The sequence below is a fragment of the Oncorhynchus mykiss genome, chromosome 31, assembly GCF_013265735.2.
Source record: "Oncorhynchus mykiss isolate Arlee chromosome 31, USDA_OmykA_1.1, whole genome shotgun sequence".
Lineage (NCBI taxonomy): Eukaryota > Metazoa > Chordata > Actinopteri > Salmoniformes > Salmonidae > Oncorhynchus > Oncorhynchus mykiss.
Window position 1 is genome coordinate 34,611,100 of NC_050571.1, and position 144,179 is coordinate 34,755,278.

The following is a 144,179-nucleotide window of genomic DNA, read 5'->3' on the forward strand; positions in this document are numbered from 1 at the left end:
GCTCTGAGGTTCAAATGTTCAAATCTCAATTTCACTCATGATGTTTTCCTAAGCACTGTATTTGCCTCAAGATACTGCTCCATAAATTTTAGTAGAGTGTCTTTGGTATTTTCCCTTGCTCATTGTTTGAACACTTGGAAGCGTCCCTCGGGTTAGCAAAGCCCTAGCAAGCTGTTCACTGAATAAACAGTTTTAAATAAAAACCAATGTAGGTGGTTTTGAATACTCCAGTATTGCTTACGATGTCGTTGAAGGTAGTTGAAATGTTTGCGATCTGTAGTTCCACATGTCGTAAGGTGATATTAACCTCCCAGATTGCTTCACAGTGTTTGCGTCAGCACAAGGGAAAACCTGATAAACTTAGGTACGTTTGCAATTATGCTAAGAATGTTCATCTCTTTTTCTACGACACTGGAACTGATGCTAACAGTAAGGCCTGTACCCAGCCAATAGAACACAGAACCTAGATTTGACCATTCAACATGCTCTTTAATTCATTGTGCTTATTAGGTGAGTAATACAGTGCCTGGCAAAAGCATTTACCCCCTTGGCATTTTTCCTATTTTGTTTTATTACCACCTGTAATTTAAATATATTTTTTATTTGGATTCTATGTAATGGACATAACACAAAATACTCCAAATTGATGAAGTGAAATTTAAAAAATTACTTGTTTAAAAACATTTCTAAAATTTAAAAACAGAGAAGTGGTGTGAGCATATGTATTCACCCCCTTTGCTATTAAGCCCCTAAATATGATGTGGTGCAGCCAATTACCTTCAGAAGTCACATAATTAGTTAAATAAAGTCCACCTGTGTGCAATATAAGTGTCACGTCATCTGTCACATGATCTCAGTATATATACACCTGTTCTGAAAGGCCCCAGAGTCTGCAACACCACTAAGCAAGGGTCACCACCAAGTAAGCGGCAGGATCTTTAAACAGGTCAGGGACAAAGTTGTGGAGAAGTACAGATCAGAGTTGGGTAATAAAAAAAATATCAGAAACTTTGAACATCCCACAGAGCATCATTAAATCCATTATTAAAAAATGGAAAGAATATGGCACTACAACAAACCTGCCGAGAGAGTGCCGCCCACCAAAACTCATGGACCAGGCAAGGAGCGCATTAATTAGAGAGGCAACAAAGAGACCAAAGATAAACCTGAAGGAGTTAGGACCACTTTAAGTCATACACTCTACAGAGCTTGGTTTTATGGAAGAGTGGCCAGAAAATAGCCATTGCTTAAAGAAAAAAATGAGCAAACATGTTTGGTGTTCACCTAAAGGCATATGGGAGACTCCCCAAACATATGGAAGAAGGTACTCTGGTCAGATTAGATTAAGAGGTAGCTTTATGGCCATCACAGAAAACACTATGTCTGGCGCAAACCCAACACCTCTCATCACCCCGAGAACACCATCCCCACAGTGAAGCATGGTGGTGGCAGCATCATGCTGTGGGGATGTTTTTCATCGGCAGGGACTGGGAAACTGGTCAGAATTGAAGAAGTGATGGATGGCCCTAAATACAGGGAAATTCTTGAGGGAAAACTGTTTCAGTCTTCCAGAGATTTGAGACTGGGACAGAGGTTCACCTTCCAGCAGGACGATGACCCTGCTAAAGCAACACTTGGTGGTTTGGGTGGTTTAAGGGGAAACATTTAAATGTATTGGAATGGCCTAGTCAAAGCCCAGACCTCAATCCAATTGAGAATCTGTGGCATGACTTTAAAGATTGCTGTACAACAGCGGAACCCATCCAACTTGAAGGAGCTGCAGCAGTTTTGCCTTGAAGAATTCCAGTGGCTAGATGTGCCAATCTTATAGAGACATACCCCAAGAGACTTGCAGCTGTAATTGCGGCAAAAGGTGCCTCTACAAAGTATTGACTTTGGGGGGGTGAATAGTTACGCACACTCAAGTTTTCTGTTTTTTGTGTTATTTGTTGTTTCATCTTCAAAGTGGTAGGCTTGTTGTGTAAATCAAATGATACAACCCCCCCCAAAATCCATTTTAATTCCAGGATGTAAGGCAACAAAATAGGAAAAATACTTTCTCAAGCCACTGTACATGGCATTTAAAGCAGTTTTGTTTCTGTGTTGTTGCGGGGAAATGATGCTTAGAATGACCGTACTGACATTCTCTGGCTAGCCTGATTCTAATTAACGAGGCACAAAGACACCCACACTCAGACAGTTAAGAGGAAGTTTGGCATGCGAAAATCTCCATGAAAAGCATTCCATTCCAGACAGTGTGTCAGTGTGGAGCTGTGGATAAGGCCTCCGACTGGAAACTGTAAAGGGGGTGGGGAGGGGTGCCAGACTGTGTACTTCCCCCCTGGCAAGGAGGCATAGGGGGCGAGGCTACAGCTGCTGGACATTTAAACGATGTGCTCTGCCTGGATGCCATGCTCCTGGGGACAGGCAGCTGCCATGTAATTGGAATGAATTGGATGTAAGACAGTCGGAATAAATGAATAATTGAATTCCATTGTGGCAGGGAGCTGTCATGTGGCTGTGGCGGTTGACAGGGTAATGTGTGTGACAACAAAGGGAGGAAGGACGAGGAGAAAGTCTTGGCATTTAAAGAAAGTCTTGGCAAATGAATAGAAAGGTAGAGATGTGAAGCGATGGCTCTCCAATAAGTGGTGCTGAAGGAATATGACTTAACTTGTCTTCGTATGTAAATATAGGTAGGGGAGAGTGGGGTAAGTGGAGCCAAATGGTTAATGGAGCCACCCCTTGTTTCTAGGAAACCATACACAAAATGAATCATGTGACCAAATATTTAGGACATCATTTCATCATCATTTCATGGAGTCTGTGAAGGAAGAAACCCCATAGAAAAGTGGTAAGCAAGTTAGGAACAAAAAAAACAGATTTTTACAAAGTCAAATGAATTTATTGTGTTATTGGTTTCAGGATGCTTGTATCTAAAGCAAAGTCTATCGTTTTAAGATTGTTTTATACATCAGTCAGAGTCTCCAGGAGCTACAATATGAGCTCCTAAACCTAGCATTAAATTGCATGCTTGTAGCTGTGTGGGCTAATATAGTCAACATGTTTGCCTTCGGCTAAGTTTAGCTAATGGCCATAGGGTAGGTTCAGACAATGGTCACCATACCCTATTCAAATGATGATTACATTTTGTCAGTTTTACACATAACATGCATAGTATTTTTGCAATGTGTCATACATATGATCTCCAGATAGGGATTTTTTATTGTTACAAAGCAGACATCACCAGGCCCCGTGTATACAAACGTAAAACAAGCAGGAGTCTAGCCCCCCGCGAGGCTACTGGAAGAGCAGCCAAGCAAGTGAGAGAAGGGAAGAAGTCCATTTGAGCAGCAGCAAGGGATGAAAAATAGACTGACACCGAAGAGGCACATTGACAAATAAGAAAACAAACATGTAGCTGTGTGAAAGCGAGGCGATGATATAGCAGCAGAGGCACACAAGGTCCTCTCTGATGACATGGAGCCTGAAACATTTCAAGATTCTTACAGACCAGATTCATGGGCTTCAAGCCTCAAATGCAGAGAACTTGCCTACGAATTGAATTCAAAACAACATCGGAATATATTTAAGACAGGCAATATACAACAACCCCATTCCAGGAATTCAACTTTGACCTACCAGCACCATCACCCACTGTCACAGGACACGATCACCCACCCCAAGGCGGCTCAATTTCCTCCATTGATTCAAATCAGATCCGCTTTAGCCAACATCCGCATAGCGGTTGTTTTGGCGGTGCCACCGCGTTAGAGCTATCAAATCCACAAGTGGCTCCAGGCATAATATCATTTTTTATTATCCCATCCCATATAATATGTGCTAATTAACCATCTGATTGATTAAGTTGATATAAATGGCATTAGTAAGCTGGCTAGCTAGATATATTGAAACATGTTATTGGAGTTTATTCACAATGTCAAATAGAAATACACCAAAAGTATGTGGACACCCCTTCATATGAATGTATTTGGCTATTTCAGCCATACCCGTTGGTCACAGGTGTATAAAATTGAGCACACAGCCATGCAATCTCCATAGTAAAACATTGACAGTAGAATGGCCCTTACTGAAGAGCTCAGTGGCTTTCAACATGGCACCGTCATAGGATGCCACCTGTCCAACAAGTCAGTTTGTCAAATTTGGCTGTTTAAAAGGCCAATCCACTGGTGAAACAATAACAAATCGAACACCCTGCCTCTGTTTTTGTTAAAAAGCTGAGGCATGGGCCTGGAGAAATGTAACCACTCTCAGATTAATAGACAGAGCTATGGATGCAAAGACTGACCATCCATGATATCAACAGTATTGTTTTAACCATGATATGAGGCTGTACAGCAAGGTTCCCCAACAAAGCTTGAACCCTTGAGGTTTTTCTTCACTGAACCAACATGGTTCCATATAGATCCCTGCATGTTGCCATTTATGAATTGTGTCTGCTTAATAGTAATGTTTTTAGCTATGAAAATAATTGTATAAATAATTAAATCATGGAAAAAGGAATACCAGCATAGTTTATTGAAGATATTGTCATTATACACAAACATAGTTCAGAAACATGTGCTGATGGTCTCTTTGTTTGAATGATGGTGTCACGACTTCCGCCGAAGTCGGCTCCTCTCCTTGTTCGGGCGGCGTTTGGCGGCCGACGTCACCGGCTTTCTAGCCATCGCCGCTCCATTTTTCATTTTTCCGTTTGTTTTGTCTTGTGCCCGGCACACCTGGTTTTCATTCCCCAATCACACTACATGTATTTATTCCTCTGTTCCCCCTCATGTCTTTGTGTGTGATTGTTTTGTGTTACGTGTAATTTTTGACGAGCTATTTCTGGTGTGCGAAATATTCCGTGTTTTAATTTCACGAGGTATGTTTATTTATTTGTACTTTATTGTTGTGACTGTTTGCGCGTTTTTGCACTTTGGTGAAATCCCTAAGCAGTTTATTTCCTCTCCGGCAACTGAGTTAGGAAGGATGCCTGTACCTTTGTAGTGTCTGGGTGTATTGATACACCATCCAAAGTGTAATTAATAACTTCACCATTCTCAAAAGGGATATTCAATGTCTGCTTTTTATTTCATTTTTACCCATCTACCAATAGGTGCCCTTCTTTGCAAGGCATTGGAACATCTCCTTTTTGGTTGAATCTGTGTTTGAAATTCACTGGGGGACCTTACAGATAAATGTGTGTGTGGGGAGATGTGGTAGTCGTTAAAAAATAATGTTAAACACTATTATTGCACACAGAGTGTGTCCATGCAACTTATTATGTGACTTGTTAAGCACATTTTTACTCCTGGACTTACTTAGGATTTCCATAACAAAGGGCTTGAATACTTATTGACTAAAGACATTTCAGATTTTTTTATTTGTATTCATTTGTATTCGAAATACATAATTCCACTTTGACATTATGGGGTATTGTGTGTAGGCCAGTGACAACAAATTTCAATGTAATCCATTTTAACTTCAGGCTGTAACACAACAAAATGTGGAAAAGGTCAAGGGGTGTGAATACTTTCTAAAGGTGTGGTATAATTATTATTATGTAAAATAACAAATTACATGCCTCTGACAGTTCTGGGTTACTGCCAGACTGAGAAAAACATAGATTGTGTGTTAAAAGTAATGTAATGATTAACTAGGCTATTGAACCACCAATAATTATTATACATAACATATTATGAATATTTGATACATACCTCTCAGTCAGCAACAGTCTTCTAATGGCTTCATGAAATAGACCCCTCAATTGACTTCACACTGAAATACTGAAATAAAAGTAACAATTAGCTAATTGCCAAAGTCAGGCTAGGTCTGTAGCTCTACTTGGCACATCCCATAATATTCTATGTTTTATTTTAAAGAGTTAGCTGGCTAGCTTGTAAAGTGGTGAATTAAAATAGTATTTTCAGTTTATCTGGCTAAATGTATTTATCTGCACAAATTCTAATTACGTGTCTACTTAATTTATCTAGCATATAGATTCTCGTGTGACTTTGGCTTCATATATTTTAATTAAATAATAAAGTTTGCTTACCTTAATACATTGAAAATGCATGCGCTATTGGAAGGCTACTTGCAAGTTAGTTCAACCACCTTCCTCTTGCACTGCATGCTGGAATGTCAGTTGGTTTTTTGAATCAGAGCGGTAGTTACATTTGGAATTTATCAAAAGGTTTTTATATAGAACCCTTTTTATATCTAAGATTGTATGTTTTTATGAAACACATTATTTACTCTTGCTTTTAGCTCGCGTTTACTTTGCAGCTGCACAGGTTTGTATGAGCCTTGCTGTTTGCCACTCAGACCTCTGCAACAATGTTGCAAAATATGAATTTGATCTTTATCCTGCGGTAGAGAGCTAACTGTGTCGGACGTCAGCTAGCCATTTTTCTGACCAGGTGAAATCATGCAGCACCATCATAATATAAGTTTGATGTGACTGGGTTAGCTTTTGTTAGCTGTTGTTTTCTAAAATCACCATTTCCCTCTGTGTAGGGATAGAACCCTCAAGGTACGTTGCCTTCGCTGGGTATCTCCACTGCGTATACCAAACATTAGGAACACCTTAATATTGAGTTGCACCCACCCCCTTTTGCCTTCAGAACAGCCTCAATTTGTCAGGGCCATGGACTCTACGAGGTGTCGAAGCGTTCCACAGGGATGCTGGCCCATGTTGACTCCATGCTTATCACAGCTGTGTCAAGTTGGCTGGATGGCCTTTGGGTGGTGGACCATTCTTGATACACATAGGAAACTGTTGAGCGTGAAAAACCCAGCAGCGTTGTAGTTCTTGACACAAACCGGTGTGCTGGCACCTATTACCATACCCTGTTCGAAGGCAAATAAATATTTTGTCTTGCCCATTCACTCTCTGAATGGCACACATGCACAATACACTTCTCAATTGTCTCAATGTTTTGTATACTCAGTATACATTTGTGAACAGCAAATCGACAACAACCACAATCTGTAAGGCTCAAATAGCTAAATGAAAGAGCAGCAGTGTGATTCACATCAATGTGCTATGCAGATATCAATAATTTGATATCCGTATCGCCGGTAGGCTACACCACTGCTGTCATCCTTACCTCCAAGCGTTTATTCAAATTGGTTAATATTTGGATGCCGACAGCAGTCACACCATTGGAAGATATAGTGTGGACTCTCGCCTACAAAAGCCTATTCCTGCTCCTTTCCATTTTACATCTGCTACGGACACAAGAACTGAGGTATATTCACATCATTATTATACCATATTATAAACTGGGTGATTCGAGCCCTGAATGCTGATTGGCTGAGAGCCATGGTATATCAGACCATATATCACGGGTATGACAAAACATTTATTTTACTGCTATAAATACATTGGTATCCAGTTTATAATAGCAATAAGGCACCTCATGGGGTTGTGGTATGTGGCCAATATATACCACAAACCCCCGAGGTGCCTTATTGCTATTTTAAACTGCATACCAATGTAATTACATCATTGGCTGCAGGGAGTCGCATTAACAGAAATGCAGCCTCGTTGCAAGTTTGAACACTGGAATGTGGACACTGGAATTTCTATCATCCTCAATTAGGATGATAGAAATCCTCTGTATCGTTGAATGATTTTTCATTTTGATCGTAATTATGTCTATATAGCCTACACTTTCACATTCTGAACTTCTAACACAAGCGGGATGGGTGTGGCTTCGGGACAACAATCGCAAGAGCAGCTGCTCACGAATTTGACGTCTCCAACGCAGTTACAACTCCTACACCCCATAATAACACCACACCTCTATGCGGGTGTCTGTGGTCGCCAGTTAACGCCTGATCTAATCTAATCTACAGTAGGACAACCACTTTTTTGGGGGACAAGCTATGTTTTCAAAACTGTTACGTATACATTAATTCTGATTATTTCATGGGATACACAACACCCTGAAATATATGCGGATATCTTTGTCAGAAAGAATACTATATTTCCCTTGATGTAGTAATGCGGAATGTAAAATATGGCTCAAATTACCCCACTCTCCCCTATTACAGATTTCTTATCCTTACGTACAAAAGTACCTTCTCTTAGTCTAACCCTGCAATACATCATACAACATTTATATTACCTGAAAATAAAAGGAGTATGCTAGGCCTGTGTGACCAGTTGATATTCCTTTTGACAATGCTCTGACAGACAGAGAAAAAATCATCATAATTTGAAGGATTGCCACAATGTCACGCCCTTGAGAGACAGAAATGTTTATAAAGGGTGGCCCCTGTCATCGGCTCGCATTTGCTGACAAAGGCAGGAACAAAGGCCTTGCAGACAGCCAATGTGGTCTTTGACTCTGCTTTTCCATTACCACATGGCACTGGTCCATTCCACAAGGCAATGTGGAGCCCTCCACCAAAAGGAAGCCGTTATTTACGAGGCTGGAGAAGCATAAACACTATAACCTGAATATGTACAGCACTACCAGGAAGATATGGAATTGTGGGGAAGCAATCACAGGCAATAGCAGCCGTGTGATTATATCTGAGCGTATCCTATTGCCCCATTTGCCAAAGAATCAGGGGAAATGGGCCCTTCACACAAGAGAGCGCAATAAGTCCCGGAAAAGTCAGCAAATATATTTCTATGGGTATTGAGATTTAGGCACCCAAACTGCATTTCAGGAATTGATGATATGCAGAACATGTCAGGATTGCACCACCAAGGTCTCTACATGATTTTATATGAGTGGCCTAAATGTCAGGTCTTTAATTAACTTAATAATCCTGATATGTAAGTCCACCTTCATATGCAAACAACTTGGACAAACTATTGAAACGATCAACATAAATCCATTCCCCTTACTGAAGTATAAGATACTTTATCATGGATTGACTGAGACTATACCAATCGTCCTGGGCATTCATAATGACTACTTTATTATAAATTGGTGCTAACTGCTAATTGAACTTCACTGTTCATATTGACTTAGCTGACCCTTTGTTCTGATCATGTGGTTAAAGCCGCTCCAGATTCGATGAACGTTATTACGGAGAGATTGACACGTTCATGCCGAATCCCCAACTGAACTCCATGTTGTCTCTGCTGGCCAACTTTGCGTTGGAATTGGAAACAGTAGATAATGGCTACTGATGGTTTGAGGTTATTTCGTCTTTGAACTCTTCCTGCGATTCTGCCGGAGCATACCAACGCACTCTATTTACATATCCAGTTTTTTTTTAAGCACATCAAACTTAACCAACTCCAGTTAGCAGTTACATAGATTCTGGAAGAATCCCCACATCATAAATCTGCTTGACAGAGTCAGTCCCGAAGGGCTCAGATCCTGTTTGTCTTTTGAAGTGACACACTGGTCAAATATCACGTCCTTATATCTTTATATGACTGTCAAACGGTCCACAACAAAGAAATGTTTCCTTCACACCCTTTCATGCAGCATCAGCGAGAGACAGGAGACGGTCGCCCTTTGCTCCTTGTTAGGAACATACTAGCAGAGGACGCTAATGAACGCTGACACCAGTAATACTGGTATAGCCATGGGCTGGCTCTAGCATGGCAGAGAGGCTGGAGACCAGTTATTAGGCCCCAGGGCATCTCCCTCAGTGAAGAGCCATTTCAGTGACGGATATTAGCGGGTGTTGAGACGAAAAAGGGATCGCGGCATGATGGTAATGTAGCGAAAGGAATATGATTATGGCAGACATGTCACTATGACCAAGACACTCATCTTAAGAGGGATATCAAGCAATGTGCTTAATTAATATATGGCCAACAGTTATGGGCTCTATTTCAGGGACACAAAAACTGCAACATTTCTGGATGAAACGCTGTAACTTGCATGTTTTTCAAAGACTAACATACAACCTTAATCCCAATTTCAGTTCACTTTTCCTTGCAGATTCATTTTCGGACGACCAGGGGAGTAATCCTACAGTATTTTCCTAATAGTGTAAGGAGTTGGTGACCCCACAAACTGCTGAGCAAGGCTCCCGGCACTACCAGTGGATCAGTTTCACTTATCAATCAATTCCTCCTTCAAGGAAGAGTGCTGTGTCAGAGTGTGTCTTTAGTCTGGAAGAAGTACATTAAGGTAATGGGAATTCAGACCCAGAGTCAGAGAGATGTAGATAGATTAGATCCTGCTTCAAGGAATAGGTTTCAATCTTCATTCATTTAAATATAAGGATTTTTGTGAGACTTTAAATTAAAAAATCATTCTGACCCATTAATTATCTTGAATTTGGAGAGTACATTTGTAATAGTGAGATGAAGCCAATGAAAGCCTATGTGCCTAGGGATAAGAAAACACAAAATTAATCCTCATGGCTATTTAAAACATCACTATCACTATCACACACAGTACCAATTAACATAATAACAACCAAACATTCCAAAACCAATATGCTGAGAAACCAAAATCGCATTAAACAATGACTGGAAGTCTATGGGTATCTGCTAGCATGTGAGTAGATACCCATAGACATCCCATTCATTGTGCTAACACTAATTTGCATTGGCTCGCAAAACTACCTCTAACTTCCTTCATACTGGACACGAAGACATAGCAATGGTATCCACAAGTTTATCTGACTCTGGGTAAGAGTCATTTCAAAAATCCAGGAGTATCCCTTTAAACCGTCATTTATATGAGAATGCACAAATGAACCACTGTAACCAGCCACATTCTATAACACTACATCAATCAATCAAATGTATTTATAGAACCCTTTTTACAACAGCAGTTGTCACAAAGTGCTTATACAGACACCAAGCGTAAAACCCCCAGAGAGCAATCAATGCAGATATAGAGGCACGGTGGCTATGTAAACTCCTTAGAAAGGAGGGAACCTAAGAAGAAACCTAGAGAGGAACCAGATTCTAAGGGGTGGAAATCCACTTCTGGCTGTGCCGGGTGGAGATAAGAGTACATGGCCATTAAGGCCAGATATTTCTTCAAGATGTTAAAATGTTCATTGGAGACCAGCAGGGTCAAATAATAATCACAGTGGTTGTAGAGAGTGCAAGAGGTCAGCGCCTCGGGAATTAATGTCAGTTGGCTTTCCATAGCCAAGTATTTAGAGGTTGAGAGAGCATGGGCGGGGGAGGGGTCCGGTGAACAGGTCAGGGTTCCATGGCTACAGGCAGAACAGCAGAAACTGGGTCAGCAGCACGACCAGGTGGCCTAGGGATGGGGACAACCAGGAGTTGTCAGGCCAGGTAGTCCTGAGGCATGGTCCTAGGCCTCAGGACCTCCAGGATGGGAGCGAGATAGAGAAAAGGGGAGAATTAGAGGGAGCATATCTAAGATCACACAGCACACCAGATAAGACAGGATAATTACACCAGATATAACAGACTGACCCTAGCACCCCAGCACACAGACTATTGCAGCATAAATACTGGTGACTGAGACCGGGGGGGGGGGGGGGGGCTGTGGCCCCGTCCAAATTTACCCCCGAAATGGGACAACCAGGCAGGATATAACCCCACCTACTTTGGCAAGCACAGCCCCCACACCACTAAAAGGGATATCTACAGGCCACTAACTTACTACCCTGATCTGAAGTTTATTGAGTGCATTATCTGGGTAGCCGGAGAGTAGAGCATTGCAGTAGTCTCATCTTGAAGTGACAAAAGCATTGATGAAGCCTTTTCTGCATCAAATTTGAACAAAAAGTTAGATTTTTGCAATGTTACGAAGATGAAAAAAAGCTTTTCCTGAAATGTTCATCAAAGGAGAGATCAGCGTCCAGAGTAACGCCGAGGTCCCTCACAGTTTTATTTTTAGGACCAGTGTACAACCATAGAAATTAATTTGACAGCTTATCTGCTTGTTTCTTGGGACCAAGAACTAGCATCTCTGTTTTGTCTGAGTTTAAAAGTAAAACATTTGCCGCCATCTACTTCCTTATGTCTGAAACACATGCTTCCAGGGTAGTAAATTTTGGGGTTTCACCATGTTTCATCGAAATGTACAGCTGTGTGTTGTCTGCATAGTAGTGAAAGTTGACATTGTGTTTCCGAATGACATCACCAAGAGGTAGCATATATAGTGAAAGCAATAGTGGTCCTAAAACGGAACCTTGAGGAACACCGAAACATACCATTGATTTGTCAGAGGACAAACCACCCACAGAGATTAACTGATACCTTTCCATCAGATAGGATCTAAGCCAGGCAAGAACTTGTCCACGTAGAGCAATTACAGTTTCCAAACTTTTCAAAATAATATTTTGAGTTGCTGAGCAGCAGCATTTTCTAAAATGTTTCAGAGGAATGGGAGATTCGATTTTGGCCAAGAGTTTTTTTTTTACATTTTCCGGGTCAACATTAGGCTTTTTCAGGAGAGGTTTTATTACTGCCACTTTTAGTGAGTTTGGTACACATCCAGAGGATAGGGAGCTGTGTATTATGTCCAACATAGAAGGGTCAAGCACAGGAAGTAGATATTTCAGTAGTTCAGTTGTAATAAGGTCCAGTATGCAGCTGGAAGATTTGGAGGTCATTACTATTTTCGTGAATGTTTTGAGAGACAAAAAAAATAAAAAATCTACAAACTTGAGTGTTTCCATTGATACAAGGTCCTGGCACTTCTGTGCAGACTCAGGACAGCAGAGTGTTGGAGAAATAGCCGTATTCAAGGAGGAGTCCGTAATTGTTTTTCTAATGATCATGATCTTTTCATTGAAGAAGTTCATGAATTCATCACTGCTGAAGTGAAGGCCAACCTCCCTATCGGGCAGCAGTAAGGGCTTTCATTATTGCGCGGTACTGTCTTTCCCAAGTAGTCAGAAGACTTCCAATTTGGTGGAGAGCCATTTCCATTCCAATTTTCTGGAAGCTTGCATCAGGGCTCTGGTATTTTCTGTATAACAGGGAGCTAGTTTCTTGTGACACTTTTTTTATTTTAGCGGTGCGTTTAGATCGTTGGTCGGGTGGTTAACTGATTTTTGTACTCCGACATCCTTGAGTCTGGACTGGCATCAATGAATCTTTGGGTTGTCTGAAATTATAATTTTTTGATAATCCAAATTATTTGTTGCGATAGCAAACATAATAAGATGGGGGTCCGATTGTCCAGAATTATGAGGAAAAACATTTAGATCCACAATATCTATTCCAGGGACAAGACTATATTCTGGGTATGATTGTGGCAATGCGTAGGTCCTGAGACATGTTGGATAAAACCCACTGAGTCAATGGTGGCTCCGAAAGCCTTTTGGAGTGGGTCTGTGGACTTCTCCATGTGAATATTGAAGTCACCAAAAATGTGAATATTAAAAATATAAAAAATTTGAATATTATGAATACAGGCCGATAGGAATTCAGGGAACATCCTGTCAAGCATACAAAGCTAATTTATATAATTCCTACCTCTACAGATAAATTACAACAACAAAAACGTTATGAGGTCAACATGTCATCTTCACTCTTTGCATACATTACTTGCTGGCTGGTGATCCCCTGAGCTGGACTGAATGTGTTATTTACAAAAGTGCATTTTAATAGCAGGATTTATGCAGATGCAGGGTTTTGTAAAGGATACACACAAGCCTTTCAAGTGTCAAAGAATCATTTGATGGCCACTGACAGATCTAGCATTGGTATGGAAGCTGTTTCTCCCCAAGAAAAAAGTCCACTTCTACACAATGTTGCCTCAACAGCAGTAATTTCCTTGAACTTGTTTCACAACAGTTCTTAATTATCTCCACATAATATTTGGTGCTTTTCAAAAATGAAGGTTAGTGTATTGGCCTGTAATCTCAGTGTGCCCCATTGTGTCTCCATTGCTTTCACCTAGTGGACAAAGTTCCAGTAAAGAGGACTGGGTTCACACACTGAGCAATAACCATTAGGAAGCCATAGAAGAAAGGTGAGAGTTAAGAAAAAAAGAGGGGTTTTGGGAACACTTTTGTCCTCAGAATCATAGCAAAAGCCAAAGAGCAAGGTGCAATGATAAATGCCCAGCCAAAAAGTGTATAACTCAAATCTTGACAAATAACTTGATATGAGATATGGTTACATTGCTGATGTCGGGAGCAAGTCTGTATTGTATCATCATGGCTATTAAAGTTGGGAGGTCAAAGGGTGTGGATCGGAGGCTGATTCTGATTGACTGGAGAGCAGCATCTGAGGGGACTGCTGTACTTGCTCATGGGGTGGCGGAATATTTTCAATGTAGAAATGTTGCGTTATGACAGTTATTCTTTGCTCAGGGGTTCTTGCAGTCACTGAGCATGGCGGTTGAGTCTAGACATTAGCCCAAATCCATATGTGCTTATGACAATGTTCTGTATCGCTGACACTTCATCAAATTGCATCATTTGAAATGCTGAATCCACTTACTTGTTGCGGATATAATATGAAGTAGGCTGGCATATTTACTGCCAGCTCGTGTTGCACTTGCACTCGCTAAACTGTGTCAATTCTGTTCAAATTCAAATGCTTTCTCTATAGCCTGGAAAGCAGAGTCCAGATTCCTGAAGTTAAACCAATAAATAGTATTTTGATAGTCTCATTCCCTGAGTGTAAACACCAAAAGATTGTCTATCATATCCCCTGACACCATGAAATGGATTTAGCAAGGGGAACAGCAAATATATTTTTCTCAAGACCCCCCCCCCCCCCCCCCCCCCCATCTCTTATCCACCATGGTATAGTACTGGATATAACAGCAGATGAGGTGATCTCACAAGGACAGTCAAAACAAATCAGAGAAGTCCATTCAAGTTCTGTTGAATAGGCGTTTTTTTATTTTTTTTAAAACTATTCACTGTTTTGCGCTGCACACAAATTGTTGGTTGCTGAGCTTTCAAATCAGTATGTGGTCCCCTCCTCTATAGCAAACTATTCAAGGATGGTGGTTGGTAATGATGCCCAGTTATGGAATGGCTCACATAAATGGCAAACTTTCGAAGGGAAATGCTAAGACAGTGTTTTGTGCTTTTGTGAAGCAGAACTTCCTGTCAACACGTTCTCTGAACCACCTGTGCAATGGAGGATTTATCATAGCGTCCTCCATCTCAACAACAGTCCATGAATTTAAAGACTGTAGGTACACGTCAATGTGTCTTCATAAACTGCCTACCTATTTGCATGCGCGCCTTGTAGAAGTGCATTCGTCACGGATCGTTCTAGATCACAACGTAGGATGTGAAATCTAAATGTTGTGATTGTTTGATTGACTTGAGTCTCTTGTCGGCTTATTAAAAGGGTTATGGGCTATTTTAACTTCCAGTTATCCGTGGAGATGAGCAATAACCTAAGCTGAAGTCCAACAAATGTCAGTCTACAAATGGTTGGCTACTAGAGAAAGTAACCAAATTGTTACATAGGCATAGAACTTCTTCAAATTGAGCTATGACATAAAGCTGATTGTTGCGGCTTCTCAGCAGGATGCAATATGGCCATCAGAAGAAAAAAGGCTGAGGACTCAAAGCTCACTTCACTGGTTAGAAAGGGCCAGGGTGCTTCTGACTGAGTGGTAGCTAAGGCTGAAAGGGCACCACCTAAGGTTGCCCTAATCCTGCACTTAACACATCCTTTTGTTGTTAGCACTGCAGCTCCTCCGGGATGTCAATGTTCCTGATGTCATGTGACATAGCCCTTCACATCAGGGTTAGCAGACTGGAGCAGAGCACTGCTGTGGCCTTCCATTTTCTTTGATAACTTTTCTACTGGATTTGATTTCTCTCACTCTCATTTACCAAGCTATCAGCTGTCTAAATCAGTCAGGAAACACCAAGTCTAGCATTACCTTGGTGACAATTATTGAAGCAGAATTGCATTTTTTCTAATTGCCACTGCATAGATTGACTCTCAGCTAATTCTTTATGGATGTCTCAATCATGCTGGAGACAAATTCCTCTTTCCCTGACCATTGGTATGTAATTTCACAATTGTCTGGCAGGAAAAGCTGCAGTCCTCCCCTAGCTTAGTGACAGCCCTATTTTTCCCCATGCCTCTGTAATGGAATAGAGGAGAATGAGATCATGCCTATGTTGGCAGGCAAGATGCCCAGTCGGTTCAGATCTTCCATCACAAGCAACTCTGCACAACTCAGCTAAGGTATGCCACCTACTGGCCTAGACATCAAACTGAAACTCAACACTTCTAAAAGTTGCCTATGTCATGACAATACCATTGGATAATTACTACAGCAAAAGTAGGGCTTTTTATTAGACACTCTGGGTTATGTGAAACTACACATACATTAATACCACTTAGCCTATATGACTGGGTGTCAACACATGCTTGTAGGATGCAATCACATTGTATATTAAATCAACCTCATGTACCATGTTTATACACGAGGAATAAGGATTGCATGAGGTTTCATGATAAAAAAGGGTCTAGTAAGAAGAGGCAAATAATGTAGGTCAAACACTATTAGAGGTCATAAAGGTCAACATATATTTCTATAGAAATTTGGATTTTAATTAACAGTTTGGGTTATTAGCACTGACATAATAATACAATCAGTCTTCTATTGGGGCCTGAAATATAGGAAAAATATGAAAAGATACAGACCCTTATAATCTTATGGTAGAGTGGATATACTTTATGACTGGGATTTTGTGCAAAACAAGTACAGAGGTATTATTAAAAGGTAAATGGCGCCCTCCAGAGTCAGAGTGTAGTTCAAATAAGTACAGGCCACCCGAAACCAAACACAACATTGGACATCCGAATTAAATGAAGCTATGCACTTTGGGATTGTCTCACTATGTAGCATTTTATCAATAATAAAAATGAGTAAGGTTTTTGGAAGAATATGGCTTCAAATACCTTACCTTCAATAGCTGGCCATTATATCCATACTTTATCATAATCCGCATAAACAGTTTTTGCAGGGACATGAAGAAATGTTTAAAGAGAACAAATCGTGAAACAGTGAGAAAATGGCACACACCAGTGAATAAGCAAATTTAGAGCTTTAAATAATGTTTTTAAAAATGTTCCTCTCAGTTAATTGTATTTTCAGCTTCATGCGTCACCTGAATCATTTACCAAGTGTGTGCCAAAGCCATGGTTTAATCTTTGCACTGGTAGCCTCGACACAATGTTCTGAATAAGCATTGACTCCTTAGCAAGGCTTCGCACAGTGGCAGGTAGGCCGCCTCTTCATGTCACAATCGACTATATAAAACAACCGTGTAATCAGTGTGCTTTCTTACTAATAAGCGCCATTGTCCGCTGGCAGAACCAGTCCCATATGCCTAAGAATAGCTCTATTCATTTTCTCTTTACTCACCTCACGATGACAGCTTACCTGAGGTAACACTTCCCTGTCATTTTCTGTTTCCCAAGCTTAAGTTCCACCGCTCTCTCGCACAATGCTGAAAGCAGTAAACTATCAGGAAGGTCATAAATCTCTCAGGGTCTTTGTTGGAAGCAAAGTTCAGTGTCACTTTATGCACCCCACATAAATCAGCCGTTATTTACTGTGAACATACATTTATTCAACCATGAATCCACCACACCACCTGAGCTGAACTAATGTAACCTTGTGCTTCTAGTTCCGACAGTGCAGTAATATCTAACAAATTCACAACGACTACCTTATACACACAAATGTAAAGGGATGAATAAGAATATGTACATATACAGTTGAAGACAGAAGTTTACATACACTTAGTTTGGAGTAAGTAAAACTCATTTTTCAACCACTCTACAAATGTCTTGTTAACAAACAATAGTTTTGGCAAGTTGGATAGGACATCTACTTTGTGCATGACACAAGTAATTTTTCCAACAATTGTTAACAGACAGATTATTTCACTTATAATTCATTCTGGATGATAGCGGGGTAAACAGGTTGTTGTTCTTGATGATCTTTATGGCCTTCGGCTTTTATGACATCGGGTGCTGTAGGTGTCCTGGAGGGCAGGTTGTTTGCCCCTGATGATGCGTTGTGCAGAACGCACTACCCTCTGGAGAGCCTTGCGGTGTGGGTGGAGCAGTTGCCGCACCAGGCGGTAATACAGCCCAACAGGATGCTCTCGATTGTGCGTCTGTAAAAGTTTGTGGGTGTTTTATGTGACAAGCCAAATTACTTCAGCCTCCTGAGGTTGTAGAGGCGCTGTTGCGCCTTCTTCACCATGCTGTCTGTGTGGGTGGACCATTTCAGATTGTCCGTGATGTGTACGCCGTCGGAGCAGGCGCTTCTACTAGCCCCGGCCTGCTAACTTTAAAGGCCGTGTTTCCCGCTTGCTAGGTAGTAACGCCTACCCAGCAGCTTCCCTGTTTCATCTATTGCTGTTCACTGGACCCTATGATCACTTGGCTACATAACTGATGCCTGCTGGACTGTTCCTTAATCACAGTACTCCATTTTGTTTAATTTTTTGTTTATCTGTCGGCCCCAGCCTCGAACTCAGGCCCTGTGTGTAGTTACCTGATCCTCTCTGCCCATTCATCGCCATTTTACCTGTTGTTGTTGTCTTAGCAGATTAGCTGTTGTTGTCTTACCCGTTGTTTTCTTAGCTAGCTCTCCCAATCAACACCTGTGATTGTTTTATGCCTCGCTTTATGTCTCTTTCAAATGTCAATATGCCTTGTATATTTTTCTTTAAGATAGTTATCATTGTTTTAGTTTACTGCTGAGCCCCTAGTCCCACTCAACATGCCTCAGATACCTCCTTTGTCCCACCTCGAACACATACAGCCTTGGTTTCTCAAATGACTGCCTCGCCTGGTTCACCAACTACTTCTCAGACAGAGTTCAGTGTGTCAAATCGGAGGGCCTGTTGTCACGGCCCCTCCTCTGCAGTGCAGGGGCGGTTCCTCCTGCAGGCAGAGGAGGGTCGTTAGTGATTGGAGTCACCTGGGCTCAGGGAATTTAAACGGCTTCACTAATCGCTCTCTCTCACTGCTCCTCCAGTTTTGATCCTGTTTTGTTTGTTCCTTGGTAGTTTTGCATAGTTTTCACTCAGTCATTCACACACACAGATTCATGCATCCCTGCACTTTACATACACCTTACATTATGATTCTTTCACACCTCATTCCTTTTTCTTTGTTTAAAGTTAATAGTTTTGGTTTACAATAAAAGAACCGTTTTGATTGGCCTATACCTGTTCGTGTCCCCTAATTTTTGCCACAGGCTATGAGCCGGCCTGTGCCGCTGTTGTCCGGACCTCTGGCAGTCTCTATGGAACGACTCTTTTCTGTGTATATATATCAACAATGTAGCTCTTGCTGCGGGTGATTCCCTGATCCACCTCTATGCAGATAACACCATTCTGTATACATCTGGCCCTTCTTTGGACACCGTGTTAACAAACCTCTAAATGAGCTTCAATGCCATACAACACTCCTTCCGTGGCCTCCAACTGCTCTTAAAACGCTAGTAAAACTAAATGCATGCTTTTCAACCATTCGCTGCCCGCACCCGCCTGCCCGACTAGCATCACTACTCTGGACGGTTCTGACTTAGAATATGTGGACAACTACAAATACCTAGGTGTCTGGCTAGACTGTAAACTCTCCTTCTAGACTCATATTAAACATCTCCAATCCAAAACTAAATCTAGAATCGGCAATCTATTCTGCAACAAAGCCTCCTTCAATCACGCCGCCAAACATACCCTAGTAAAACTGACTATCCTACCGTTCCTCGACTTCCGTGATGTCATACACAAAATAGCCTCCAACACTCTACTCAGAAAACTGGATGCAGTCTATCACAGTGCCATACATTTTGTCACCAAATCCCCATTTATCACCCACCACTGCGACCTGTATGCTCTAGTCGACTGGCCCTCGTTCCAAGTCATTTATAAGTCTTTGCTAGGTAAAGCTCCGCCTTATCTCAGCTCACTGGTCACGATAACAAAATCAAATCAAATGTATTTATTTAGCCATTCTTACATCAGCTGATATCTCAAAGTGCTGTACAGAAACCCAACCTAAAACCCCAAACAGCAAGCAATGCAGGTGTAGAAGCACGGTGGCTAGGAAACACTCCCTAGAAAGGCCAAAACGAAAGGAAGAATCCTAGAGAGGAACCAGGTTATGAGGGTTGGCTAGTCCTCTTCTGGCTGTGCCGGGTGGAGATTATAACAGAACATGGCCAAGATGTTCAAATGTTTATAAATGACCAGCATGGTCAAATAATAATAATCACAGTAGTTGTCGAGGGTGCAGCAAGTCAGCACCTCAGGAGTAAATGTCAGTTGGCTTTTCATAGGCGATCATTAAGAGTATCTCTACCGCTCCTGCTGTCTCTAGAGAGTTGAAAACAGCAGGTCTGGGACAGGTAGCATGTCCGGTGTACAGGTCAGGGTTCAATAGCAGCGGGCAGAACAGTTGAAACTGGAGCAGCAGCACAGCCAGGTGGACTGGGGACAGCAAGGAGTCATCATGCCAGGTAGTCCTGAGATATGGTCCCAAGGCTCAGGTCCTCCGAGAAAGAGAAAGAAAGAGAGAATTAGAAAGAGCATACTTAAATTCACACAGGACACCGGATAAGACAGGAGAAGTACTCCAGATATAACAAACTGACCATAGCCCCCCGACACAAACTACTGCAGCATAAATAATGGAGGCTGAGACAGGAGGGGTCAGGAGACACTGTGGCCCCATCCGATGATACCCCCGGACAGGGCCAAACAGGAAGGATATAACCCCACCCACTTTGCCAAAGCACAGCCCCCACACCACTAGAGGGATACCTTCAACCACCAACTTACCATCCTGAGACAAGGCCGAATGTAGCCCACAAAGATCTCCGCCACAGCACAACCCAAGGGGGGGCGCCAACCCAGACAGGAAGATCACCTCAGTGACTCAACCCACTCAAGTGACGCACACCTCCTAGGGATGGCATGAAAGAGCGCCAGTAAGCCAGTGACTCAGCCGATGTAATAGGGTTAGAGGCAGAGAATCCCAGTGGAGAGAGGGGAACCGGCCAGGCAGAGACAGAAAGGGCGGTTCGTTGCTCCAGAGCCTTTCCGTTCACCTTCACACTCCTGGGCCAGGCTACACTCAATCATATGACCCACTGAAGAGATGAGTCTTTAGTAAAGACTTGAAGGTTGAGACCGAGTCTGCATCTCTCACATGGGTAGGCTGACCATTCCATAAAAATTGAGCTCTATAGGAGAAAGCCCTGCCTCCAGCTGTTTGCTTAGAAATTCTAGGGACAATTAGGAGGCCTGCATCTTGTGACTGTAGCGTACGTGTAGGTATGTACGGCAGAACCAGATCAGAGAGATAGGTAGGAGCAAGCCCAAGTAATGCTTTGTAGGTTAGCAGTAAAACCTTGAAATCAGCCCTTGCCTTAACAGGAAGCCAGTGTAGGGAGGCTAGCACTGGATTAATATGATCAAATTATTTGGTTCTAGTCAGGATTCTAGCAGCCATATTTAGCACTAACTGAAGTTATTTAGTGCTTTATCCGGGTAGCCGGAAAGTAGAGCATTGCAGTAGTCTAACCTAGAAGTAACAAAAGCATGGATACATTGTTTTGCATCATTTTTTGACAGAAAGTTTCTGATTTCTGCAATGTTACGTAAAAAGCTGTCCTTGAAACAGTCTTGATATGTTCGTCAAAAGAGAGATCAGGGTCCAGAGTAACGCCGAGGTCCTTCACAGTTTTATTTGAGACGACTGTACAACCATCACGATTAATTGTCAGATTCAACAGAAGATCTCTTTGTTTCTTGGGACCTAGAACAAGCATCTCTGTTTTGTCTGAGTTTAAAAGTAGAAAGTTTGCAGGCATCCACTTCCTTATGTCTGAAACACAGGCTTCTAACGAGGGCCATTTTGGGGCTTCACCATGTTTCATTGAAATGTACAGCTGTGTGTCCTCCGCATAGCAGTGAAAGTTAACATTATGTTTTCGAATGACATCCCCAAGAGGACAAACCATTCACAGAGACAAACTGATATCTTTCCGACAGGTAAGATCTAAACCAGGCCAGAACTTGTCCGTGTAGACCAATTTGGGTTTCCAATCTCTCCAAAAGAATGTGGTGATCAATGGTATCAAAAGCAGCACTAAGGTCTAGGAGCACGAGGACAGATGCAGAGTCTAGGTCTGACTCCATTAAAAGGTAATTTACCACCTTCACAAGTGCAGTCTCAGTGCTACGATGGGGTCTAAAACCAGACTGAAGCATTTCATATACATTGTTTGTCTTCAGGAAGGCAGTGAGATGCTGCGCAATAGCTTTTTCCCAAATTTTTGAGAGGAATGGAAAATTCGATATAGGCCAATAGTTTTTTATATTTTCTGGGTCAAGGTTTGGCTTTTTCAAGAGAGGCTTTATTACTGCCACTTTTAGTGAGTTTGGTACACATCCGGTAGATAGAGACATGTTTATTATGTTCAACATAGGAGGGCCAAGCACAGGAAGCAGCTCTTTCAGTAGTTTAGTTTGAATAGGGTCCGCAGCTTGAAGGTTTAGAGGCCATGATTATTTTCATCATTGTGTCAAGAGATACAGTACTAAAACACTTGAGTGTCTCTCTTGATCCTAGGTCCTGGCAGAGTTGTGAGAAGTTCATGAATTTCTTACTGCTGAAGTGAAAGACATCCTCACTTGGGGAATGCTGCTTTTTAGATAGCTTTGCGACAGTATCAAAAATACATTTCGGATTGTTCTTATTTTCCTCAATTAAGTTGGAAAAATGGGATGATCGAGCAACAGTGAGGGCTCTTCGATACTGCACGGTACTGTCTTTCCAAGCGGGTCGGAAGACTTCCAGTTTGGTGTAACACCTACCCGTAGCACGCGCTCCAGCAGGTATATCTCACTGGTCATCCTCAGAGCCAACACCTCATTTGGCCACCTTTCCTTCCAGTTCTCTGCTGCCAATGACTGGAACGAATTGCAAAAATTGCTGAAGCTGGAGACTTATATTTCCCTCACTAACTTTAAACATCAGCTATCCAAGCAGCTAACCGATCGCTGCAGCTCTACATAGCCCATCTGTAAATAGCCCATCCAATCTAACCCATAGTTTTTATTTACTCTTCTGCTCTTTTGCACACCAGTATTTCTACTTGCACATTTGCTAAATTGTAATTACTTGCTACTATCGCCTATTGTCTTACCTCACGCCATTTGCGCACACTGTATACAAACTTTCTTTTTTTTCTATTGTGTTGTTGACTGTACGCTTGTTTATTACATGTGTAACTCTGTGTTGTTGTTTGTGTCGCACTGCTTTGCTTTATCTTGGCCAGGTCGCAGTTGTAAATAAGAACTTGTTCTCAACTAGCATACATGGTTAAATAAAGGTGAAATAAAAATGAAAATGTAATTACATTTTGGGGATGCACTAAACAATACATTAATTGCACTATAAAGGTGACAAATGGTGCCCACAAACTGTTGGAGCCTACATAAAGCTGTCCCAACTGCAGAGCTGATAAGAGGCAATCCGTAGTTTCGATTAAGACATTAATGAGCGAGCTAGGATGGACGTAGTCAATATAACTATTTGTTCAGCACTTTTGAAATGTACAGTGATAGAATTCAGAACATGGGCCATTCTTGCAGTATTCTCCCTGTACACCAAGTCAGAAACGTAGGTTAAATAAAGGGTCCATTTAAGCAGACAATGAAAGCTCTTACCATATTTAATGATTACATTTCTCTAAAACAGGTAAAAGGCTACTTGTGCACCACCAAGTCAGAACAGAAGGGAAAATTAAGAGGCGAAAATATACCAAATTATTAGGTTCAGGCACATAGGCTACTTACAGCTAACTACACAACATACACTTTGTATTACTTTCTTAGCTACAACATTGAGTTGAAGTCGGAAGTTTACATAGACTTAGGTTGGAGTCATTAAAACTCATTTTTCAACCACTTCACAAATGTCTTGTTAAAACCTGTTGCGACGAGCAATCCCGTATCCGGGAGCGTAATTATAGCCTCAAGCTCATTACCATAACGCAAAGTTAACTATTCATGAAAATCGCAAATGAAATGAAATAAATATTGGCTCACAAGCTTAGCCTTTTGTTAACAACACTGTCATCTCAGATTTTCAAAAAATGCTTTTCAACCATAGCTACACAAGCATTTGTGTAAGAGTATTGATAGCTAGCATAGTATTAAGCCTAGCATTCAGCAGGCAACATTTTCACAAAAACAAGAAAAGCATTCAAATAAAATTGTTTACCTTTGAAGAACTTCGGATGTTTTCAATGAGGAGACTCTCAGTTAGATAGCAAATGTTCAGTTTTTCCCAAAATATTATTTGTATAGGAGAAATCGCTCCGTTTTGTTCATCACGTTTGGCTGAGAAAAAAGCCAGAACATTCAGTCATTACAACACAAACTTTTTTCCAAATTAACTCCATAATATCGACAGAAACATGGCAAACGTTGTTTAGAATCAATCCTCAAGGTGTTTTTCACATATCTATTCGATGATAAGTCACTCGTGGCAGTTTGGTTTCTCCTCTGTTCAAAATGGAAAAATGCGCGCACCTGGAGATTACGCAATAGTTTCGACGGAGGACACAGAGCGGACACCTGGTAAATGTAGTCTCTTATGGTCAATTTTCCAATGATATGCCTACAAATACGTCACAATGCTGCAAACACCTTGGGGAAACGACAGAAAGTGTAGGTTCTCTCCTTGCGCATTCACAGCCATATAAGGAGACATTGGAACACAGCGCCTCAAAAATCTGGCTCACTTCCTGTATGAAATTTCATCTTGGTTTCGCCTGTAGCATTGGTTCTGTGGCACTCACAGACAATATCTTTGCAGTTTTGGAAATGTCAGAGTGTTTTCCTTCCAAAGCTGTCAATTATATGTATAGTCGAGCATCTTTTCGTGACAAAATATCTTGTTTAAAACGGGAACGTTTTTCATCCAAAAATGAAATACTGCCCCCAGAGGTTCAAGAACTATTGTTCTGTTTTGTGCATAACACTAGTCATTTTCCAACAATTGTTTACAGACAGATTATTATAACAAATTAATTATTATAATTCACTGTATCACAATTCCAGTGGGTCAGAAGTATTCATTGTATCACAATTCCAGTGGGTCAGAAGTTTACATACACTAAGTTCACTGTGCCTTTAAACAGCTTGGAAAATTCCAGGAAATTATGTCATGGCTTTAGAAGCTTCTGATAGGCTAATTGACATAATGTGAGTCAATTGGAGGTGTACCTGTGGATGTATTTCAAGGCCTACCTTCAAACTCAGTGCCTCTTTGCTTGACATCATGGGAAAAATCTAAAGAAATCAGCCAAGTCCTCAGAAAAATAATCGTAGACCTCTGGTCTGGTTCATCCTTGGGAGCAATTTCCAAACGCCTGAAGGTACCACGTTCATTTGTACAAACAATAGTATGCAAGTATAAACACCATGCGACCAAGCAGCCATCATACCACTCAGGAAGGAGACACTTTCTGTCTCCTAGAGATCAACGTCCTTTTCTTGCGAAAAGTGCAAATCAATCCCAGAACAACAGCAAAGTACCTTGTGAAGATTCTGGAGGAAACAGGTACAAAGTATCTATATCCACAGTAAAATGAGTCCTATATCGACATAACCTGAATGGCCACTCAGCAAGGAAGCCACTCCTCCAAAACCGCCATAAAAAAGCCAGACTATGGTTTGGAACTGCACATGGGGACAAAGATTGTACTTTTTGGAGAAATGTCCTCTGGTCTGATGAAACAAAAATAGAACAGTTTGGCCATAATGAATAAAAAAAATAATCATTGAGTTAATAATACATATCTCCATTGCATATTACATAATTTAAAACAGCAGCATACAATACATTTTTGGACTTACCTTGTTGTGCAGTGCTCACTTGAACATGAAGTCCTTCGTGGGAAAGTTTTGTCATCAAAATCTGGCATTCTCTGGATTTATTGTGCTTTCAAGACAACTGGGAACTCTGAAATGAGCAAGGTTGAATTATGATGACAGTGATCTTCAGGTAGTAGCTGTCACGACTTCCACCAAAGGTGGCTCCTCTCCCTGTTCATGCGGCGGTCGTCGTCACCGGTCTACTAACTGCCACCGATCCCTTTTTCTTTTCTGTTGGTTTTGTCTTGATTGTTTTCACCTGTTGCTTATTTTGGTTCATCAATGGTCTATTTAAACTTCCAGGGCCCGCCTACGGTCAGTGGTGAAGTTGTTTTTCTCCTGTGTAATTTGTTGCATGTTATTTCCTGGCTTTTGGAGACATACCTGATTTATGGTCATTGCCTGATTGTTGGCTAGATCAAGTGAAATAAACGCATCTACTGGAAGTATTGCTCTCTGCGCCTGACTCTACACTCACCACTCCTAGAATCCCGTGACAGTAGCTCTAGAAAGAGGCCCAAGTTCTTGACTTAGTTGGATGACAGTTCAAAATGTATTTTCCCAGTCGGAGCTTGTTTTTTCCCCCGAGTTCTCAGTTGTCTTGAACTCACTGAAGACAGATTTCCCAGTCCCAAGTTAACAAAGTTTTTGAGCGCGGCAGAAATCATGCTGGGTTGACAGCATGGCCAATGTTGAATGTTTATCATTTATGCTTGGAAAAGAGACCCTTTGTCACACCCTGATCTGTTTCACCTGTCTTTGTGATTGTCTCCACCCCCCTCCAGGTGTCGCCCATCTTCCCCATTATACCCTATTTGGTATGTTGCCAGTTTGTCTTGTTTGTCAAATCAACCAGCGTTTCTGTGTCTCTGCTCCTGCTTTTCCCAGTCTCTCTTTTTCTCGCCCTCCTGGGTTTTGACCCTTGTCTGTCCTGACTCTGAGCCCGCCTGCCTGACCACTCTGCCTGCCCCTGAGCTTGCCTGCCGACCTGTACCTTTGCCCAAACTCTTGATTATTGACCTCTGCCTACCCTGACCCTGACCCTGACACTGAGCCTGCCTGCCGACCTGTACCTTTGCCCCAACTCTTGATTATTGACCTCTGCCTACCCTGACCCTGCCTGCTGTCCGGTACCGTTGCCCCACCTCTGGTTTACTGACCCCTGCCTGCCTTGACCTGTCTATTGCCTGCCCCTGTTGGATTATTACTCATTCAACGTTTTCTGCATCTGGTTCAAACTTTTGACTGGTACTGTATATATACAGAAAGAAAGGACCATTTATTTTTAACTAAGACAAAATAATTAATCACTTTTCCAGTATAATATAGGTTCAGCATATCCCTGCCTCTCCTTCCAATTCTCTGCTGCCAATGACTGGAACGAACTACAAAAATCTCTGAAACTGGAAACTTATCTCCCTCACTAGCTTTAAGCACCAGCTGTCAGAGCAGCTCACAGATTACTGCACCTGTACATAGCCCATCTATAATTTAGCCCAAACAGCTACCTTTTCCCCTACTGTATTTATTTATTTTGCTCCTTTGCACCCCATTATTTCTCTCTCTACTTTGCACATTCTTCCACTGCAAATCTACCATTTACTTTGCTTTTTTTGCCTTTACCTCCCTTATCTCACCTCATTTGCTCACATTGTATATAGACTTATTTTTCTACTGTATTATTGACTGTATGTTTGTTTTACTCCTTGTGTAACTCTATGTTGTTGTATGTGTCGGACTGTTTGGCTTTATCTTGGCCAGGTCGCAATTGTAAATGAGAACTTGTTCTCAACTAGCCTACCTGGTTAAATAAAGGTAAAATAAAAAATCATTCATTTCAATATTCATCAATTATAAAAAAGCAGTCTCTGGCTAAAGAGACAAGACTAACAAGGGAAAACCATGAACTAATAGTACAGGTAGATAGCAATAAAAGCAATACTATTGACATAGTAAATAAATTAGAGGAAAAACAAACAAAGCTGGAGGAACTTATTCAAGAACAATCTAATGTAATCTATTTAAAAAATCAAGCAAACTGGATGGAATATGGAGAAAAATGCACCAAATCCTTCCTGAATTTCCAACACAGGAACGCTAACAAAAATAATTTGCATAAACTCATTACTGAAGATGGAGTCATCTATGATTCTCCGAATGCTTTTTTAAAAGAGGAAGTAAACAAATTGTAAGCGGATGTTCTCTTTTCCATCTCATCCTCACCCACAGAATGACGATTACGGTAAGGAATGGTTTGCAAAAGAGCAGAAAAACAAAAACAAATATGGGGATGAGGTAGGTAGTTGGTTGGATGGGCTATTTACAGATGGGCTGTGCTCAGTTGCAGCGATCGGTAAGCTTCTCTAACAGCTGACGCTTAAAGTTAGTGAGGGAGATATAAGTCTCCAATTTCAGTGATTTTTGCAATTCGTTCCAGTCATTGGCAGCAGAGAACTGGAAGGAAAGGCAGCCAAAGAAATGTGTTGGCTTTGGGGATGACCAGTTGACTAAATCAGGCAAAACAAAATCCTGCACTTCCTGTCAAAAAGTTGTTCTGTTGTCTTTGACTGTGGCCTGTAGCGCATTTTCTATATTTGCGGGTCAGGGTTGGGTGCGGTCCTCAGATTTCTACTTTATCACATATAGTCGGGCAGTTGCGTATAGGTTAATAGCAGTTGCGGGTGGGTGCTGATGAATAAACAGCTGATCCGCGCACCACTAATGTCCGGGAGTCCAGCAGCAACCGGACCAGGACTGGTTCTGGGTCAGACAGCACACCTTGGGCAGGGATATCCTGGACATCTCAGACGGGACCCAGGGCTGTGGTCAGCTCAGGAGAGGGTAGTTCCTCAGGAGCTGGTGCCGGTGGTGGGTCCAGGGCTGTGGCTGGGACGGACCCAGTTCAGGGCTGGATGGGTCGTTGGGTGTAGCAGCAGGTGTTTCAGAAGAAGATGGCTTAGTCACAGGTTGTTTCACTGGGAGCTGCTGCACTGGTTTCTGTGGGATAGGTGGCGCCGCTGGGGACTCCAGTGCTGGAGGTTGCCAGATGGACGGGATGGCCGACGGCTGCTGGGTCAGCCGGAGTTGTTCTGGCTTCTGCTGGCATAGTAAAGAGTTGTGTGGCCCTTGGCTAGGTGGGGTTGCAAACTCGATTGTCAGCTGAGGTGCTGGCTTGAGCAAAGGTGGTGAAATGGATTATTCTTGTCCCGGGAGTCACTGGGAAGGCCCATGTGGCATTCGGGCTGTCTGTCAGCCTGGAGGTCGCTGGGCCACAGGCTTGCAGTAAAAACCGCAGGATCTGTGGTGCTGGGTGTGGCGGAAGAGGTTCCTGCTCTGCTATAGAGCCTGGGTGGTGGCAGAATCTCCCTGGGGGCTGCCACCGGCACCCCCAACATTGTCCTAGGTACTGGAAAGTCAGATATAACAGCTCAGCTTGGCGATGCTGTAGAAATGACAGGAACATAATAATAACACATAATTTGGTTGGTGCTTACATTTGTCCTATTTCACACATGCATAAACAAAAGTACATGTAGTTCTTGGGCTGGACAATGGTCTTCAACAGAGGCACTCTCCTCAGCTATACTGTTCTCAGGTCCTCTGATGCCCGGAAGCAGGGGGGAATCAGTGGACTCATCCGGAGGGGGAGAGGCGGGCAAGTCAGTAAGACAGGTTCAGAACATCAGGCCGGCCCTGGCCATCCCCAGCTTCTTTTCTGACTTTGTGGGTAGATACTCCTCAAACAACATGTAGAACCCACCTTAGGGAGAAGGGTGGAGAATCATGACTCAGCCATTTCTGTATACTATCTGTCCTGCACTTGGTGAAAAGTACTGGGAAATACCGGTACAGAATACACAACAACAGAAAACTACTGGCTACTAGATTCTTATATACCATAGACCAATACTTCACTAATCTTGGTGATAAACACTAAAACATCTACAGTAGTTAGTAACTAGATTTTGGGACACAGAGGCGAGAGTAAGGACAATACATGAATAACAAATGATATAAAAAGTTAATGTGCATCCCCTCTCTTACGGAACAGCAGCAGCCATGTCAGCGAGGACACATACTGGAGTTGGGACACTTAGTTAAAACTATACTAGGGGTCCTTCCTCCCTTTGTCATCTGAAGGGAGCTACGGTAACAGGGTGGCGCTAATGCACTGTTGGAATGTTCCTCGGCGAGTCGGACACGTTAGTGGTTAGCCGGTTAGTGGCTGGCTCCAGCACCCCCCCAGGGGTACAGCCTTGATTAATTGAGCTGGCAGATTTATGACGGCCTAGCAGCCGGTGGGGGGAAGCTCTTGGTTCGCTCCCAGCCATAATTACAGGCTTCCCACTGCATGGGGTAACCTGTGTGTCACGCACGGCAGGACCTCATTCTCACTGTGATGAGTCTGGGGTCCGTCGGGCAGTCAAAACTGACTATCAGTCCTTTGGCTTGATGTGCAGTAGCGGCGGGCCACAGCCAAATATCATCAGCCCTTTCCCTGACTCAAACATTGTTTACCTCACAGACGGAGGGTCTGAGTGGCTGCTGCAGCCTTGATCATTACAGTGACTTTCATGTACAGTGCTATCAGTGTTAAACTTATTGAGACTGCAGAGAGCAGACTGGACCTATTGGTCTGTAATGTGACATAAGGATAGACAAGAGAGCAGAGAATAGAGGCACAAGGAGAAACATTGTCAATGTTCTGTTGTTATACAGCATACAAAAGAGTCCCTTCAAACACTGACAGCCCAATATGCCTTTAGTAGAGTTGAGTATAGTGAGTCCTGAACAAGGGCTGATGGAAGAAATCAACACCACATCAGTTATTAGTGACCTCAGCAGTCCTAGACAGATGTGGCTCCCGAGTGGCGCAGTGCTAGAGGTGTCACTACAGACCCTGGTTCGATCACAACCGGCCGGGATTGGGAGTCCCATAGGGTGGCGCACAATTGGCCCAGCGTCGTCCGTGTTAGGGTTTGGCCGGGGTAGGCAGTCATTGTAAATAAGAATTTGTTCTTAACTGGCTTGCCTAGTTTAAAAAAATAGATAAGTATGGATACCATATCAACCTACTCAATTCAATAGGCAAACTAGGACTTCTCAGTCCACCAATGTGACTAGTAATTTCTATGTGAAGGATATGCCCATAGCCACAGGAGCTCTAGGTGGTCTACCCCCAACTGTAAATATTCCCTGTAGAAAGAGGCTGTATATCTAAAGGATATGTCATTACAGTAAGACAGTTGCTAGGTGACTGGGTAGGATAATTGTGAATTTCAACATCAAATATTTGAGCCAACTATGTGTTGTCATGCTACAGTATTAGATTTGACTTGTTAACAGAAGTGTATGTTGTTGATGCTTGTCTACTGACTTTTATTACAGTAAGGGTGTCTTGGTGCAACACTTGCACACAACTAGATCTTGGCAACACACACAGATAGGTCTACACATTCACTCGCAGAAACACACACACACACTGGTACACACACCCACGTGCACTCTAGGCCTTGCCATGGTAGATGGGGAATCGAAGCTGACTGCTCCCCCTCCTTGCTGCCAGATTTATGGAGGGCATTAATTGCTATGTCTGCAGAACGAACAGAGTACACAGTGTAACAAGCTGTAACATCCCTGAGTTAAAGCTCTCACGAGGCAGGTTCCCTGGAAGGAGAGGTAGAAAAAAACAGCCCCTGGAGAAATTCCTCCGATTTTGGTTTGTATTTTTGGGAGCAATAACTATGGAGAAGCACAGTGGGAGTGTGTTTGCGCACAACAAGAATGCTAAAGCACACCGCCAAGTGTGAACAGATTGATGACACTCTGGGCACGTTTCTGGATGATAGCAGTATAGCCCCACATGAATAAATACTGTGTTATGAGCAGTTATAAGCACTACGTGAATCAGTCATAGTATTTACAGTATAGCCACCTCAGTTTCCCTACAGCAGCACACATATTTCAAGTGTTTGACATCATGGATTGCTAAGGCTACAAGTTCTCACTGTAGGGGAAAGAGGGGTAAGTTGAGAAATGTGTTTTTACATTCAGCAAGGGAAATATAGTATTCTTTCTAACAAATATATCTACATACTGTATATTTCAGAATGTTGGGTATCCCTTGAAATAATTAGAAATATTCATGTAAACATTACATTTTTGAAAACATAGCTTGTCCAAAAAAAAGGACTCATGACACAACTTACCTTGGGGATGGGGTAAATTAAGCCGCGGAACAATTTAGTAAATTTTTGTGCTGAATTAAATATTACAACTATCTTTTTAAAACTATGTATATCTTTATTTGCAAAACACAATTAGTCACTTTTTTTATTTGAATCATTTTAAGCATCTTTTAACACAGGTTTAACACCTAACAAACACATTTTTTAGCACTTTTATTAATATTAACATAGGCCAGGGATGGTCCATACCTTATATCCAATCATTATTGCCAGTATTACTCCTGGGAAGAAAAACACTTCAATTGTCATTGGCTCAACTTACCCCAAGGCAAACATTTGGACTATACTAACCCACACAGCTACAAGGATGCTCTTTCATGCTAGGTTTAGGACATCATATTGTGGTAGTCCCGACCCATTGTTCACCCATCTTGGAATACCTGATGGTCAAATGCTGACCCTTCTACCTCCCGAGTGGGTTTTCAGGTGTTATCGTGACTGTGGTATAAGTTCCACCTCAAGACACGAAATACAGTAGAAGTCGGAGGTTTACATACACTAAGCCAACTACATTTAAACTCAGTTTTTCACAATTCCTGACATTTAATCGTAATAAAGATCCCTGTCTTAAGTCAGTTAGGATCACCACTTGTCAGAATAATAGTGTCAGAATAATAGTAGAGAGAATGATTTATTTCAGTTTTTATTTATTTCATCACATTCCCAGTGGGTCAGAAGTTTACATACACTCAATTAGTATTTGGTAGCATTGCCTTTAAGTTATTTCAATTGGGTCAAACGTTTCAGGTAGCCTTCCACAAGCTTCCCACAATAAGTTGGGTGAATTTTGGCCCATTCCTCCTGACAGAGGTGGTGTAACTGAGTCAGGTTTGTAGGCCTCCTTGCTCGCACATGCTTATTCCATTCTGCCCACAAATTTTCTATAGGATTGAGATCAGGGCTTTGGGATGGCCATTCCAATACCTTGACTTTGTGGTCTTGAGATGTTGCTTCAATATATCAACATACTTTTCCTACCTCGTGATGCCATCTATTTTGTGCAGTGCACCAGTCCCTCCTGGAACAAAGCACCCCCAGAACATGATGCTGCCACCCCCGTGCTTCACAGTTGGGATGGTGTTCTTTGGCTTGCAAGCCTCCACCTTTTTCCTCCAAACATAACGATGGTCATTATGGCCAAACTGTTAAATTTTTGTTTCATCAGACCAGAGGACATTTCTCCAAAAAGTACGATCTTTGTCCCCATGTGCAGTTCCAAATCGTAGTCTGGCTTTTTATGGCGGTTTTGGAACAGTGGCTTCTTCCTTGATAAGCAGCCTTTCAGGTCATGTCGATATAGGACTGGTTTTTCCTCCAGCATCTTCACAAGGTCCTTTGCTGTTGTTCTGGGATTGATTTGCACTTTTCGCACCAAAGCACGTTGATCTCTAGGAGACAGAACTTGTCTCCTTCCTGAGTGGTATGACAGCTGCGTGGTCCCATGGTGTTTATACTTGCGTACTATTGTTTGTACAGATGAACGTGGTACCTTCAGGTGTTTGGAAATTGCTCCCAAGGATGAACCAGACCTGTGGAGGTCTACAGTTTTTTTTCTGAGGTCTTGGCTGATTTCTTTAGATTTTTCCCATGATGTCAAGCAAAGAGGCACTGAGTTTGAAGGTAGGCCTTGAAATACATCCACAGGTACACCTCCAATTGACTCACATTATGTCAATTAGCCTATCAGAAGCTTCTAAAGCCATTACATTACTTTCTGGAATTTTCCATGCGGTTTAAAGGCACAGTCAACTTAGTGTATGTACATTTCTGACACGCTGGAATTGTGATACAGTGAATTCTAAGTGAAATAATCTGTCTGTAAACAATTGTTGGAAAAATTACTTGTGTCATGCACAAAGTAGATGTCCTAACTGACTTGCCAAAACTATAGTGTGTTAACAAGAAATGTGTGGAGTGGTTGAAAAACGAGTTTTAATGACTCCAACCTAAGTGTATGTAAACTTCTGACTTCAACTGTATAACAAGCTGTCACTTAACAAACTGTACAATGCTATAAACAAGCAGAAAAACGTATGTGCGGATACTGCCTTTTTTGTTGCTGCCGATTTTAAGGAATTCTGTGTCATTAAGAAACCTGATGCCCAACGTTCACCAACACATCTCCTAAAGTGCTAGACCACTGTTACTCTAGCCACATGCAAGCATACAAGGCCTTCCCTTGTCCATCATTCGGCTAATCAGATCATGACTCCATACACCTGCTTCCTGTTTATGAGCAGAAGCTCAAACAGGAAGTACCCATGACTCGCTTTGTTGAGAAATTGTCATCATAATCAGAGATCATGCTACAAGACTACAAGACTACGCTGATAACATTAAAGCGCTAAACACCTCCATCACTTGCTTTATAAGGAAATGCACAGTAAAGGTTCGCCGCTTCCCCAATCAAAAGCCCTGGATTAACACTGAGGTTGACGCTAAACTAAAGGACAGGGCTACCGCACACAGGGCTGTCACAGACAACGCTGAGGCTCCGGCTGAGGACAGTAACAAGTACAAGAAGTGTATACTGTATACTTCTGTATACTTCCGGCCCATCTTTGGACACTGTGTTAACAACCCTCCAGGCAAGCTTCAATGCCATACAACTCTCCTTCCGTGGCCTCCAATTGCTCTTAAATACGAGTAAAACTAAATGCATGCTCTTCAACCGATCGCTACCTGCACCTACCCGCCTGTCCAACATCACTACTCTGGACGGCTCTGACTTAGAATACGTGGACAACTACAAATACTTAGGTGTCTGGTTAGACTGTAAACTCTCCTTCCAGACCCATATCAAACATCTCCAATCCAAAGTTAAATCTAGAATTGGCTTCCTATTTCGCAACAAAGCATCCTTCACTCATGCTGCCAAACATACCCTTGTAAAACTGACCATCCTACCAATCCTCGACTTTGGCGATGTCATTTACAAAATAGCCTCCAATACCCTACTCAACAAATTGGATGCAGTCTATCACAGTGCAATCCGTTTTGTCACCAAAGCCCCATATACTACCCACCATTGCGACCTGTACGCTCTCGTTGGCTGGCCCTCGCTTCATACTCGTCGCCAAACCCACTGGCTCCATGTCATCTACAAGACCCTGCTAGGTAAAGTCAAATCAAATCAAATCAAATTTTATTTGTCACATACACATGGTTAGCAGATGTTAATGCGAGTGTAGCGAAATGCTTGTGCTTCTAGTTCCGACAATGCAGTAATAACAAGTAATCTAACTAACAATTCCAAAACTACTGTCTTGTACACAGTGTAAGGGGATAAAGAATATGTACGTAAGGATATATGAATGAGTGATGGTACAGAGCAGCATAGGCAAGATACAGTAGATGGTATCGAGTACAGTATATACATATGAGATGAGTATGTAAACAAAGTGGCATAGTTAAAGTGGCTAGTGATACATGTATTACATAAGAATACAGTCGATGATATAGAGTACAGTATATACGTATGCATATGAGATGAATAATGTAGGGTAAGTAACATTATATAAGGTAGCATTGTTTAAAGTGGCTAGTGATATATTTATATAAGGGGGGACTTATATATATATATATATATATATAAGTCCCCCCTTATCTCAGCTCGCTGGTCACCATAGCATCTCCCACCTGTAGCACACGCTCCAGCAGGTATATCTCTCTAGTCACCCCCAAAACCAATTCTTTCTTTGGCCGCCTCTCTTTCCAGTTCTCTGCTGCCAATGACTGGAACGAACTACAAAAATCTCTGAAACTGGAAACACTTATCTCCCTCACTAGCTTTAAGCACCAACTGTCAGAGCAGCTCACAGATTACTGCACCTGTACATAGCCCACCTATAATTTAGCCCAAACAACTACCTCTTTCCCAACTGTATTTAATTTATTTATTTATTTTGCTCCTTTGCACCCCATTATTTTTATTTCTACTTTGCACATTCTTCCATTGCAAAACTACCATTCCAGTGTTTTACTTGCTATATTGTATTTACCTTGCCACCATGGCCTTTTTTGCCTTTACCTCCCTTCTCACCTCATTTGCTCACATTGTATATAGACTTGTTTATACTGTATTATTGACTGTATGTTTGTTTTACTCCATGTGTAACTCTGTGTTATTGTATCTGTCGAACTGCTTTGCTTTATCTTGGCCAGGTCGCAATTGTAAATGAGAACTTGTTCTCAACTTGCCTACCTGGTTAAATAAAGGTAAAATAAATGTTTTCTTTTTTTAAAAGTCCCACTACGACCTCCACATATATACTGAACAAAAATATAAACGTAACCAAGTGTTGGTCCCAGCAATTTCATATTGCTGAAATAAAAGATCCCTGAAATGTTCCATAAAAAGCTAATTTCTCTCTAATTATGTGCACACATTTCATTAAATCCCTATATCTTAGTGAGCATTTCTCCTTTGCGAAGATAATCCATCCACATGACAGGTGTGGAATATCAAGGAACTGATTAAACAGCACGATAATTACACAGGTGCACCTTGTGCTGGGTGACAATAAAAGGTCACTCTAAAATGTGCAGTTTTGTCACACAACACAATGCCACAGATGTCTCAAGTTTTGAGGGAGTGTGCAATTAGTATGCTGACTGCAGGAATTTCCACCCATGCTGTTGCCAGATAATTGAATGTTCATGTATCTACCATAAGCCACCTCCAACATCGCTTTAGAGAATTTGGCAGACCGTCCAATCGGCCTCACAACCGTAGACCATATGTAACCACTCCACCCCAGGACCTCCACTTTCGGCTTCTTCACCTGCAGCATTGTCTGAGACCAGCCAACCGGACAGCTGATGAACCTGTGGGTTTGCACAAGCAAAGAATTTCTACACAAACTGTCAGAAACCGCCTCAGGGAAGCTCTTTTTGCATGCTCGTCATCCTCACCAGGGTCTTGACCTGACTCCAGTTCTGTGTCGAAACTGACTTCAGTGGGTAAATGCTCACCTTCGATGGCCCCTGGCACGCTGGAGAAGTGTGCTCTTCACTGATTAATCCTGGTTTCAACTGTACCAGGCAGATGGCAGACAGCGTGTATGGTGTTGTGTGGACAAGCGGTTTGCTGATGTCAACATTGTGAACAGAGTGCCCCCTGGTGGCAGTGGAGTTATAGTATGGGCAGGCATAAGCCACGGACACCGAACACAATGACATTTTATCAATGACAATTGAATGCACAGAGATACCGCGAGGAGATCCTGAGGCCCATTGTCGTACCATTCATCTGCCGGCATCACCTCATGTTTCAGCATGATAATGTACAGCACCATTTTGCAAGGATCTGTACACAATTCCCGGAAGCTTAAAATGTTCTTACATGACCTGCATACTCACCAGACATGTCACCCATTGAGAATATTTTGGGATGGTCTGGATCGACATGTCCAACAGCATGTTTCAGTTCCCGCCAATATCCAGAAACTTCGCCCAGCCATTGAAGAGGAGTGGGAGAACATTCCACAGGCCACGATCAACAGCTTGATCAGCTCTATGTGAAGGAGTTTCGTCGCGCTGCATGACGCAAATGGTGGTCACACCAGATACTGACTGGTTTTCTGATCCACACCCTTAATTTTTTAAAGGTATCTACTCTATGACCAACAGATGCATATCTGCATTCCCAGCCATGTGCAATTTATTTCAATTGACAGATTTCCTTATATGAACTGAAATTGTTGCATGTTGCATTTATATTTCTGTTCAGTGTAGGAATAAAGCTCCGGCGCCGTCACTTGCGGCAGGGCCTACAATCCATTAGCCCAGCGATGCATCTCTTCCAGACGAACTCAATGCATTTTATGCACGCTTCGACAATAGCAACACCGTACCATGCATGAGGGCCCCCTCCGACGTGAGTCAGGTCTTTAAAACTTCTTACGGATAGGCGGGACAGTCGCGTCCCACTTGGGCAAAAACCAAGGAAAATGCGGCGATGCAAATTCAAAAAAAATTATATAAAAATCAAACTTTCATTAAATCACACATGTAAGATACTCAATTAAAGCTACACTCGTTGTGAATCCAGCCAACATGTCAGATTTTAAAAAGGCTTTTTGGTGAAAGCATAAGAAGCTATTATCTGATGACAACACAACCAGTAAACAAAGAGGGTAGCATATTACAACCCTGCAGGCGCTACACAAAACGCAGAAATAAAATATAAAACGTGCATTACCTTTGACGAGATTATTTTGTTGCCACTCCAATATGTCCCATAAACATCACAATTGGTCCTTTTGTTCGATTAATTCCGTCCATATATATCCAAATGTCAATTTATAAAGCGCGTTTGATCCAGAAAAAAACAGCTTCCAAAAAACGCAACGTCACTACAAAATATTTCAAAAGTTTCCTATAAACTTTTCCAAAATATTTCAAACTAATTTTGTTATACAACTTTAGGTATTTCTAAACATTAATAATTGATCAAATTGTAGATGGGTCTATCTGTTCAATACAGGAAGACAACAAACCAGCGCTACTTTTCACATCTTGCGCAACTTTCAACAGTGTTACCCAGTTCCTAGTTGGCCTACTTCTTCATTGCACAAAGGAATAACCTCAACCAAATTCCAAAGACTGGTGATATCCAGTGAAAGTGGTAGGAACTGAAATATAGTTTGCCAACGAGAACTCACTGAACAGACAGAGACCTAAAAAAAGAAAATTCTGAACGGTTAGTCCTCTGGGTTTTGCCTGCTACATAAGTTCTGTTATACTCACAGATATGATTCAAACAGTTTTAGAAACTTCAGAGTGTTTTCTATCCAAATATATGAATAATATGCATATCTTATATTCTTGGCATGAGTAGCAGGAAGTTGAAATTGGGCACGCTATTTATCCAAAAGTGAAAATTCTGCCCCCTAGCCCCAATAGGTTTTAACCATCCACATCAATGGGGCTTTAGTGGAGTGGGTCCAGAGCTTCAAGTTCCTCTGTGTCCAAATCACTAAGGACTCAAATGGTTCACTCACAATCGCACAGTTGTGAAGAAGTCACAATAGCGCCTCTTCCCCATCAGGAAGTTGAAAAGGTTTGGCATGGGCCCTCAAATCCTCAAAAAGTTCTACAGCTACACCATTGAGAGCATGTTGACTGGCTGCATCACTACTTGGTATGGCAACAGCACCAATCTCGATCGCATGGCGCTAGAGAGGGTGGAGCGGACAGCCCAGTACATCACTTGGGCCAAGCTCCCTGCTATTCAGGTCCTCTATATCAGGCGGTGTGAAAGGAAGGCCGGGAAAATCATTAAAGAATCCAGCTATCCAAGCTATAGACTGTTCTTTCTGCGGTACCGGTGCATCAAGTTTGACACCAACCAGCTCCTAAACAGCTTCTATCCCCAGCCATAATACTGCTAAATAGCTAACAGAATGGCTTCAGAGATTATATGAGTTGACCCTTGTTATTATTGTTATTTTTGCTCTCTCTCTGTGCACACACTCAAGCACACTGACATTCTAAGACACACATAACATGCACAAACATTTATACTGACTAGACACACACGCACATACAATACACTCTCACACAATAGTAATTTACGCTACTACTACTTTGCTTAAAATCAGTTTTCTGGACCCGCTGTAACTTCCTTACCACTTTTTCCACTTTTTTTCATATACACCAAGAAATGATGACCTCTTCCTAAATATTTGGTCAAATTATTAATTTTGTGCATGGTTTCCTGGAGACAGGAGTTGCTCAATTTACTCCTTTGGCTCAATTTGCCCACTCTCCCCTACACTAACAAATTACATTCTCCTGTTTTTTTTTGTGGTTTATATTTGTCATACTTTTTGAGCGTATCTGCACTTTAAGGTAGATGTAACCTCTGACTACTCATAAAGGGTAAGATATTAGTCCGGTTTATAATTGGGGTAGGTAAAATGATCTGATTCTAGAACTGCAATTTCAACTATTTCTTTGTCTCATCCCAGAGAAGTGCAAGCGAGAGCCAGTAGAGGGTAGTAGATTGTCAGTGGAGTTAATATCTTTCACACATAATCACTATGCATGTGTACAGTCACACATAACCAAAGTTGTTACCACATTGCACTCATACTTGGTCCAATAAATATATCTTGTGAGAAATACTTTTGAGGTCCCACAACTGTATGCAACCATTACACACGTATCTCCTCTCATACAATGTGTAATCTGCATTTGGTGAGAAATGTACAACATAAAGGCCAACAACAGCTAAGAGTAGGAAAGTGCAAAAATAAAATCCAAAAGGAATTTTCATTTGACTTATTTCATAGCAAAAAATAACGTCAACGACTACAATCACAAAGCACTTCATGATTTTTTATTTTCGCTTGTTAGGAACGTATCGATTTACAGTTTATTTCATTGGAAAATATGGATGGACCGACCATTGAGAAAAAAAACAAAACAATGGTACCTTTGTTGCATTGTTCCTTTCAACTTTCAGATCAAAGGATGTTCTTAAAACAGGAGATGCGTTTTCCTTCCTACCGCTGTGTTTTTGTTTTATAATTGATATCAAACACACACACATTAAATTAAATGCAGGCAACCAGAAGCTCTTTCAATTACCATCAATCTCCACCACTTTACAATACATACAGCACCTTCAGAAAGTATTCACAGTCCTTGAATTCTTCCACATTTTGTTGTGTTACAAAGTGGGAAAACCCATTTATTTCATTGCCATTTCTTTTGTCAACAATCTACACAAAATACTCTGTAACGTCAAAGTGGAAGAAAAGTCCTAAAAAAATATGAAAGCTAAAACTCTAATATATCTTTATTAGATAAGTATTCAACCTCCTGAGTCAATACATGTTAGAATAAGATTTGGCAGAGATTGCAGCTTTCTGGGGAAGTCTAAGAGCGTTTCACACCTAGGTTGTGCAACGTTTGCCCATTATTCTTTTCAAAATGTTTCAAGCTCTGTCAAATTGGTTGATGATCATTGCTAGACAACCCATGTGTGGATAGCTCTTAGAAACTGCTCTTAGATTTTCATGCAGATTTAAGTCAAAACTGTAACTCGGCCACTCAGGAACATTACTGTCTTCTTGGTAAGCAACTCCAGTGTAGATTTGGCCTTGTGATTTAGGTTATTGTCATGCTGAAAGGTGGATTTGTCTCCCAGTGTCTGGTGGAAAGCAGACTGAACCAGGTTTTCTTCTAGGATTTTGCCTGTGCTAAACTCCATTCCATTTATTTTCAACCCTGAAAAACTCCCCAGTACTTAAAAATTACAAGCATACTCATAACATGCAGCCGCCACTATGCTTGAAAATATGGAGAGTACTCAGTAATGTGATGTATTAGATTTTCCCCGATCAAAACACTATTCAGGACAAAAAGTGAATTGCTTTGCCACACTTTTGTGCAGTATTACTTTAGCGCCTTGTTGCAAACAGGTTGCATGTTTAGGAATATTTTATTCTGTCAAGGCTTCCTTCTTTTTAATCTGTCAATTAGGTTAGTGCTGTTGTTATGGTGAGTGAATGAGGACCCAAAAGCGAACTAACTTAAACAGAGCTTCTTTAATAACCAAACTTAGGTAGGCTCAGATAGACCGGCAGATTCCGACAGGACAGGACAAGGTTACAGCAAACATGACGATAGTCTGGCTCAGGCATGAAACACAAACAAACAAGAATCCGACAAGGACAGGAGCAGAAACAGAGAGAGATATAGGGACCTAATCAGAGGGAAACAGGGAACAGGTGGGGAACGGGTAGTTAGAGGAGACAAGGGACAGCTGGGGGAAAGCGGGGGAGAAAAGGTAACATAACAACGACCAGCAGAGGGAGACAGGGTGAAGGGAAAGGACAGAGACAAGACACAACATGACAGTACCCCCCCACTCACCGAGCGCCTCCTGGCGCACTCGAGGAGGAAACCTGGCGGCAACGGAGGAAATCCTCGATCAGCGCACGGTCCAGCACGTCCCGAGAGGGAACCCAACTCCTCTCCTCAGGACCGTACCCCTCCCAATCGACAAGGTACTGGTGACCACGGCCCCGTGGACGCATGTCCAAAATCCTGCGGACCCTGTAGATGGGTGCGCCCTCGACAAGGATGGGGGGGGGGGGGGGGAAGACGAGCGGGGGCGCGAAGAACGGGCTTAATACAGGAGACATGGAAGACCGGGTGGACGCGACGAAGGTATCGCGGAAGAAGAAGTCGAACTGCGACAGGATTAATGACCCGAGAAATACGGAACGGACCAATGAACCGCGGGGTCAACTTGCGAGAAGCCGTCTTAAGGGGAAGGTTCTGAGTGGAGAGCCAAACTCTCTGACCGCGACAATATCTAGGACTCTTAGTTCTACGCTTATTAGCAGCCCTCACAGTCTGCGTCCTATAACGGCAAAGTGCAGACCTGACCCTCTTCCAGGTGCGCTCGCAACGTTGGACAAAAGCCTGAGCGGAGGGGACGCTGGACTCGGCGAACTGAGATGAGAACAGCGGAGGCTGGTACCCGAGGCTACTCTGAAAAGGAGATAGCCCGGTCGCAGACGAAGGAAGCGAGTTGTGGGCGTATTCTGCCCAGGGGAGCTGTTCTGACCAAGACGCAGGGTTGCGAAAAGAAAGACTGCGTAAGATGCGACCAATAGTCTGATTGGCCCGTTCTGCTTGACCGTTAGACTGGGGGTGAAAGCCGGAAGAGAGACTGACGGAAGCCCCAATCAAACGGCAAAACTCCCTCCAAAATTGAGACGTGAATTGCGGACCTCTGTCCGAAACGACGTCTGACGGAAGGCCATGAATTCTGAAAACATTCTCGATGATGATTTGTGCCGTCTCTTTAGCAGAAGGAAGCTTAGCAAGGGGAATGAAATGGGCCGCCTTAGAGAACCTATCGACAACCGTAAGAATAACAGTCTTCCCCGCTGACGAAGGCAGTCCGGTGACAAAATCTAAGGCGATGTGAGACCACGGTCGAGAGGGAATAGGAAGCGGCCTGAGACGGCCGGCAGGAGGAGAGTTACCGGACTTAGTCTGCGCGCAGACCGAACAAGCAGCCACGAAACGACGCGTGTCATGCTCCCGGGTGGGCCACCAAAAACGCTGGCGAATGGAAGCAAGCGTACCCCGAACGCCAGGGTGGCCGGCTAACTTGGCAGAGTGAGCCCACTGAAGAACGGCCAGACGAGTAGGAACGGGAACGAAAAGAAGGTTCCTAGGACAAGCGCGCGGCGACGGAGTGTGAGTGAGCGCTAGTTTTACCTGCCTCTCAATTCCCCAGACAGTCAACCCGACAACACGCCCCTCAGGGAGAATCCCCTCGGGGTCAGTGGAGGCTACTGAAGAACTGAAGAGACGAGACAAAGCATCAGGCTTGGTGTTCTTAGAGCCCGGACGATAAGAAATCACGAACTCGAAACGAGCGAAAAACAGCGCCCAACGCGCCTGACGCGCATTAAGTCGTTTGGCAGAACGGATGTACTCAAGGTTCCTATGGTCAGTCCAAACGACAAAAGGAACGGTCGCCCCCTCCAACCACTGTCGCCATTCGCCTAGGGCTAACCGGATGGCGAGCAGTTCGCGGTTACCCACATCATAGTTACGTTCCGACGGCGACAGGCGATGAGAAAAATACGCGCATGGGTGGACCTTGTCGTCAGAGAGGGAGCGCTGAGAAAGAATGGCTCCCACGCCCACCTCTGACGCGTCAACCTCGACAACGAACTGTCTAGAGACGTCAGGTGTAACAAGGATAGGAGCGGATGTAAAACGATTCTTGAGGAGATCAAAAGCTCCCTGGGCGGAAACGGACCACTTAAAGCACGTCTTGACGGAAGTAAGGGCTGTGAGAGGAGCGGCCACCTGACCGAAATTACGGATGAAACGACGATAGAAGTTCGCGAAGCCGAGAAAGCGCTGCAGCTCGACGCGTGACTTAGGGACGGGCCAATCAATGACAGCTTGGACTTTAGCGGGATCCATCTTAATGCCTTCAGCGGAAATAACAGAACCGAGAAATGTGACGGAGGAGGCATGAAAAGTGCACTTCTCAGCCTTCACAAAAAGACAATTCTCTAAAAGGCGCTGGAGGACACGTCGAACGTGCTGAACATGAATCTGGAGTGACGGTGAAAAAATCAGGATATCGTCAAGGTAAACGAAAACAAAGATGTTCAGCATGTCTCTCAGGACATCATTGACTAATGCCTGAAAGACAGCTGGAGCGTTAGCGAGGCCGAAAGGAAGAACCCGGTATTCAAAGTGCCCTAACGGAGTGTTAAACGCCGTCTTCCACTCGTCCCCCTCCCTGATGCGCACGAGATGGTAAGCGTTACGAAGGTCCAACTTAGTGAAAAACCTGGCTCCCTGCAGGATCTCGAAGGCTGAAGACATAAGAGGAAGCGGATAACGATTCTTAACTGTTATGTCATTCAGCCCTCGATAATCTATGCAGGGGCGCAGAGACCCGTCCTTCTTCTTGACAAAAAAAAACCCCGCTCCGGCGGGAGAGGAGGAGGGGACTATGGTACCGGCGTCAAGAGCTACAGACAAATAATCCTCGAGAGCCTTACGTTCGGGAGCCGACAGAGAGTATAGTCTACCCCGGGGGGGAGTGGTTCCCGGAAGGAGATCAATACTACAATCATACGACCGGTGTGGAGGAAGAGAGGTGGCCCTGGACCGACTGAACACCGTGCGCAGATCGTGATATTCCTCCGGCACCCCTGTCAAATCACCAGGCTCCTCCTGTGAAGAAGAGACAGAGGAAACAGGAGGGATAGCAGACATTAAACATTTCACATGACAAGAGACGTTCCAGGAGAGGATAGAATTACTAGACCAATTAATGGAAGGATTATGACAAACTAGCCAGGGATGGCCCAAAACAACAGGTGTAAAAGGTGAACGAAAAATCAAAAAAGAAATGGTTTCGCTATGATTACCAGAAACAGTGAGGGTTAAAGGTAGCGTCTCACGCTGAATCCTGGGGAGAGGACTACCATCCAGGGCGAACAAGGCCGTGGACTCCCTTAACTGTCTGAGAGGAATGTCATGTTCCCGAGCCCAGGTCTCGTCCATAAAACAGCCCTCCGCCCCAGAGTCTATTAAGGCACTGCAGGAAGCTGACGAACCGGTCCAGCGTAGATGGACCGACAAGGTAGTGCAGGATCTTGAAGGAGAGACAGGAGTAGTAGCGCTCACCAGTAGCCCTCCGCTTACTGATGAGCTCTGGCTTTTACTGGACATGAAGTGACAAAATGACCAGCAGAACCGCAATAGAGACAGAGGCGGTTGGTGATTCTCCGTTCCCTCTCCTTAGTCGAGATGCGGATACCTCCCAGCTGCATAGGCTCAGCTCCCGAGCCGGCAGAGGAAGATGGTAGTGATGCGGAGAGGGGAGCAACGGAGAACGCGAGCTCCTTTCCACGAGCTCGGTGACGCAGATCAACCCGTCGCTCAATGCGAATAGCGAGTTCAATCAGGGAATCCACGCTGGAAGGGACCTCCCGGGAGAGAATCTCATCCTTTACCTCTGCGCGGAGACCCTCCAGAAAACGAGCGAGCAAAGCCGGCTCGTTCCAGCCACTGGAGGCAGCAAGAGTGCGAAACTCAATAGAGTAGTCTGTTATGGATCGATTACCTTGACATAGGGAAGACAGGGCCCTGGAAGCCTCCTCCCCAAAAACAGATCGATCAAAAACCCGTATCATCTCCTCCTTAAAGTCCTGATACTGGTTAGTACACTCAGCCCTTGCCTCCCAGATTGCCGTGCCCCACTCACGAGCCCGTCCAATAAGGAGAGATATGACGTAGGCGACACGAGCAGTGCTCCTGGAGTAAGTGTTGGGCTGGAGAGAAAACACAATATCACACTGGGTGAGGAACGAGCGGCATTCAGTGGGCTCCCCAGAGTAACACGGCGGGTTATTGATTCTGGGCTCCGGAGATTCGAAAGCCCTGGAAGTGGCCGGTGGATCGAGGCGGAGATGGTGAACCTGTTCTGTGAGGTTGGAGACTTGGGTGGCCAGGGTCTCAACGGCATGTCGAGCAGCAGACACTTCCTGCTCGTGTCTGCCTAGCATCGCTCCCTGGATTCCGACGGCTGAGTGGAGAGGATCCGAAGTCGCTGGGTCCATTCTTGGTCGGATTCTTCTGTTATGGTGAGTGAATGAGGACCCAAAAGCGAACTAACTTAAACAGAGCTTCTTTAATAACCAAACTTAGGTAGGCTCAGATAGACCGGCAGATTCCGACAGGACAGGACAAGGTTACAGCAAACATGACGATAGTCTGGCTCAGGCATGAAACACAAACAAACAAGAATCCGACAAGGACAGGAGCAGAAACAGAGAGAGATATAGGGACCTAATCAGAGGGAAACAGGGAACAGGTGGGGAACGGGTAGTTAGAGGAGACAAGGGACAGCTGGGGGAAAGCGGGGGAGAAAAGGTAACATAACAACGACCAGCAGAGGGAGACAGGGTGAAGGGAAAGGACAGAGACAAGACACAACATGACAGCTGTGGAGTAACTTCAATGTTGTCCTCAGTTCTCTCTTATCTCAGCCATTAAACTCTGTAACTCTCAGAAAGTCACCATTGGCCTCTTGGTGAAATCCCTTAGCGGTTTTCTTCCACTCTGGCAACTGAGTGAGGAATGAAGCCTGTATCTTTGTGGTGACTGGGTGTAATTAATAACTTTGCCATGTTGAAAGGGATATTCTATGTCTGCTTTTTTTTTTTTTTTTACCTGTCTACCAATAGGTGCCCTTCTTTGCAAGGCATTGGAAAAAATAAAAATAAGATACTTTCAAAAAAAAATTTAACAGACATTGAATATCCCTTTGTGGTTGAATCTGTGTTTGAAATTCACTGCTCAACTGAGGGACCTTGCAGATAATTGTATGTGTGGGGTACAGAGATGAGGTAGTCATTCAACAATCATATGAAACAATATTATTGCACACAGAGTGAGTCCATGCAACTCATTATGTGACTTGTTAAGAACATTTTTACTCCTGAACATATTTAGGCTTGCCATAACAACGGGGTTGAATACTTATTGACATTTCAGCTTGTACACATTTTGAAAAACATAATTCCACTTTGACGTTATGGGTATTTTTGCAGTAATAACAAAAAAAAGTGATTTAATACATGTAACACATCAAAATTTGGAAAATGCCAAAGGGTTTAGACTTTCTGAAGACACTATACCCGTAGATGCCTGTCTGTATGCCAAGAGGTGGAAATCTGGAACTATTATCCAAACATACTGTACCAATTCTGGAAATAGATCATGTTATCAGCTCAGAAAGTACACATAAGTTCACAGAAACACACAAATAAGTGCATACATGCTCACAGTCTCACAAATAGAAAAAATGATGCATGATATTGGTCTTAGATAGGCCTATACCATCCTTAACCCTATACAGATAGGACGTATAGGATTCCTTATTACTTCAATGGGTTACTGTTCAGTTCCCCCTGGAGTTCTTTCTCATAATTACATGGAATTGAAAAATAAAGGCTTGGATGCTCAGTGAGGTTTATGTTGAACTCCCAGGCAAGAGACAGCTTTATAAAAATAACTCTTGATGTGAGTAAGATGTCATTCCAGGAATAGGTATGATCACAATCTGGGCATGAACATGTATCATTTGAGTTCCATGTAACTGACAATTACCACAGCCTGACCATAGTACTTATTATAGAATTCTGTAGTAAACTGTAGTATACTGTAGAATACTATACCTCACACTGTACTATCCCTCGATCATGTTGTAGTATACTGTAGAATAATATAGTAAATAATAAAGTATTATCCACAAACAAACACGGTCTTACAGTAATCTGCAAAAACACTTGTTTTTTTTAAACTATAGCAATACTATCATGTTTAATTTGCATATACACAGCCAATTCCTCACCCCCATATTGCAATTTGTGCCACCCATAAGTGAGAAACACGCCAAGTATAGACCATGCATTGCAGTAGCACTGAACCTATCCATTTAGACCCCAGTCCTACCTACCTAAAGATGATGGAAAATGTATTTCTCTAGTAGGTGTCCTCAAGTAGAAACCCCCCAGTTCTATGTCAAAGATGATTAAAACAATTTTTAAAAAACTATAGTAAATACTACACTAATGTCCGCAAAAACACTATAGTAAATACTACATTACGCAAAAACCCAACAGTTACAACTATAGTATATACCGATTTGTTTTTACTACAGTATTTACACTATAGTAGATTGTAAATAATACCATATACTACAGTAAATACTACAGTAAAGTCCACAAATAAATTGATTATCCTAAGACATCTTCAGGGACCTTCTCAAAGAAATGGTATAGATAGTTATGTTTTATAACTATAAATAAGCTACAGGTCAAATGACATTACATTCTACAAGTCAAATGACATTACATTCTACAAGTCAAATGACATTACATTCTACAAGTCAAATGACATTACATTCTAAGTCAAATTACATTACATTCTACAAGTCAAATGACATTACATTCTACAAGTCAAATGACATTACATTCTACAAGTCAAATGACATTACATTCTACAAGTCAAATGACATTACATTCTACAAGTCAAATGACATTACATTCTAAGTCAAATTACATTACATTCTACAGGTCAAATGACATTACATTCTACAAGTCAAATGACATTACATTCTACAAGTCAAATGACATTACATTCTACAAGTCAAATGACATTACATTCTACAAGTCAAATGACATTACATTCTACAGGTCAAATGACATTACATTCTAAGTCAAATGACATTACATTCTACAGGTCAAATGACATTACATTCTACAAGTCAAATGACATTACATTCTACAAGTCAAATGACATTACATTCTACAAGTCAAATGACATTACATTCTACAAGTCAAATGACATTACATTCTACAAGTCAAATGACATTACATTCTACAAGTCAAATGACATTACATTCTACAGGTCAAATGACATTACATTCTACAAGTCAAATTACATTACATTCTACAAGTCAAATGACATTACATTCTACAAGTCAAATGACATTACATTCTACAAGTCAAATGACATTACATTCTACAAGTCAAATGACATTCTACAAGTCAAATGACATTACATTCTACAAGTCAAATGACATTACATTCTACAAGTCAAATGACATTACATTCTACAAGTCAAATGACATTACATTCTACAAGTCAAATGACATTACATTCTACAAGTCAAATGACATTACATTCTACAAGTCAAATGACATTACATTCTACAAGTCAAATGACATTACATTCTACAAGTCAAATGACATTACATTCTACAAGTCAAATGACATTCTACAAGTCAAATGTCATTACATTCTACAAGTCAAATGACATTACATTCTACAAGTCAAATGACATTCCCAAGGTGGTGGGTCTCAAAGTTCCCTTAGAATTCACTTACCATCTTGACATAACATCACATTGGATTTAGTTGTTTATGAGCTGTTATCATTCGCTGATTGTGTATTTTTGTGGACATGGAAGGGAAATTCTGCTCGGCGAGTCAAGCACGGCATGATTGTCTTATCTTAGATTTTTGCTGAAGACAGGAAGTGACTTAGTAAAGGGGGGAAAAAAAGACTTGCATAATCTAATGCATTCCAGGAACTGCAGATGATTCTTAATGTTAGGGGAGGGTATATGCTGTTTAACCCTTTCACCAAGTCATGACTGTGATGAATGTTCACGATCTAAAAAAAATCACAATGCTGTATCTCTCGTCTCTGGAAGCCCTGTGGAGACACGATCATGGGGCAACTTTTTCCCTTCTATGACAATTTGTCGGTCGTGGCGAAATATGTTTTTAATGCAATGTAAAATGGTAAATGAAACAACACTTACATGCAAGTACAGTACTCACTACGTTCATAACAAGGGACAATTCAAGTAGCATACAGAATATGCATCGCACCACCAAAACACGTCACTTCGCACCCCCCCCCCCCACCCCCCACCCCACCCCCCTGAATTCAGCATTAGCTCTGAGAGGGCCCTGTTTACAGCAATCTCTTTCTTGGTCCCCTCAGTTGAAAGATACAAAGCTCCCTCTCCCAGAATAACGTGGCCCAGCCAAACAAAGTCTGTTTGTGCCACCTGAAAAGCTGCCCTTTGACCGGCCTTGATTGATAATGACAGCTCTAATCCACTCAGATCCCGGCAGTCCTATTCTGAATGCGATGCGGCCGCACTGCTTCTCAGCAAACTCTTTCAGCTCGATTGTATTTACACGTCTGTATGCATAACAGGCGGGAAATGTCTTGGATACAGCCATGAAGTCCCGGGAAAATGTGATGCGGGAGATTTTTCATAGATTTCCACCGAGTAAATTCCTTTGGAGTTCTGTGTTCCCCTCCAAACTGCAAAATCAGGAAGGAGTGTGTTGATTATTCAGGAATGATTGATGTGATGCTGGGGATGTCACAACAACAGTGTGGCATCCAATGAATGTATAACTACTGACTGTGTGCGTGGCATGGCCCCACTTTAATTCTGCATAGAGCCATTTCTCCAAGTGTTGACAGAGCAGCTCCTATGGATGACATAACTACCTCAAATACATGTCACCTATTTTATGAAATCAGGGCATTGAAAACAATGGACAAAATACATAGAAGTGCAGGATTCAGAATCAATCATGAAATAAATGTAATTTCTATTTACTACAGTCATCAAAGAAGCTCGCCACAAAAAGGAGTGTGTCTCTCAAAGGCAATGCATGGCAAAGTCATTAAAAAACATGTTGTTTGTCCTAACCACAATTTTTATTCAACCACAATTGGAATTAAAGCAATTTGTTACATGAGTAGATGCAGCTATGCAGGGGATTTCCTTTCTTCTATGTTCTCGAATAATTACAGGATGAGTCAGTGTTGTATTTGTACTACACATACTGTAGTAGATTGACTTCAGATCGACCGCTCGGAATTCATAGCAGGCAGAGAGTTAAATGTTCTGCCAAGTCATATTCTTGTCCTTACAATGACCTAGGCCTACTATAAGACTTCAATAAAACTCTATATGAACCCACCTGTTTGGGTGGGTTTCTAACTCATTCATAGTGCATGGTGAGACTTGTTAAGAATTCATAACAGCCCATGGCTGCTTATAACAACGTTCATAAAAGGCATCTAAATGTTATACATATGTGCAGACCTACAAGTTTTTTTATGGCAATGTAGTTGGTGTTGAGTTGGGAAGTAATTGATTACATTTTTTATTTTTTTTTATTTTTTTTACTGGAATCAGTTACCGGCAAAAATATTGTAATCAGATTACAGATACTTTTGAAAAACTAGATGTTTAGTTTTGGATTGCTTTTATAATCAGAAAGAATATTTGCTGGAAAAAAATACATGACACCTTTCTGTTTTCTCAATGACATTCAATTCGAATTGAAAAAAAGTGCAAGTTTAATTTGTTCCACTTGAATCTGACCACAAGTAAGAGACCATTATCATGACACAACAAATGCATTTGATGGATCCTTTTTGTCTTCTTCAAATGCCTCTAAAGGGTAAAGTCATCAAATTACATTACTATATTTGGGTAATCCAAAAGTTACATTACTGATTACAATTTTGGACAGATAAATAGTAACTGTAAGATTACTTTTAGAAAGTAAGCTACCCAAAACTGTGTGGAAGTATTCTCAAAAGGAATGGAAATACCCATATATCTGGTATATTTATCAGCACTATTGCCAGGCCCCCAACAGCTTTCCACCAGTCTTATTGGCTGACTTTGATCTCTTGCCTGAAACCCAACAAGAAGATCAAGGGAAACACAGTAGGAAAGGGGCTGAGTCCTGGGAGAACCTCTTTTCAGGGCTGCTAGAGAGCCCATCCTGTGGAGGACATTGGGGCTAAAATGGCTGGGGCCTAGGGAAGGGGGTATAGCGAATACCCCTCTATAGGGCAGACAATGCCCAAGTCACACAGCTGTGGCCCTGGGCTCTGGATGGCCACAGGGACAAGATTGTAGTGGGATAAGCTTCTCTGGTGCATCTCGGCCCAGATAAAGGACCGTGGAGCTCTGCTGCTAGGGAACAATCTGGGGGTTCAAAGTGGCTGCTGAAGCCGAACCTTAAACAACGGCTTAAAAGGGGGTTGGAGGGGTGGGGGTGCAGGGATGGGGGCTACTCTGTCAGACGGCTGTCATGGTCATTATCCTTGTGGCTTTGGGCCTGGTTTTTGAAGTCGACTCCGGAAATATCCCCGGCACACACTTCACACTAACTTCTTAGGGAATCAAACAAACGGGACGGGCAGAATGGCGGATGGAAATCGGAGGACTCTTTAATTTGAGAATCCAGATCCCCCCCCCCCCCATGCGAGCGAGATACTTCATGAAACACGTGGACAAATCCTCAGTGGAAGAAGTCACCCCTAATGCCCCTTTTGATCAGCGAAACGCTTTTGTGTCCTTGGCTCTTTACACATTCTTGACTCTTTGTTAGAATGCTAACAGTTGGGAATAATTAGTGTCTGTGAACAATCCCCTTACCATCCTAGAGTTCCAGTGATGCTACTGGCAGTCAGCACCATACAACAATGCCAAGTTACCCACTGGGTACACCCTGGTTGAATCAACGTTGTTTCCACGTCATTTCAATGATTTTACGTTGAACCAACGTGGAATAGACAATGAATTGACGAGTAATCTCTTCTGAGGGATCAAATAGGTATTAGGTACGTACATTGGAGGCCTTATAACAGAATAGCACCTGTGTTACTTGGACACTCCAAATAGCACAACAAATCAACAGGCATGAAGAGGGGTGTAGGAGAGTTTCAACAGTTGGTGATGGATTTGATAGAGGATTTGGTGAAATGACACAAAACACTAAAAGGCACCCCTTTACAAGAGAGATAAAAAGTTCATCTCCAATTACGTTGATGGATGGTGACATGTGAAAGTCCCTGAAAGTTTGAGTCTGCAAAGAAGAACTCCTGATGATGGTTTTTCCAGTTTTTTTTCTATGCTTTCACTATCGCCCACTCTATCCTTTCACCCTGAGGGGACAATTCATTCAGGGATTGGATGTAGTCCATGAGATGTGCAAAAAGATAAGGAACACTCCCATGTCATACTGCACCATGCTAACCTGGTTGGAGGAAGGTGGCTGTTGTGTAAGATATGAAGCAGGGTGGTGTTCTTTTCATGCACAGGAAACTGGGTTACAAATTGGCATATTGTTCCATATCACTGTGGGAGCCCCTATCCTCTATGCATGGGGAAGATGAGAATTTGTGTGCGTGCCTGCCTGCGTCCCTGCGTGTGTGTCTGCCTGCAGTGTGTGTGTGTGTGTGTGTGTGTGTGTGTTTCAAAGTTTATTCGCCATGTGCACAGGATAGAACAGGTGTAAAACAGCACAGTGAAAACACTAGTGTGTGTGTGCGTGTGTGCATGCGTGGAGAGGAGGAATGCAGTCAGTCAGAGGCACGTCTAGACCACTTTAACCACTTCCTCCTTTATCTCAGACAGCTCCTAGGTGGGATGGAGATAACAGCTCAGCGTGTTTCTTTGATGCCTCCCAACTGACAGTGGAAACAAGGGGAAAACCCGCATGTTGTGCCCCGAGCTTTCCGTCTGGAAAGTTATCTCGCCTACTTGTGATGTGGGACCCTTAGTCAGATCAAATCATTAATTAAGTGTTTTTTGTTCATGCTGTAAAACTTCTTACAATGTTTTTTGGGATGTACAGTTTCTATCACTGGGTTGGATGAAGATTTAACAGTTATATTGTACCTAGAAATTATACAAACATTAAGAGACTCGACAACATTTCCAGTGAGTTGTATCTAAATGTGATGTGATGCGTTTTCTGTTAAAATATGTCTATGTTTTATTGTCACATACACCGGATAGGTACAGTGGAATGGGTCAGCCCTTGAGAAATTGCGGTTTAAGTGTTTAACTAAAGGGCACATCGGCTCAGGGTATTTGAACCAGCGACCTTTGGTTACTGGCTCAGAGTTTTAACCGCTGAGCTACCTGCCACCTTTTATAATGTTCACAGAGTTCCTGTACGCCTATAAGTGCCGAGGCATGTAAAGGCCTGCAGGCCGTTACTTTGAGAGTGCTTGAATTCATGTACAAAATGACACCTACTGTATAAACAATTATATGAGTGCTTATGACCACCAACATGGTCTTATTCAAATATGTCTCCATTTGTATTATTTTTTTAAATAAGTGACATTTAACCATTGTAGTTACAGAGAAGTTAAACTTCTGAAATGACGAGTGAAACTAGAGTTGCAGTAAATACTGCATCAGATTCCACGAGCCTTGAAGCTCCTGTCTACCTGGTCCATCTCCTAGTCTACTCTCAAATCAAATCAAATGTGTTTTTGTCACTTGCTTTGTAAACAACGGGTGTAGACGAGCAGTGAAATGCCTACTTACTGGTCCTTTTCCAACCATGAAGAGATAAAGACCAAGATGAAAATACAATAGTGACACCGGTAATAAATACACGGTGAATAACGGATAGCAATAACAAGTCAAATGAACATGGCTATGCAGTACACAGGGAGTACCAGTACCAAGTCGATGTGCACGGGTACGAGGTAATTGAGGTAGCTATGTACATATAGGTATGGGTAAAGTGACTAGGCACCCGGATAGATTACAGACTGAGCTGTAGCAGCAACGCATGTGGTGAGTGTGAAAGTGTGTGTGAAAGTGTGTGTATGGCGTCAGTATTGCGTGCGCATGTTCCATGTGTGTGGGCGTAGGCAGTGTGTATGTAGTGTGTCTATGGCTTGGGTGACTGGAATCTTTGACTTTTTTGGGGGGCCTTCATCTGAAACCGCCTGGTATAGAGATACTGGAGGTCAGCGATCTCAGCCCCAGTAATGTACTTGGCCATACTCACCACCTTCTGTAGCGCCCTGCGGTCGGGTGTCTTACAGCTTCCATACCAAGCGGTGATATAGAGCTGAGGATCTGACCCTTCCCTCAATGCAAGCAACACGTAATGAGCTGATCGTGGACTACATTAAACAAAGGGGTGAGCATGCCCCATAACAAATCTTTTCAGCCTCCTGAGTGGGAAGAGCTGCAATCGTGCCCTCTTCACAACTGTGTGGGTGTGTGTGGACCATGTTAATTCCTTAGTCATGTGGACATCGAGGAACTTGAAGCTCTTCACTCATTCCACTACAGCCTCATCAATGTGGATGGGGCATGCTCACCCCTCCGTTTAATGTAGTCCATGATCAGCTCATTACGTATTGCTCACGTTGAGGGAGAGGTTGTTGTCCTGGCACCACACTACCAGGTCTCTGACCTCCTCCCTATAGGCTGCCTCATTGTAGTCAGGGGTCAGTCCTACCACCGTTGTGTCTTCAGCAAACTTGATAATGGTGTTGGAGTCATGTGCGGCCATGCAGTCATGGGTGAACAGGAAGTACAGGAGGGGACTAAGGACACAACTCTGAGGGGCCCACGTGTTTATGGTCAGCGTTGTGGATGTGTTGGTGCCTACCCTCACCGCCTGGGGGCAGCCCATCAGGAAGCCCAGGATCTGGTTGCAGTTGAGAGAGGTGTTCAGGGTCTTGAACTTGGAGGGGAGTACGGTGTCAAATGCTCAGCTGCAGTCAATGAACAGCATTCTTACATAGGTTTTCCTTTTGTCCATGTGGGTGAGGTCAGTGTGGAGGGCAATAGAGATTGCGTCATCTGTGGATCTGTTGGGGTGGTATGTGAATTGGAGTGGGTCCAGGGTGAATGGGATGATGGTGTAGATGTGAACCATGACTCGCCTTTCAAAGCATTTCATGGCTATAGATGTGAACGCTACGGGGCGATAGTCATTTAGGCAGGTTACCTTGGCGTTCTTGGGCACGGGACTATGGTGGTCTTCTTGAAAAAAGTTGGTATTACAGACCGGGTCAGAAATAAGTTGAAAATGTCAGTGAAGACACTTGCCAGCTGGTCAGCGCATGCTCTGATTATGTTTCCTGGCATTCCATCTGGCCACAAGTCCTTGCAAGCAGAAGAACACCATCCCAACCGTGAAGCACAGAGGGTGGCAGCATCATGTTGTGGGGGTGCTTTGCTGCAGGAGGGACTGATGCACTTCACAAAATAGATGGCATCATGAGGGAGGAAAATTATGTGGATATATTGAAGCAACATCTCAAGACATCAGTCAGGAAGTTAAAGCTTGGTCGCAAATGGGTCTTCCAAATGGACAATGACCCCAAGCATAATTCCAAAGTTGTGGCAAAATGGCTTAAGGGCAACAAACTCAAGGTATTGGAGTGGCCATCACAAAGCCCTGATCTCAATCCTCTAGAAAATGTGTGGGCAGAACAGAAAAAACGTGTGCGAGCAAGGAGGCCTACAAACCTGACTCAGTTACACCAGCTCTGTCAGGAGGAATGGGCCAAAATTCACCCAACTTTTGTGGGAAGCTTGTGGAAGGCTACCTGAAACATTTGACCCAAGTTAAACAATTTAAAGGCAATGCTACCTAATCCTAATTGAGTGTATGTAAACTTCTGACCCACTGGGAATGTGATGAAAGAAATTAAAGCTGAAATAAATCACTATCTACTACTTTTCTGACATTTAAAATTAAGTGGTGATCCTAACTGACCTAAGACAGGACATTTTTATTAGGATTAAATGTCAGAAATTGTGAAAAACTGAGTTTAAATGTATTTGGCTAAGGTGTATGTAAACTTCCGACTTCAACTGTAAGTCGCCTCTGAGTGTACATTTCCTTGTTTGCTTATGGCTCTATACAGCTCTTTGAGTGCGGTCTTAGTGCCATCATCGATTTGTGGTGGGCAATTGACAGCTAAAAAAAATATATAGATGAAACTCTCTTTGTAAATAATATGGTCTGTAGCTTATCATGAGGTATTCTAACTCAGGTGAGGAAAAATATGAGACTTCCTTAACATTAGAGATTGCGCACTAGCTGCTGTTAACAGAGACACAGCCCTCCTCCCTTTATCTCACCCAAATTTGCTGTCCGGTCTTGACGATGCATAGAAAAACCAGCTAGATGTACAGTACCAGCTAAAAGTTTGGACACACCTACTCATTCCAGGGGTTATTTTTCAACATTGTAGAATAATAGTGAAGACATCAAAACTATGAAATAACACATATGGAATCATGTAATTACCAAAAAAGTGTTAAACAAATCCGATCCTTCAAAGTAGCCACCCATTGCCTTTATGACAGCTTTGCACACTCTTAGAGGGTTGGCGGGTTGGGTTGTGCCGTGGCGGAGATCTTTGTGGGCTATACTCGGCCTTGTCTCAGGATGGTAAGTTGGTGGATGAAGATATCCCTCTAGTGGTGTGGGGGCTGTGCTTTGGCAAAGTGGGTGGGGTTATATCCTTCCTGTTTGGCCCTGTCCGGGGGTGTCCTCAGATGGGGCCACAGTGTCTCCTGACCCCTCCTGTCTCAGCCTCCAGTATTTATGCTGCAGTAGTTTATGTCGGGGGCTAGGGTCAGTCTGTTATATCTGGAGTATTTCTCCTGCCTTATCCGGTGCCCTGTGTGTATTTAAGTATGTTCTCTCTAATTCTCTCTTTCTTTCTCTCTCTCGGAGGACCATGCCTCAGGACTACCTGGCATGATTACTCCTTGCTGTCCCCAGTCCACCTGGCCGTGCTGCTGCTCCAGTCTCAACTGTTCTGCCTGCGGCTATGGAACCCTGACATGTTCACCGGACATGCTACCTGTCCCAGACCTGCTGTTTTCAACTCTCTAGAGACAGCAGGAGCGGTAGAGATACTCTCAATGATTGGCTATAAAAGGCCAACTGACATTTACTCCTGAGGTGCTGACTTGTTGAACCCTCGACAACTACTGTGATTATTATTATTCGACCATGCTGGTCATTTATGAACATTTGAACATCTTGGCCATGTTCTGTTATAATCTCCACCCGGCACAGCCAGAAGAGGACTGGCCACCCCTCATAGCCTGGTTCCTCTCTAGGTTTCTTCCAAGATTTGGACCTTTCTAGAGAGTTTTTCCTAGCCACTGTGCTTCTACACCTGCATTGCTTGCTGTTTGGGGTTGTAGGCTGGGATTCTGTACAGCACTTTGATATATCAGCTGATGTAAGAAGGGCTATATAAATACATTTGATTTCATTTGAGCATTTTCTCAACAGCATAATGAGGTAGTCACCTGGAATGCATTGAAATTAACAGGTGTGCCTTGTTAAAAGATAAGACATGAAGGTCAGTCAATACAGAACATTTCAATAACTTTGAAAGTTTCTTCAAGTGCAGTCACAAAAACCATCAAGCGCTATGATGAAACTGGCTCTCACGAGGACCGCCATAGGAAAGGAAGACCCAGAGTTACCTCTGCTGCAGAGGATAAGATCATTAGAGTTACCAGCCTCAGAAATGTCAGCCCAAATGAATGCTTCACAGAGTTCAAGCAACAGACACATTTCAACATTAACTGTTCAGAGGAGTCTGTGTGAATCAGGCCTTCATGGTAAAATTGCTGCAAAGAAACCACTACTAAAGGACACCAATGAGAAGAAGATATTTGCTTGGCCCAAGAAACATGAGCACATTAGACCGGTGGAAATCTTTCCTTTGGTCAGATGAGTCCAAATTTGAGATTTTTGGTTCAAACCGCCGTGTTCCAACCGAGACGCAGAGTAGGTGAAAGGATGATCTCTGCATGTGATGATCCCACCGTGAAGCACGGAGGAGGAGGTGTGATGGTGTGGGGTGCTTTGCTGGTGACACTGTTAGTGATTTATTTAGAATTCTATGCACACTTAACCAGCATGCCTACCAAAGCATTCTGCAGCAATACGTCATCCCATTTGGTTTGCGCTTAGTGGGACTATCATTTGTTTTTAAAGAGGACAATGACCCAAACCACACCTCCAGGCTGTGTAAGGGCTATTTGACCAAGAAGGAGAGTGATGGAGTGCTGCATCAGATGACCTGGCCTCCACAATCACTCGACCTCAACACAATTGAGATGTTTGGGATGAGTTGGGCCTCAGAGTGAAGGAAAAGCAGCCAACAAGTGCTCAGCATATGTGGGACCTTCTTCAAGCATGTTGGAAATGCATGCTGGTTGAGAGAATGCCAAGAGTGTGCAAAGCTGTCATCAAGGCAAAGGGTGGCTACTTTGAAGAATCTAAAATCTAAAATATATTTTGATTTGTTTAACACTTTTTTGGTTACTACATGATTCCATATGCATTATTTCATAGTTTTGATGTCTTCACTATTATTCTACAAAGTACAACATAGTACAAATAAAGAAAAACCCTTGAATGAAGTGTGTGCAACTTTTTGACTGGTACTGTATATTTATGTCCTCGTTCAGCCACGACTTTGTGAAACATAGGATATTACAGGTTTTCAGGTCCCTTTTATAGGATAGTCTCAAACAGAGCTCATCCAGTTTGTTCTCTAGTGAATGCTTGTTTGCCAATAGAACAGAGGGAAATGGCGGTCCATTTGCTCACTGACGTAGTCTCGTCAGGGCGCTGGCTCGCCTGCCTCTCTTTCCCCGCCGCTTCCTCTTTCAAGTCCCGGGGATTAGAGTCTTGTCTGGAGTAAGCAGAATGTCCAGAGCAGCTGTCTCGTTGAAGTTTACATTTGTGTCCAAATCCAGGTGAGGAATCGCTGTTCTGATGTCCAGAAGCTGTTTTCGGTCAGGGGCCCGTAAGACAGCTGCTATAACTGCCGTGCCATCTTCTCTCTCTCTACTCTGCATGATGAGGGTGCAGTTATCACCGTAGAACACAGTCACCCCAATTATTACACAAGTCTAGAACCAACACTTATAGGTGTGGCAATAAGCATTTTGGCTCTAATCTGTATTTTTGTTTCCTGGTATAATATGGGATAAATAGTGTAGAGAGAGCAGCTGGGACACTGAGTGTGAAAGCTGAGCCCTTCCGGAATGTTCCATTACTTCCAGATCGGCAGTTCTCTTTTGACCTAAACCAAATCCTGTGCTTTCATCCAGAGCTGCCTGCAGGTGTTCTACCTCCAGTATAGCCTTTGTGTGTGCCTGCCATCCCCTAGGTCCTTTTATAGTCTTGCAATTTGAGTTTAGGAACAATAGCCGCTGGCTAATGCAATAGAGCACCTCTGCCAATAAATTGGCAGGCCACTGGTTTGTGTGTTGTAGACCTTTTCTCTTGTTTGAGATTGGAGCACGTGTCTGGTCTTGTTTTGTGGGTTATAGGCTGGTATTATGTGTAGACAAGGGCCACTAGAACTAGCAACTAGCATTGGTCCAAGTCATTTTATTAGTTATTAGCCATTAGATGCTAAGCATTTCCTTTCCAGTATAACATTGTGAATAAATTAGATACAATAAGGAGCAAAACAAAGTTTGCAAAAGAGACCTATAAAATGTCATGTCTAAACATCCTGAAATACATGACACATGATACCCTTTGAATGTTTTGTGTTGTCTTTTTGTGTAGTGTCACTGAGGCCATGATCAACAGCATGGTATTCAGATAGTGATGACAGGTAAATAAAGGGTGTTCCTGCCTGTCCCAATGAGCTGTCAGCAAGCTGTACTTATCTGTTTGACTCCACATTTCACTCTTTATCATTAAGCCTGTTCGAGAACAGTGTAGAGTACAACATTGGCTTACATTTATGAGATGTTCTCAATGACACACAAAGACCCTGCTTCCTGGTAGTAGAGCTGCAACACTGAGGTCAACCAATTCAGCTATATTATATTGTGTGTGTGTGTGTGTGTGTGTGTGTGTGTGTGTGTGTGTGTGTGTGTGTGTGTGTGTGTGTGTGTGTGTGTGTGTGTGTTTGTGTGTAAGAGGTCAGGGACATCTGCATGACTCCTCTTTTCAGAACTCAGAACTTTCTCTCCTGTAGTAAACTTTTTAAATCGCTTCAGGTAACAAATGTCATCGACATGAGCCAGTTTGACGGGCCTGACACTCTCCGTGCTTTGAGGGTCTTGACACATCCCAATGATAACTTTTTACTGGCATGGGGAGCGAAAATAAAAACAATTTTAAAGGAGAATAAAAATGGTGGCTGTTAACGCTGTAAATTGTGATTTTGTTTCACTTCTCCTTCTTATCCGGACTCAGCTGTTTGTAAACCCTTTCCAAATCCAGCGTGTTTGGCCCTGCAATGAGGAAAGACAACCGTGTTATTTATTTTCGAGCTCGAGCCTAGAGGTTGTACTTAGCTAGGTGTTGATAGTGCTTCACATGCCATATTGTGGCTTAAGAGCAACCTGATGAACTGCAATGTACTCAAAACAGTCTCTATAGTACAACCCTCTCATCCACGGGGTAATTTATGCCGATGGAATAGAAAGAATGTTACTTGACAGTTTAGCTGTCAGTAATGAAATATTGCTCTTGTTAGGATTGCTCAATTTCCAGTTCAACTTTTCAACTTTTCCCAGCTCCAACAAATGATGTAAGCACTTCAATTATGCAAATCATATTTCCACAGCCCCAAATAAGGCGAATAGTGTGCTAGATGTTTTACGTGTATTTTGATCCTCCATCTGCATTATCAATGCAGCTGCAAACACTGCAAAACAGACAGGATGTACTGTGTACTCATTACAAGGTCAAAATAACTGTCAAAGCATATAGAAGCAAATGGGGTCATCTTATTTCATAACCTTGATTATGGCCTATCCCTTTGTGGAATTACATGATCAAAAATCAAATCACACTCTTGCCATACAGAATGAATGTGTCTCATTGAAAGCAAAGCCTATAGTTACCTGCCTGCTGTCTCCGAGGCCTGAACATGTTCAAGTTGTGTCATGTACTGCTCCATTATTCCTCAAAAGAAAGAAGCCTATTGGGGTAGTCTCAGTGGTGCAGCTTGGTGTATGGTTTCTTCCGCAGGGCTTTCATGTTGTCAGTGGTATTTCCTACTGTGTTGAGACAAGGGCCGTGTCCGAATGCCAATACTTGCATCTTACATTGCCTTCAGAAAGTATTCACACCCCATGACTTTTTACAGCCTGAATATACAATTAATTAAATTGAGTTGTGTGTCCCAGTCCTGCATAATACCCCATAATGTCAAATTGGAATTATGTATTTACAAATTTGTACAAATTATTAAAAATGTTAAAGTTGAAAGGTCTTGATTCAAGAGTGAACAAAGCTGTCATCAAGGCAAAGAGTGGCTACTTTGAAGAATCTCAAATATAAAATAGATTTTGACTTTTCTAACACTTGTTTGGTTACTACATGATTCCATATGTCATTGCATAGTTTTGATGTCTTCACTATTATTCTACAATGCAGAAAATAGTCAAAATAATGAAAAATCCTGTAATGAGTAGGTGTGTGCAAACTCTTCACTGGTACTGTTAGTCAAAAATCTAACTTGACCACTCAGGAACATTCACTGTCTACTTGGTAAGCAACCCAAAAGTATTGGGACATCAAAAACCTGTTCCCAACTGACTTGAATATTATACTGCATTTCTGTCAAACCTTTTTACTTTATGTGAAACTGATACATTTTTTTGATTTACACTAATCATTTCAAGACATTAATGATTAAGTAATAGTCTCTTCCAATTTTGTGGCAGAGCCGCAATGAGTTGGTTATAATTTTGTTTTGAGTATACACCTCCATACGCTGTTGTGAGTTGCTAACAACAGTGTATAACTGTATTGTTCTTGTTTACAATGTCTTTCATAAATATTACACCCTTCTTGGACATTTTCCCCAATTATTATTTGTATTTTTTTCTATCAGTATATTGGAGTTTAGATCTGCCTTTCCTGGAGGATGAAACTGAAGCCAACTCTGTAAAACTTCATTTAAAAAGGAAGGATACTTTAAACAGGGATCCATTGTCAATTCAAGGTTTTAACCTGCAAAAAAGGCAAAGAGCCCACTCTTAAAGATGCCTTAATATTTAATAGTTTTAACCGTCCAAACTCATGTTCGTCATATAAATAAACTCGTTTAACTTTCTGATTTGCCATTCCAAATAAAGTGACATTTTTAGCTCGCATAATTTCAAAAAGTATTTGATCTAAGTTATTAGTTTCAAGATCACTCAACTTTTCTGGAATATCACACCAAGCACATCGACTTCACTATCCACCCATTTAATCGGGATACCACATGGCAATTTAAATTCTGTATCTTTTAGAGACGTTAACATTCGCCTAGTTAGCTAGCTAGCTACTTGTTGTAAATAACAGGGCTTGCGTTCAAACTGTTGCAGGGTCTGATGAAAATATCCGGCATTTAATTCAGTTGCAAACAACTCGTGAACACAGGAGAAATGCTGCAACAAAAGGTTTTGTGTAAGTCATGTGGCCATAGCTAGCTCTCTTGCCACTGCACTATGCACTAGCCATCATAACGTTAGTGACGTGGTAGCATACATTCCTATTTTCTACAGCGGCGCTGGTCCCAACACTTCTTTTCTCCTCTAGTTCTCCTGATTTGTCACGTCGGTTTTATCTGTGTTGAGCTGATTGTAATGTTCATGCTTTGCAAAATTAGTTTCTACCTGAACGGTTACAGACTGAATGGGTCTAGTTTCATTGCACATAACCTTTTATGGTCAAATCAAATCAAATTGTATTGGTCACATACATGTGTTTAGCAGATGTTATTGTGGGTGTAGTGAAATGCTTGTGTTTCTAACTCTGACAGTGCGGTAATATCTGACATTTTCAAAACATATACCCAATACACACGAATATAAGTAAAGGAATGGAATTAAGAATATATAAACATATGGACGAGCAATGTCAGAGTGGCATAGACTAAGATACAGTATAATAGTATAGAATACAGTATATGCATATGAGATGAGTAATGCAAGATATGTAAACATTATTAAAGAGACTAGTGTTCCATTTATTAAAATGGCCAGTGATTTCAAGTCTATGTATATAGGCAGCAGCCTCTAATGCTCCAGTGATGGCTATTTAACAGTCTGCCTAGAAGGCCAGCATCCCGGAGTTACCTCTTCACTGTTGACTTTGATACTGGTGTTTTACGGGTACTATTTAATGAAGCTGCCAGTTGAGGGCTTGTGAGGCGTCTGTTTCTCAAACTAGACACTCTAATGTACTTGTCCTCTTGCTGAGTTGTGCACCGGGGCCTCCCACTCCTCATTCTATTCTGGTTAGTGCCAGTTTGCGCTGTTCTGATGTTTTTTTAATGGACAAAAAAATAGTTTTTCTTTCAAAAACAAGGACATTTCTAAGTGACCCTATACTTTTGAACGGTAGTGTATGTGTGTGTTGGGGTGTCAGTGTAAGTATGTGTGAATGTGTGGGTAGAGTCCAGTGTGTGTGCAAAGGGTCAATGCAGGTAGTCCGGGTAGCCATTTGATTAGCTACAGTATTTAGCAGTCTTGTTGAGCAGTCATGGCTTGGGGGTAGAAGTTGTTCAGGGTCCTATGCTACCACTTGCCATGTGGCAACAGAGAGAACAGTCTATGGCTTGGGTGGCTGGAGTGTTAACATTTTTGGGGCCTTACGCTAACATGCTTGCTACAACTAGCACGTGCATCCATGCCTCTTCATATGCATGTTGATTTTGTCTATCCACACCAGACACGATCAGGACACACAAGTTGAAATATCAAAACGAACTCTGAACTAACTATATTAGTTTTGGGACAGGTTGAGGGCACATGAAACATGCAAAAGGTCATTTTTTCCTGGATCTTTTTAAACGTTGACCTATTCTGAGTCACACAAAATCTTGTGTTCTCTACTCCGACAATTAATCCAAAAATAAAAGGGTAAACATACTTAGTTTCTAGTAATCTCTTCATGGAGAGGCAGGACTTGCAGCGCGGCAAACGTCAAAAATAGAAGCAAGCAATTTGGGTGAAATGATTGGATAACATGTATGTGTACATTTATTTTGCAACGCTCATGCGCGAAATGCAGGCAGTGTGGTCAGCATGTAACACCATCTGGTATAAAGGTTCTGGATGGCAGGGAGGTCGGCCCCAGTGATGAACTTCCTCCCTATAGGTGCTCTCATGCATGGTTCAGTGTTACTTGCCTCGAAGCGAGTATAGAAGGTATTTAGCTCGTCTGGTAGGCTCGTCACTTGGCAGCTCACGGCTGGGTTTCCCTTTGTAATCAATGATAGTTTGCATCTCCAACACATCTGTCGAGCATCAGAGCTGGCATAGTAGGATTCAAATTTTGTCCTGTATTGACATTTTGCCTGTTTGATGGCTCATCGGAGGTCGTAGCAGGATTTCTTATAAGTGTCCCACTCAATGAAAGCGGCAGCTCTAGTCTTTAGCTCAATGTGGATCCATGGCTTCTGGTTGGGGTATGTACATACAGTGCCTTGCGAAAGTATTCGGCCCCCTTGAACTTTGCGACCTTTTGCCACATTTCAGGCTTCAAACATAAAGATATAAAACTGTATTTTTTTGTGAAGAATCAACAACAAGTGGGACACAATCATGAAGTGGAACGACAATTATTGGATATTTCAAACTTTTTTAACAAATCAAAAACTGAAAAATTGGGCGTGCAAAATTATTCAGCCCCTTTACTTTCAGTGCAGCAAACTCTCTCCAGAAGTTCAGTGAGGATCTCTGAATGATCCAATGTTGACCTAAATGACTAATGATAATAAATACAATCCACCTGTGTGTAATCAAGTCTCCGTATAAATGCACCTGCACTGTGATAGTCTCAGAGGTCCGTTAAAAGCGTAGAGAGCATCATGAAGAACAAGGAACACACCAGGCAGGTCCGAGATACTGTTGTGAAGAAGTTTAAAGCCGGATTTGGATACAAAAAGATTTCCTAAGCTTTAAACATCCCAAGGAGCACTGTGCAAGCGATAATATTGAAATGGAAGGAGTATCAGACCACTGCAAATCTACCAAGACCTGGCCGTCCCTCTAAACTTTCAGCTCATACAAGGAGAAGACTGATCAGAGATGCAGCCAAGAGGCCCATGATCACTCTGGATGAACTGCAGAGATCTACAGCTGAGGTGGGAGACTCTGTCCATAAAGCCATTTCTTAAAGATATCCATAAAAAGTGTTGTTTAAAGTTTGCCACAAGCCACCTGGGAGACACACCAAACATGTGGAAGAAGGTGCTCTGGTCAGATGAAACCAAAATTGAACTTTTTGGCAACAATGCAAAACGTTATGTTTGGCGTAAAAGCAACACAGCTCATCACCCTGAACACACCATCACCACTGTCAAGCATGGTGGTGGCAGCATCATGGTTTGGGACTGCTTTTCTTCAGCAGGGACAGGGAAGATGGTTAAAATTGATGGGAAGATGGATGGGAGCCAAATACAGGACCATTCTGGAAGAAAACATGATGGAGTCTGCAAAAGACCTGAGACTGGGACGGAGATTTGTCTTCCAACAAGACAATGATCCAAAACATAAAGCAAAATCTACAATGTAATGGTTCAAAAATAAACATATCCAGGTGTTAGAATTGCCAAGTCAAAGTCCAGACCTGAATCCAATTGAGAATCTGTGGAAAGAACTGAAAACTGCTGTTCACAAATGCTCTCCATCCAACCTCACTGAGCTCGAGCTGTTTTGCAAGGAGGAATGGGAAAAAATGTCAGTCTCTCGATGTGCAAAAACTGATAGAGACATACCCCAAGCGACTTACAGCTGTAATCGCAGCAAAAGTTGGCACTACAAAGTATTAACTTAAGGGGGCTGAATAATTTTGCACGCCCAATTTTTCAGTTTTTGATTTGTTAAAAAAGTTTGAAATATCCAATAAATGTCGTTCCACTTCATGATTGTGTCCCACTTGTTGTTGATTCTTCACAAAAAAATACAGTTTTATATCTTTATGTTTGAAGCCTGAAATGTGGCAAAAGGTCGCAAAGTTCAAGGGGGCCGAATACTTTCGCAAGGCACTGTATGGTCACTGTGGGGATGGCATCGTTGATGCACTTATTAACGAAGCCGGTGACTGTGGTAAACTCCTCAATGTTATCGGATGAATCCTGGAACATATTCCAGTCTGTGCTAGCGAAACAGTCCTGTAGTTTAGCATCCGCTTCATCAGACCACTTCCGTATTGTCACTGGTACTTCCTGTTTGAGTTTTTGCTTGTAAGCAGGAAGATAGAGTTATGGTCTGATTTGCCAAAGGGAGGGCTGGGGAGGGCTTTATATGTGCGAATTAAAGTAATCTAGAGTTTTGTCACACCGCTGTTGCACAGGTGACACGCTGGTGAAAATAAGGGAAAACGGATTTCAGTTTCCCTGTACTTAAAATCACCTGCCATGAGAAACGTCGCTTTTGGATGTCCATTTTCTTGTTTGCTTATGGCCCTATACAGTTCGTTGAGTGCGGTCTTAGTGCCCACATCAGTTTGTGGTGGTAAATAGACAGCTATGTAAAATACAGATTAAAACTCTCTTGGTAAATAGTATGGTCTGCAGTTTATTATGAGGTATTCTAACTCAAGCGAGCAAAAACGTCCTTAACATTAGGGGTTGTGCACCAGCATTAGGGGTCATGCACCAAAGAGACACACTCTTCCTCCCTTCGTCTTACCTGAGTCTGCCGTTCAGATTTGACGATGCAGAGTCAGCACGGAGGGAGGGGAGGCCACAGCCGCATTCTGGAAGTGGTATGCGGTGAAGGATGAGGCGCTGGGGGGCTGACACTCAATCACCCCACTGATTATAATCTCCTTAGGTGACTGCTTGTTTGTTTGTTTTTTGTTTATAAAGCGCTTTGAGGTTTCTCTTATGAAAAACGCTATAGAAATTATTACTGCCAGGGAGGGATGCCTTATGGCCATTTTAGAGGCCATGATTAAAAGTAGTTTTGTGCATTTTGTAGGTATAATTATTTCTAGCTATTCTTTTATTCATGTTCTACTTTTTGTGGTGAAGTCCTTTTTTTAAACCAAAAGTGGATTTCTGTTTTCTCATTGAAAAGGATAAACTCGCACATCTGAGCCATCTTGTTGCAGGTGCATGGTAACAATTACATAAATTGAAAGAAATAAGAAACCCGCACACTGCTCTTGCTAGTAAATTTTTTTAAATATATATATATATATATATTTTAAGCTTCCATGTCGGCTACTATAGCACTTTTCATTACAATCTCAAAGCACATCAAAAGCAAAAAACAAACAAGCAATACATCATCATGAGTAGCCTAGCTATTGTTGGCTAGGTCAACCAATAGAGGCCAAGTCTTTGAGTGCATGCATCTTCCAAAGATGGAGAGGGACAGTTCATGGCTTGATTAGAGGAAGGTAGTCAGGGAGATTGTTGGTGAAGGTGGAGTCTGCTGATGATCTTGTAGAGGGCTATCTACTCTGGGAACCAGCCTGAGTCATGTAGACACTGGACCTCTCCTGTATGGTACCTACTTGGGTAATGTCTCAGCAGCTCTGGGCGCCAGTAAGCTCACTATACACAGTTCAGAGTAGTAGCCAGCCGTCCTCATTACGAGCCCTCTGCCTCAGCACTGCATCCCTCTAGTACATCTCCCATTCCTTTCAAGGTTCAGGTGACTCTTTAATTGATACATTCGTAGGCCTACAGTATACTCAAGTTTACTCGATTACTCCAAATGCTAGCTACATAGATAGTGTTAGCCCAAAACACTTCGGCATGTCAGTGTGGTGAAAGGTCACTGGGTGGGGCTCCTTTCCGGTTCATATGTGGAGCAGTAACTGATGGTGCGTTCAAGACAACAGGGAACTCTGGGGAAAGAAATCTGTTCCGGCCTCCTGAGTGGCGCAATGGTCTAAGGCACTGCATCGCAGTGCTGTCTGTGCCACTAGAGATTCTGAGTTCGAGCCCAGGCTCTGTCACAGCTGGCCGCGACCAGGAGGCCATGTGGCGGCGCACAATTGGCCCAGCGTCGTACAGGTTAGGGAGGGTTTGGCCGGCAGGGATATCCTTGTCTCAGCACGCACCAGCGACTCCTGTGGCGGGCCGGGCACAGTGCAAGCTGACACAGTCGCCAGGTGTACGGTGTTTCCTCTGACACATTGGTGCAGCTGTCTTCCGGGTTGGATGGGCAATGTGTCAAGAAGCAGTGCAGACTGGTTGGGTTGTGTTTCGGAGGACGTATGGCTCTCGACCTTGTCTTGAACGCACCAAAAGTAATACGTTTCAGCCGTGACATACTGCATGCTTTTCACTAAACAGTACGTAGTAGGCAAACTAGATTTCGGGGGTGGCCAAGGTCTTGGGAAACAAGTTAGATAAAACTGCTTGAAGTAATAGTATATGTGGTGCGAAATAGGTTTGTCTTCCTTTAATACAGGATTTAGTTTGTTTTGTGGACTGCTGGATTATGGAATCAAACCACAGACAGAGGATGTGTGTTCTAATTAGGCTCTGCAAGAGATAGATTGTGTGGATAAGGTTGTATGCAGAGCAAATATCTGTGTAAATGCCTTTGTGTGTGCTGGAAATCCCGTGAACATTGATGTAGTGTTGCCACATAGTACAATTGCATTTGAACTCAGTAAATTGCTTTTCAATAATTGCTTGTCACACCATTAACTGAACAATGAACTAAAGTACAAGCTTCTATAGTATAAGTTTAACCACAACTAGAACTAGGCTAAATGTATTGTATTGTTTGATCTGAATTTCATTAAGAATATCTGGTGACAAAAGTAGGTAGAGTGTAGAAAGCAGGGCTCTCCAACCATGTTCCTGGAGTGTTACCCTCCTGTAGGTTTTCGCTCCAACCCTAGTTGTGACTAACCTGGTTTAGCTTATCGACCAATTATTAGAATCATATGTGCTAGATTAGAGTTGGAGCAAAAACCTACAGGAAGGCAGCTCTCCAGGAACATGTTTGGAGAGCTCTGGCATATAATGTGTTCCATTCATGAAACAATCAACATCCATTGTCAAAACCAGGGGTTCCCAAACTTTTTCAGTCTCCAGCATTGGGAGACTTTGGGAAATTTCTATGGACACAAGCACTGTTCATGACAAACTGTTCAGATCCCTCTTGTTGGTGGAGAAAACATTTGGCAGGTTTAAAGCTTATTTCCTACAATAAAAAAAAAAATCATGGGGCGCAGAGAAAATTCTATACATTTTATCATGACTAATGTATATTCAGTGACTCAAACATTCCAACAAAATATTTGGGCTTAAAAAGCTAGCTAACAGCCGTTAGCTAACACATGGGCTAGTTGATCTGAACATTTCTGGCACGTTACAAATAAGGTATGCAATGTCTGACTACCCAATTTCGAAATTGCACCTTGTGCATTCTACTATTTCAACTTTCAAGAGTAAGTTGAAAGCCAGACTGAGTTCCTTTAAAAATTCAAACAATTAAAATACATATATTTGTTTTACAATACAATACATAAGTGTTTGAATGGTCATGTAGTCATGTAGTACTCCTGAAAGTTGTGTTAACTATACTGAACACAAATATAAACGCAACATGTTTCATGAGCTCAAATGAAAGATCGCAGAAATGTACCCATCTGCACAAAAAGCTTATGGCTCTCAAATGTTGTGCACAAATATGTTTACATACCTGTTAGTGAGCCTTTCTCATTTGCCAAGATAATCCATCCACCTGACAGATGTGGCATATCAAGAAGCTGATTTAACAGCATGATCATTACACAGGTGCACCTTGTGCTGGGGACAATAAAAGGCCACTCTAAAATGTGCAGTTAGTGCAGTTTTGTCACACAACACAATGCCACAGATGTTTCAAGTTTTGAGGCAGCATGCAATTGGTATGCTGACTGCAGGAATGTTCACCAGAGCTGTTGCCAAAGATTTATGTTAATTTCTCTACCATAAGCCACCTTCAATGTCGTTTTAGAGAATTTGGCTGAATGTCCAACCGGCCTCACAACCGCAGACCACGTGTAAGGACCTCTACATCTGGCTTCTTCACCTGGAGGATTGTCTGAGACCAACTCAGGAGTATTTTTGTCTGTAATAAAGCCCTTTTGTGGGGAAAAACAAATTTTGATTGGCTGGGCCTGGCTCCTATGTGGGTGGGCCTCGCTCCCAAGTGGCTGCACCCCTGTCCAGTCATGTGAAATCCGTAGATTAGGGCCTAATAAATTGACTGACTTCCTTATATGAACTGTAACTCAGTCAAATCTTAGAAATTGTTGCATGTTGCGATTTATATTTTTATGACCTAATGATGTGGTTGCTATGCATGCAATGTTGATGTCCAAAGTCAGGCTTTAACATAAACCTTGAACACATTGTTACCTATATCGGGCTTTTGGTGAGAAAACTGTTACCTTCCTTCCTATGAACCTATGGATCCAGTATTCTGCCTCTACTGTATAGCTTTCCATTGTGTTCACCCACAATTAGGATGTTTCTCAAACAACATCCTATTCCCTATGAGCCCTGGTCAAAAGTATTGAACTACATAGGGAATAGGGTGCCATTTGGGATGCAGATTAATCCTTTTGCCGGTCCCCTTGTCAATCAGAATAGGTGTGACAAGCAAACCCTGCTCTCTAGCTGCCTCTAGCTTTCCCTGGCTCCTGTCCACAACTGAGTGTCAGAGGGGGAAGAGAGGGAGCTGGTAAGTATCCCCATGTTCTGCAGGACACAATGGGGCTCTGACAGGCCCTTTCTGACACCCCCATGTGCCTTGTCAGTTGTGATAAGTTGCTTGGATAAAGAAAAACAGAGACACAGCTGAGCATGCTAATAGAGTAATTGTGACAGGATCTCAGGCTTGGGCAGAAGCACACTAGGGCACTCTTAGAAATTACCCCTCCTCCTCCTCCTCCCCAACCCCCTTCTCCTACTCATTAGCAAGGCCAAGGACTTGTGGAGTTATTCTAACCTGGTGATTTCCCCTCAATAACCCTGACCAGTGTGGTGAGAGGAAAAATAATGTATTAACAAGTCCGGCCACAGAGAGAAAACAACTCTGTGAATACAGTGCGGCTTTCACACATTAAGAAATCCATCTTCGGTCTGAAGGCATTTGATAGTTTCGGCAGGGGTCTCAGAGGTCCCGTCTGCAGCTGCTCTCACTCCACTTGTCTATTTTGGAGAAAGAAAAGTGGTCAGTGGCAAGGGCCATATGAAACCTGTTGCCCCTGCATAGGGAAAAATACCATGGGTGACTCAAGCCTATACCTCATAATAGGACAGGTTATGCATGCAAGTGCCTAAAAAAAAAAGAGATTAGTGCTAACAATACCTTCAAAGCTACTTACTGTACCTACATCGTGTATTGCAATTTTTTGATGGCCACAACATGTCCTACATGTCTAAATTAACAAAAAATTAAACAAGTGGAGTCTCAAGCGAAGCCTCTTTTCCCAAACTGTTGCCACAATCCATGCTCTGTGCATTCTAATTCCCAAATGCTGGATGATCCTATCACTCACCCCCCCCCCCCCCCCCCCCCCCAAATTCCATGGACAGTGGTCCCTGAGAGGCCTTGTTTACCCAGAGTTCGCTGCCGTGGCTGTCCCCCGATCTCTCTCCCGCACGACACAGTCACGCACTCATCAGTTAATGCGGAACATCTGGCGGGATTAACAGTGTCAGGCCAATCAGAGCCTAGCTGACAGATCCCAATGAAATGCCATTCTGCAGCTGCGCCCAGCATTCACATCCCAGTAGACTCCTACCTCTTTTTTTCTAATTAGCCTGGCTGGGTCCAGCGTGATCAGCAGAGAGAATGCGTGCAGAGAGAGGAAAAACGAGAAAGAGAGAACTCAACTATGCGCCACCTGCTCCAAACGTTTGCAGCTATAAATCTCTGGAGCTGAACCATACAGGCTGGAGAGAAAGACTGAAAGAACGAGAGAAAATGAAAGAAAGTTTTAGAGAGACAGAGTACCCAGCCATTCCAGGCAGGCTGACTGATGGGACCGTGGATGGGCATTGATGATGGGGATTGGAGCGAGAAAGGGTTGTGGCCCTAGCACCTTTCTCTCAACAGGCACAGTGCTAGTAAGAAAGGTACGCAAGTAAAGGCAAAATCACACAGGGGAGGTAAATTTGCACGTGCAAGAGCAGCGAGCATTAAGTCACAAAGACAGCGTAGTGTACGCTAGAATAATTATCATAAATATATTATAAAGAGTTGTATTCTATACTGGAATCGGAGTTACAGCATTCCTCAAATCTTCCATGCGTAGCTTACACGGAACCCAAACCAGCTGCACGTGTGCACTATTGTGGAAAAATGTATTTTGTCCCCCTACACCAAACACATGCAGGTTAAAATATCAAAACAAACTGAACCAATTACATTAATTTGGGAACAGGTCGAAAAGCATTAAACTTTTATGGCAATTTAGCTAGTTAGCTTACACTTGCTAGCTAATTTGTCCTATTTAGCTAGCTTGCTGTTGCTAGCTAATTTGTCCTGGGATATAAACATTGAGTTGTTATTTTACCTGAAATGAACAAGGTCCTCTACTCCGACAATTAATCCACACATAAACCGGTCAACCGAATCCTCTCTAATCATCTCTCCTCCTTCCAGGCTTTTTCATCTTTGAACTTATATGGTGATTGACATCAAAACTTTCATAGTATTACTACACCGACGGAAACACAGTTCGTTTTTCAATCACCCACGTGGGTATAACCAATGAGGAGATGGCACGTGGGTACCTGCTTCTATAAACCAATGAGGAGATGGGAGAGGCAGGACTTGCAGCGGGATCTGCGTCAGAAATAGAAAGGAGTTCTATTTTAGCCCTTGGCAACGCAGACGCACCAAGCAGTATGGGTGCAATAATTGAATAACATAGATTTCTAAATGTATTTTGCAACGCTCGTGTCGCGTGGTCAGCCTATTAGGCTGTCACACCCTGACCTTAGATATCTCTGTTTTCTATATATTTTGGTTAGGTCAGGGTGTGACTAGAGTGGGTACTCTAGTGTTGTATGTCTAGGGTTGTTGTAGGTCTAGGGGTTTTGTATTTCTTTGTTGTCCTGATATGGTTCCCAATCAGAGACAGCTGTTTATCGTGGTCTCTGATTGGGGATCATATTTAGGCAGCCCGGTTTCCCACTTTTTGTTGTGGGATCTTGTCTACAGTTAGGTGCCTGTGTGCACACTAGTAGCGTTTCGTTTTGGTGAGTTTCAGTCCATAAAAAATATGTGGAACTCTATTCACGCTGCGCCTCCTTCATACGACGATATATAACCATACAACTTTACTTAGCAAAGTAGGGGAGATTCCTCAAATTCCCTTTATACAAACGACCCACTCTATCGCTAGGCGATTTGATTAATTTGAACAAAGGTACTCACTCACCAACCATGCACTTTGTTTGAACTCTATCAATCTGTATCAGTCGTCTGTAAGCAACAAGGGTGATATTGTCATTTCCTGACAGTAGATAACTTTATCATTTTTGTTTTTTTATACAATCCAGTTCATTATAAATTTGGAAGAGGGTTGCATTCATACATTGCTACAAAGTTGTCCATAAGCAATAGCCTATGCGTAATGTTGGCTTGCATTTAAACGTATCTCTATTAACTACAATTTGTCACACCTACTCCAGCTCCCTCCCTGCTGCTCTTGACGTCGCAGTTTCGGTCCTGGCAACCCACATTGCGCACACCTGCCCCCCCATCGTTAAGCACACCTGGACTTCATCACCACACTGATTACTCTCCCCTCATATAGCCCTCACCAACCTCAGTCATCAGGCAGTATGGGTTTTGTTTTCATGTCCAGACGTGTCGCTTTTTTCGTAGCTCTATGTTCATTATTAAACTCACCATCTGCACCTGCAGAGGGACTCCCTGCATCGTTGTTACAGAATTGCTCCGCGTAGGTGCAAGATAAATATACTCTCTCTCTAATTTTATACTCTATGTGGGTGACGGCATTCTTGCGGGTAAAAAAAACACTTCTCGTGTGATTTGGGCTTAAGATGAATATCACAAAAAAATAGTTTAGTAAATGTGGATATCCTGGTGTTGTCATCTGGCAGCTATTTGACAGAAATATAATTGGAGAAATTAACATGCATGCGGAATGTGGTCTCTCTCGACGGAGCTAGGGAAAGGCTCCAGGAGTGCTTTCAGTTCCTGATTCATAGTCCCCAACCTCCTCCTCCTCCACATTCCCCATCACGCACAACCAGATCTCCCTCTCAAATGAACCAGGTGGTTCCTATTAAACACGAGTAAGGCTCCATTCTAAAACACAACTGGAGAGCTTAGAATTCCTCTCTCTCCCCCTTTCCTCTCTCATTCCTGTTTTATTAAAAGTATCACACATTGTTCTTTAGAAAATTACAACCACAAACGTATTTTATTTTATTCCCAAAATAAACATAAGGGGGATGGTGTTCTGCTAGTGTTTCCCAAACGGTGGGTAAAGGAACTAATGTGTTTTGGACACTTTCCTTTTGGGTCATGCCTGGCCTTGTTATCTCCAGAGATACATTGTATGGCTATCTCGCAAATGCATACTAAACCTTTTTCATTTGTAATATTGCATTTATAACGTTGTCTAGTTTCATCTATAAGTCATACACTTCATTTTTTTTTGCGTTTGTTGCCGAAACCCAGAATATGCACACCCATATTCACACCTGAAGTTGAAAATTATTTGAAAAGAAAATGTCAACACTACTCTGACATCTCACCTAGTGTCTATAGATGCATTCGATAAAACGTTAACCCACGTTCATGACAGTCAATCCTTGGAGGCACATCTGGGAAAGCTAGACCTCAGCATGTGAGGTATGTCTGAAGTGCCAGGGTGGTAAGCAGGAAGTGCTCTGCAATTAGTGCCATCTCCCCATCAGCCCTCCTCCAACGACTCCCACTTCCTGACGATGACAGCCCAGTTCCTCCGCTGACATTCCTTACACCCCCCTTCTTACACTCCTCCATATCCTCTGCACTCATTCCAGCATACCTATCAGTCCCTCTTTGTCAGACCTTATTTCAAATGCTAATGGCTCCCCTATAGGAGCCTGTTAGTTCATCTCAGCTGGCAGCTGAGCAAAGCACCTTTGATTCTTCTCTTCCCCACTGTCTTCCATGTAACTAAGGGGTAATTTGACTTGTATTTTTTAACTTCAAGAAGTGGAAGGCTAACACGGAACCCAAACCGGCTGCGCACATGTGCTATCGTGCATACATTTATTTCCCCCCCCCCCCCACACCAAACGCGATCACCACACGCATGTTAAAATATCAAAACAAACTCGGAACCAATTACATTAATTTGGGGACAGGTCGAAAATCATTAAACATGTATGACAATTTAGCTAGTTAGCTAGCAAGGGCAAGCTAACGTTCCTTTGTCCTATTTAGCTAGCTTGCTGTTGCTAGCTAATTTGTCCTGGGATATAAACATTGAGTTGTTATTTTACCTGAAATGCACAAGGACCTCTACTTCGACAATTAATCCACATAAAATGGACAACCAAATCGTTTCTAGTCATCTCTCCTCCTTTCAGGCTTTTTCGTTGTTGAATTTATATGGTGATCTCATCTAAACTTTCCTTGTATTACCACAACTACCGGCAAAACAGTTCGTCTTTCAATCACCCACGTGGGTATAACCAATGAGGAGATGGCACGTGGGTACCTGCTTCTATAAACCAATGAGGAAATGGGAGAGGCAGGACTTTCAGCGCGATCTGCGTCAGAAATAGGAATGAGTTCTATTTTAGCCCTTGCCGCAGATGCTCGTTGGCGCGTGTGAGCAGTTTGGGTGCAATAATTTAATAATATGGATTTCTAAATGTAATTTGCGACGCTCGCGCAGTTGATGTGTCCGGTCTGGTCAGCATGTAAAGGCTTGTTTTATGGTGCTATGTTTTGGGGATGAGTAGCTTTACAGGATAAAATGGTGCTTTTGCTCTGAGTTCGCTCATAAGAATGTAAGAATGAGTGTAATGTCATAAAAAATTGGGTATAAAAAATTATTCCAGCCACAACTGAAAAATCCAATCTTTGTATCACATTGAGAGCTCCATTCTTGAATCAGTACTGAAGTGTCTGAGAACAAAAGGATTTCGAAACATGTAACATGTTCTGTGTTAGTTTAACCTGTCACGTGTTCTCTGAATATCCCCCATGTGAACAATACCACTCAGCCAAGCACAAACCAAGCAATCTGCAGGCGAAACGTTGAAAAGCTTTTGCAAACAAAATACAATGTGTGACCCCTTAAATCTCATTGTCATCATAGCCTGCTCTCCACCTCGTCTCTTCAGTCACAGATCATAACAAACCCTTATATGTTCCTCAGCCCCTTTGTGCAGTGCTGACTGGCTGTGCACTGGTGATCAGGTTTAGTAAACACCCATCACGTTCTCTATAGCCCCAAGAGGAAATGCAAGCTGTCTAGGACTTGTGCAATGTGTGTGTGATTATTATTGTATTTCCAGCTGTGAGGATATATGGGATTGGACACGGGGGCACACAAGTCAGGACATATGGCCATTAATGCAAGGCGAACGCTTTATGGGCTTTCAACCTGCAAACGTAATAGCGATGTCACTTTTACTCTGAAAACAAATTGCGTCGGAAATATATGGCCAGTAAAGATTGCCAAACCTCAATGCATGTGTGGCAAAGCATGAAAGTGTGTCATAAAAAAAGGTTAATGTCTGGTTGCCCTTCCCATGTGTGGAACTGACTTCAAGAGAGGCAGAGAGACACAAAGGCAGGTTAAAGTTTCACCTCTCATATACTACAGTGCATTCGGAAAGAATTCAGACCCATTGGCTTTTTCCCCCTTTTGATACATTACAGGCTTATTCTAAAATTGATTAGATTGTTTTTCCTCATCAATCTACACACATTACCCCATAATGACGAAGCAAAAAAAACGATTGTTTTTTTGCAAATGTATTACAAAAAAAAAACATTTCACATTTACATAAGTATTCAGACCCTTTACTCAATACAGGAGACTGAAAAGAGTTAGCATGGGTCCTCAGATCCTCAAAAGGTTCTACAGCTGCACCATCAAGAGCATCCTGACTGGTTGCATCACTGCCTGGTATGGCTACTGCTCGGCCTCTGACCGCAAGGCACTACAGAGGGTAGTGCGAATGGCCCAGTACATCACAGGGGCCAAGCTTCCTGCCATCCAGGACCTCTATACCAGGCGGTGTCAGAGGAAGTCCCTAAAAATTGTCAGACTCCCGCCACCCTAGTCATAGACTGTGGCTGCTACCACATGGCAAGCGGTACCGGAGCACCAAGTCTAGGTCCAAGAGGCTTCTAAACAGTTTCTACCCCCAAGCCATAAGACTCCTGAACATCTAGTCAAATGGCTACCTAGACTATTCTCATTCTGTTCTGGCTCTGGCTGGGCCACTCAAGGTCAATCAGAGACTTGTCCCCAAGCCACTCCTGTGTTGTCTTGGCTGTTTGCTTAGGGTCGTTGTCCTGTTGGAAGGTGAACCTTCGCCTCAGTCTGAGGTCCTGAGCGCTCTGGAGCAGGATTTTGTCAAGGTTCTCTCTGTACTTTGCTCTGTTCATTTTTCCCTCAATCCTGAGTAGCCTTCCAGTCCCTGTCACTGAAAAATATCCCCACAGCATGCTGGCACCACCATTCTTCACCATAGAGATGGTGCCAGGTTTCCACCAGACTTAATGCTTGGCATCCAGGCCAAAGAGTTCAATCTTGGGTTCGTCAGACCAGACAATCGTGTTTCTCATAGTCTGAGAGTCTTTAGATGCCTTTTGGCAAACTCCAAGCGAGCTGTCATGTGCCTTTTACTGAGGAGTGGTTTCCATCTGGCCAGTCTACCATAAAGGCCTGATTTGGAGTGCTGCATAGATGGTTGTCCTTCTGGAAGGTTCTCTCCCATCTCCACAGAGGAACTCTGGAGCTCTGTCAGATGGACTATCGGGTTCTTGGTCACCTCCCTAACCAAGGCCCTTCTCCCCCGATTGCTCAGATGGTTGGGCGGCCTGCTCTAGGAAATGTCTTGGAATGATTGATGGGACCTTCAATGCTGCAGACATTTTTTGGTACTATATCTCGACACAATCCTGTCTCAGAGCTCTACAAACAATTCCTTCAACTTCCTGGCCTGGTTTTTGCTCTGACATACACTGTCAACTGTTGGACCTTATATAGCAGGTGTGTGCCTTTCCAAAACATGTCCAATCAAAAGCATTTACCACAGGTGGACTCTAATCAAGTTGTGAAAACATCTCAAGGATGATCAATGGAAACAGGATGCACCTGAGCTCAATTTCGAGTCTCATACCAAAGGGTCTGCATACTTATGTAAATAAGGTATCTGTTTTTTATTTCTAAAGAATAAGGCTGTAACGTAACAAAAAGTCAAGGGGTCTGAATACTTTCCGAATGCACTGTATATACACTAGCTACATTGTCTGCATTCAGAAAGTTGCCGGTTTCTCAGTTAACTTGGCTGCAGTGACTCTGGGGAGGAACTAGGCTTTAGACACATTCAGTATGCCTCTGTCCTTTTCAATAACTGAGGTACAGATGAGGTGAACAATGGCTTCCCTGTAGCTTAAGTTAGCTAACTGTTATTTGTGAACATATTGACAATTTCCATACTTCCTACATATCAGTTATTTACCTCCCACACGCCTAACGTTATGGAGGGCCGTTATCAGGTGACTGAGAGTATTATCAAATAGACTGATAAGATGAAACTGTAGCTTTTAGTTCCAGCACTGTTGTTACCAGGTCGGAGTTGTTTCCAGATGTCATCACTTTTTATAAATTAGTGACCCCCTTCCAAAGAGAAGGGATAATCTCAGATTGCCTGTAGTTAGCCAGTGCCTACACACCCCTCATCCAGGACTACCAGTGTTGGGGTAATGTTACACAGTAACACGTTAAAGTTACTTTTTGAGGTAACGAGTAATGTGGCGTTACAAGCTAGGTTTCCATCCAATTGGAGACAGATTTTCATGCAAATATTCTAAAATCCACATAAAACCAACATGGACATTTTCCCACCAGAGATTTGCTTCTGTCATATTGACTTGTTGCAGATAAAAGGCTGTGCGTTATGACGTAGTGCACATGAAAATACATGTTGCAGTTAAATTCCCATGTACAGAATTTAAAAAAAACATGCTAAATGGGTTTCCATTGCATTTTCAACTCCACTGATAGTTTTCTCACAAAAAAAAATGCATTAAATAGCAAGTGTGCCCACTCTGGTATTGGCATGTGTTATCTGCCAACGGCACGGCACGCAAGGCACAGATGCGCGCTGTTGGCTGAAGTGCACGAATAGTCTACATGATGAGATTATTATGGACAAAAATGCAAACCGCAGCCAAGCATCGATTATCATGTCACCCTCGATATGTAAAGGAGCATCAAGCTCATCACCTGTGACATTCATAACTTTTTTTCATCTGTAGCCTAATAAACTGCATGCTTTCCTGACTAGCGTCGTAGTGGGAGGACCACACGTCATTGCGTGGGTCCAAGTTTATTAATATGATGGTAATTATATCAATATTTGCGCGTAAAAGCGTGTCCACCGACATTTCTCGCGTAATACATTTTACCGGCACTTTACCTTTGATATTTGTAAAGTTTACCCCCCAAAAAAAGCTGTTCCCATTTTTTTTTTACGACGTACTTTATTCACATATAAAGGTTGGTTAGAAACCTGGTTACTGTCCCAATGTGAGGAATCATATTACAGTTACTGATAAAATAAATAGGTTGTTACTTTTGGAATCATTCCCCTCCTTTTCCAGTTATTGATCCAGATTCTAATTGTTTTCGTCCTGAAGTCCTCTCACCAACTTCCTGTTTACACGCGTACGCACTCCTACTAACAGCTTTAGTGAGGGACATCAAACATAGCAGCTGCGTCAAAAATATTGACTTTCTCACCTTGGAATTACTCTCAATACTTTGACTTGGTAGGACAAGATGACAATGATATAACTGTCAAATGTAAACTGTGCCCAGGTGAGAAACACCTCCCCACAGCTAGAAACACAACTTCCAATCTGTTGAAGCACCTGCAAAGGCAACACGCCGACATAAAACTCGTAGCGAAATACCACCGGGGACTGACCACTACTGCTGAAAATGACAGTAGGGCCTACCTAATCCAAACAACCAAGGCTTGATTTAAACTGTTCAGGAAGACCGGATGTAACCCAGGGAGAGCTGGACAAGCTTGTAGCTGGGTATGTAGTAGAGGAAACGCTGCCCTTGGCCCTACGTAACTTTGACATTGCTTACATTGAGAGAGGAACCTCATAACGCAAAAGTAATATAACGAGTAGTGTAACAAAGTAATTCCAATTAGTAATTAAGGGAGTAATTCTAATTAGTAAACTAATTCGTTATTGTGAAGAAATGAGCAAGTAATAGGTAATATATCACTTTTTTTGAATAACGACCCCAACACTGATGACTTCAGAGGTGGGTTATCCACACAAACAATGCCTTTTAGCCTTCAGCTAAGGGAGGCAATGCGTATGTTGCAGGTGTTCTTGTGATTAGTCAGTCCCAAGATGAAGTGGTGTCCGTGAATAGGAGCTGGCAAAGCTAATAAAATATGCCACTTCAAAGCTACAAGATGATAAAATGCTAATTAAAAGTGTTGTCAAATGTCTGTTGTTAATGGACAGTACAGAATACAAGGGAATAGTTGACCCTACAGATCTATAAATGTTTTTAAAGTAACTGTTGAGACTAAAGTAACTGTTGAGACTAGAGTGGATTCAAAATTGAACTTCAAGTGCTTTAAACCAGTTAAATGTAACTACATGTAATCTACATAATCTCAAAAAATAATTATATACCGTGAGAGGGCCACATTTACTAGTAATTCTGCGTACTCCAAGAGAGGTTACAATCTCAGCTTTCTGGTAGAAGCTGGTATAAATTTCTGAGGTGTACTTTGAGGACACAAGCTCAAGTACACAGTACAAACATGTACCTGTAAATATGGAATATTTTAGATGGATTTCCTATTCAACAAAACTATGAATTAGGCTTGAAATGATTTATGCTTTCTAAATATAGTATAATCAAATTATAAAACGATTAATTATAAGATTTGACCATCCTTATGACTGTTAAATACATACAGTATTTGTATGTTTAGTGTTAGAGAAAATGTGTATATTTTCCAAAGGTCTCTCTTGATCAAAACGTCTGCTCCCATCGTGTGAACGTCTCACAGAGCTCTGTCTTGGCTTCCTGAACTAGCTAGGAACTCGCCTTTCATCTCATATTAATCCTGTCCGTCTGTCACATACAGAAAGGGTTTTTTGTTTAAAATCGATGAATTGTTTTAGATTCATGGCTACAGTGATGAAACCACTCTCTCCTGCCACGCTATGATGTAAGGATTGCATGCATGTGCTTTGTCAGTGGCTGTGACGTACAGTAGGGTTCAGCCAGGAGTTAATGGACAGTCGAAAGAGCGAATTTAAATCAAATTGTATTAGTCACATGCACCGAATACAACAGGTACCGTGAAATGCTCACTTACAAGCCCTTAACCAACAATGCAGTTCAAGAAAGAGTTGAGAAAATATTTACTAAACAAACTAAAGTAAAACATTCTAAATAGTAACACAATAAAATAACAATAACGAGGATATATACAGGGGGTAAAGATTAGTCGAGGTAATTTGTACATTTGTATTTATTTAACTAGGCAAGCCAGTTAAGAACAAATTCTTATTTACAATGACGGTCTAGAAAAAGTGAGTTAGCTGCCTTGTTCAGGGGCAGGAGGACAGATGTTTACCTTGTTAGTTCGGGGATTCGATCTAGCAACTTTTTCGGTTACTGGCCCAACGCTCTAACCACTAGGCTACCTGCCACCCCTATTTGATTAATTGTTCAGCATTCTTATGGCTTGGGGGTAGAAGCTGTTAAGGAGCCATGTAGGTATGGGTAAAGTGCCTGTGCATAGATAATAGACAGCGCATAGCAGCAGTGTAGAAAACAAATGGGGGGGTCAATGTAAAAGTCTGGGTGGTCATTTGATTAATTGTTCAGCAGTCGTATGGCTTGGGGGTAGAAGCTGTTAAGCAGCCTTTTGGTCCTAGACTTGGCGCTTATGTACCACATGCTGTGCTGTAGCAGAGGAGAACAGTCTAGGAATTGGGTGACTGGAGTCTTTGACAATTTTTTGGGCCTTCCTCTGACACTGCCTAGTATATACAGCAAGTCCTGGATGGCAGGAATCTTAGCCCCAGTGATGTACTGGGCCATTCGCACTACCCTCTGTAGCACTACCCTTACTGTCAGATGCAATTGCCATACCAGGCATACTGCCATACAAGTCTGTAATAGTTTTCAGGCCCTGCCACATCCGACGAGCATCAGAGCCGGTGTAGTAGGATTCCATTTTAATCCTGTATTGACGCTTTGCCTGTTTGACGTTTCGTCTGAGGGCATAGCGGTATTTCTTATAAGCATCCAGGTTAGTGTTCTGCTCCTTGAAAGCAGCAGCTCTAGCCTTTAGCTCAGTCACTGGTAATTCCTTCTTTAGTTTTTGCTTATGAGCAGGAATCAGGAGGATATAATTAGGGTCAGATTTGCCAAATGGAGGACGAGGGAGAGCTTTTTATGTGTTTCTGTATGTGGGGTTAAGATGGTCTAGAGTTAAATGGTAGGAGGGACATCTGAGCTTCAAGGGGTTTCAGATTTTACTTTCTAGGCTCCAAAAATATACTGCTGTGCCATTTCGATCTATGTCCACAGATCAATTTATAAGTGAAAATGTCAGTTGGATCCGGTACCAGAACTACGCAGGTCCCCTAAACACGGGAGTTTACACCTAAGAGGTTTTAAAGCTAATCCTATATAGTGACCATTGGTAAAATTGTCTGGCTTTGCAGTAGGTACAAACTAAGTGGCTTTTTTTCCTTCGATTACAAAAAATGCCATTGGGAACAAATAAAAAACAATGAATTTCTGATTTGACTTACTTCCTTTTATGATTACTGGAAAGATCACAGGATCCTCTCTTCAGAGATTATTCCTGGAATGATGAGATGACTTTCTGCTCTGTAATGATTACCACTAGTACAATTACCACTTCAAAATGATTCTCCAGACACTATCTTAATGGTACATACCCCCCAAAATACCTCTTCTGTTTTAGCTTTTTACCAGTATGTTATGTCCAAAAGCAGTTTTTTAAATTATTTTTTTAACGAAGATTCAACTTTGTTTTGTCCTATAGTGTCATTAGGGTGAAAACATTTTTAATAATGTTTGCAGATTTGCCCTACATTCTGAATGGACAGTACTGCAGTGGTCAATTGGAATTGTGTGTCCAGTTGACAAGAATTGAAATGAATTTGACCCATATTCCCAGAGTATTTTTTCAAACTATGCAAACTAAATATGAAAATGCCCTGTGGTCTCCTTGTGACTTTGATTCAACTGTCCCTCAGCACCCTGTTTTTCCATTGTTGCATCTTGTCAGGATAGGGACATACTTGACATTGTTTTGAACCTTAACTTCCCTTTGTTGAGGTTCTTAAGGAATTGACCTGGAACAATTGGCTTAAAATCACGAAGACTTCACTTAGAAACTTTGTAAAAGCTTCGGAGAGAAAAGGCCTTAAGTCATTCATTCTGTACTATCACCACTGATCCCTGTTTAAAGGATGTTTCTTTGCTCTTTTCCATATACCATGTGGACATTGTTAACCTTAATACTGCTATGTGCCAAGTATAGGTAAGCCTCTCACTTTTGGGTTCAGGGGTCAGAGTTCACAGTAGGCCTGGAGCCCCCGAAATGTGCTTTCCAAGAGGTGAGGGGACAACGGGTATATAGCAAGGCCAAATAAGATTGATTATATAATATATTGCTCTATGGGTCTTCTAAAATCAGCTTCATGATATCAATAGACATTGAGATATATTTATGGTTCATATGTGTTTAAATACCACAGCACAGTAGAATTAACCCTTGGATGTAGCTAGCTAACCATGTGGATGAGTTAGGGGCAACATCATAGGAGTATGTAACCTCTCAGAAAGGGGGTTAACAAAGCATTATGGTAATTACTCTGAGAGGGAACAGTCACCCCCTGAAAACTATCTAAATTCCAGAGCTGCTCTATATCAATTCTCATGTCTCCGTGAAGTACAAACTAATCTTTAGCGCATAGTGAAGGAGGATGGTCTTAGGGTTATAGGCATGCCTGCTTTTAGATAAGGAGTGCAACATTTACAGTCACCAGTACTTATGTCAAAACTGGACACGTATTCAAGTTTCAGGTTATCTAGGAAACCTACTTTATTGCTGATATGCAACAATTTTACATACAACTAGCTATTTTCCAAACCCAACTAGCTAATCATTACAAAATAATATCCTGTTTGATCATTTTCAGAGGTGAAATTATATCATGCTTCCTCTCAAATTACATTGTAATAGAACATATTAGAAAGAAACTGTTAGGAATATAAGGTAGAGGAAATTAATGTGTGGATCCTACTATATCTTCCCAGTTAATCCTTGTTCTAGTGAAATCTTCCCATCTGAGCATAAAGCCCTTGTAAATGGTCCAGTTGCCCATAAATAAAACAATTTAACCACTGTTTATATAAATCAGGTTTTACAAGGTTGAGATGGCGCTTGTGCTCTTCAATGGGATGATTAGGTTGGTTTTTTTCGTCATTCATTGGGATCTTTTAATGTGCCCCAGTCTTGGTGGTGCAGTCCCCTTTCATGACTGCCAGCCACCATGGGATCTGTAGTCTGCTCTTCTGCTCTTCCTTCTCTAAAGCTCTCCTATCTTCCCTTTATTTGTAGTCGGCCCTGCAAACAAAACCCACAGCAAGTGAATGGGCCATATAAAGGAACTTGGAGTCTTTTTATATTCGTTTACTGTTAGTGTTAGCAGGCCCTTTATGATTCCACTGGCTCCAGTGACACGCTGGAATACAGGGAAGGGGAGAACAGCCTGTCTCCTCCAGAGCCATTTAGCGTCTCGTAACCTCGTAGCCTTTATTTTTACAGCCAGTAAATTGTGTCTGGGAGCAAACTCCTGTACAGGGCCCTCTCGCTAATGAGACTCAATCTGACGACTTCAAATATTCAAGGGTGCTTAAGTGCGTTTTTCAAACACACTTCTAACACAGAAGTGTTCTAGCACAGGTCTAACACTTTTTGCATGTTCATTTACCAAACACTTCTGTTAGTAATGAAGATAGTTATTTGATCACAAACAGCATAGTAGAAAGTACACTTCTGAAGAACTGACACGGCATGTTAAGCTAAGACTCGATATGAAAACACACCCTATGATGTGGAATATGTAATTACAAAGTGGTTATTTAACTGGGCCGGTCATTGCCTGGCTCGTTCTCCCTGTGTTTCATCCCCCTTAACTCCTACATCATCACCCCCTTTAACCCCCACATCAAAAGGTCTGTCTCATCCTCTTTCACCCATCACTTTGAAACCAGGTGGATTATCGTCCCTCCCAGTGCCTTCACCATGTCAGCATGACCACTTCTCATTTAATGGTGTCTCTGTCTCCTCTCCCCCACCCTGACATGGATGGATCCTCAGTTAAACCTAGCTTATACACCCCTTCTTTGCCCCTCTGATGTCTTTAGCCCGTCAAAGCTGACCAGGGCGGGGGGGATCTGAGAACCTGACAGTAAAGAAGACCAGAGGTGGGGTCAGCCAGTTCTATTTCAGTTAAGGAAATGAAACGCCAAGATGAGTAGCAAAAAAAAAAAAATTGTGAGTTTCATTGGATTAAAGGCCCTAGGTGGCACTTTTCAATTCTTGAATTGAAATTTAGACTAATTCTCCTCAATTAACTTGGAATTGACCTCTAAGTCCGTGTGAGCCCGAACCCTGAATCACTCTGACTTTGCAGCGGAAGCCGGTTGACAATATAACATGAATCATTGTGTGCACTGTGCATGCTGACTCACTCTGTTGCTCATGGCTACCTTAAACTGTACTATCATGCATCTAATGTTTAACTAGTATGTGGCAATATTTGAGCACAAGGGGGGGGGGGGGGGTGGGGGGATAAAATACACTGCTCAAAAGAATTAAGGGAACACTAAAATAACACATCCTAGATCTGAATGAATGAAATATTCTTATTAAATACTTTTTTTCTTTACATAGTTGAATGTGCTGACAACAAATTCACACAAAAATTATCAATGGAAATCAAATTTATCAACCCATGGAGGTCTGGATTTGGAGTGACACTCAAAATTAAAGTGGAAAACCACACTACAGGCTGATCCAACTTTGATGTAATGTCCTTAAAACAAGTCCAAATGAGGCTCAGTAGTGTGTGTGGCCTCCACGTGCCTGTATGACCTCCCTACAACGCCTGGGCATGCTCCTGATGAGTTGGCGGATGGTCTCCTGAGGGATCTCCTCCCAGACCTGGACTAAAGCATCCGCCAACTCCTGGACAGTCTGTGGTGCAATGTGGTGTTGGTGGATGGAGCGAGACATGATGTCCCAGATGTGCTCAATTGGATTCAGGTCTGTGGAACGGGCGGGCCAGTCCATAGCATCAATGCCTTCCTCTTGCAGGAACTGCTGACACACTCCAGCCACATGAGGTCTAGCATTGTCTTGCATTAGGAGGAACCCAGGGCCAACCGCACCAGCATATGGTCTCACAAGGGGTCTGAGGATCTCATCTCGGTACCTACTGGCAGTCCAGGCTACCTCTGGCGAGCACATGGCCCCCCAAAGAAATGCCACCCCACACCATGACTGACCCACCGCCAAACCGATCATGCTGGAGGATGTTGCAGGCAGCAGAACGTTCTCCATGGCGTCTCCAGACTCTGTCACGTCTGTCACATGCTCTGTGTGAACCTGCTTTCATCTGTGAAGAGCACAGGGTGCCAGTGGCGAATTTGCCAATCTTGGTGTTCTCTGGCAAATGCCAAACATCCTGCACGGTGTTGGGCTGTAAGCACAACCCTCACCTGTGGACGTCGGGCCCTCATACCACCCTCATGGAGTCTGTTTCTGACCGTTTGAGCAGACACATGCACATTTGTGGCCTGCTGGAGGTCATTTTGCAGGGCTCTGGCAGTGCTCCTCCTGCTCCTCCTTGCACAAAGGCGGAGGCAGCGGTCCTGCTGCTGGGTTGTTGCCCTCCTACGGCCTCCTCCACGTCTCCTGATGTACTGGCCTGTCTCCTGGTAGCGCCTCCATGCTCTGGACACTACGCTGACAGACACAGCAAACCTTCTTGCCACAGCTCGCATTGATGTGCCATCCTGGATGAGCTGCACTACCTGAGCCACTTGTGTGGGTTGTAGACTCGATCTCATGCTACCACTAGAGTGAAAGCACCACCAGCATTCAAAAGTGACCAAAACGTCAGCCAGGAAGCATAGGAACTGAGAAATGGTCTGTGGTTACCACCTGCAGAACCACTCCTTTATTGGGGGTGTCTTGCTAATTGCCTATAATTTCCACCTGTTGTCTATTCCATTTGCACAACAGCATGTAAAATCTATTGTCAATCAGTGTTGCTTCCTAAGTGGACAGTTTGATTTCACAGAAGTGTGATTCACTTGGAGTTACATTGTGTTGTTTAAGTGTTCCCTTTATTTTTTTGAGCAGTGTAGTTTTTCATTAAAAGCTCCAAATTGATTATTTCCTTCCCTGTGTTTACTTGGCATACAGGTCTTTCAGATTTACTTCCGAACCTGAGCTAACACAATGACCTTATCTCACATCGAAGCTGATTGTGCAAGCATTGCCCTCCAGTTATCGCTGTACCATAGCAAAAGTTAATAGCATTTCCCTTTTTTCCTGGAATCCACAGCTGCTAGGCATTTCTCAGATGTATTATAACCGGCAGTCTGTTTGCGATGTAATATATTGATTCAATGGGGCACATAATAGCTAGAAGAAAACAATGAACTTTTGCAATCACTATGTTACAAAATCTTACTTTTTATTTCATGATGTGAGAGAGTTGAAAGCCTGCTACATGCTAACTTGATGTGTTGCATGTTTGTAAATGTAAGTTATTTGAATGCTTTCCATACCTGACATTATTATAAATATCCTACATCAATTGAATGTCTGAAAAAAATGGCCTCACAAAAAATTGCCAAAACTTGTGGATTACAACTTGAAAACTGAGCACATAAATACTCAAAATACCAGTATTTATGAATATGGAAATGAGATGGATGTAACAATGAAGAGGACTGTGTGTGTGTCAAAGTGTGTGTGTGTGTGTGTGTGTCAAAGTGTGAAGGCATTCAAAGGTGGTGACATCACTCAGGTACATCATAGTGTTTCACCCTTGACATTAATATATGTGAACTTCTTATGTTTCGGGGGAGATTTAATTTGGATTCTACACCGCATCACTAACAATGAATCACAGCTTTAATATGGTGGATTTCAAAGATGTAGTGACCTTATGCGGGATACATATTCTCTTGGGTAAAGTTACTGTTTAGTGAGGTTAGGAGCCAGGTAGACAGTTATGCCTGAGAGTAAACGAGAGATGAATAAATTACAGCATATTTCTACCAATGGCAGTAATAGCTTGGGGCTGATCTAGAAATATGGGTTTGGCTGCTACTATCATACCATGTGCAGTTTACCCAATTGTCTGTGCTATTCTTGCGTATTGCGGCATATGTCACATTAAGTTGTTGTTAATGAGGTCATTGAAAGGTCAATCAAACATGGTTTGATTTGTCATCTTGAGTACATTTGTGTCTGTATTTTTTGTGTTAAAAACTCCATCTACAGTGCATGTTCATGAATCATATGATTCCATTTGACCAAAAATAACCACTTTAAAATCTTTGTATAAACTTTCAACACTTATTTCCCAAAGCTCCGCTGAGTAACACTGGTGCCAAGCAAAGCCAACTCATCTTCCTTGGCCATGAATACAGTTTGTAAGCGAGTGTCTGAGAACGAAGTCAGTAGTTTGTATGACTATATTCTTTACTCATGAGAAACCATGTCTCCAAGCTACATAAAATATATTATATTGCTCACACAGGAAATATGATCATTTATTTGTCAGTCTTGTAAAATAAACATCCAACGAACAAAGCCACCTCCCCTAGGATCTGTCAATGACTGTCTGTGTAAAAGACTTAAGTAGATACGTTTTACACTAAAACCTAAAGTGCCGTACAGTGACTAATAATCTGAAACTGAAATCAAATGTATTAGTAGCCGACGACCACTTCAGTAATCCGTTAATATTTGTCAGATGTTGAGCTGAAGTAAATTGTCAGCACTTAGCACATCTTGAGCGCAAATGCAAACCATCGTATAAATGTAATCCCCTACAAAAGTAGTAATAACAAATGTATCTCCAGTATTGGTGTTTCATGTGTCCATATGATGTAAACCACACCAAAAGCTGTCATGAATGCCATTTCATGGCAGATACAAAGTGGGGGGACTTGAAAGCGTCTCATTATTCAATATTTACACGTGGCTTTGTAGTGCACTCAACAGAAGCTTTTTATTTAAAGTTGAATCCATCCCCCAAAAATCCCCACTCCTCTCATCTTGTGGGAACCAATGTAATAATGAATCTCTCGCCATCGGTTATCACTTTTGTACTGATGGGAATTTCTTTTGAGCCAAGTTGAAAGGCCATTATCGTCATTAACACTTTTTTCAGGCCTAATCGTGGACTGTGCTTAGTGCCCTATAAAATTGGTTAGATTTGTTGCCTGATTCCAGTTTTCGCTCTCAAAATCACACTTTAAAAAAAAAATGGATGTGCTAAATCCACAACAGGAGACCACTTTTGAGGTCTGGGAAAAATCTAAGAAATTTCAATTTTTGGGTGTATTTACCCTTTATTTCAACTGTGCAACAGCCAGAGACCGTTGTTTGGTTAGCAATGTTTCTGTAGCACTAATCTGATTGCAGAGATGGCGAAACAAATGGCCACTGGATTGATGCAAATATTCATACTCTGCCAGGAAGGCATGGGCTACTTTGTAGTTAATATTTAATTGTGAAGGTTTTGGGAAAGCCTTTCAATCTACCAGAAGACTGTTGTCATTACATTAGCATCATTGCTAACGTCTACACTAAGTGGTAGACGAATGCGCACACACAGACAGGGGCATTTCTGTGCTGTTGCCTCTTCAGAAATTTGAAGGAAAATATGAATCACTGATGCATATTCTTCATGTCAAAATTGGGCAAATTAATTCATGTTCTATTGTTACCACCACAACAATAATTGAGTATCGACTGGATGTCTAGTCACAATTCACAATGTACAATGTTCAGATAATGCATCTGTGCCTGTATAATACTTTTTGTCACCCACATTAGTTCAGACAGGAAACGCCAGATATCCATTTAACCATTCATTAGAAGATTACAGTAAATGCAGTACATTAGTCTTGGCGTTGGCTCTACTCCTTCGGGGTATCTCACTGTCAGAGCATACATCAGGTAAGAAAACAGTAATTACAGGCAGTGAACAAGGTTTGCTATACCAATCCCCATGACTGAAGCAAAAAGCAGAGCCCAAACAGGAGGAAGCTGGGGTGGATGGTGAGAAAGCAGCAAACACATGCATGGCGAATAACACATGTTTCAGTATTAGCATATCACCAAGAACATCAGCGCATAGCTTGTGCACGGCAGCCATCAGAGAAGTGTGTCCAAAACCTGGTTGACTAAATAGACTACTATATTAAGGTAGAGTGATGAATCTAATTGGTGCAATATCAGCTGATGCACACTGGTGTCCTGTATGAACCTGCTGCACTAGATTTCAGACAGGAAACACCACATATTAATTTGAGCTATTTATTAGAAGATTACAATACATGCAGACATTAGTCTTAGCTTTGGCTCTGCTCCTTCAGGGTACCTCACTGCCAGAGCATACATCATGTACGATAATAATAATAATTACAGGCATTGATCAAGGTATGCTACTGTATACCAATCCCCAAAACAATAGAACCACTGCCAGACAACGAACTATGTGTATGACAGACGCCCGCCATTAAGAGCTTAAAATAGACCAGCAACGTCATCTATGTTATATGATTGATACTATGTGTAGCATGAAGGTGAAACTAGGTGTAGGCTACAGCAGGCAAACCATACTGATATTGCTTCTCAGAAACCACGTATAGGCTTATTTCTCATGTTACTCACAACCTGGTGTCCTCGCTGAGGCAAGATGAACCTGTCCTGTTGGTAAATGAGAGAAATTCTACCCATATACCCACACACCATCTACACTGTGCTGTAAATCACACCATAGTGAGATAGCTTCTCAGAACTACCTGAGCGTACAAAAACATTAAGCAAGTCTACCTGGGGTCCTGCAACATTAAGGAAGTTATATACAATTTAAAATATTACATAACATGACATTTCATAACACCATCACTCTACTACCACATATCTACAATTCAAAATCCATGTGTAAGTGTGTTTAGAGTGTGTGTCTTATCATGTGTGTGTGTGTGTTTGTGCCTCAGTGTAGACGATGGGGAGGAGAGGTGAAAGGAATTTTAAGACTTGAGACAATTGAGACCTGGATTGTGTATGTGTGTCATTCAGAAGGTGAATGGGCAAGAAAAAATGTAGAAGTGCCTTTGAATGGGGTATGGTAGTAGGTTCCAGGCGCCCCGGTTTACGGGTGTCAAGAACTGCAAAACTATTGTGTTTTTCACGCTCAACAGTTTCCAATGTGTATCAAAAATGGTCCACCACCCAAATGACATCAAGCCAACTTGACACAACTGTGGGAAGCATTGGAGTCAAAATGGTCCACCATTCCTGTGGAACGCTTTCGACATCTTGTGGAGTTCATATCCCGACAAATTGAGGCTGTTCTGAGGGCAAAAGGGGGTGCAACTCAATATTAGGAAGGTGTAAGGTGTACCTAATGTTTTGTACACTCAGTGAATGAGTAAGCTTATTTCACATTTTACTCACTACTGTCCTTGTTTGAGGCAAGATGAACCTGCCATGTTGGTAAATTAAAAATAATCTACCCATCTTACTGCACTGTAAACACACTGTACTGAGAGTGCTTCTCGGGAACTATGGGTTTATTTCTCATGTGAAGATAAGCTGTCATCTTGGTACAATGACAATATTCTACCTATGAACCCAGCCAACCACCTGCAGCTATATATACAGTGTTACAGTGAATAGCACAGTAGAGGCTGCTGATGGGAAGTATCAAATGTGTTTGATATCATTCCATTTACTCCATCATTACGAGCCGTCCTCCCCTCAGCAGCCTCCAGTGATAGAGCAGATTGCGATGCATTAAGAGAGAAGCAACATACGGTGCCATCGGAAAGTATTCAGACCCTTTGACTTTTCACATTTTGTTATGTTACAGGCTTATTCTAAAATGGACTAAATAGTCCCCCCCCCCTCTTCAATCTACACACAATACCCCACAATGACAAAGCAAAAGCAGATTTTTTTAAATACATTTTTGCAAATGTATTACAAATATAAAACTTAAATATCACATTTACATAAGTATTCAGACCATTTACTCAGTATTTTGTTGCAGCACATTTGGCAGCGACTACAGCATCGAGATACTCCAAGCTTGACACTTTCTCCCATTCTTCTCTGCACATCCTCTCAAGCTTTGTCAGATTGGAGCATTGCTGCACAGCTATTTTCAGGTCTCTCCAGAGATGTTAGATCTGATTCAAGTCCGGGCTCTGACTCAAAGACATTCAGAGACTTTTCCTGAAGCCACTCCTTCGAGGTCTTGGCAGTGTGTTTAGGGTCATTGTCCTGTTGGAAGGTAAACCTTTGCCCCAGTCTGAGGTCCTGAGTGATCTGGAGCAGGTTCTCATTAAGGATCTCTCTGTACTTTGCTCCATTCATCTTTCCCTCGATCCTGACTAATCTCGCAGTCCCTGCCGCTGAAAACCATCCCCACAGCATGATGCTGCCACCTCCCTGCTTCACCGTAGGGATGGTGCCAGGTTTCCTCCAGGCATTCAGGCTGAAGAGTTCAATCTTGGTTTCATCAGACCAGAGAATCTTGTTTCTCATGGGCTGAGTGACTTTTGGCAAACTCAAAGCGGGCTGTCATGTGCCTTTTACTGAGGAGTGGCTTGCTTCCGTCTGGTCAATCTACTATAAAGGCCTGATTGGTGGAGTGCTGCAGAGATGGTCTCCACAGAGGAACTCTAGAGTGCTGTCAGAGTGACCATCGGGTTCTCGGTCAACTCCCTGACCAAGGCCCTTCTCCCCCTAATGCTCAGTTTTGCCTGGCGACCAGCTCTAGAAAGATTCTTGGTGGTGTCACGTTCTGACCTTTATTTCCTTTGTTTTGTCTTTATTTAGTATGGTCAGGGCGTGAGTTGGGGTGGGCAGTCTGTTTGTTTTTCTGTATTTGGTTTCTGTTTCGGCCTATGGTTCTCAATCAGAGGCAGGTGTCGTTAGTTGTCTCTGATTGAGAATCATACTTAGGTAGCCTGGGTTTCACTGTTGGTTTGTGGGTGTTTGTTTCCGTGTCAGTGTTTGTCGCCACACAGTACTGTTTCGGTTTTGTTTCTTCACATTTCTTTTGTTATTTTTGTATTCAGTGTTCAGTGCTTTCTTTGATTAAAGTTATGGACACTTACCACTCTGCATCTTGGTCCGATCCTTAGTCCTCTTCAGATGAAGAGGAGATCTGCCATTACAGAAACACCCACCAACCAAGGACCAAGCAGTGTGGTAACAGGCAGCAGCAGTCGAGGCAGCGATACCTGGAGAACTGGACTTGGGAGGAGATTCTGGACGGTAAAGGACCCTGGGAACAGCCAGGGGAATATCGCCGCCCCAAAGCAGAGCTGGAGGCAGCAAAAGCAGAGAGGCAGCATTATGAGGAGTTAGCACGGCAGAGCGGCTGGAAGCCCGAGAGGCAGCCCCAAACATTTCTTGGGGGAGGCACACGGGGAGTGTGGCACAGCCAGGTAGGAGACCTGCGCCAACTTCCCGTGCTTACCGGAGAGCGAGAGGGACTGGGCAGGCACCGTGTTATGCGGTGGAGCGCACAGTTTCCCCAGTGTGTGTGCATAGCCCGGTGCGGTACATTCCATCTCCTTGTATCGGCCGGGCTAGAGTGGGCATCGAGCCAGGTGCCATGTAGCCCGGCTCTACACATCTGGTCTCCAGTGTGTCTTCTTGGGCCGGCGTACATGGCACAAGCCTTACGCATGGTGTCCCCGGTTCTCCAGCACAGCCCAGTGCGGGCTATTCCACCTTGCCGCACTGGCCTGGCTATCGGGAGCATTCAACCAGGTAAGGTTGGGCAGGCTCAGTGCTCAAGAGCTCCAGTGCGCCTGCACGGTCCGGTCTACCCAGTGCCACCTCCACGCACCAGCCCTCCGGTGGCAGCCCCCCGCACCAGGCTGTCTCTCCATCTTCTGCCTACAGGTGCTCCCGCCTGTCCTGAGCCGCCAGAGTCTCCCGCCTGTCCTGAGCCGCCAGAGTCACCCGCCTGTCCTGAGCCGCCAGAGTCACCCGCCTGTCCTGAGCCGCCAGAGTCTCCCGCCTGTCCTGAGCCGCCAGAGTCTCCCGCCTGTCCTGAGCCGCCAGAGTCTCCCGCCTGTCCTGAGCCGCCAGAGTCTCCCGCCTGTCCTGAGCCGCCAGAGTCTCCCGCCTGTCCTGAGCCGCCGGCCAGGAGCCGCCGGAGCCGTCAGTCGGTCAGGCGATGCCGGAGTCGCCTTTCACTCCGGAGCTGCCGGACTCTCCCGCCTGTCCGGCGCTGCCGGAGTCTCCCGTCCATTCGGGACCCATTTTTAGGGTCCCCGGTCCGAGGTTCGCGGCGAGGGTCGCCGTGTTTAGGAGTTAGTTGTCTCTGATTGATTGAGAATCATACTTAGGTAGCCTGGGTTTCACTGTTGGTTTGTGAGTGTTTGTTTCCGTGTCAGTGTTTGTCGCCATACGGTACTGTTTCGGTTTTGTTTCTTCACGTTTCTTTTGTTATTTTTGTATTCAGTGTTCAGTGCTTTCTTTGATTAAAGTTATGGACACTTACCACGCTGCATCTTGGTAATAATCTTGGAAATAATCTTCATGCTGAACCTGGGAAGCTCTATCCTGGGCCCACCTCCAAGACCTACACCACTGTCTTGCTCCTCACCGACGCCTCAGAGCAGCAGCAGTAGTAGCAGGTGTGTGAGAAGGGAGAAAAGGGCTGCAGACTCAGTTATTGACATGTCACTCGTAAAGGCAAGACATATCTGGAGAACGTCATGTACCGAGCCACAAGCTTGTCCCAGAGGTAAATAAATACAAATAATTTTCGACCTTCCCTTTCCTCTCTCCTGTTGTCCTTTTTCCTCCTCTCCTCACCATGCACACTGCTCTCCAGACACTCATAGTTTCCCCCCTCTTCTCATCCTCTCCACAGGGTCCTGGCACCTATTGCTGATTTCACGGATGAACTCTCGCCAAAACTCTGGGAGGAATTCGATCACCAGCTGCATGAGTTCATGCATGACTTCTTGAAGAGGACATGGACTGAATGACTGGGACCACAGTGAAATTAACAACTTGTTCTGTTGTTATTCAGACATTTCTGGACTCAGACACTAGACACTTTCATTGTGTTTCATGGACACTTTGTTGTTTACATGTCTGTTCATAGCAGACACGGTTGTACTATTGCTCAGAAAGATTTGACACTACACTCTGGCACTTACATTTTATTCCATAGACACTTGTTTGCATGTCTTTTCTCAGCAGACACGTTCTATTCCAGTTTACCTTTAGAAGCAAGAATAAAGGTTGATTTGTTGGCTGAAAAAGCTCTGTCGACATTTCTCAATACAAAGTGTTTCAGTGCATTATATTTGAACATCAAGTGCTGACAACGTACAGAACAGCTGTGTTCCACGGACTCTACAGGCTTTCTTCTTCTCGTGGTGTAGTTCTAACTAATCTAAATTACTGCAATCTAAATAAATCCCAGAATCAGGTTTTTATTTTATTAACAAGATTTAAACTACTGGTTCAGAGTGCACACAAAGAACTGAGTCTTTGCGTCCATCAAGAATCCTCATCCTTGCAGCCATGATGCCAAATGAATTCTCTGACTCTGACAATTAGTGGTGGTAGTTCCAGGTACGCCCAGGTTTATTGAGATGGACACCTGTGAATGAGAGGTAACAAGAGAATGTCAGATATATATATTTGGTAAACAAAAACAACTTACCATTTTCCAGGAAACATATTCCAAAAACATTAATAAAATATCACTTCTCATATAGAGGTGCATACATGTGTGCAGTAACAAGGGAAATTAGAAGCAAAAATGAAATTGATTCCAACATTCTATTATCAACATACCTGGATAAGGGCACATTAGGTTCTCGTCTAGGTGGAAAGCTGCATCTCCCAGGAAAACATGAGGACTTGGCGTTGTGGTACCTAGAAGGACAGCTGGTGGTGTGGTAAGTTGAGGGTCTTCTGCAGCAATTTGGACCCAAAATAGCACTTGAAACACTCCAACATAGCTGTCTCGGCCGTATGCCCCTGCTGTACATCCACCATTGTGAACCTGTAGTTTTGCCCGAGCTCATCTCTGTCTCCGTATCTTGCGTATTATATGTGTTGCTAGGTACATCAATTCTAGTAGATCTCGGGCAATTTGCACAAATGACATTTTCTCGCCAGTCAAGTGTTTTCTTCTTTTATGATATCATTGCTGTCCGCAAACAAACGTTTAACCCCCCTGTTGTGTTCGTTTCATGTTAATTAATTCTGTGTTCCCAGTCCAAAATATCCAAAATGACAACTCCATAATAATACATATATTATCACCTAATGTTGTGTTAGATCTTTTTATCAACTTAAGTTATTGAGAACATTACAAGTTTTGAACTTCTATTTGCTATTTATGGCCTGTAGGCCTCATTGACCTGAGCTCATACAACTCGTTTTTGAGTTAAAAAAAAAGCATAATGTATGGATTATTTTGACTATTAACAAATACTCAGATGAAACATTGTGCTATTTATCACAGACTACTTCACTGTCAGTTTCCTGGCCTCTCTCCTCACCATTGTCATGATCAAATATAATATCAAGAGCCTCACATACAGTATATCGTTTGGTCATTGTGCAGCCACAGAATGAATTGTGAGCAAGGCCTCAAAAAAGCTTTATATACCAGAGCTAAAAGAAAAGTTCTATATGTTATTGAAACAATGTTGCGATTGTTTGTGAGAATGCCAACAGGTGTGGTTCCCGTGGGGGAAAGATTATATTGGGGAAAGGTTCCCGTGGGGGTTCACATGGAAGCCAAGAATGGGCGTGAGGGGTGTTTGTGTGTGTGTGTGCACTCAAACACACATTCATGTGGTGGTCTGGGAGAGAAAGTGTGTCCATCTGATGAATGGGCATATGCCTGAACTCAATTTTATACACTAAATGTAGTCTCACCCTCATTTCTAATGACCGGTTATTTTTGACCGGGAACACCACAGGTGTACAAAAGTTAAATAAAACACCCAAAATTATATGAAAATCATCTAACTGTATTTTGTGTGTTCAGATGCCCTGTATGGACAAAGTCATGGAACCTTATGACAATCAGATTAAATTAACTACATTTTTTCAGAGAGAACTTGTAAATCGGTTCAATTCGACAGGAACACAACAGGAGGGATAAAGTGCATGCCACCACCTACTGTACGGGAATGTACATTCAATCACAATCTGCAAAATTCAGTACTACCATGAAAATACATTTTGAAACCAAATAAATCTTTAACTTCTACCACTCCCTCCCCCAAAAACCCTCCCCAACCCCATTAATATATATATATCATGCTGACACACTCCACCCTCGTGATTGTTCAGCATGTCAATAACCATTTCCCCAGTAACATCTGTTACCCCCAATAGCTCTTTCACTGTCTCCACAATAACCTTCAACTGGCAATTCTGCTTTCCACAACCCGAGTCATATTGATAACCTTACCAATAAAAGCTAGATTCATTATCAAAGTGGCCTTTGACACCACACATTCATGAGCACACAATTTCTGAACCGGCCTCAAAACCATGCCAGGACTATCAGAAGCACCACCCCTGGCAGTAGGTCCACTTACTACAGGTACATCCATGCAAGTGTCAATGGCGTGCGTACTGGGAGCGGAGTCAGGTGCAGAAGAGCAGAGAGTTGTGAACAGGCGCACACTTTATTTAGGCAGGAGAAACCAACAGACGGACACCCTCTTTCCTACTGATCAACAGTTTGGCCTCAATCAATATACCTCCCTTCACATTTTCTTTAATATCATCTGTGGACATAGATATTGGGACCCCAGTGATGACTTCCCTCAACCTAGCTTAAGCACCAGGGACATGGTTTTTAATCTTCTTCCCATTAAGCTTTTCCATTTGCAGAATGTGGCTGGGACAGGCTAGCACAAAATATTAGCGATCTACCATTTCTAATTAATCAGGCTAGGTTAACTTCACCTATATCTTTCTATACGGCATTAGTGTTATGGGATTTTTATGAATAATGACTAAATTATGTATACATTTAACTTAGAACTATAACTAAACAGAATACTACTATGTTACTGTATGAATGTACAGTATGAATCTTATTAGAATCATAATACTGAATATAATGTGTGTAGTTTTAGTCAAGAATTAGAACAAGGACATTCTGTTCCTTGTTGGAAACTAATGGAGCTATCGTCAGAACGGCTGGAATACTGTGTTCCTTACAGGACATTCTGTCCCTACCCAGGGAGGGGAGAGACCTTGGGCTTGTAGTAGATTGTTGGCAGACAATGTGGGAAGGCCTGTGAACTATATTGTCATTGTATCCGAGAGGAGGAGAGACATTTATGATGAAATGTGAGGTATATAAACCAATGTACATGGTATTATGACCAGAGCTCTCGGGAATAAACGCTCTTGATTAATTTTGAGACTGATCTTTGTCTATTTTATGCAAATAAGAACCTTTCAAATTCTTAGAAACGGACAAAGTGTTTTGCTTTGTTACAATTGAATTGGTTAATGAACATATATGAATTAAATTCCTCTAACAATTAGTCAGTCAGATAGGGTGTAAAAATGATTTGTGGTAGCTAGCTAACACTGTCTGGCTAGCCAACAGTACTAGTAGCTAGCCAGTTAGCCATATTGACTTATTATGGGCTTGCGATCTACAGTACGTAGGCAGGTAAACGTGCCAAATTTAAGACAGCATTGCTTTTATTAACGTATCAAGATCAAATATTGTAGTCAAGCAACATATGAGATCTGAATAGGCAGCATTTCATTCCGAAGTGGGAGTGTATTTTCTCTCGCTTCAGCTCAAATAATGGGCACCACTGATTTCAAGAAATGTTGCATTTGATTTTTTTTAGGCGTTTGCGTCATATTTCTTTGCAGCTTGCATCGATGCATGCTTCCAAATACAGTATGTACAAACGGAGTATGCATTTGAGGAGTTCCCCCCATGCTCTGTTTCGCATACTTTGATTTGGACTAATTTGTGCTTTGATTTGGACCCCCCTGTGCTCCAATTTACATGCTCGAAGCACGGTAGAATGCATTTTGAGAAACATCCTATGTTTCACAGAGTCGTGGCTGTACAAGGACATGGATAACATATGGCTTTGCCATTCATCTTCAAGACCGGTCGGCAGCCTCGGGTAAGATGGGGGCGAAGGGTGTGTCTCTTTGTTAACAACAGATGGTGCCCGATCGTTAATGTTAAGGAAGGTTTTGCTCGTCTTAATTAGAATACCTCATGAGAAGCTGCAGACCATGCTATTTATCAACAGAGTTGATGTATATTTTTCGGAAATGTCTATTTACCGTTACAAACCGATGCTGGCACTAAGACCGCTCTCAACAAGCTTTATAGGGCCATAATCAAACAAGAAAATGCACATCCAGAGGCGGCATTTCTCGTGGCCGGTGATTTTAATGCAGGGAAACTGAAATCCGTTTTACACCGTTTTTACCAACATGTCACCTGTGTAACTAGAGGCATCAACAATTCTAGATCGCCTTCACTCCACACACAGAAATGCATACAGGGCTCTCCATCGCCCTCCATTTGGCAAATCTGACCCTAACTCAATCCTCCTGCTTCCAAGCAAAAATTAAAACAGGAAGTGCTAGCGACGCACTCAATACGGAAGTGGTCCGAAGAAGTGGATGTTTCGCTAGCACAGACTGGAATATGTTCCGGGATTCATCCGGAACGTATTCCAGTCTCGAGTGCATTTATAGTTTTGAGAGCACTCATTATTTTTAATGTTTGTTAGAGAGTTGGCTGCAAACAGATTTTATGGAGAGGAAAACACTTAATGGGTCTTGCCGGTATTGGATACTATCTTAAATGAAGTGGATGGAGGTTTTATATGTGCTTGATTTTCTAAAGATCCCTTAGCTTGGTTAGCTTCTTCCTCATAAAAGGTGTCTCTTATAAACAGCCCAGTCCAGGCGAGCACCTCCATCCAATTCATTTAAGAAAGTATCCAATACTGACAAGACCCATTACGTGTTTTCCTGTCCATAAAATCTGTTTGCAGCTCTCTAACAAACATAAAAAATAATGAGTGCTCTCAAAACTATAAATGCACTCGAGATATTCCTTCATGCTGGGTGCACATCCTGTGAAAAAGTATATTATGTCTGGGCCTAAAATGTCATTAGCACAATAGTTACTGGCAGCACACTAACAATATAGTAACATGGTGGGGGGAAATGTAAAACTGTCAGACGGGCTGAAATACACTGAACAAAAATATAAATGCAACATGCAACAATTTCAAAGATTTTACTGAGTTATATTTCATAAAAGGAAATCAGTCAATTGAAATGAATTCATTAGGCCCAAATCTATAGATTTCACATGACTGGGAAAACAGATATGCATCTGTTGGTCACAGATACAAGAAAAAAAGGTTGGGGAGTGGATCAGAAAAGCAGTGGTGATTTTAGCATGTAAATCTTGGTGGGGCAAACCAAAAAAAGTGGGATGCATGCCAGCAAAGCCACTACACAACACAACACGAAACAATACATGAATTGCACTATAACGGTGACAAACGGTGCCCACAAACTATTAGGGCCTACATAATGCTGTCCCAACAGCAGAGTCCCAACACCTAAACTGCTAAACCTGGCTTTCAGCGGAGCCTTATCTGGCAGCGAAACTTTTCATTAAGCCTCATTTATTGCCTTTAAAAAAACATGGTTGATATGGCAGACTTGCTTTTTTTTTTTTTTTTTAATACCCCTTTTTCTCCCCAATTTCGTGGTATTCAATTGTTGTAGTAGCTACTATCTTGTCTCATCGCTACAACTCCCGTACGGGCTCGGGAGAGACGAAGGTTGAAAGTTATGTGTCCTCCGATACACAACCCAACCAGCCGCACTGCTTCTTAACACAGCACGCATCCAACCCGGAAGCCAGCCGCACCAATGTGTCGGAGGCTACACCGTGCAACCTTGGTTAGCGCGCACTGCACCCGGCCCGCCACAGGAGTCGCTGGTGCGCGATGAGACAAGGACATCCCTACCGACCAAGCCCTCCCTAACCCAGACAACGCTAGGCCAATTGTGCGTCGCCCCACGGACCTCCCGGTCACGGCCGGTTACGACAGAGCCTGGGCGCAAACCCAGGGACTCTGATGGCACAGCTGGCGCTGCAGTACAGCGCCTTTAACCACTGCGCCACCCGGGAGGCCATGGCAGACTTGCTTAAACAAATGTGGTTTGTATTGACAATTGAGATGTACAAATTATGTCATAAGGGGACGACAAGCAGATAAGATGCAATCTGTAATATAGATTCAGACATTAATGAGCGAGCTAGGACGGACGTTGTCAACATAACTGTTTGTTCAGCACTTTTGAAATGTACAGCGATAGAATTCAGAACATGGAGAGAGTTTGCTGCACTGAAAGTAAAGGGGCTGAATAATTTTGCACGCCCAATTTTTCAGTTTTTGATTTGTTAAAAAAGTTTGAAATATCCAATAAATGTCGTTCCACTTCATGATTGTGTCCCACTTGTTGTTGATTCTTCACAAAAAAATACAGTTTTATATCTTTATGTTTGAAGCCTGAAATGTGGCAAAAGGTCGCAAAGTTCAAGGGGGCTGAATACTTTCGCAAGACACTGTATATTTGTTCAGTGTAGAGAGGCCAAGGGGGCTCAGAAACGGCTTACATCAATTTGAGTGAGGAAGCTGGAGCAGCAAGAGGCCAAAGGGGCTGGACTGCAGTGGCTGTTTGACCTGGGGGTGTGTTTGTCTCTGTCTGCTTGGGTTTCCTCTGCTGCAGTACTGTAGTTATAGGGGCCCGAGGAGCCACTCTGCCCCCTTGCTTTGATCCTCTCCTGGCTCCAGTGGGGCTCTGTGGCTTGATTAATGGCCACAGGAGGTGTCCAAAGATATCCTGGACTGATAAGGGGACTGCTAGCTACCCCATGAGACTGTGAGGAGAAGGAGGGGGGATCATAACTAACAGCATACCTTCTCTTTCTTCTCAGGCGCTCCAAGCAGCCAATTAAGTACGTCTTAAAAACTGGGAGTGGTGACAATTTGTCTGTGGGTCAGTGTGTGACAGTAGTGTTCAGGGAAAATATGGACACTTAATTCTGCTACTTACTTATGTTTGGGTAGTGGTAGAATATAGGGTTTAACGATTGTACTAAACGCATATGGTGATATAAGTTTAGTACCGGAGCATCTGCTCTCGGACCAACAGGCTCTGAGACAGCTTCTTCCCCCAAGCCATATAAGACTGCCAAATAGCTATAAGACTGCTAAATAGCTATAAGACTGCCAAATAGCTATAAAACTGCCAAATAGCTATAAGACTGCCAAATAGCTATACGACTGCTAAATAGTGTGCATTGCCCCTTTCTTGCACTGACTCTATGCACGCTCACAATACCATATATACACAGAACTCTGACACTCTTACAAAAACTTATACACATTCACATACACTATATGCATAACAACGCCACACACTTTCACACTCATTATATGCTGCTTCCACTCTGTTTTTTATTATTATTTTACTATTATTATTATTATCTATTCTGATGCCTAGTCATTTTACCCTGCTTTTACAGTGCCTTCAGAAAGTATTCACACTCCTTAACTTTTTCTTCATTTTGTTGTTACATCCTGAATTTAAAATGAATTAAATTGAGATGTTGTGCCCTATAATGTGCCCTATAATGTCAAAGTGGAATTATGTTTTTAGATATGTTTCCAACAACAAAAAAGCGGAAATGTCTTCAGTCAATAAGTATTCAACCCCTTTGTTATGGCAAGCCTAAATGAGTTCAGCAGGAAAAAATGTGCTTAACAAGTCACATAAGTTGCATGGACTTACTCTGTGTGTAATAATAGTATTTAATGTGATTTTTGAATGACTACCTCATCTGTATACCCCACACATACATTTATCTGTAAGGTCCCTCGGTCGAGCAGTGAATTTCGAAACAGAGATTCAACCACAAAGACCAGGGAGGTTTTCCAATGCTGTTCAAATAAGGATGCCTATTGGTAGATGGGTGGGGAAAAAAATGGAATTGAATATGCCTTTGAGCATGGTGAAATGATTAATTAGACTTTGGATGGTGTATCACGACACCCAGTCAGTACAAAGTTCTAACTCCGTCCTAACTCAGTTGCCGGAGAGGAAGGAAACCGCTCAGTCCAATGCTGACTTTATAACAGTTAGAGTTTAATGGCTGTGACAGGGGAAAAATGAGGTATTGCTCCACAATACTAACCTAAATGAGAGCGTGAAAAGAAGGAAGCCTGTAGAGATTTCAAATATTCCCGAAACATGTACCTTGCTTGCAATAAGACACAAAAGTAAAACAGCAAAAAAATCGGCCAAAGAAATTAACTTTATGTTCTGAATAAAAAGTGTTATGTTTAGGGCAAATCCAACACAACACATCATTAAGTACCACTCTTCATATTTTCAAGCATGGTGGTGGCTGCATCATGTTACATGTAGGCTTGTCATTGGCAAGGACTGGGGAGTTTTATTTAGGATTTTTTTTTAAACGGAAGATAGCTAAGAACAGGCAAAATCCTAGAGGAAAAATTCACCTTTCAGCAGGACAATAACAAATTACAAAAGGCCAAATCTACACTGGAGTTGCTTACCTAGACGACATTGAATGTTCCTGAGTGGGTAACCACTCCAAAAATGTCTTGTTGACAAACTATAGTTTTGACAAGTCGGTTAGGACATCTACTTTGTCCATGACACAAGTCATTTTTCCAACAATTGTTTACAGACAGATTATTTCAATTATAATTCACTGTATCACAATTCCAGTGGGTCAGAAGTTTACATACACTAAGTTGACTGTGCCTTTAAACAGCTTGGAAAAGTCCAGAAAATGATGGCGTGGCTTTAGAAGCTTCTGATAGGCTAATTAACATAATTTGAGTCAATTTGAGGTATACCTGTGGATGTATTTCAATGCCTACCTTCGAACTCAGTGCCTCTTTGCTTGACATCATGGGAAAATCAAAAGAAATCAGCCAAGACCTCAGAAATAAATTGTAGACCTCCACAAGTCTGGTTCATCCTTGTGAGCAATTTCCAAATGCCTGAAGGTACCACGTTCATAAATACAAACAATAGAACGCAATTATAAACACCATGGGACCACCACACAGCCGTCATACCGCTCAGGAAGGAGATGCGTTCTGTCTCCTAGAGATTAATGTACTTTGGTGCGAAAAGTGCAAATCAATCCCAGAACAACAGCATAGGATCTTGTGAAGATGTTGAAATAAAAAAGTACAAAAGTATCTATATCCATAGTAAAACAGGTCCTATATCGACATAACCGGAAAGGCCGCTCAGCAAGGAAGAAGCCACTACTCCAAAACCGCCATAAATAAGCCAGACCACGATTTGCAACTGCACATGGGGACAAAGATTGTACTTTTTGGAGAAATGTCCTCCGGTCTGAAGAAACTAAAATAGAACTGTTCGGCCATAATGACCATCGTTATGTTTGGAAGAAAAGGGGGGAGGCTCGCAAGCCAAAGAATACCATCCCAACCGTGAAGCACAGGGGTGTCAGCATCATGTTGTGGGGGTGCTTTGCTGCAGGAGGGACTGGTGCACTTCACAAAATAGATGGCAACATAAGGACAGAAAATTATGTGGATATATTGAAGCAACATCTCAAGGCATCAGTCAGGAAGTTAAAGCTTTTGTCGCAAATGGGTCTTCCATATGGACAATGACTCCAAGTATACTTCCAAAGTTGTGGCAAAATAGCTTAAGGACAACAAAGTCAAGATATCAGAGTGGCCATCACAAAGCCCTGACCTAAATCCTATAGAACATTTGTTGGCAGAACTGAAAAAGCATGTGCGAGCCAGGAGGCCTACAAACCTGACACAAGTTACGCCACCTCTGTCAGGAGGAATGGGCCAACATTCACCCAACTTATTGTGGGAAGCTTATGGAACCCTACCCGAAATGTTTGACCCAAGTTATACAATTTAAAGACAATGCTACCAAATACTAATTGAGTGTGTGTAAACTTCTGACCCACTGGGAATGAATGAAAGAAATAAAAGCTCAAAAAAATAATTCTCTCTACTATTATTCTGACATTTCCCATTCTTAAAATAAAGTGGTGATCCTAACTGACCTAAGACAGGGAATTTTTACTAGGATTAAATGTCAGGAATTGTGAAAAACTGAGTGTTAATGTATTTGGCAAAGGTGTATGTAAACTTCCGACTTCAACTGTAGCTTCATTCTTGTATATTTACATCCTCTTGTGTTACTATTATTATTTATTTATTTTTTACTCGGTAGTATGGAAAGGCGCATTCCACAGTAAAATGTTCGGAGCATGTGACAAATACATTTTGATTTGATTTGTTCTGTCTGGAGAGTGTGGACTTTATTTACCAATTATTAGTAGATGCCTTCTCTGTGTGAAGGCTTATACTGTATGCCTATAAACATGGGCGTCTATCCACAGGATCGTTCTCTCCGTGATAGAGTGTGTCCCTATTCATTAAAGTCTGGAGGGGGAAAGAGGGTATGGTTGTTGTTGGATTGACTAATCAATTTGTTTATCTCTGCGGTTTCCTTGTTAGCAGAGCCAAGACATCAACCATGAAGTACTTCCCAAACAATCCACCACTCTCGTAACCTCCCCCTTGCTGAGATGGTTTGTTCCCAGTCGCCCAGAGGGAACAGAGGGAAGAACAAAGAGGGTGACTTTTTCTCAGAAGGGGCTTTTTCTCCGATTAGAACACAAGTTTATTCCTGCAAATTTCACTTTTTTTTTACTTGATGGCCACTGATACAGGTGATCAAAGAGCGTAACCCCGGGGAGGGGCTTAGGCCACAGCGGTATGGCTGGAGAATTGCTTCCTGGCAATTTGTAAGCAGGAAAATACTTTTGACATGAAAGACAGCGTAAACATCAGAAGAATCACAATAAACCAGCTGTAAAATGCTTCTTGTTGCAGTTGAGTTGATGCAGGTTGAAACAATTGAAACAATTGTTCTCTTCATTTGTGCGGGTGGTGACCTTTCCTACTGGGGCACTTACACAGTCACATGTACACTGCACACTATTAATAGTAGGTGGGGGCATGGTGCATAACATTGCTTTGCTCTGGGAATTGGGAAATCAAACAACTTCTATTTTCTTTCACTCAAGCAATATCCAAAGTCTGGTTTTGTTCTTCCCTCAGAAAAAACTAAGGATTTCACAGAGGGGAGATTTGGTCAAATGTTTTATTTTAATTGATTTAAAAAGGTCAATATAAATTCAATATAGATCCATTAGGCAACGCTTAAATGGGAAGATGTCATTGAATTTATGAAATAACAGGAAATAATGCTAAACTTATTAGCATATACCATACATACTGAACAAAAATAGAAACGAAGCATGCAACAGTTTCATTGACTTATGAGGAAAGCAGTCAATTGAAATACATTCATTAAGCCCTAATCTATGGATTTCACATGATACAGATATGCATCTGTTGGTCACAGATAGCTTTAAAAAATGGGCCTCACAATAGGCCTCAGGATCTCGTCACAGTATTTTTGTTAAAATTGCCATCAATAAAATGCAATTGCGTTCGTTGTCCGTAGCTTATGCCTGACCATACCATACACCCCCCCCATTTTTGTTCAGTGTATGTGTCCTGTAGGGTATAGCCAAAGATAAACTAATTACGAGTATGGTGGCTGAAGCCCCCTTTCACTTGAAATAGTTGAAATGTGTCAGATTCTACACAATAGCACATTACATATAGAGGCAATCGAAAGGCAGTCAAATAATGACTGAAGTAATAATGACCTAGTGGCCTCATTGGTGGAATGTTATCCATATTTTTCGTTAGTTCATAATAAATAAACATTAAAACAATTTCAACGCAGAAAATATGGTGTTGTTATATCCGTCTTCTGTGATGTATATGAAGTATTGGGGTGTAAACTCAAAATTGAATACATTTCAACTCTACAGTGCCATGAAAAAGTATTTCCTTCCCCGTTTCAGATTTTTTCTATTTTTGCATATTTTTTATACTGAATTATCAGATCTTCAACCAAAACCTATTATTTGATCAAGGGAACCTGAGTTTACAGTTAACAAAAATGTATATATATACACACACTACCGTTCAAATACATTTTTATTTGATTTGAAAAGTTTGGGGTCACTTAGAAATGTCCTTGTTTTTTTAAAGAAAAGCTATTTTTTTGTCCATTAAAATAACATCCAATTGATCAGAAATACAGTGTAGACATTGTTAATGTTGTAAATTACTATTGTAGCTGGAAACAGCTGATTTTATGGTTTATCTACATAGGCGTACAGAGGCCCATTATCAGCAACCATCACTCCTGTGTTCCAATGGCACGTTGTGTTAGCTAATCCTGTAAGGGCACAGGGCAAGGCCCAGATGCAGACACACAGATGGTTCTAGTCTCTGCTATTTATTATAATCCAAGGGGCAGGCAGGAGAATGGTCATGGACAGGCAAAAGATCATAAACAAGGTCAGGAGTCCAGGAGGTCAGGGCAGGCAGTATGGTCAGGCAGGCGGGTTCGGAGACAAGGCAGGCAAGGGTCAAAACCGGGAGGACTCGCAAAAGACTGATACAAAAAAAAAGCAGGCGCACAGAAAACCACACTGGTTGACTTGACAAGATGAACTGGCTACAGACAAACAGAAAACACCAGAATAAATACCCAGAGACTAGTGGGGAAAACGGGTGACACCTGGAGGTGGGAGGAGACTATCACAAAGACAGGTGAAACAGATCAGGGCGTGACGAATTCAAGTTTTTGCAATTATCTTAGCACAGCAGAAAACTGTTGTACTGATCAAAGAGGCAATAAAACTGGCCTTTGTTGGACTAGTTGCGTATCTGGAACATCAGCATTTGTGGGTTCGATTACAGGCTCAAAATGTCCAGAAACAAATAACTTTCTTCTGAAACTCGTCAGTCTATTCTTGTTCTGATAGATAAAGGCTATTCCATGCGAGAAATTGCCAAGAAACGGAAGATCTTGTACAATGCTGTGATCTACTCCCTTCACAGAACAGTGCAAACTGGCTCTAACCAGAATAGAAGGAGGAATGGTAGGCCCCGGTGCACAACTGAGCAAGAGGAAATGTACATTAGTGTCTAGTTTGAGAAACAAATGCCTCACAAGTCCTCAACTGGCAGCTTCATTAAATAGTACCCGTAAAACACCAGTCTCAACGTCAACAGTAAAGAGGGGACTCCGGGATGCTGGCCTTCTAGGCAGTTGCAAAGAAAAAGCCAAATCTCAGACTGACCAATAAAAAGAAAAGATTAAGATGGGCAAAAAACACACACTGGACAGAGGAACTGTTTTGCGGGTACTATTTAATGAAGCTGCCAGCTTTGAGCCTGTAATCGAACCCACAAATGCTGATGCTCCAGATACTCAGCTAGTCTAAAGAAGGCCAGTTTTATTGCTTCTTTAATCAGAACAACAGTTTTCAGCTCTGCTAACATAATTGCAAAAGGGTTTTCTAATTATCAATTTGCCTTTTAAAGTGATAAACTTGGACTAGCTAACACAACGTGCCATTGGAACACAGGAGTGATGGTTGCTGATAATGGGCCTCTGTACGCCTATGTACTGTAGATATTCCATTAACAATCATCAGTTTCCAGCTGCAATAGTCATTTACAACATTAACAATGTCGACACTGTATTTCTGATCAATTTGATGTTATTTTAATGGGCAAAAAATGTGCTTTTCTTTCAAAAGCAAGGACATTTCTAAGTGACCCCAAACTTTTGAATGGTAGTATATATATTTAAAGACCAAATGCTTCCTGTAGTTGTTGATCAGTCTCTCACATCACTGTGGAGGAATTTTGGCCCACTCTTGCATGCAGAACTGCTTTAACTCAGCGACATTTGTGGCTTTTCAAGCATGAATTGCTCGTTTCAAGTCCTGTCAAAACATCTCAATTTTGATTTGGTCTGGTCTTTGACTAGGCCATTCCAAAACTTCAAATGTGTTGCTTTTTAATCATTTTCATGTAGACTTGATTGTGTGTTTTGGATCATTGTCTTGCTGCATGACCCAGCTACGCTTCAGCATCAGTTCATAGATGGATGGCCTGTCATTCCCCCTTAGGATTCTCTGATACAGAGCCGGATTCGTGGTTCTGAGGCAGCAAAGCATCCCCAAACCATCACACAACCACCACCATGCTTGACCGTTGTTATGAGGTTCTTACTGTGGAATGCAGTGTTTGGTTTTCGCCCAGACATAATGGGACCCATCTTGTCAAAAAAGTTGACTCAAGGTTGTCAAAAAGCACCTGGATGATCATCAAGACTCTTGGAAGAATGTTCTATTTCAAAAGTATAACTTTCTGGGTGACATGTGTCCCATTATGCCTGGCGAAAACCAAACACTGCATTCCACAGTAAGAACCAGTAAGCACGGCAGTGGTAGTGTGATGGCAAATACTTATCCACGGCACTGTATATCTGACATGGTACAGGTGTCTTCTTTTTTGTTAAGCCCATAACCATGTGTGTGAGGTGTATACTTTTGTTGCAAAGTAGATCTGTTTAAGACTGCCAAGAAACACTCTGTGACACTGATTTAGCCCACTGCAGTAAAAGGTTAATATATCCACCTTGACAGTAAAAAAAAAAACAATGTTAATTTGAGCAAAATGCTCCTACTTTTGGATTGTATTTATTAGAGACATCATTTCTGTGTGTACAGTAACCCCCTTTAAGATTTCATAGACAGAGGGTAAACAGTGCAGCACTTTGTTGGAAAGTCTTCACCTTTAGATCCCTTTTTTGAAAGTTTAGCTGGTTAGCTTCATCCCCAGCTCTGGTGACACACGTGGCATGTTAGCGTATTATGTGACAGAGATGGAGGCTGATGTCTAAGCCACTCGCCATGTTCAAAAGCACTATCAGGAAAAAGAGTGCCCAAATAAACTTCCTCCCAGAGGAATGTGGCTGTTACCCATCACAGCTGGAATCTGAGGGGTCACATACCAGAGGAATGGTAAATATTTAACTTTTAATTTCCTCGCTGTAAGGTAGACCGGACACAGAGTGCAGCCAGGCCTAGGCGGAGCACAGCATAGAGAGAGAAGGAGCCAGGCACTAGGCAGACATTGAGATGGGTGTTGACTCACTGGGGAAAAGGGATATAAATTGGAGTGAGCTTCTTAAAATATTTATGAAAAGCCCTCCTCCCTAGCTGGTCTAAGGGCGACACTGTCAAGGTTGTTGGTACGTTTTATAAGCAAGGTATTCACTACTGTTGACACTGCATTGCCAATATACTAACAAAAACTGGCCTTAGCTGTAAGCCATGCACTGTTATTTTGCAGTTGAACGTAGAAAATAGTTCAAAGTATGGTTTATTTATTGTGATAACAGTTTGTGATTGTTAGCAAGATTCAGAAATCACTTGATGTAACCCTAAAACACACCCTATGATTTCAACCCCTTTTTGACTACACCCTTTTTATTTGAATGAAACTATTTAATCATTTCTTCAAAATAAGTTTTGTAATAAAAATGGTCATTTTTTTAACCTTCAACTTCAGTTATCAAAAAACCTGCAAAAAATACAAGTCTAATATATTGTCGCTTAGATCCTATTTTACATAATCAGAGGTGTAAATGTACTAATATGTGAATCAAATTGAAATTTCACTTTTCAAATGGTACCACAAAGATGGTTGGAAGTCCACACATCAAATAATGTTGACTTGAGTGGGAATATCTATTGTTTGAAATTAAACTGTCAATCTTCCATAAGAAATCTATTGAAGTCATAGAAATATAGAATAGATATTGCCATTTGATGGTGGATGGACTGGTGGCCATATTTCTGGTAGTCAGGGTTGGCTCCAGGTATAGGTAACATAAGCACTAGGAAATCAGTCGTTTTTCTCAGCCACTGGCAGTCATTCAGTATTTTTTCACTAGGCAAGTCAGTGAAGAACAAATTCGTATTTTCAATGACAGTCTAGGAACAGTGGGTTAACTGCCTTGTTTAGAGGCAGAATGACTCAGGGATTCGATCTTGCAACCTTTCAGTTACTAGTCCAACGCTCTAACCACTAGGCTACCTGCCGCCCCATGTCAGTTAAACATTTGAGGATTGTTTAGTTAGTCTATCCAGTTATCTAAACTTTAATTAATCATGGTCAAATTACATGCAGGGCATGTACCCAGGGGCCCTGACCTCCTGGGGTCCCCATTGATTTTGTTAGTCACTCTCACTCAGATATCATTAACATGGCATAAGTCATGGCAAAATGTGTGGAATAGCATTACATTTGCTATAAAATTGCTAAATGTTTTCTCTGCCCAATGGCAAAATGTGTAGAACTACAGAAAACTTGCTTTAAAACTGGGACCAGGGGCCCTGACCTCCAGGGGTCCCCATTGATTTTGTTAGTCACTCTCACTCAGATATCATTAACATGGCATAAGTCATGGCAAAATGTGTGGAATAGCATTACATTTGCTATAAAATTGCTAAATGTTTTCTCTGCCCCATGGCAAAATGTGTAGAACTACAGAAAACTTGCTTTAAAACTGCAAAAAATTCTCTCTGCCCCATTTGCCCCATGGCAAAATGGGTGTAGTTGCATTACATTTCTTCAACATTTGCAAAAATTTCTCTCTTAGGCTTTTACTACCCTGCTGGTAGTAATTGAAATTTAAAAATAAAATGTCAGTTTTAAATGCACTATGCAAAGTGTTGGTCCCATGTTTCATGAGCTGAAATAAAATATATGCAATATATTTTATAAAATATATGCAATAACCACAAACTTTTGTGCACAAAATGAGCATTTCTCCTGTGCTAAGATAATCCATCCACCTGACAAGTGTGGCATATCAAGAAGCTGATTAAACAGCACAATCATTACACAGGTGCACCTTGTGCTGTGGACAATAAAAGGTCACTCAAATGTTCAGTTTTGTCACAAAACACAATGCCACAGATGTCTCAAGTTTTGAGGTAGCGTGCAATTGGCATGCCGACTGCAGAAATGTCCACTAGCGCTGTTAACATATAATTTCATGTTAATTGCTCTACCATAAGCCCCCTCCGATGTTGTTTTAGAGAATTTGGCAGTGCGTCCAACCGACCTCACAACAGCAGACCACGTGTAACCATGCCAGCCCAAAACCTCCAAGTCCGGTTTCTTCATCTGCGAGATCATCTGAGAGGTCATCTAAAGCCCTTTTGTGGGGAAAATCACATTCTGATTGGCTGGGCCTGGGTCCCCAGTGGGTGGGCCTGGCTCCCAAGTGGGAAGGCCTATACCCTCCCAGGCCCACCCATGGCTGCACCCCTCCCAGTCATGTGAAGTCCATAGATTTCCTTATATGAACTGTAACTCAGTAAATTCTTTGAAATGATTGAATGTTGCATATATAATTTTGTTTAGTATATGTGAAAATGTGAAAAATCTGAGACAACGTGTTTTTAGATAATTAAAGTTGAAGGTTAAAAAAAAATCTTCTTGTTTTTATACAAATAAAAAAAGTCAAGAAATAGTTTGGCAACCCTGTTTGTAAGCTTTCAAATGATTTCAAACTCAACCATTCATATTTTTCAGTGATGAAGAAATTGATGTCTCATGGTAGGGTGGGGTATGCAAAATGGGTCAACATTGAGCACCTCCTGAGTGTCTTGGCAGGTCCAAAAAGTCACTTTTTGACCACTTCTATCATGGGGAAAACATGTCTGGAAGGTTTTGTTCAAATATGAAAGGGTACAGTCAGAAAGTGGTTGAATTCATATGGAACAACCTTATCGCTAAACGAGAAACGTACAAGCATACACAGTATTTTATTAGGATTCCTCATCAAAAAGTCAAACAAACTGAAACCCCCCCGAAAGCAACATACAGTATATCTTTGTAATGAAAACACAGCTTGTCTTCCAATGCATACATATCCACTTCAAGCATGTTTGCTGGCGTTGCATGACTTCATGAAGGCTTTTGTTCTCTAACCTAGTTTCCAAACAGATGAATCATAGTCTGTCAGGACTAGATCTGAAGTGTACGAAGCTCTGGTATATGGTCAAATGACAGGCTTGTCCATAGCCCTGTTCAGACAAAAGGACAACTAAGAATCAAGCCCCGAGGCTACAAGAGAAATAGTGGAACCTGACAAGGTATTTGAGTAATTTGGCAGGGCTTCTATTAATATATGGAGCTGTCATGGTGGAGGATATTATATTAATATCAATGAGTCTTTTACTAGCATTATCAATACATCTAGTACAGCTGGTCTTAATACCGACCCACCATTAACACACAGCAAACCTACCCTGCCGCAATCGATGATACAATGCTTGAGTTACTGTAAGCTTGTCAAGAAGACTCTCTACTGCACTCACAACGTTGAGTAGGTTTCGTAAGATCATATTCTACTTCAAGAATCGATCAAAGTTATTATTGTTTCGTTACTCCGTGATGCTTCCATTCCGAATAGTCAGTGCTACTACATAAGAAACTGCATGACGATTTCCCACTTACCAGCTGTAACTGCTACAGACCTATATCTATCCTATCTTGCCTTTCTAAGGTCTTTGAAAGCCAAGTCAACAAACAGATTACCGACCATTTCGAATCTCACCATACCTTCTCTGCTATGCAATCTGGTTTCAGAGCTGATCATGGGTGCACCTCAGCCACGCTCAAGGTCCTAAACGATATCTTAACCGCCATCGATAAGAAACATTACTGTGCAGCCGTATTCATTGATCTGGCCAAGGCTTTCGACTCTGTCAATCACCACATCCTCATTGGCAGACTCGACAGCCTTGGTTTCTCAAATGATTGCCTCGCCTGGTTCACCAACTACTTCTCTGATAGAGTTCAGTGTGTCAAATCGGAGGGTCTGCTGTCCGGACCTCTGGCGGTCTCTATGGGGGTGCCACAGGGTTCAATTCTTGGACCGACTCTCTTCTCTGTATACATCAATGATGTCGCTCTTGCTGCTGGTGAGTCTCTGATCCACCTCTACGCAGACGACACCATTCTGTATACTTCCGGCATTTCTTTGGACACTGTGTTAACAACCCTCCAGGCAAGCTTCAATGCCATACAACTCATACAATGCCTCCAATTGCTCTTAAAAACAAATAAAACTAAATGTATGCTCTTCAACCGATCGCTGCCTGCACCTGCCTGCCTGTCCAACATCACTACTCTGGACGGCTCTGACTTAGAATACGTGGACAACTACAAATACCTAGGTGTCTGGTTAGACTGTAAACTCTCCTTCCAGACCCACATCAAACATCTCCAATCCAAAGTTAAATCTAGAATTGGCTTCCTATTTCGCAACAAAGCATCCTTCACTCATGCTGCCAAACATACCCTTGTAAAATTGACCATCCTACCAATCCTCGACTTCGGCGATGTCATTTACAAAATAGCCTCCAATACCCTACTCAACAAATTGGATGCAGTCTATCACAGTGCAATCCGTTTTGACACCAAAGCCCCATATACTACCCACCATTGTGACCTGTACGCTCTCGTTGGCTGGCCCTCGCTTCATACTCGTCGCCAAACCCACTGGCTCCATGTCATCTACAAGACCCTGCTAAGTAAAGTCCCCCCTTATCTCAGCTCGCTGGTCACCATAGCATCACCCACCTGTAGCACGCGTTCCAGCAGGTATATCTCTCTGGTCACCCCCAAAACCAATTCTTTCTTTGGCCGCCTCTCCATCCAGGACTCTGCTGCCAATGACTGGAACGAACTACAAAAATCTGGAAACACTTATCTCCCTCACTAGCTTTAAGCACCATCTGTCAGAGCAGCTCACAGATTACTGCACCTGTACATAGCCCACCTATAATTTAGCCCAAACAACTACCTCTTTCCCTACTGTATTTAATTATTTTATTTATGTATTTATTTATTACTCCTTTGCACCCCATTATTTTTATTTCTATTTTGCACATTCTTCCACTGCAAATCTACCATTCCAGTGTTTTACTTGCTATATTGTATTTACTTTGCCACCATGGCCTTTTTTTGCCTTTACCTCCCTTATCTCACCTAATTTGCTCACATCGTATATAAACTTGTTTATACTGTATTATTGACTGTATGTTTGTTTTACTCCATGTGTAACTCTGTGTCGTTGTATGTGTCGAACTGCTTTGCTTTATCTTGGTCAGGTCGCAATTGTAAATGAGAACTTGTTCTCAACTTGCCTACCTGGTTAAATAAAGGTGAAATAAAATAAAAATAAAAATGTCTTGAAACAAATGTGTCCATTGAACAGTACGTTCTCAGTGCAGTACATTCTCTTTTATTTTTTTATTTTTGTAAAATTTATTTCACCTTTATCTAGTAAAATATACTATAGTCTTTGGTAGACACTTATGTCCCCAATTCAATCAATTACTAATAAAAGGAACCCACAGTACACAGTAGTATTGATTCAGAATGCTACCGTATCAAAGGTGTTAGCTGTGTTAAGGAGTTCGCATATAGCAAGCTTAAAGGAGTCTACTCAAAAGTATTGACAGCAAACGATTCAAGTAATAACTAAATAAAAACGCCATTGAAATACATAACAGTTTTGAACAGGAGAGGAAATGAAATAGTGAAGTCAGGGGGAGGATATAATGAATGTGTCTGGAGTCAAAGCTATGCTTTTAGGCTGCTGGGTTGACTCACTGAGTGACGCAGGCAATAGCGTAGTTCCCCACTTCCTGGATGTCAGGTCAGGGGGCAGCCTGAAATTACTAAGGAGGCCATCATCATCGTGCCCTAGTCATGGAAACATTAAAAACACAGACAACACATTTGCGCTGAGGTCTGTGACGCTTGCCAAACATGAGACATCTGGACTTTATTTAAAAATATAAAAAAATTGCCGTAGATTATTTTTGCACTGGATTACTGAGCCTTTCTATAAATATTTAACTCCTATGAATGTAAGAATATATATTTTTTAGAAAAGGTTAAAGTGTTATAAAACTGCAAAAAATGGGTGTCCGTGGTTGCAGGTGTTTTGAGACACTTGCCAATGTTTGCACAATTGACACATCAAGAGTAAAGGATGAAAACTATGGAAAATGTTGTTCTGATATACAGTGCATTCGGAAAGTATTGAGACCCTTTGACTTTTTCATATTGTGTTACGTTACATCCTTATTCTAAAATTAATTAAATTAATGTTTTTCCTCATCAATCTACACACATTACCTCATAATGACCAGGTTTTTCATTTTGTTTTGCAAATGTATTCAAAATAAAAACAGATACCTTATTTCAGACCCTTTGGTATGAGAGTCAAAATTTAGCTCTGGTGCATCCTGTTTCATTTGATCATCCTTGAGATGTCTCTACAACTTGATTGGAGTCTGCCTGTGGTAAATTCAATTGATTGGACATGATTTGGAAAGGCACACACCTGTCTATATAAGGTCCCACAGTTGACAGTTCATGTCAGAGTAAAAACCAAGCCATGAGGTCGAAGGAAATGTCAGTAGAGCTCTGAGACATGATTGGGTCGAGGCATAGATCTGGGGAAGGGTACCAAAACATTTCTGCAGCATTGAAGGTCCCCAAGAACACAGTGGCCCTCATAATTCTTAAATGGAAGAAGTTTGGAACCACCAAGACACTTCCTAGAGCTGGACCCCCAGCCAATTTGAGAAATCGGGGGAGAAATTCAACTGATTGGGTATGATTTTGGAAAGGCATACACCTGTCAGGGAGGTGACCAAGAACCCACATGACAGCCCGCTTGGAGATTGCCAAAAGGCACCTAAAGGACTTTCAGACCATGAGAAACAATTCTCTGGTCTGATGAAACCAAGATAAAACTCTTTGGCCTGAGTGCCAAGCGTCAATTATGGAGGCAACCTGGCACCATCCTCACGGGGAAGCATGGTGGTTGCAGCATCATGCTGTGGGGATGTTTTTCAGTGGCAGGGACTGGGAGACTAGTCAGCATCGAGGGAAAGGTGAACGGAGCAGAGCAAAATACAGAGAGATCCTTGATGAAAACCTGCTCCAGAATTCTCAGGACCTCAGGCTGGGGTGAAGGTTCACCATCCAACAGGACAACAAACCTAAGCAGACAGCCAAGACAACGCAGGAGTGACTTCGGGACAAGTCTCTGAATGTCATTGAGTGGCCCTGCCGGAGCCCGGACTTAAACATGATCGAACATCTCTGGAGATACCTGAAAATAGCTGTGCAGTGACGCTATCCATCCAACCTGACAGAGCTTGAGAGGATCTACTAAGAAGAATGGGAGAAACTCCCCAAATACAGGCGTGCCAAGCTTCTGTTGTCACACCCAAGAAGACTCGAGGCTGTAATCGCTGCCTAAAGTGCTTCAACAAAGTAACGAGTAAATGGTCTGAATACTTATGTAAATGTGATATTTCCGTTTTTTTATATTTAATATGTTTGCAAAAAAATTTAAAAACCTGTTTTTTCTTTGTTATCATGGGGTATTGTACGTAGATTGATCAGGGGGGAAAAACTATTTAATCCATTTTAGAATAAGGTTGTGACGTAGCAAAATGTGGGAAAAGTCAAGGGGACTGAATACTTTCCGAATGCACTATACATGTTTTATGATGTACTCTGTGTTATAAGAATACATTAGAACCATGTTTGTTTATCACTAGGCTATAATTCCTCTCACTTGCGTAATATTGCACAACTCCATAGTCTGTACATGAGGCATGCTAAAAACAGACCAATAACCCAAATGAGTAGCCTGAGACTCTTTTATAAGACAGTGTGACATATCTCATATATGCATAACATTGATCTATGGTTAATTAAATAACACTATTTCCCATTGCAGAATGATCATAGCAAGCCTAGAAAAATACACAGCCTAATATTTGGCAGACAACACAATATTTTGTGCTTTAGATCTTTAGATTCAAACAATTAGATGCAACCCAGAAGTGAGAGCATTGCATCATAAATATATTCAAGTCTTAAAGTCTTAAGACTAACTCTGTGTCAACAACTTTTCAAACACACTGAAATGAAACTCAGAGGCACACCAAGCCCACAAAACTGTGGTGAACTGGAGTTCATCTCAAACACTTGTGCAATCACACATTTTAAGCATCCTGTTTATGTGGCCATTGTTCGCTCGGGGATTGGCAGAGGCGCATCGGCATACTACAACCCAACAGCTGAAAATGGCTCTGACCAGACATGCCGTTCCTATGACAAATACCCATAGAGCAACAGTAACATGTGTCTCCCGCCCCGCACGTCCCCCATACAAAGCTGCACAGTGTGTTTAATGAATAACACACTTGGGGCTCTAGAGGTTTTGCCGGAACACTGGGGGAACAAATGGCCCTCGGTGACCTTTGGAGACCATTTGAGATAATAAATCTATGACCCTGGGTTCCGGAGTGCTTTGGGCAAGGTCGGGGTGGCAAATTTCCCACTTCCACAATATCAGATGTTAACAGTAATTCCTTTTAGCCATTGTGTAATGGCTAAGGAATGTCTTTTCAAGCCTCATCTAGGTCTTGTGGAATCTGTTGAAAATGTGTGACAGCTGTGACAATTGGCCAGCTCTCTCCTGTGAATGTATAAGATTTGGACGCGGTTCAGAGTCAGGGAGGGACAAGTGTGTTGTTATGGTGAGGCTCTGCTCTCCCCCTGCTCTGGTCTGGTGTAACCCAGCTACAACTCCCCCTCCCTTTCTCTCTCTGTCTGTCTCTTACAATTTTTTCCCAGTAGGACAATTGTTTAACAAGAATTTTCCCATTCAGTATGAAGTTGGAGTACACAGTGGGGTCTGGAATCACTGGATCCCTTGATAAAGATGAGCAAAAAAATACTAAATACAAATGTTATTCAAAATATTTGAAATGTATATTATTAATACACTATATACACTATATACTAATACAATTGCTCAAAGAATGAGGTTTGTTTACCAACTAACACAAAAAAATGAAAAAGATGGGGGTAAAATTCTTGGATCCCCTGTTTTCAATACTGCAAGCACCCTTACCTTGCGGGTATAACGACACTGAGCCTTTTTCTAAAATGCTTTATGCGATTGGAGAACACATTGGGAAGGGATCTTAGACCATTCCTCCATACAGAATCTTTCCAGGTCCTTGATGTCCTTTGTCTGCGCTTATGGACTGCCCGAAAGAACAATGCTTATGCAGAAAATACCCTCATCCCTAATGTAGAATATGCTGGTGGATATTTGATGTTATGGAGCTATTTTGCTTCCACTGGTCCTGGGGGCCTTGTTAAGGTCAACGGCACTGTGAACTCTACCTAGTACCAGGACATTTTAGCCAAAAACCTGGTTTCCTCTGCTAGTAGGCTGAAACTTGGCCGCAAGTGGATCATCCAGCAAGGCAATAACCTCAAGCACACATCAAAATCCACAAAGAAATGGTTAATTGACCACAATGTCCATCTCAGTCTCCGGACTTGAAACCCATTGAAAACCTTTTGTTTGAATTGAAGAGGGCAGGCAATCCATAAGCGCGGACGGAGGATATCAAGGATCTGGAAGGATTCTGTTTGTGGGAATGATCTAAAATCCCCCCAGTATCCGTGTCCCCCCCCCCCCCCCTCAGTGGGATGGTTGAGCTAACGTAGGCTAATGTAATTAGCATGAGGTTGTAAGTAACAAGAACATTTCCCGGGACATAGACATCTGATATTGGCAGAAAGCTTCAATTCTTGTTAATCTAGCTGCACTGTCTAACTTACAGTAGCTATTACAGTGAAATAATACCATGCTATTGTTGTGTTGTGTTCTCCAATCTCATAGAACATTTTAGAAAAAGGCTCAGTGTAATTGTCCAGGGTGTTGGAGTATTTTGAACCCTCTATTTTGGTGATTTGTTTTTTAATAACTTTTTTTTTCTCTGAGCAATTGTATTAGTGTAAAACTATATATTTTTTTAAGTCATATAGCTCAGTATTTGTAATTTTTTTTTTATAAAGTATTTTTGCTCATCTTTATCAAGGTGTACAGTAATTCCGGACCCCACTGTAATTGGGTTGGGAACATGTAATGCAGCAAGCACGTTTAAAAGGCATGCTATCATTCACAATGGCTGCTTGTCCTGTTCCATTGGTGGCCGGACTGGATTATTTAGTCACTATATTGAATGATTTATGTCCCTTAAGCATGTTTTATATATGTTGAGCAGATGGGATACAATGATGACTTCAATGTTTTCAAAAGTTCAATGTTCATGTTCTCCCACCAACACAACACCTTCAGGTCCTTCCGCAAATTAAATAAATCATGTATTTCAAGGATGATGTATTTTCATGATATATTTCAATTTTGTATTTCAGTTTCTGGGAATCGCTCTTATACATAGTCCCCTCCTGTAATCCCTGTTTACCCATGACTGAGTGGCCAAACACGACTCCAACACCAACATTAAGTTTGCTGACAACACAACTGGGCCTGATCACCAACAACGATGAGACAGCCTATAGGGAGGAGGTCAGAGAACTGGCAGTATGGTGCCAGGACAACAACCTCTCCCTCAATGTGAGCAAGACAAAGGAGCTGATCGTGGACTACAAGAAAAGGCAGGCCAAACAGGCCCACATTCTCATCGACGAGGCTGTAGTGGAGCGGGTCGAGAGTTTCAACCTTGGTGTCCACATCACCAACGAACTATCATGGTCCAAACATACCAAGACAGTAGTGAAGAGGGCACAACAAAACCTTTTCCCCCTCAGGAGACTGAAAAGATTTAGCATCTGCCCCCAGATCCTCAAAAGGTTCTACAGCTGCACCATCGAGAGCATCCTGACCGGTTGCATCAACGCCTAGAATGGCAACTGCTTCCCATCCAGGACCTATATAATACAGTACATCACATGTAAGAGAAGAATAATAACTTTATTTTGATGCGTGTACATTTTTTGTGGAATTGAAAAGTTATTATTTAATCTTTGGTGCGGCAGGGTAGCCTAGTGGTTAGAGTGTTGGACTAGTAACTGGAAAGTTGCAAGTTCAAACCCCTGAGCTGACAAGGTTCAAATCTGTTGTTCTGCCCCTGAACAGGCAGTTAACCCACTATTAACCCACTCTTCATTGAAAATAAGAATTTGTTCTTAACTGACTTGCCTAGTTAAATAAAGGTAAGAAAAATTTTAAAAATCTAGTTGGAATATGTAGTGAGTGAGGAATGTGCTATTTAATGGAGGGTTTCCCAAACTCGGTCCTGGGGCCAAACCAGGGTACACATTTTGTATTTTGCCCTAGCACTACACAGCTGATTCAAATAATTCAAAGATTGATCATGAGTTGGTATTTGAATCATATGTAGATACAAATAATAGATACAAATGATATACTTCTGCCAGGTAAGCCAACTTTGCAGTTGACATTTAATTGAGAAGGTTTTGGGGAAAGTCTTTCTGTCAACCCACAAAACCGTTATCACATCAACTGGCTACACATCAACTGGTTATCACATCAACTGGCTATCACATCAACTGGTTATCACATCAACTGGCTACATGGAGTAGTCAACAAACGCGGGCACCACACAGACAGACAGGGGCAACATTGCTGGAAATGAATTAGCAGATATTATGTTAGGTTTGGGTTTTTAAGATAATAGTGGCTAACCAGGGGTGGGATAATGTCAATGTTGCGTTGATTAGATAGTAGCTGGGAGCTTGCGGTGTCTGATACTTGTGAGATTTGTTTATGACAGTTTACAGTGGAACACGTGAAAATTTGCATGTACTTTCAGAATTGTTTGGCGAGCTACACATAGGTGAGCTGCAAGCTACTGGTAGCTCACGATCGACCTGTTGGAGACCCCTGGCCTAGACAGAGCAGGTTTTTTGTGGTTGCAACCCTGTTCTGCCCCTTTATGTTATTCTATTCAAAGATGCAAACACCATCAGTGTGTTTATGCAAATGAGACACAAACTTTTCTTTATTTTACACAAAATTAACATAAAAAAATACCTGATTCCATTAGAAAACGTATGTAGGATTGCATTCTAAGAAAACAAAAGTGAAAATTGACAAAATTGATTATCTGAATTCCCACTAAAATCCATGAACTTCATTCATTATTTGTCTGTGCCAGTAAAATGTTTGTATAATGTTCTGTAATTCAGTCAATATCTGAATGGGTATCTTCGTCCATTCAACAACTGTTTAAGACCTTTTAACAATTTTGATGACTGTTGCTTCTCAAGGCCAGTTAGATTGTGGATGCTGAAAAATTTGAAATTGTTTCTGGATATAGACCAAATTAAGGGCATTAATGAATAGACAGGGACATACTGTACAGGCATAGTGACATTCTGAAAATATAGACACTCGTAGTAATGCCTGGTAGGTAAAATCTGTTATCCACAAATACCTCACATGTATCAAATACATTCAAACCAATCTTGGTTAACCCAGAACTTGAATCTTGCGTAGTTTGGTCAGCTGCGTGATTTAGTCCATACCTTTGGAAGTTGGGAGTTCCGGTTAATGAAGTCTACACCCTGCAAAACTCAGCCAGTTGCTGTGATTCATCAAGCCCCTCTTCGACAGCTCTTGCCATCTGCAGTTATGAGGAGGAGGAGGGAGATGTTTTGCTGGCTCTTTGTAGATTCCTCTGATTAGGACTACCTTCTCTCACATTATGGCTTTGAAAATGAGGTTAGGTGTTACTAATTGGATTAAAAGGGGCAGGTGACATAATATAGATAGAGCTTTTACTGTTGGGTAATTCCACGGTATCGGAATTACACTCGGACTCAGATTTGTCACTTTAAAATGTATGCCGAACAAAAAACATTTATTTCAAAGTTCAACAAATCATACAACTCAAAAAATTACTGCAAAAATAGCATTTACTGCAAGAACTGTGCAGAAAGTGGGCCACCAGTACTTCCCACTAAGACAGCGCACCGTCCGACCAATACCAGGATGACCAGAGGAGGGTGACTTGTGGGTCCAACAGATCAGCCGGTCGCGGACAGCAGACGGAACATACAGACACACAGCTGGACACTGGAGGGGAGCGGGCTCTGTACGTAACGCCTGCTCAATGTCCGCGTCCAGCTCCCACATGACCGGCGCTACCAGGCAGGAGGCCGGGAGTATGGGAGTATGATCCGTGAGCCGCTCCTCTGTGTCATACAGCCGGGAGAGTGCATCTGCCTTCACATTTTGGGAACCTGGTCTGTATGACAGGTTAAACACAAAGCAGGCAAAAAACATGGCCCACCTTGCCTGACGAGGATTCAGTCTCCTCGCTGCCCGGATGTACTCCAGGTTGCGGTGGTCAGTCCAGATGAGAAAGGGTGTTTAACCCCCTGAAAGCTGTGTCTTTCACCACAGCCAACAGCTCCCAGTCCCCGACATCATAGTTACGTTCCCTCAGGCTGAGCTTCTTCGAGAAGAAAGCACAGAGTTGGAGCTTCACTATGAACGCCAAAGAAGTATCCGGATGGGCCAGCACGGGAGCCGAGGTAAACAGAGCCCTCAGGTGACTAAAAGCCCTGTCCGCCTCAGCCGACCACTGCAAACGTACAGGACCCCCCTTCAGCAGTGAAGTAATGGGAGCCGCCACCTAGCCAAAACCCAGGATAAACCTCCAGTGGTAATAGGCAAACCCTAGAAACCGCTGCACCTCTTTTACCGCGGTGGGAGTCGGCCAATTACGCACGGCTGAAATGCGGTCACTCTCCATCTCCACCCCTGATGTGGAAATGCAGTACCCTAAGAAGGAGACGGCCTGCTGGAAGAACAGGCATTTCTCAGCCTTGACGTACAGGTCATGCTGCAACAATCGTCCATGTACCCTGTGCACCAGCAACACATGCTCGGCGTGTGTAGTGGAGTATATCAGAATGTCATCAATATACACCACTACATCCTGCCCATGCAGGTCCCTGAAAATGTTGTCTACAAAGGCTTGGAAAACTGATGGAGCATTCATCAACCCGTACGGCATTGGACACACGTGACTCCTGGGAAGTGCGGCGTCTACCAGGAGATTTATCGCACAATCCCCCTGACGATGGGGTGGTAATTGAGTTGCCTTCTTCTTACAGAAGGCGAGAGCCAAATCGGCATATTCAGGGGGAATGCGCATGGTGGAGACCTTGTTTGGACTTTCCACCGTAGTAGCACCAACGGAAACCCCTAAACACCTCCCCGAGCACTCTCGTGACCACCCCGTGAGAGCTCTCCGTTGCCACGAAACAGTGGGATCATGACAGACTAACCAGGGTAGGCTTAGCACCACGGGAAACACAGGAGAATCAATAAGGAAGAGACTGATTCTTTCCTTTTGACCCTCCTGCGTCTCCATGCCCAGGGGCGCGGTGACCTCCCTAATCAACCCGGACCCTAATGGTCGACTGTCTAGGGCGTGAACTGGGAAGGGCATATCCACTAGAACAATGGGGATCCCTAATCTATGTGCAAATGATCTGTCAATGAAATTCCCAGCTGCTCTTGAATCGACGAGTGCCTTATGCTGGGAATGCGAGGAAAACTCAGGAAAAGTAACGTTCAAAAACATGTGAGCAACAGAGAGCTCTGGGTGAGCATGGTGCCGGCTCACCTGGGGTGACGCAAGAGTGCCCTGCCCGCTGTCTCGACTCCCAGAGGAACCTCCCCAGCACCGACCGGCAGTGTGCCCTCTGCGGCCACAGATAGTGCATGAAACAGAACCTCCTTGGGTTTTCCTAAGCGCAGCACCTCCCAGCTCCATGGGCGTTGGAGCGGTGGGGCTGTGGGATGGAACTGACAGACCCTGATCTGAATATCCGCGGGTAGCCAGCAGGTTATCCAACCGAATGGACAGATCCACCAGCTGATTGAAAGTGAGGGTGGTGTCCCTGCAGGCCAACTCCCAACGGACGTCCTTGCGTAAACTGCAACGATAGTGGTCGATCAGGGCCCTGTCGTTCTATCCCACGCCTGGTGGCCAGGGTCTGGGTGTCCAGAGCGAACTCCTGGGCGCTCCTCGTCCCCTGCCTCAGATGTACGAGACGTTCACCCGCCACTCTACCCTCAGGCGGATGGTCGAAGACAGGTGAATTCTTCGAGGTGGTCCAGCACCGCATCTCCCTCTCCCCACAGGGCTCTCCCTGAGAGGCATGAGACGAGGGCGGACGCCCTCTCTCGGTCCGAAGGCGCCGGTTGAACGGTTGCTAGGTAGAGCTCCAGTTGTAATAGGAAACCCTAACATTGTGCAGCCGTCACATCATACTCCCTAGGGAGGACCAGACGAATCCCACTGGGTCCGGGTGAAAGAGGGGCGAGTAGTGGAGACCTTGGTTGCGCTGGCGGAGGCCCTGGAGGACCTCCCTTTCTCTGCTAGCAATCCATAGTCTGTAGGACGTGATCCATGATGGCACCGAGATGATGGAGCATTGCACGCGCTCCTCAACCCCAATAACAGGGGTACCTGCTCCTGCTGAATCCATGACACTAGGGGTGTGTGATTCTGTCAGATGGTGGGTGTAGCTGGTGCATGAAGTCAGGCGCAGGAGAGCAGAGATGAGTGAACAACGCACTTTACTAAAGAAAATAGCACACAGGAAACAAATACCAATGTGCGAACAATAATGGTTGCCACAAAACACGGGTTTTTGAAAAGAACTGCCGGAAACATACCGACCAAACAATAAACAATCACACACAAAGACATGGGGGAAACAGAGGATTAAATACATGACCAGTAATTGGGAAATGAAAACCAGGTGTGTGGGAAAATTAGACAAAACAAATGGAAAATAAAAAATGGATCGGCGATGGCTAGAAGACTGGGGACGTCGACCGCCGAACACCGCCAGAACAAGGAGAGGCATCGACTTCGGCAGAAGTCGTGACACGTTGGCTATTATTGTAATGAGCTCCATCCCCAAACAAGACCACATTTGGTTGGTTCGGAACCGAACCAGTCTGAAACAATCACAGATAATTTATAATTATATTAGGACCCCCATTAGCCGACGCCAATGGCGACGGCTAGTCTTCCTGGGGCCCGAAACATAGTGAAACTGTTCAAACGTGAAAAATAGACATTTATGATTGGTTTAGATTTGTTCCGGCCAGGGCAGACAGACCAAATTTCAACAAATTTTCAATGTCCATGGAGGTCCGGAGCCAGTCAGTGCTCAGTGTGTGAGGATGCTTGTTACAGTTAATGGAAAGAGAGTCAGTGATAGGTGTCGTGGTAGGTGTCAATAAGAGCCAGGAGAGGTAATATTTAAAAGAGAGAGAGGGAGAGAGAGAGAGTTCATTTCTTTGCCACATTTTTTGCAGTATTACTTAACTGCCTTGTTGCAAACAGAAGTTTTTGAATATTTTATTCTGTACAGGCTTCCATCTTTTCACTCTGTCAATTAGTTTATTATTGTGCAGTAACTACAATTTTGTTGATCTATCCTCAGTTTTCTCATATCACAACCATTCAACTCTATAACTGTTTTTTCCTAGCCACCGCACATCTACATCTGCATTGCTTGCTGTTTGGGGTTTTAGGCTGAGTTTCTTTACAGCACTTTGTGGCATCAGCTGATGTAAAAAGGGCTTTATAAATACATTTGATTGATTGATTGATTTTAAAATTACCATTGGCCTCTTGGTGAAAACCCTGAGCAGTTTCCTTTCTCTCCGGCAACTGAGTTAGGAAGGGTACCTGTATCTTTGTCTTGACTGGGTGTACACCATCCAAAGTGTAATTAATAACTTATCCATGCTCAAAGGGATATTCAGTGTCTTCTTTTTTTATTTTTACACATCTACCAATCGGTGCCCTTCTTTGTGATTCATTGAAAAACCTCCCTGGTCTTTGTGGTTGAATCTGTACTTGATATTCACTACTCGATTGCAGGACCTTACAGATAATTGTATTTGTGGGGTACAGTCATTCAAAAATCATGTTAACCACTATTATTGAACACGGAATGAGTCCATGCAACATCTTATGCGATTTGTTATGCACATTTGTACTCCTAAACTTATTTAGGCATCCCATAACAAAGAGGTTGAAAACTTATTGAATCAAGACATTTTAAGCTTTTCATTTGTTTGTCATTTCAAAAATGTTCTAAAAACAAATTTCCACTTCGACTCTATGGGATATTGTGTGTCGATCAGTGACACAAAATCTCAACTTAATCCATTTTAAATGCAGGCTGTAACACAACAAAATGTTGTAAAGGGGTATGAATACTTTCTGAAGCCACTGTATATAATATGTTATCAATAATACACATTTTACAATGTTAATAGGATGGATCAGAAGTACTTCTGTCCCCCTCTTGATCTGGTGACTCTCCTTCAGTGAATGGAAGAGGACACCCCGGAACAAATGTCAATGGGGTTGTGGGACGTGGCACTGTGGGGCATTCTTTGCACACCCCACTGGCGTAATCAGCACAGAGAAAAAAAGTTGCTTTGGGCAGTGGCAGCAGATTGTATTTCTCCAGGGCCAAAAGGCGCAGCCTAAACAGAGGCCTCTTTGTTGCCCCTAAGAATGGCTTTCACTTTGCAATTGTGGAGGTAATTCCAGAGCAATGCCCAATGGGTTTTTCCTCAGAATCGTGACCTGCAATCAGAAAGACCTCTCGGCCACACTTCCCTGAAGCGTCAGCCTGTGAGCACATTGCGATAATGGGTTTACATTACCAAAGAGTGAGATTATAGATATTAACGCAGGAAGCAAAGGGTATGAAGATTCCATGGCAAACCTGAACATTATTTATTAGTCAAGCGGATTGTAAAAATCTGTTTTTAAGAAAAACATATTTTTATCAGCAAACAAGGGGCCACAAGAAGTACAGTAACAATGCTGAGGCACTATCGAAACATAAATACCATGTTTTCCCATCATAATCTTTGCGTTGGTTACTTGACATTTAGTCAACTTCCTGCTGATTGTGGTAATTCAATGTACAAATTCTAACATTGTGCCATTTTTGTTGTTCATGACTCCTGTAAACCCCCCCGCCCCCACCCAAATAACTTTATATGCGAATAGGTTCAACATTTGGACCACTGGTTAATCATGTGTGGTAGTACAGGGATGGCTTTTGACAGTAACTTAGTGCACTGTGCACTGAAGAATAGAGTAGTGCAGGGGAGGTGATGGCTTTTTGGGAACATGTCTGAGCGTGACTGCGTATGAGGGGAGGGAAGTAGATAGGGAACGAGGGGAAGGTACCGAGCTGAAACTCCCACCCTTACTTTGCCTCGGTGTGTTCTCCTCCATTCAGGATACATTCCTGGCACACCACACCCAAGATCATTGTAATTAAAATTCCTGTGCCTGTGCCAAAAGGATCCAGTTGCTGCTAATCCTTTTGCAGAACATCACTCGATCCCAGGGGCCTGCAGAAGTTATGACTGTGGTCCTGCCAATGGTTGGAGCTGGGGGGGTGGTGAGACATCTGGGTTCATGGCACTCCTATTCACTTCCTTTTCCTTTTTTTCTCCTCTTCTTCCTTCTTCTCTCCTCTTCTTCTTCCTTCTTCTCTCCTCTTCTTCTTCTCTCCTCTTCTTCTCTCTTCTTCCTTCTTCCTTCTTCCTTCTTCCTTCTTCTCTCTTCTTCCTCCTTCTCTCCTCTTCTTTCTTCTTCTCACCTCTTCTTCTTCCTCCTTCTCTCCTCTTCTTCTTCCTCCTTCTCTACTCTTCTTCTTCCTCCTCTCCTCTTCTTCTTCCTCCTTTTTCTCTCCTGGTCTTCTTCCTTCTTCTCTTCTCTCCTCCTTCTCTCCTCTTCTTCTTCCTTCATCTCTCCTTTCTATCTGGTCCCTTTCTCAGACTTGCATTGATTGAGTGCTTTTTCTTTGAGGCATTTCCTTTCTCCCCTGAAAAGCTAATGATTTGATGGCTGACACAAAACATAGTGTGTGTAAACACATCATTTCCTTTGTTCAAGTATGCATTTGGTTGTTTTCAAACTTTTTTTGGGGGGGGGGGGTTCAAACTATAGTCATTTTTTTCTATGCGCTTTCTATGCACTTTTTCTATGTTATAAATGACATGCTTTTAACCATATCTGCAACACTATGCAGCTCCAGTTACAATTTTTTTTTGTGTGGTAATCTTGAGAGAGGTAATTTGATCTGCTAATGCAGCCCAAACATTGGAGAGCTTCTAATGAGCCCGTCTGACTTTGAACCTAGCCTCTCCTATGACCTCTGTGTCCTCAGGAGGCGACAATATGTGATTCGCCAAGCCACCCCTAGCCTCCTGTCATATGACAAGAGGTGGTTGGCCGATTGGTCCAAAGCTTTGCGTGGCAAGGAAGTGGTTTGAGAACTGACAGGTGAGGGGGACAACAGACATGGATCGGCATTCACCATTACAACACTCCACCACTAGCAACTACTAGATCAAGAGAAAACAGCCATTTCTACAACTCTGGGCTTTCACCAGTTTGAGTTGGTGCCATTCGGCCTATGCATGGCTTCTGCCATCTTCCAGGACCTTGTGTTGCTTCGAGGGGAAATAAAGGATTGTTATTGAGCTATCTGGATTACATTTAAGCAATGAGGCATAGGGGGTGTGGTGTATGGCCAACATACCATGGCTAAAAGCTGTTTGGCAACGCCGTATACTGGCCATATACCACAAACCCCTGAGGTGCTTTATTGCTATAATAAAGTGGTTACCAGCGTAATTAGAACAGTAGAAATGCATGTTTTGTCATACTTGTGGTGTACAGTCCGATATACCATAGCTGTCAGCCAATCAGCATTCAGGGCTCGAACTACCCAGTTTATAATTGAGTTTATTTTCCCTGATTTGACAGCCACCTGAAACACCTGGAGCAGACCTTTGTCAAAATAGTGATGGACAAGATTAGAATATTTAAACCTTAGAGAGCAAACAACTGATTCATCAATGGAGAAAGGAACGAAACCACGATAATAGCCAGTCTATTGTATTTGGTATATTTTATTAGTATAGTGTCTGAAGGAACGCCATTGAAAAGTTGCAGAACCAGATTCACAATCTCTAATTCAAGTAAATGCATGACAGATAAGCTCCCAGATGTATGAGAAACTAGGAAATTAAAAACGGCTGCGTCTGTATTTATCTAGCCCCGGTTGCCATGGGTTGTGTCCCAGCCCCTTTGGCACACACTCTTATCTCTGTTTAAATATCCTGTTACTTCCCGTCTCGCTGAGGCACATAGATACATGTCATTAACAGCCGTATACTATCTCCCCTCCTGGCTTCCTTCCTGTGTGCGTGGTGATGGATTGATTTTCTCCAGCAGGAGTCTCCGGTCTAGGGTCCCATCTCCGTGCTAGCCCTTGGTGCCCAGGGTCAAATCTCTCATATACCTCAGCACAACACGCCACGGCCAATAGCCAGCAACGGAAGGTGTCAGGACCAATCAATTCAAGCGCTTCCTGTTTGTTGCCCTCTAGAATGGCTAAAGGGGGGTATTTTTGTATTACTCAGACATGTCTCCGTCAATGATGCTCCTAGGTTCAATGTAGTAAATCTGGTGATGTGAACTATTAGCTAGAGAACCTTGTCAATAGTGTATCGAAACAGTTAGTGTATTGATCACTGTTGAAATATACCAGCATTGTCCATGTCACATCTGGTATGGAAGGCGGTAGTCCTGCGATACAGCTGTGAGGAAGGGAGCATTCTAAAATGACACAATTATCTTGAAGTATAACCTTTTCTCTCAACACCCTACTCTCCCTCAGCTTTGCGTTACGATCCTATTACACGTCCGACCCATAGGAGTTTTCCCAGCTCATTTCTATAAGAGATGTTTCTCCGTTTTACAGATGCCCTGGAGTTGAACTCTGGAAGAAAGTAAACAGTAGAGAATGGGCTATGCAGGCCTTTCCTTCTCTTTCAGCTGCCCTAATGATGTTGTGTTGTCCACAGCTGTTTCACAGTGACAGGTGTGCAAGTGGGAGCAGACTGCAGTCCTTTCGGACCAGAAGAATGCTAAAAACAAGATGGAAAGAGAGGAGACGGGTGCACAGCAAGAGGAGAAATTAATATCTGCACGAGATATGTCTGCCCCTTAGCAATGGCCCCCAGAAGTTGCAGGATATTCCATAAAAAGTTTCCAGACACCTGGCCATCAGCGTAAATATGATATTGACGTGGTTCCCAGCCAGCCCCTCAGCTCAAATAATTTGGAATCTTTTAAACAATTTCATGCAATATTATAGCCAAGATGCTTGGACAAGAACTTGTCTGGATTGAGACAGCGACATAGCCAGCATGTCTTAGATACACACAACTGGTCAGATCGAAACTGATGGAAATGAAATAGGATAATTTCCTGTTGGGACTTCCTGTTGGGAAACAAATATCCTCCAGTGGAAAGTTTTGAACGTTAAAAGCATGTTGGTTTCAAACTTATTTGTAGCACTTTGTTACCAACATTAAAAAGCAAGTGTTGGAACCGGTTCAAGGAACAGAACCCGAACCGAAAACGAAAGTGATCTATATTGTTCCAGAACAGAACCGTTATTGTAAAAGCATGGGAACTGGTTAATAACATTCTTTCATATTACAGCATTTTTTTCAAGTCCCACAGAAATTGCAACAAAGCGCCTACGCAAAGCCCTCTGTCACTCAGAAACGTCTCAGCGACTGCCTGCCAGCTGTAAATCTTTGCCCGTGGGTGTGTAGGCTACCTGCCCCTCCCCTCTGAAGCATAAGTTACAGTAGCCTACTGACAACATTACAAGCATAATTCAGAAATTAGGCAGAGATGTTTCATTAGAAAATAATGGATTTACTTTTTTAATGTTAGTTAAAGATACTACGGTAATGGATTTATTAACTACAAAAAGGTAGGACGTGTTTTTAATGCTAGTGCTGCACTGTACGCACCAGCTTTTTAGCTAGATAGCTAGCTAGCTAACGTTTACTCTGGTCCAACGTTAAACCAACTCAGTAGTTCAAAGGCATTCAAAGTTCCTCCATAGAAGCCGCTCCTCCGTAGGTATAATCCTGTGGGCCTAATTCAGATAATACATGTCATAACAAGATGCACAGCGCTTTAAGGCAAGCTTCTTCCATCCTCTCTCGCTCTCTCGTCACCCTAAAAATTTCAGTTGCATCTAGCGCCCTACACTATGACTGGCAGCACACTGTGTGTGTTTGTAGTTCGTTATGATAGAACCATGCTGTTACGGCAAAATACAATTTGCTCTTAACGACTTTCCTATACAGATTAGACCTGCTCTATCTGCACTGATTGGTGAAGTAATTTCATGTTAAGCTAATGGTACAAAATAAATGTATATATCAGAAGTAATAAAGGAGAGCAGAAAGGAACAATATAAACCGGTACAGAACTTTATTTTTCTGTTCGGAACAGTGGTTCCAACCCCTGTTAAAAAGTGACATAGGACAGCAGTTGCCCTGGTAGTTATCAATATGAAACTTGATTCATTATTTTTACCCAAAAGTTTCTAGTGCTGCAAGAGCTGCAGAGTTTCCAAACTACAGGCGAGTTTCTTAGCCGCTCGGCCTGACTTTGTTAATAGTAAAGAGCAACCAAACACAAATGTCACATCTTTGATTCAATAAAAAGATTAAACGACAGGGGAGATAGTTGTACTGCAGTCATGGTCTAAGCCCCAAAGTGAGGCCTCTGTTGTACTGCACTCGGCATCCCGTGCTAACATTAAAACCCGTCTGTACGTGGTAAATATTAGCTTTCTTCTGATGTTGACAGTTTGTGATTTTCCACACAGACGGAACAAAGGTCTGTGATATCACACGCCCACCTTTTCTTCTCTTAGCTGGGGTAGAAGTTCATCACCAGACTGAATTGAAGCAGATCATTCTAGGGGACAGTTGCGCTATGGATAACCCGTCTGACTACAGATCAGAAGATTCTAGGTTCAACACTGTCTTTAGTGAACCAAAGTCAAGCCCGTGGAAATATGACATACATTTTAGTGTAGCTGGCTGGTCCGCACTGATTAATGAGTTAAGAGGGGATGCATACATTTCTTGTTTTTTTTTAAAGCAGATCATTCTTCTGTGGGGGACAATGATACTAAGCACCCTACAAGAGAACTTGATAGAACTTTATTTGAAGCCAAAAGGTATAAAGCATACAGCATAAGGTTTTTCATAAGCACATTTGATCAAACGGTGCAACAGGAGCATCTGCAATCCACAATGACTATTTGTTTACTTTGGAAGGCACTGTGGGAATTGGCCTACAGTGCATTCGGAAAGTATTCAGACACCTTGACTTTTTTCACATTTTGTTATGCTACAGCCTTTTTCTTAATACATTTGCAAAAAGATCTTAACCTGTTTTTTCTTTGTCACTATGGGCAGTGTGTGTAGATTGATGAGGAAAAACATCAATCTAAAAAACTGAAATACCTTATTTACATATGTATTCAGACCCAAGCGTCACATCTGTAGGAAACCTGGCACCATCCCTACGGTGAGGGATGGTGGTGGCAGCATAATTCTGTGAGGATGTTTTTCTGCAGCAGGGACTGGGAGACTAATCAGGATCGAAGGAAAGATGAACAGAGCAACGTATAGAGAGATCCTTGAAGAAAACCTGCTCCAGAGTGCTCAGGACCTCAAACTGGCACGAAGATTCACCTTCCAAGTTCAATGTACATGAGTGGTCCAGCCAGAGCCCGGACTTGAACCCGATGGAACATCTCTGGAGAGAACTGAAAATAGTTGTGCAGAGCTTGAGATGATCTGCAGAGAAGAATGGGAGTAACTCCCCAAATACAGGTGTGCCAAGCTTGTAGCGTCATATCCAAAAAGACTTGAGGCTTTAATCACTGCCAAAGGAACATACTGTTGAAGTTGGAAGTGTACATACGCCAATTACATTTAAACTCAGTTTTTCACAATTCCTGACATTTAATCCTAGTACAAATTCCCTGTCTTAGGTCAGTTAGAATCACCAGTGTATTTTAAGAATGTGAAATGTCAGAATAATAGTGGAGAGAATTATTTATTTCAGCTTTTATTTCTTTCATCACATTCCCAGTGGGTCAGAAGTTTACGTACACTCAATTAGTATTTGGTATGCATTGCCTTTAAATTGTTTAACTTGGGTCAAACGTTTTGGGTAGCCTTCCACAAGCTTCCCACAATAAGTTGGGTGAATTTTGGCCCATTCCTCCTGACAGAGCTGGTGTAACTGAGTCAGGTTTGTAGGCCTCCTTGCTCGCACATGCTTTTCAGTTCTGCCCACAAATGTTCTATAGGATTGAGGTCAGGGCTTTGTGATGGCCACTCCAATACCTTGACTTTGTTGTTCTTAAGCCATTTTGCCACAACTTTGGAAGTATGCTTGGTGTCATTTTCCATTTGGAAGACCCATTTGCAACCAAGCTTTAACTTCCTGACTGATGTCTTGAGATGTTGCTTCAAAATATCCACATAATTTTCCTCCCTCATGAAGCCATCTATTTTGTGAAGTGCACCAGCCCCTCCTGCAGTAAAAGCACCCCCACAACATGATGCTGCCACCCCTGTGCTTCACGGTTGGGATGGTGTTCTTTGGCTTGCGAGCATCCCCCTTTTTCCTCCAAACATAACGATGATCATTATGGCCAAACAGTCCTATTTTTGATTGATCAGACCTGAGGACTTTTCTCCAAAAAGTACGATCTTTGTCCCCGTGTGCAGTTGCAAATCGTAATCTGGCTTTTTTTATGGCGGTTTTGGAGCAGTGGCTTCTTCCTTGCTGAGCGGCCTTTCAGATTATGTCGATATAGGACTCGTTTTACTGTGGATATAGATACTTTTGTACCTGTTTCCTCCAGCATCTTCACAAGGTCCTTTTCTATTGTTCTGGGATTGATTTGCACTTTTCGCACCAAAGTACGTTCATCTCTAAGAGACAGAACGCGTCTCCTTCCTGAGTGGTATGATGGCTGCGTGGTCCCATGGTGTTTATACTTGCGTACTATTGTTTGTACAGATGAACTTGGTACCTTTAGGTATTTGGAAATTGATCCCAAGGATGAACCAGACTTGGAGGTCTACAATTTATTTCTGAGGTCTTGGCTGATTTCTTTTGATTTTCCCATGATGTCAAGCAAATAAGCACTGAGTTTGAAGGTAGGCCTTGAAATACAACCACAGGTACACCTCCAATTTTTATTTTTATTTTTTATTTATTTTGTTTCACCTTTATTTAATCAGGTAGGCAAGTTGAGAACAAGTTCTCATTTACAACTGCGACCTGGCCAAGATAAAGCAAAGCAGTGCGACACAAACAACAACACCGAGTTACACATGGAATAAACAAGCATACAGTCAATAACACAATAGAAAAAAATAAGTCTATATACAGTGTGTGCAAATGGTGTGAGGAGGTAAGGCAATAAATAGGCCATAGCAGCTAAGTAATTACAATTTAGCAAATTAACACTGGAGTGATAGATGAGCAGATGGTGATGTGCAAGTACTATAGAAATACTGTGCAACAAAAAAAAATACTGTGCAAAAGAGCAAAAAAGTAAATAAAAAAATATGGGGATGAGGTAGGTAGATTGGGTGGGCTATTTACAGATGGGCTATGTACAGCTGCAGTGATCAGTTAGCTGCTCGGATAGCTGATGTTTAAAGTTAGTGAGGGAAATATAAGTCTCCAGCTCCAGCGATTTTTGCAGTTCGTTCCAGTCATTGGCAGCAGAGAACTGGAAGGAAAGGCGCCCAAAATGACTCAAATGATGTCAATTAGCCTATCAGAAGCTTCTAAAGCCATAACATAATTTTCTGGAATTTTCCAAGCTGTTTAAAGGCACAGTCAACTTAGTGTATGTAAACTTCTGACCCACTGGAATTTTGATACAGTGAATTAATTATAATTGAAATAATCTGTCTGTAAACAATTGTTGGAAAAATTACTGCGTCATGCACAAAGTAGATGTCCTAACCGACTTACCAAAACTATAGTTTGTTGACAAGAAATGTGTGGAGTGGTTGAAAAATTTGTTTTAAAGACATCAAGTTAAGTATGTGTAAACTTCCGACTTCAACTGTACATACTTATGTAAATGTTATATTTCATATTTATATATTTTTTAAATAATTTTGCAACAAAGAAAAAACTATTTTTGCTTTGTATGTGGTATTTTGTGTAGATTGATGAGGAAAAAAAAAAAATCAATTTTAGAATTAGGCTGTGATGTAAGAAAGTATGAAAAAAGTCAAGGGGTCTGAATACTTTCCGATTGCGCTGTATAGCCTACATGATGAGATTATTATGGACAATAGAGACAGATTATTTTGTCAAACAGCAGCCAAGAATCGATGATCATTTAACCAGAATAAGACCCTCAATATTAAATGGAACGGAGCATCAAGCTCTTCACTTTGCACTTTCACCCCCCTGTGAAGTTCATCGTAACTCTTTTCATCTGTAGCCTAATACCCTGCATGCTTTTCTGATGAGTCGTAATAGGAGAACCACACGTCATAGCCTGACTCCAAGTTTACTTAGATGTAAATGGTTATTATATCAACATTTGAGCATAAAAGCGTTTCCACCAACTTTTCTCACACAAAAAGATCCCACTTTGTCGAGTGTATTTAGTTTTATAAACGTTTGTAAAGTTTACCATTTTTTTAAATTGTATTATTATTCTTTATATAAACAAAATTGTCAGGACTGTCATGACAATTTTTATCCAACATGTGTTTTACTCATAAAAAGGTTTGATGGAAACCTGGTTGGTGACTGAAAAAGGGTCTCAAAGGAGCATAGGGGTTTAAAGGATGTGTGTGTGTGTGTGTGTGTCTGTGTGTGTGTGTGTGTGTGTGTGTGTGTGTGTGTGTGTGTGTGTGTGTGTGTGTGTGTGTGTGTGTGTGTGTGTGTGTGTGTGTGTGTGTGTGTATGTGTGTGTGTGTGTGTGTCTGTGTGTGTGTGTGCGATCATGCGTGTGTGTGTGTGTGTGTGTGTATGTGTGTGTGTATGTGTGTCTGTGTGTGTGTGTGCGATCATGCGTGTGTGTATGTGTGTGTGTGTGTGTGTGTGTGTGTGTGTGTGTGTGTGTGTGTGTGTGTGTGTGTGTGTGTGTGTGTGTGTGTGTGTGTATGCGTGCGTGCGTGCGTGTGTGTCAGTCATCAAATCTCAACCCAATTGTACACTTATGGGAGATTCTGGACTGGCGCCTGAGACCGAGTTTTTCAGCACCATAAACAAAACAACAAATTATAGAATTTCTGGTGGAAGAAGGGTGTTGCATCCCTCCAATAGAGTTCCAGACACTTGTAGAATCTATGCCAAGGTGCATTGAAGCTGTTCTCGAGGCTTGTTGTGGCCCAATACCCTATTAAGGCACTTTATGTTAGTGTTTCCTTTATTTTGGCAGTTACCTGTACATGTGAAGAATATATCACTCAGGTGCAAACTCTGTTTGCGTTGTTTTATGGCAGGGGGAACCAAAGGGGGGAATTTGTGTTCCTTAAAAGGCTACATAACATACTTTACATGATAATGGCCACTGCATCTTTAAGAGCAAACCAGCAGCCGTATAAATAGTAAGAACTCTCTGGCTTCTTCAATTGTCCGAGTGGCATGTTGGTTTCCCTTGGCTGACTGATAATAACAGACACAAAAATCCTTGTATCCGTTTCTTTTTCCAATGAAATGAGTCACTTCCTTGCCAAGCCCGGTAGCTGGAATGCGGCCAAGAGATACCCTGCTATTTATTGCCCGTTTCCACCCAGAGGGAGCTTGGTAAGTATTTTAAAGGAGCCCCATACTTCCTGCCTGGCTTAGCATCCGACAGGACACAGCCACGTTTGGATTGGACGATTGATATTTGCAATACCCTCGGTGCCTTTAGGTCTAGTTTTCCCATCTGTCTCACAGGGGGCCTGACGAGATTTATGTCCATCTCGGGCAGTTCAGATGTAAACTGCGTCCACACGTACATTTTCGCACACAAACACGGTCTTGTGAAACACACAAACACGCTCTTATGGTAAAAACGGATATGCATAAACTAACGAACGAAAACACACACATCCGTGCAATTGGGTAGGCCTACATACTTTAATGATGTATGGGTAACTTGTATCATTTTAATTGGGGAATATTTGACTAACATCCTCACTAAATCCAGTTTTACTAACCCAAGTTAAGGGGTTAAGGGGATGTTGCGTTTCACATTCTGCCAATTGACAAGGGTTTCAAACTTACTGTTTAACCTTATTAATCAGGATGGAATAATGCATGAGATTTGTGGAGGCCTTTTTTTTCCCTAATCTTGATCTCGGGTCACTCTTATCCAGCCTATTCAGTAGGGATCACATCAGAGCCTACACACACACACGAGACCCCTTTGAATCCAAAACATTCCAGCTCAAGTTTAGGCACATCCCTCTAATAGTGGGTTTTGCACATTTATTCATGGGCCTGCATTGAAATATGGCTGCTTTATCATTCCAGGGAGCCACATACTTGTTAGCTTTTTTGCTGCTGTTCATTGTACTTCCCGCGTCCGTTTGGAACTTCAAAATTGTAATTTAAATGGCTTTTGAGTACTTCTAATCCTCCGGAGGCACGTAAGTCATACAAAGGGAGCTCCAAAAGGTCTCCAGGAATTCCACCGAGCAAAGAGGAAGTTTTAAATCCCAGGCTCCCCGTAAATACAGCTGAGGTGACTTATTAATGGAATGATTTTGACTTTCTATGAGAGCGACCTTGATCCCCTGTGATGGACTCAGGTGGCTGGAAACAGCAATTATGCAGCACGACAAAGGCCTAAAGCCTATTCTAGTAGCCATTCTATAGGGCTTTCTTATTGTTGCGGAGGTAATACAACGGCAGACGTATTTCCAAGAAACCAGCTAGTAAAGACTGTTGAACTGCAGACTTTGCTATATGGATACCGTCACGGCATCTACCACAGTAAAGTCAGATTTGGAATGATTTCACATCCTTCTGCCATTATGCAACATGAGCAGCCATGATGATATGCACAAACACGTTGCCTCTGTTTACGACCTAATATGGGTGGTCCCTTCACCTGCGCACATGGACTCCTCTCACTTTGCATCTGCCAGGACATCAACATGATAGAGGCAATTACTTGCCAAGCAAATTAATCTCCATTTCACCATAAAACTCATGTTTGAAGGCACAATCCATAATTTATTTGTCCCCTGTGGCTGTGCAATGAATTGCGCAAACAGTCAAGTCTAAAACGAAAACATGCACACAGACACGAAAACAAACGTAGTTTCATGCAAACCAATCAGTGCACAGTACATTCACAAAGATACCTCTCCCTTTACTTCTCCCGGCTCAAACGACCAACTGCACCTTTAAAACAAAAAATAACCACAAAAAAACATTAAGAAAACTTTGCTCAGCCATGTAGCTAAACAATAATGAGTTCTGTTAACCCATACTTACTCCCCTCATTAAACAGTGACATTTTGACCAGCGCAGGCTCTTCGTTATACGTTTGGCTTATTGTGCATTTCATATGCTGAGGCAGGCCCCACTAAATGCCTGTGAGGACGTCTGAGTCATGGCAGAGTCGAAAGCCTTCTCCTGCACGCCAGGCTCATTAGGCCGTCATCACACGTCTATTTGCCCTGTCACATGTAATACCTGCTGCTGGCTGCCCCACCAATAAAACTATGGAGGCAGAGGGAGAAAGAATATCACATTTATCTGACATCTTCTTTCAGTTTTGGAAGTCATCAAGGCCAATTTCCTCTTGGTAGAGATAACATCGGCCAAATTAAATCTTTTATGGATCGTATTATGTCAGGTTGAATGAGAGTAACTCCGGCAGGGAGTAACAGCCGGTCAAAATGATGCTAATACTGATTTTTCACTTTAAAAGTATGACAAACAAAAAACATTGATTGCAAAGTTACAACAAATCATAGAACTCTATGCAGAAGGACAACTTTTAACAATTTCCACAAAACATTTTACAAAGACATATTTAATCGAAGAACAGTGCAGATCTAAAGTTTGGTAATATTTTCACAATTATGTGGTGTATTTTGAAAACGCTCTCTCTCTCTCTCTCTCTCTCTCTCTCTCTCTCTCTCTCTCTCTCTCTCTCTCTCTCTCTCTCTCTCTCTCTCTCTCTCTCTGAATACCTATAAACATTTACTGATCATCAAATGTTTTTTTTTCTTTCCCATGTGTGTTCAAGGATGCGATCATTGAATAAATCTTTCAAAATGTAATCAAATTAAATCGCAGTATATATCCTCATTGTTCATGCACTTGGGGAAAAACGGTTTGGTATGGTGCATCCAAGCCTGACAAAGGTCTCGATTGAAATCATTGCATGCCTCATCCATGGCGTCAAGGAGGGTGGTACGCTCGTTAGGATGGCAATCATTCATCATCCGGTAGTACTGTAATTGTAGTGGTCCTGTACGTGGCTCAGTTCATAAGAATATGTTCCTGTACTGTCTTTTTTTGCCTCTTTGATTGCCTCACGGAGGTCATAGGTTGTATGTTTGTACATGTCCATGTTCCCAGTCACTAGGCCATGGTGAAATTCAGTGTTTGTACTGACCTCTACTTTTCTTTACTGTACAGTACAAAGTAGCGGAAAAGACATCTATGATTGGTTGAAATTTGGATGACCCAATTTCAACAACTGTTCAACATCCATGGATGTCGGTCAGTGATCAGTGGTTAAGGTGGGCTGGTTACAGTAAATGGAAAGAGAGGGGGCTCATGGGTAGGTGTCAGTAAGATATAGGAGAGGTGACATTACCTGAAGAGAGAGGCAGAGAGAGAGGGAGGGGTTTCCAGACTGTTTTCACATTCTTGCTTTGACCACCAGATGACAGAAAGAGAAAGAAAACAGCTATGAGCTGAACATAACAGTATGCCAGTGGAGGGAAAGACGGTAGCAGGTGATGCAACTGTGGTTTGTGATACCTAGGATTTCCCATTGTAGCCAATTCAATTGCAGTAATTCCATTATTACTTGGTAACAGAATTATGAGCTCCCTGGCCTCCCGAATGGAGCAGTGGTTTAAGGCACAATGTCGCAGTGCTAGCTGTGCCACTAGAGATTCTGGGTTCGAGTCCAGGCTCTGTCGCAGTCGGCCACGACCGGCAGACCCATGGGGCTGCACACCCAGCGTCATCTGAGTTAGGGGAGGGTTTGGCTGGCAGGGATGTCCTTGTCCCATCACGCACTACTCCTGTGGCGGACTGGGCGCAGTTCACACTGACACGTTTGCCAGGTGCATGGTGTTTTCTCCGACACATTGGTGTGGCTGGTTCCGGGTTAAGTGGGCATTGTGTCTCAAGAAGCAGTGCAACTTGGTTGGGTTGTATTTTGGAGGACACCTCTCCCAAGTCCGTACGGGAGTTGCAGCGATGAGACAAGACTAACTACCAATTGGATACCATGAAATTGGGGAGAAAAAGGGGTAAAAAAAAATATTAATAATTATGAGTTCCCTTTCAGTCTGTCACTCGGTATAACATACTATGGGAAGTCCATAACCAATCATATTCACCTGAAGAAAACTAAAAATACCCAACGGGCCAATGAATGCAGAGCCCGCCCCCGGAAGCCCTGCCTTCTTGGCTATAACGCTCGGGTTAGCATTAATTTCCTCCATTCTTTGCTCTTCAGCTCAGCTGAAGAAGAACATTTCACGCGATTAACTTTTTTTTTGTAAGCACACAAAGACTACTAGATTTGGCTCCAACTTAGGTGTCTGTTAGGGGGGGAGAGAGTTCTCGTCCCCCTAGACGTTGCTAGTTTTGGTCTTGGTATTGGTTTTTGTGTTTGCTAAAAGCTAACCAGTTTCTGATCTGTTTGTGTAGCTGATGCTTCCTTGGTTGAGGAAGATGGCCAGTGGAAAGAGTATGTTCAAAAAGGCTAACCAGCCAGATGACCGTGCACTAGAGCAATGAACAATGAAACTATGAAAATTACAGATACTCACAAGCAATGCTCTAAGCTGCACTCGGGGAAGCACGACATTGAGCACGACATTGAACGTCACTCAACTTTCTAGTTTTCCCCTTTAGTTAACACTACCAATGTTTCCCTATACTGTGGGAATTTGCCAAAATTAGCCACTTCAATGCAACATACAAACTTGAAAGAGTAGGATTTTATTGCATTGACAGGCATGACTCAGCCATATTCTATCGTCGTCTGTTCTTCTCATTAGGGGATCTGGGAACGGAAGTTTTAGCGTATCAGTGGCCTCGGACCCTGCTCTATGCACTCCTCCGGTGTTCCTGATTCAGGCCACCATGGAGAGGGTCCGTCAGGAGGGTCTGTTGTTGATTCTGGTAGCTCCCCGTTGGCCCAGACGACCCTGGCTCCCGGAGATCATCTGGTCGTCTGGATCTATTGCCCCAGGCAGACTGGAGGATATGGCACCCACAACTGCAGACAGGGGATCTGTAGGTTTGGCCGCTGAAAGGTTGAGCTAGGGGTTTTCCTCTCTTTTTTATTTTATTTTACCTTTATTTAACTAGGCAAGTCAGTTAAGAACAAATTCTTATTTACAATGATGGCCTAGGAACAGTGGGTTGACTGCCTGTTCAGTGGCAGAACGACAGATTT